Source organism: Rattus rattus, chromosome X (assembly GCF_011064425.1).
Source record: "Rattus rattus isolate New Zealand chromosome X, Rrattus_CSIRO_v1, whole genome shotgun sequence".
Lineage (NCBI taxonomy): Eukaryota > Metazoa > Chordata > Mammalia > Rodentia > Muridae > Rattus > Rattus rattus.
Window position 1 is genome coordinate 90,666,931 of NC_046172.1, and position 144,179 is coordinate 90,811,109.

The 144,179-nt window shown below is 37.5% G+C and overlaps 1 protein-coding gene across 1 annotated transcript; it reads right to left on the reverse strand.

Annotated features, from left to right (window-relative positions):
* Window positions 1–2,502: 2,502 nt before the first annotated feature.
* On the reverse strand, window positions 2,503–120,742 carry Il1rapl2 (interleukin 1 receptor accessory protein like 2). The gene is made up of 6 exons (XM_032889454.1): window positions 120,619–120,742; window positions 67,751–67,880; window positions 31,571–31,716; window positions 21,213–21,356; window positions 14,859–15,029; window positions 2,503–3,540 (listed from the first exon to the last, which is right to left on the reverse strand). Exons 1-6 carry the CDS (start codon window positions 120,740–120,742, stop codon window positions 2,843–2,845), a joined length of 1,413 nt encoding a protein of 470 aa, XP_032745345.1. The 3' UTR covers window positions 2,503–2,842.
* Between the last annotated feature and the right edge of the window lie 23,437 nt (window positions 120,743–144,179).

Genomic DNA, 144,179 nt, shown 5'->3' on the forward strand with positions numbered 1-144,179 from the left:
ATTGCTATCTCTCTGGTTAGATCAGGGACCATGTTTATCAACTCAACCAGAAGTCATAGTTTGCTAAATGAAATGGATGAACATGGTGTCCCTATCATATCCTTGAGCCATGTTTATTCACAATAGAATGTTTTGATCTCTACATATCTATCATTTGTTTGCTATGTTTCCTTTTGGTTTTCAGAACGTTTCACCTTTAAAAATCAATAGGTAAACATGTGTTCACATGCAATAACTTAGTAAGAATAAATTTGTTCTGAGTGTGTAAGGACGAATTGCAGCCATGCGTTCCTGGATTTCCAAAATACAGTGAAAAGTTTAAAGGGAAAAGTCACAGTGTAAAAACAACTGGAAGCATACATTGTATTCTAGATGAAATGTGTATTATACCTTTATGGGCCATATCTCTTTAAAATACTCAGATGAAAATTAAATTTTGAATTGCCATCTAGAAATAAATTTTTATAGATAGTGTACACATTAGTTCCTGAAAATGGTAGAAAAGGTTTCTTGTCAAGTTCCCCAGCACAAGTGTGAATGCTGGGTTTCTGAGTACCTACAAGCAGTGAAGGGACACATTGTGGCCAGCCAACTCAAATTGCTACCCACGTTTAATCATTGTAAATAAAGGAAGTAGAGAGGCCCATGTTATATTTTCAGAACTGGCATGCTCAATACAGAACTATTAGTTTAAAAATATGACTGAACATTCTATTTGAATTCATCTAGATTTCTGTAAAAAATAAAATAGGAAAAAGTACAATTGTCCACTTAAAACATGTACCACTCAGGTCATGCAGATAATTAATTTAGTCATTGCACATAGCATTAAAGAACACCCAGAGTAAATACAACTTTATAACACTTGGAAAACACTTTAGAATTGATAGATTTTCATTTTGAAATACCTATAGTTTTTACCGAAGTTTCCATTCTTAGAGGGAAAAAAATACATCTATGAAATATCCACATATGGTGAACAGAACTTTTCAAAGGAGCAAGTGATGTCTCCCTGTGAAATAAACATGTATCACTGTGAAACTTCCACACTGATTTTCTCCAAAAATGGATTTTCTGAACAGATAAGATGTAGAAAAGCAACAGAGAAACAGGTAATTTCACAGCACTGATGGATCACAGGGAAGCGACTGTGGAAAGCAATTAGAGACAAATTGTCAAAGCATATTTTCTCATATTTGATAGCTACTTTTGGGTCTCACAATCACAAGAGGTAAACAAAGTCTTAACTTTTTACACTTTGTGTACATTGTCCTTCTTCATAATTGTACGAGGATTTTCTGTAAGAACCATTTGTACAATTTCTGAATCAACTTTGATAAGCAGTTAAGCAGTTGACCCCTCCCCCTCCCGGAGTATATGGGTGGGAGAGGGCACCAAATTAATTGTAAGTGACAAAAAGTCATGATCCACAATGAATCCTAGAGGAGGGATACATTCCTTACAGCCATCAGGAGATAGGTTATTCACGAAGATGTGCTGATACAGTGCAGTCCCAGTCTCTGTACGAAGATGGACAAGCATAGTCTATTAAACTTATTCTTCGAAGCACCAGGAATAGAGATACTTCTGCAGGAGCCTTGAACATATAGCAGAGCATATGCACTGTATGTACAGAATAGTCTATTTCACAACTACGTTGCGAATGAGAAAGTCTGCAGTCATTGCTCTACCACTAGTAAACTCAGACCACTTAGCTCTACATGTCTGAATAGAGTCGTTACTTCTCTTCAACTGCAGACAGTTGCAGTCAATATATATTTAAGTTCAACTTGCAATGAGGCCGAAAAACAAGTAGGAAAATGCCCACATTTTCACATAAATATTAGAGAAGATGGTAAGAGTGTTTGGGGGAAAATCACATCTAAATGTGAATGTCTAAGGAAACAATAAATTGTGCACTTTAAAATACATTGTTAAAGTTGCAAAATGTTTTTTTAATGATATAGAAAGTCATGAGGTTTAATAAAAATCATTTTTAAAGAGCTAGAGCTGTCTATTCATCTGATTAAGAAATGCATGTAGTTTCCCTACCTACCAGTTTGGCTAGAGTTGATGTGCTTGTCTATTAGAACTAAAAGCTGTTGTTACAAGCTGTTGCTTTAGTCTACAGGAGTTGTCCATTATGTTGAAGAAGATGCAAATGTTTCATTCATTTTCTCAACTGATCTTCCTGGACAGTCTTCCAGTTGGCTGCCTCAGTCTGCTTTGTTCTTGTACAATTCCCAGATGCTTTCAATTACTTTATAGAAGTTCTCTTTTCCCTTAAACCTTCATTCAGAATTTTCAAATTCAGTGAAATTTTCAAATTCTCTTTCTTTCTTTCTTTCTTTCTTTCTTTCTTTCTTTCTTTCTTTCTTTCTTTCTTTCTTTCTTTCTTTCTTTCCTTCCTTCCTTCCTTCCTTCCTTCCTTCCTTCCTTCTTTCTTTCTTTCTTTCTTTCTTTCTTTCTTTCTTTCTTTCTTTCTTTCTTTCTTCCTTTCTCTTTTATGAAAAATATTGTTTAAATTCCAAACTCCTAAATATGGGCAGATCATATGGTGCCATAAAACCTGCTTGAAAAAGACACAATTCAATTTTTTTCCAGGAAAAATCAAATCTGTACATTGTGACAAGGTGCCACACTACAAAAGCAAGACCTTTTATTCCCTTACTATTCTATAAAGGTAAATAAAATATTTAAGTACAAACATGGTTGTTGTGCCTTTTTCTTCACAGTTTCAGCACCTTAATGTTTTTAGGAGTAATTTATTCTCAGTGTAGCAGAGATTTCATATTCTCATATAGTTGTTCCGAGGAATTGAGGGTTTTGTTTTTTTTTTCTGCTACCAAATATCACTTGTGAAGCTAAGCTCTTTGGATGATAATGGTAGTAAGGGATTGTTCCTTGAAAGTTCCTCAGTCTCTTTTAAGGAATTATTCAGGGGTAGCTGTCCATTGAGTAGTGTTAGTGGCAAGTTACAGTAAGTGTGGTGGTTGCCTAAGGAGGGTACTGACAGGGTGTTGGCTGGCATCTCATGTTTGTATCCTCTGCAACAGTGCCTCATTTGCATTGAATCCGAATGGTGGAACTCAGGGAGATCAGCTTGTGATGGCACCATTGTGGCTGAGGTACTTGTCATGGCAATGGATGGTATAGGCTGAAGCTCTCCAAAAAGCCCCTGTTCTGCAGAGTCTAGAACATGGCAGTGGGATAGCATTTCTTTTTTCTTGATGGGCATTTCATACACTAAGTGCTTCCAAAACTTAGAATTTAACTTGCTGCTTTTGGGTCCCTTCCACTTGATCAGTGACAGAAGTTTGATGTTGTGCTTTAGTGATTCCACTTCCTGGCAATTCACCTTCCCTTTTAATTCTGTACACTCAATCAAAATCACTTTGATTTCTCCACTGACTAGCATGTTATGGAGTCTGCTTTCCAGCTCGAAAATACTCCATCCCCGTCTGAGAATATAGTCCGGAGTTAGCACGATAATAAGTCTTCTGCTTTGCTCAACACATCTTGTGAGATCTTCAATATATGCTATAAATCACAGAAAGAGAGAAGAGTAAAACAACGACAGTGTCTTTGAAGCATTAGGCTTGCATTCTAGACCCAGGCTTTAACTACAGTCCATTTTATTTTCTCTTTTTTATCGCATATTCTAAAAGCCCATTTCTGCAACAGTTAAGAAATTTTAAACAACTGGTTCAATCCTTTTCATAGCCTTATCATTACATACAGTGTACTGATGACACACACTTTTGCTTCTTTATAGTTTAGGTCTAGTTTAGCACTTTATGTTCATTTAATCACTTAACTCAAGGTAAACTTCTAGGCTTGTTAGTGAGTCCTCTTAAGTGAACAAGTCATCAACCACTTGATGAAAGGTGAATAGAAACCTTTCAATAGGTTTCTTTTTCTTTTGAGTTTGGTGTGTTTCTTCATTTCTGTGTTTTCTCTTTATAATTTTTAGCTAACAAATAATAATGGTGTACACAACCCATATTTCGACTGCTAAAATAAATGTTATGTGTGTATGCTACCAACATGAGCAATTGTGAGAGAGATGGTGGGTGGGCAATCTCTTTTAGAATTACAGTTATCTGATTTATCAGAATACCTTTTGTCTTTTGCAGCATTAGGTCTGTAATATTGTCCTTCAAACTAATAAACAGGTAAGTGACTTGTGTTTATGAAATGGGTAGGAACATTCTACTGCTTATGAATGAAAAATGAAGGTTGGAATTAGCATTGGGTCTAGAAGTGGTATACAATGTCTGGAAAAGAGAGAAAGAAGGTGAGATACTTAGAAATAAATTACTTTGTATTATAATTCTGAAAGTGAGGTGACTGTATTATGGCTTTCTTCATGATAGGGCGTGACTCAATTATCGGTAGGTTTCTTTGTCCCAAACATTAATTCTTTAGAAATCATACTTCCCTCAGTCTCATCTGCCATACAGTGAAGCCCATACACGTGTGTTAACAAATGGAGACTTGGACACAGGCGCTGCACCAGAAAGCTGTCTTTACTAGTCAGAGCTCGGGGCCTTGTCTAATGCACTAATGTTCTAGCAGAAGCAGTGCTTACAGAAGCATAGCAACAGTTGTCACCTTGAATCTGGCCCAGGTTACTGATTGCCTTTGAGCAGTCACATTTAGCACATAGCATGTGGACATCAAACAGCCTGGTACGAGCCATTTGAAAGAGAAACTTAGAACACAGATGCACAGTTTTCAGATGACCTTCTTTTTCCAGGATCATATTTTCACCAGTTAGCCGCAGGAAAGCTTTCAAAAGCAACCATGCGCAACATTTCTATGCAATCCACTAATAAACAACAGCAACAACAAAATAAACCTTCAAAAGAGATACACGGTATTGCTCATTTAACAATTTTTGATAATTATTCTTAAATGATTAATAATTATTTAATTATATTAATAAATCTATTTCGGTAGATCCTCATGCAGTAGGTACATTTGACAGTATGTTAGAGGATGAGGCTACTCATTAAGTTGGGGTGAACTCAATAATTTTCAGTGTTTTCTTTTATAGATTATCTATTCAGAGGGAAAAGTTGGCAGTGTAATCTCCAAAAGCACTGCCTAGGGTAGTGGGGAGGTTTGTCACTGAGAGATTTGGTGAAACAAAATGGAAGGAAAGGTGTAAAGTTTCACTAGACTGGGAAGATACTATCCCAATGTATGAACAGCTCTGACTCTTCATTTTCTTCCTTCCTTTCTGCTCCAAAAAGGAAAGAAGTTATGTAGGAAGCTTCATCATTAGAAGTTGGATCTGTAAGATACAGTAAAATAAACTATCATACATCTTTCCAAAGATTCCTTTCACCTTTCCTCCAAAACAAAAATAAAACAGAACAAATCCCATGCTCAGAATCATGGTAGTGGTGCAAAAAATACACGAGGATATACTTTTATATATTCATTGTGGATTTATATATTCAAGTGGATATATTCATTGTAATTTCATAGAAATGTTGGTTAAATTGTTTTCTAAGACTCAACTTTCACTCATAATCTTGTCTCAAGTGCAGCTCAGACTTTGAAATTTTGAAAAGTAGTGTACACACCTTTGCAGTAGTCACTGTATATACACTCCCAAGACCAATACTATTGTATTTTGATCAGGTCATATTCTAAGGATACCTATAGAAACATAGACTGGGAGGAGCTGGGGGTGAAGAGGGGAGGATAGTGATCAAATCTTACTGTGTGAATTTCTTAAGGAACCAGTTAAAAAGTCATTGTTTAGAGCAGGAAAAAAGATGCTTACAGACAATTGTTATGGTTGGGCCAGGTGATCTAAGAAGGGGGATAATGAACTCTGCAAAACTTCCTGTCATCTCAAGAGGAAACAGCAGTTACCAGAAAGAAGAGACAGCAGAAGCCATAAAGATAATTTCTGTGACTCCACTTGTGTGTCTCATAAAAGAGTCTTAAGTGCCCAGTTATTTTTTTAAGAAGTAAACTCTGTACCTACATATTTTTGTATAAAGATAAATTTCAAGTGGATCAGTGATTGATTTAATTGATGTATCATAGACTTCATCTTTGATGGTCTCTTTCTGGGATGGGGAAAGGAAGAGGGTAAAATATTTTTCCCATTAGTATACTTTGCCCAGTTCACATAACTATTACGTTTTCCCATTCTACAGCTAAGCAGAATGCATTTAGGGATTTAGGGGCATCTTAGAAATTTTTGCCCCCAGAAGAAATTTATTAGGACAGTTCTCACTCTGCTCAGCTGCACAGGGTGTGGGTGTTGAAGGGAACCTTGGAGAGAGGGAATGCTCCCAGTCTCCAGCATACTACATTGGCTCTGCTTATCCTGGCAAAGCCTACTGGAGAGTTGAGGCAAGCATCCAGATAATTCGGGCTGAAAACCTGCTGTGGAAGAAAAAAAAATGGAATTATCCTGGTTTGCCCTATATATACATTAATCATATGCACTGGAGTTAGACAGTACATCCAAATTTTCCCTGAGTAGAAAGAGCCCAAGTGTCCCAAAGAAAACACAAGCCATTTGCTTGGACCTTGAATTCTGTGTTCCATTTCACTTGGTGAAAAAGCAAGTGGAAGTTTTCAGATGTGAAGCCCACATTTCACTTCTTGGGATGGTGATCAGTGGCTGGGCAGCAACCTCAGTGTTTGAAAGCAGCTGGGGAGGTGCCGCTAAGAGCTGCCTGGCTCTGTGGGAAAGAAGGGGAGCCTGTGCTCTTGCTCTCTTAGTCTGGCTCACTCTGTGTTTTTCTCCCCCCTCCTCTCTCTTTCTCTCTCACCTCTTCCGATCACTTGCTCTGTCCAGTTCTTTCTTCTTCTTTTCTGCTTTGCCTAGCTTTTCCTTTCACCTCTGAGTTTTCCTTCTTTCTTTTATTTTTTTCACTACATTTTCATTCATTTCTTTCTTGCCCCTCCTCCTTCTTCCTCCTGGTTCCCTTCTTCCTTTTAGCCTTTCTATTTCTCCTTGGGAAAAACAAGAATCTAATGCTCTTGCAAAAGAATGTATATAATGGAGAAGAAACAAATGAGGCATGGTCCTAGTAATTTACATGTTAGTCTTTAACCAGGGAATCCTTGTTGGGGGCTCTAAGTATGAATCACCCCTCACCTCAGGGTGGTATATCTATATCTAATGACTGTGATTTAAAACTGGATCTTCGAAAACCTATGGCCTGTTTTTGGGTGGCCCCTGAACAAGAGTGACACTTTTACATTTTTGAAAGTGCCCTTTCACCAGTGGAAGCCCTTGGTCCCTGCTAAAAACTGAACCCCAGTAGAAGCGTGATTGTTCGGGGAGGGCGGTAATGGGGGAGGATAGGAGGGAACACCCATATAGAAGGGAGGGGAGGGTTGGTGGATGTTGCCTGAAACCTGGAAGGAATAACAATTGGTGTAAAAAAAATACCCAATTTAATAAAAGATGGGAAAAAAAAATTGCCCTTTTGGGATGATGAATAAGATGAACATGATGCAACGGGGAGCATATGTGATACACAAATCTTAAAATATTTACTAACTTGACCTTTATAGAGAAGATTTGCCACACCTGGATTATAGACCAGGCAGCGTGGTTAGGCTTGGAACAGTTCCAAAGAAACTAAGCAGAAACAGGTATCAAGCTATAATGTTACTGGTCCAACAGGTCCTCCAATAGGCAGTCAGGTTTGCATGCCCGGTAGGCAACAAGTTTGTGGGAGACATTTAAGCCCCTTCAGAAAATGTATTTCAAAAGTTTGTTACCAAAATGTGATAAATAAAAAAGACATTTTTCAAAAAAAAAATTCCGAAATCCTCAGGATATATATATATATATATATATATATATATATATATATATATATAACCTATTCATGACATTTATAATCAGGCAAAAAAAGCTTCGGTGGAGTTTTGATGAAGGAGCTTAAGTTAGGATAGGAAGAAAAATCTACATTAGATGTGCCAATGTCAAGAAACATATTCTTTTTTCTTACCCAGGGATTGGCTGTTTGCAACACATTATCAAAGACAATGCCATGTCACCAGACCCTCCTTTGGCTGTGTACATGCAGGTATACATCATTATTGGTGAATATCAATGAAAGTGACTTCCTAAAACCTTATGAAAAGTATGGGAAATTGGATTTAAAAATCCCTTTCAGGAGTTTTATGAAAGAAAACTAAAGTGTACTTATTTATAGAAGTAGTTTTTCTTTAGATTAAAGAGAAGTGATGGGAAAATCAATTATGTTTGTTTTAATAAAGCAAAGGGCATAAGGAAAGTGGAAACACAAATAAAATAGAAACAGAAAGAATAGCAGTCCTAATTAACTGCATCTAGAGGGCTATGTTTGGTTTTGAAGACTTCAGTATCCTTTGTACATCAAGGCTTTGTGTTGGCTACAGATTTAGAGAGACAATAAAACTCTATATTTACAGAGTCTTTGGTGGTCAGCTTTCTGGATACTGACCATATGATTTTGCAAACTGATTACTTAGGTATTTGTAAATTTGTTTGCATTTGTACTTGCAGTTGTATTGAGGTTATTATCTGAGTATATGGATTATTTTTTTAAGTTAAAATATCAAATATGTAGGGTGTGGGCATAGGATAATTTGGTACTCTGCCAGATTCAAAGGATAAGACTTGGATATATTTAAAGTCACAATTATGTACAACTATTACACAAAAAATGTATCATTAGACTGAGATGGGATGCATCAAATCATATAATACTCTATCAGTTTTTCATGAACTGATAAACATTAACAAGAGGATTTATTAAAATAGAGGTTAACACATTAAGTTAAAAATCTGTTTCCCATATAATGAAAACATACTTTTCACACCTATATACTTTTGATGGAAAATTTTTCAGACCCTTGGCATACCAAGAGGCTTCTAGTGAGGTAATTTTCATTACCATGTAATTGAAAATATTCTTTGGATTTTAGATAATTGTAAGAAGCACTACTGGAATTTTCATACAGGTTGACTGTACATTGACTGATGTGAAAGCTTTGTCACTTTGATTTCCCTTTGACAGAGGTAGGATTCTGTCCTTTATTGCTACAGAGACAGACTCTACCATTTTCCTTGAGACAGGCGCATGCATATGACACTCCATACACATGTGCTTCCGATGTGTGATACTATGTACCCTACAAAAACTTCCCCTTTCTCCACATTTCTCAAGTCCTTAGGTAGATAGCTGGGTTACAATTCTGCCGAAGAACGTTCATTCTTGATTGGCAAGTATAAGAATCGCATGAAGAATGATTTGTGGGTAAATAGGCATTTGACTTAGATTTACTGCAAGCTTCTGTGTTGGGGACACGTTGTTTTCTTACGTGTCTGAGTTTGCAGGCCTTATTTGTGGTAGTGAGTTCTTCACACATACTTTTGCATTCAACCATGGAAATGGGGTCTCCATCCTGTTGTCCTTCACCTTTTCACATTCAAAGACAGCAAAGAAAGACACAGTGGAACTTAACAGGGCTACAGAATGTCCACATTCTGTCTTCCTTCTCCATTATTCCCCAGCCCTAGAAATGTACATACGTAACATTGCCTTACTAACTATGGAACAAAGCTACTATTGATTATGGAGATTTTTACTATATTTCCCCAACTGTCAAGACTTTATCTGCTCATTTGATATAAAAGAAAAGCCTGTGCTTCTTTAAACTCCACATTTGCTGATAAATAGATTCTAACCTCTACTTCAAATGTTGATGAGAAAACTGGTCCATTTAACCTTAGCAAAATTTGAGATGGTTAGAATACAATTTCTGCTCTTGATTGTTTCTAGCATGAAGGAAATTGTCAAGACACCTAATTTTATTCCAGGGAGTAAATTTCAAACAATGTTTTAAGTTTCATTGGTTGTACATGTCACCTCTGCCTCACACTTTTTAGGTCACAGACATTAGATTGCCTGGAAAGGGATTTTATTACTCCCCAAAGACAACTTACTTGAATTGTGTCCAATCTGTTCAGCGATTCTAGGGACCATTGGCAATGACTACTTACAGGGCCGTGTACAAAAATATTTTTGCATGCCTCACTTCAGAAGTCACTAGGGATCACCTGACAGCTGATGGATTCTCTAGTCATTTGTTATTTCATTGTCAGAACTATCACACAACTAGTCCTAATCATTAGGAGACTGAAGATTAGAAAAGGTTACCACATATATGAATAAGAGAAACATTTCCTGTGAAATTCGTGAAAGAGTGCTAGGATTCTTGAGTAAGAGATCATCATAGGAACTTGGACATGAAAACAAGTAAAAAATATTGACAATTGAGGTCGAATTTAGAGATATAATTTCAAGGGGCATGGTTGGTTAGTCATATGCATAATAATATTTTCTGCCACTAGTGTCTTTCTCTGCCATAATCATACACAAATAATTCATGTAGAGATCTTCCAAAATTGTTCTATAAATAAAAGGGGAGAAACTGTGATAATGCCTGTGAAGAATTTTCTTTCTTCTTTAAGTTGCCACTCACACAATTACACTTTTGTTCAAAGCTACTGCTAGAATCAGCTTGAGCCATAATTCTTAATAAATATTGCACATACACTTTTAAGGAACTCACTTTCCTTCTTTTAAAGGTAACTAGGGACTATAGGATAGATTCTTCTGTTTCATTTCTTTGTCTTAGAATGCTCTTCTCCCTTTCCAACCAAATGACCTCGGACTGATTCCATAACTTTTTATACTTTTATGCTTTATAATATGTGCAGAAACTCTGAGATAAGATGGGTCCGAGAGGCTAAAATGGTACTCATCCAAAAATGTCCTCAATTTCAAGATCTCAATTGCACAGCTGGGTTCTGTTGGTCACATGTCAGCTTCAGCGCACATCTGTTCATTCCTCAAGGATCCACTAGGCCCCATGAACACAATGTGCTCTGTGTAGGGTACTTTACAGCACAAAGCTCAGCAGCTGCAAGGGTGAGAAAATCTCGACTTCTCTAGTTTGTGTCTCTAGGCAGTTTGAGTAGGGTGTTTTCTATCTGGCTTTCTTTTGGTTGCTTGTCACTTCTGACATACAGATGCTTGTTGGCAACAAAGTTGCTTTCACTGCTCTCGGGACAGATGTTTCTAGTCTGGGAAGAAATAGACCAAACTTACTGGAAAGTACAAATTCTTGCCACATTTAGGCACCTAACCTGAGAAAACATAAAGAAGATCTTGGCCACTGGTTTAAGAATGGAAACATAGTTATTGCCAGGAAAGTAATGTCCCAAATCTGTAGACCTGGTCTCGCATTTAGGGAAAAATGTTTGTTTCAAATATTCTCATCCCTACGGTTCATAGCAGGCACACAACAACCATTTTCCAATAGGTATGTGGTAAAAGAAGATAGACAACACCAACTCACTATCTTTGTTTCTGAGATGTCTGAGAACTCTTAGTGGGGGAAAGGGGAGAGAAGGGGAGGGAGAGAGAGCAAGAGAGACTAAGACTGAGATTCATGCACTTCTAAAATTCTGGACACGGGAAATATCTTGAGTTGATGGGCTTGAGTGGGGTACTATTTGTAAAGGCAGAACAATGGCTGAAAATTCATGGAAGGGAGCAACATTTAAACTCGTTTGATTCCTAGGGAGTTATCATAGATTAAGAAGGACCTTATGAAGTTTGCATTTATAGTCCTCAAAGGTCTTGTTGCTACTTTTGGAGGAAGGAATAGTCTTAGGTCAATATGCATTAAATGAGATGTGAGGGACAAAAACAGCTTACAATATTGTAGCTAGGTTCCCCCCCCCCAGGAATGTGTCTCTATTTATATAGCATAACCTGTTAAATCTGTACCAATGGCTGCAAATTCAGACCACAGAAGCTTCTTTAATAACATGCATACACCAAGTCCAAAATGGTCTACTCTGTCATTCATGTGTAAATCAAGTATATTATTCATATACTTCATCGACTTCCTGAATGCGTGCTAAAAATGCCAAGGAAAAACTCGTTAATCGTGACATGGTGACTGCTCAGCTAGCACCAAAATGTTGATGGAAAAGAAAAAATTGTCAAAGAGCCTTTTAAAGAACTTCTGCAGGTTATACTCACAAATCGGAATTCAGAGAACATGAATTCCCTAGTTCAGGAAGGAAGGATTAAAAGCAAACACCCTCCAGCGGTTGCATCTAAAAATTGTATAGTTTTTCAAATGGCTGGCTATGGAAAAAAGTCCTCTGTACCATCTACCCTGTAGCACCACCCTGGGTCAAGTCTCTAGTCATTCTGATGATTGTGAAATCTCAAAAAATATGAAAATTATATTCTATGGATTATCCAATCTCTACTGCATTTGATGTGTAATCCTCTTGATAGAACAGAAGTTGTGAGGGCTGTAATCATGGCTGACCCATCCATCGTAGTCCTGAGGCATTACAGACTTTTATAAGTGCTAATAGCACTCATGTCCTAGATGGAACACCTGAATACATTCAGGTTTGTAACAGATTAAGAACAAGAGCAACATATGTTTTAGACAAATTGTTTAGTAGACTAATAGTCAAGAGGTCGAAAGCATGTCTTGTCCTGAGGACCAATCTGGGAGTAGTTGGGTAAGGGGGGAAGAATATGATCAAAATACATTTTCCAAAAATTTCAAATAATTAATAAACTTTTTGAAAAACAGAAAAATCAATAAGCAAAGTCCTCATTCATTTTCTTTTCCTTTTCTTCTCTTCACCTAACACTGCTGAAACAAAATCAACAGTTATGAGGCACCACCAGATCACTTTAAATCTTATTATCTCAAAAATTACAATATAATTACAAAGATAAATGTAACACTATACTATCCATGGGACTTATAATGATATTGGTAAGATAAAAATAAACGGAAAGCTCCCTAAAGTTAAAAGACAAAATTATATCATTGTATAGGCCTAATAGGTAAAAAGTACATATCCACCATAAACTGAGGGCTGGAGAGATTAATACAGTAAGTGATATGAAAAATATCCAAGAGTCTACAAAGGCATGTAAGGGAAACGTCAACAACAGCAGTTCAGGAACACACATCATGCATATCATAGGCATAACTTGGCTATAGTGGAGGTTTGAGTAGAGGTAATGGTAGGCAGCAAATAAAATGGTTTGGGGAAGAAAAACATGGGCAAGCAGCAATTACAAACAGGTTTAGGGAAGGCTTGTGCATTTTACATTTTATCCTAAAGGAGGTAGTGAAAAATCAAAGCTTGTCGAACAGTGTTTTGGTACTTTTGGGGATGTTCACATGCTAATGGATTATGTGGAACAGTCAAAGTATAAATGAAATACGAGATACAGTTACTATGGTTGGATACTACACTTGGTGTCTAAGCTATGATAGTTGAAGTGAGAATGAAAAAGACACAAGGGACATGATTTGGGAGAAAGACATTAAGGCATAAAAATGAGTCTGAGGCATCAGGATATTCCTTACTTTATCATTTGATTGCTGTAGAATTGCATTTCAAGTCATGAAATCACAAAACAAATGACTAGAGATACCATGGGAAGAATGAGTTTGGACACATTTTAACTGAGGAAAGGAAATGGGCTTGTGTGTATTTTTTCTTTTGATTATTCAATGTACATTAAATGTACATACTAATAAATGTACTCAAAGACACATACATATGATCTGCAAGGAAAAAAAAAGAAAGAATCAAAACACAGTTGGTTCCCGCGCTTGTCTCTCCTAGCTTAATGACCACAGTGAACTGATGGTGACTTGAATAAATATTACTGAGGAACAGCATGACAGCATGGTCTAGTGGAGTGAGATTTATCCTCTATTTCTAGCTCTGTTTCTGACAGCCGTGTGATGTCAGGCTTCTCTGAGTCTTTGTTTCCTCATCTGGAAGATAAGTACATAAACATTCGCTCTGTCTGTCTGTCTATCTCTCTCTCTCTCTCTCTCACACACACAGAAGCACACACACAAATATAAATTTGAAATGTGATAACGTGAAATTATCTTAAATGCCATCAAGTCTAAAGATAAACATTTTTATTTTGTAAATATCATATTTTATAAATTAGCATTTTAAGAATTTTAACAGACACATATCCAAATATGTTATAGTCCCTTGATTTTTCCTCAATAATATTTTTAAAAGCTCTTTGAGGGCAAGGATAATCTCTTAGGCATCAGTCTCCTTATATTTTACCATGTAAGTGTTCTGAACAAAGTGCATGTTTTTTAACAAGAACAAAGCATTCATTTTTTACTCGAAACTGGATTTACTCTGCAAGCTCAAGGGTAGCTTTCAAGATGTAGCATTACTGAAAAGTAGCATTCAAACCTACAGTGTCTGGCACATCTTATAATTTATTTAAATACTAAATACATACAGAAAACACTGCTCCCAATGGCATTATAGACCTTTAAACGTGGATTTTTCCATAAGTCTGTGAATGAGTGACAAGGCAGAGTGAATAAGAAGGATGAAAGGCAAAGATTCAAAGTTATTAGTGACATTTATTGTAGTTATAAGTAGAGACACAATGACGAGAGTCCAGTTTTGGAACTGCAGTACACCAGAGTTGCTTTTGCCAACTTTTACAATTTGTTTTTAAGTGAAGTGTCATTATTATCTCAGAAACCAAAGCAATGAAATAAATACCACACTTATGGTATAAGTTCTATAAACAGTCTTGAATTGTAAAACTTGAGATGCTCTAAATTCACAACATACACAAGGAACAATTTGAATTTGAAATAAAAATTCCATCTACTGTGAAAAACAATTTTCTAAAATGTTGGCATTGTGGCATGCTTGCTTCCATAGAAGTTGCTGAAAGAAATGGAATGTTTTAAAGACAAAATGCAAAGTTACTTACTTCCACTTGGAATCAGATCCCTTTCTGGGATGAAGAGTTTATATCCATAGTGTTTTTCTAGCACATCTGGCAGTATTTCAAGAGCAAACTGCTCTTCCTCAGTATTGTCACAGTCCAAAGTATCTTGATCCACTTTTGTGTAAGAGAGATATGCATCATATTCCTTGTTGTCTTAAAGAGACAGAAAAGTATTAGAGGCCTCCCTTTAAATGAGACATCTGTGATAACTAACGAGCAGAAATAAGTGTTGTAATTGGTGAATAACTTTAATAGTTGGAAAAATAATCTGTGCGTCATAGGTAATGTTGTCAATTTAAACACAAATATTTCATATGGCATGAACTAAAACTGTTAGGAAGTGGGCTCCATACAGTCAGGACAGAATAAAACACAGATTTATTATTCGTGCCTTTTGGTGAGGCTCTGCCTTTGTGATATTCAGTGATGTCTGTAACTGATTATCTCAGTGTGTTTGAATGCAGGACTGAATAAGCCAAAGTCATGGATGTGAAGCCTCCATGTGCCTCATGTGCCAGTTGGTTTGGCTGTGCCACTTAGTCACAGACCCTACCTCGTTTGCACAAATATGCGCACGAGTTCCAAAAGGGGCCGGGCCCTAAACTGTGGAAGATTGAAGTAATCCAGCTTCACTCCTAGAGACTGGACTTAGCATATGCCATACTTCCAGTTGGTTAGTGTCGTCATCTTCATATACAAAAAGCAGTTCATTACCAAATAGCAGAAACGGCAGCTGAGCTTTATACAAACGCATAGCCCATTATTCCTGTTCAGCCAAGTAATTTGACACAAGTTCCCAAAGGATCCTTTGTTTCAAAAGATCCCTCCTTCCAATATGGCCACATCAGCCTGTCTCTTCACATGTTTAGTCATGGAGTTAACTGTACTTTTTAAGCTTATTTTTCTCCTCTTTTGCTATATTGGCTCAGAGCCAGACTACAGTACAAATGCGTATGTGTGCATGCGTTTTCATACAAAATGTTAATGACCACTGCTATCTATTTTGTTAGTCCTCATATATTTTAGTGGGAACCTGTCAGAAAAGTTGCTGTATGCTCAAAATTCCTTTATTTGAAGAAAATTTTAAAAAGTTAATTTCGTAAGCATAGGTCTAAGAATAACTAATAATGCTTATTCATAGTGGTTTCTTTGAAACATTGATTTTGAAAGACTGCTAAGCATTTATTTATGAAACACATCAATATTTTCCACTAAAACAGATCTGTTTAAAATGTAGCCAAATTTTATCATAAGATAGTTTATAAAATAATATAAGCATTTGATAACCTATTCCATTATTAATATTTTAATCCTAGTGGCTGAATGGAGGTATAAACCATACGTATAAAGCAAGAAATATATGCCCTATTGTTGGAGTAGGTGGGACTCCCTGAAACTTCTAATGCAGGATCTGTGTTCAAGTCTTTGTACAATTCCACTCTTTACTACCTCCAAATGAAACAAGCTCTGGTTATTGATGTTAAGATGGTGCCTGAGATCAGGAGAAAAGCTTAATACATTTTAGCATGTCTGATAACTATAAAAGGCTTATAAAACTTGCTGAGGTTTCTTGATTGTCTAGAAGCACATGAACCCAAAAAAACACTGTCCTGGATGGTTGAGAAGATCTTTTGGCTTGCAAATTGGACACATTCCATTGTTATACATAAAACTCTACTTGGAATTGAAAATGTTCTTCAGCAATGCTAATGTAAGAAACTCCTGGAAATGCTCGCACCTCTGCCCTTGCTCCAATCAAGCACAGGATGCACCTGCAGGCCCCTGACTTTCTCCAGCTATAATTACTCACCTGGGACTCAAAGCTGCCGATGATGCACAGCTGGAAGAATAAACCAGTCCAAAGGACAAAAAGCTCTATTCCTATGAGCAGAATATATTTTACTGTTCTTGGTAGATAGTATTGTTGCCTCAAACTCCCATGTCAGACCAGACCATCGTTTCCCATCTCAGAAATCTACCTACAGTGAACCACATCTAACGCTATTTATCAGTGATTTGTTGAGCTTCTACTGGGTGCTTAGCCATCGTGTCTACCTGACTCTGTCTATCACCTACCTTATGGGAACTTTAAAACCGGAGCCCCCCTTGCTTATTCAGACTATGGTGATTGTCTCTTTGAACATGCTGAAACTCACATATACCTGGTAATATCTCCACTCGCTTTACTCTCCTAGTAAACGACTTCTCTATTTTGATACACTAAAGCAAAGATATAAAGAGTATCTGTTTATGGTTTTTTTTGGCATGCTGATATTTGAATGTTGAGTTTGAATGTTGAGTAACTGGATAATCGGTGTTACCTAGCATTCTGGATGCTCTTCGCTTTCTGGAAGATGGTGCTTTGGTTTCAGTTATGTTTCTATAAGGTGGATAAAAGGTGACAAGCTTAGTGGAGCTGGCTGGAGCAGGAAAAGCACTCTCGGAGCTACTGTGTCATATGTCTCCGAAACTTTGGGATGCCAGCTAGTGAGCCAGCAATGACTCAGATGCCACAGCTTTAAAAGGCACTTCAGCCTTCTGCACAGAGCCAAGAAATTTTCATGAATAGCCACAGCTGTTGCTCACAAAGAAGGACAAGATGAATAGAGTAAAAGCATCAACATGATGCAAATAAAGTTAACAGCCAGGCTTGACAATTGTTTGAAAACCAAAAGGCAGTTCAGTGACACTACTTTTCTAGACAACACTAATGAGTCTTCAATGCTAAATTATGCTGACTAAACTTATTTGCGGAAGCAGAAAATCGGTAACAGTACAGACAAGGCATTAGAAGGAGGGTGGCTGGCACACTGGTCACCAAAGCTATGCCGCTCTTAATGAAGACAGAAGTTGCGAAGACAACCGGACTATTTGTGGAAGGATTTTCTTGTTGTCACACCTGTCCTTCCATATTTTAAAATCTAATTATAATTGTGCTCATCATCAGGGAGCCATTCTTGTTTGTGCAGCCCTGTTCTCCTGCAGCTACATGGAACCCAGTCCTGAGCTCTTAGCTTCTCAAGCGAGCAAAACTCTGGAAACTTGTTGATGATTTTACAGCCAGTAACTAATTTAGAAGCTATATGCGCGTGTGTATACAGTATCAATCTCAATGAAGACTATAACAGAATGGTAATCAAATATTTATTGAAAACATGATAGGCAAAATAAATGAAGCAATCAATGGTGGGTTGAAACAAAATAAATTAAAAATTGTCCAGGGGGGGGTCAAAGCTGGTCGGACAAATTCTATTTCATAAAACAAATCCTTTTCATAAAACCTTATATGAAATTCACACACACACACACACACATGCACGCGCATGTGCACACACACACACACACACGTGTATATGTATGTATGTTTATGTGTATATTGCCTGTCCTGAAAGCATGAAGTCCCCTAAACCCATGTACAAATTATGTTTGTACTCCCAGTGATAGTAACATGGCATGGGAGACACCTCAAAGAAAATGAAGAAAGGGCCCGTGGCTTAATAAAAGAGGCTGTCCTATGGTCTCCACGTGTATGTTAATCTAGCATGCACTCATACCCACACATGTGCTCCCCCCTTTATACATAAATGCAAATGCACATACAAAATTAAAAAATCTTAAAAAAACCCATAAATGTGTGTATATTGTCACTGTCCTGGATAGGTGTTTGTCAACCTGAGAGCAATCTAGAGTCATTTTAGAAGAGAAAACTTCAACTGAGAATATACCTCCAGTAGATTGGCCTATGGGTATTTTTTTTACTAATAATTCAAGTGGGAGGCTCTGGTCCACTATGGACAGTACCATTACTGGGAAGGTGGTACTATAAGAAATCAGGCTCAGCAAATGACAAAGCCAATACGGAGTACTCCTCCATGGTCTTTGCTTTAGTCCCTCACTCCAGTTTCCTGTCTTGAGCTCCTGCACTGACTTTCCTCGTAGTAGATTGTGATCTGATACTTAAAAGATGAAACAAACTCTTTTCTCCTCAAGTTGCTTGTTGTCATGGTGCTTTATCATAGCAATAGAAACCCTAACTAAAACAGTCACAATATATATGTATGTACACTGTGTGTATGTACATGTATGTATAAATAGACATAGTCACATACACATGTATGTACATACACATGTATGTACATGTGCGTATAAATAGACATAGTCAAAGAAAAAAGCACAACAAAAAATGTATTCAGAAAACATAATTTGTGTTGATGAAATATTTAAATATGTAAAATAATAAAGAATTTTGTAGCATATAGGCTGACATTGGTATCATATAATGTGTGTTTCTAGAAGGATGTTAAAATGTATTTACTTATCTCTTAGTTTCAGTGGTTGATAACGATCAATGTACAAATACACGAATGTGAAATGGAATCTGTGCTTTTATTTAGTATTGTTTGGGGTAGCAGAGACAGGATGATCCCAGGAACTCAGAAGCCAGTCAAGCTAGCTGAAATGGAATGCTTCCAATTCAGTGAGAGACAGAAGTCAGAGTGAAAGAAGGTGTCCTCCTCTAGCCTCATCCTGTGTGCACATGGGCACGCTCAGTCACACAATCATATGCATGCATAAATATATACATAGCAAATATTAAAAATAAAATAAAGAAAAATAAAAATTCATTTATTCATCTTTACCACACCCTTGTTGACTATTTAAGATGTATTTACGCTAATTTAGATATTGTGTGTTCAAGTACCAAATTTCTGTGTAGAATTTGTAATATTTAAATATTCTTTTGGAATGGAAACCTTTAATATACCCTTTAATATACCCTATTTCATACAATTGTCTAACTAAAATGCTGTTTATTATTAGGGACTTTTAATCAAATGTACCATCTTAGAATTAAAGATGCAAAACAAATCCCTGTAAATGAAATATTACTGTGAGCTTAGTCTTATGTATATATCCAACAATCAGTTACTATTGGTTATTGAGTAAAGATGATAACAGCAAATAAATATTTTAGAATATCCTAATAAGTTGCATTGTCTTTTACTGAGTTTAATAAATTGTTCATAATTGTTATTCAAAGCAAATTAAACACAAGAGACTACTTTTTATGTTCTTTTACAAGAATATATATACACATACATACACAAACATACTTTCTTAGCTTATACCTGCCATTTCATATTTGTAAGTAAGAAATATAATTTTTAATATTAGTTCTTATACATATTACCATACTATAATTGATTATATTTTTTATGTATACCACCATGATCATAGCAAGCCTTATTTCCTTTTTGAAGATATTCGTGTGTGTGTGTGTGTGTATGTGTGTCTGCATTTCCTCAAACATTTTGCTATAATTCTTGAGTAAATGCACAACTTCAAAGTGAATTTATCAGGAATAATTGCCCAATTTACTGTGAAACAATAGTCAATTAAGATCCATTCATATCGGTATTTATGTAACAGTAACAAAAATGTCAAAATCAAAAATGTCAAAATCAGATTTCTCAAAAGTTCTATCATCATGTTAATTAAATCTTCTTCAAGGTAAAGACTTTACTAAAAATGTAAGCAAAAGCTTATTCTTCAATATCTCAGTAAACTAAACACCTTTAAACACACCTTTAAAGACAACTGAATAGTATATTTTGTTTAAAAAAATGACTTATCTATGGCATTTCACATACATGTTTCCAAAGTCTACAGCTGTTGGGGAGTGAGGGCATTATACATAGTGATATAACATGATTTCTTATGGGTGCTTATTGAAAAATTATAGCAGTTTTACTTGGGAAGGGAAGAATATGGTCAAATATATTTAACTTTAAAAAATTGTTTGAAATAATAAAAATAAAATATAAAACCAGAAAAATTAAAGCATTTCTAAATGTTCCAAGAGTAAGGCTTAGTAAAATAATCTATTGATACTTTTATGATTTCTAAAAGTCATGCAAAGGCAATATACCAAATTTATTAGGTACGGTTTTAGATACCTTTCTCATTGCTGTGACATAATACCTGAGAAAAGTCACATATGAAAATTTATGATGCCTTAGTTTAAGTCATCTTCAGAATGACACTAAAAAGTATTCAAAATATATAGGTTCATGTATTTTGTTGAGCTGTTAAAGGAACATGTCCATACTTTAAAAGCATTTTGAGTACTTGTTTGTTTTCTTTATTATAGACTTGGTGAAAACCACCTCTAAGTTTTAATTTTCTAGACAAATCCAACAAGTACATGTCATAATCCTTTATCCTTAAATATTTTAATTTCTTTTTCTTAATAATAGAAATTGACACTTATATGGTCATCCATCAATGACCAATAGTTAGTCCATTAACTGAGCTTGGATAAAGGACATGGCTTACCATCAGTAGTTTCATCACCTCCAAAACGCTGTCGGTAGAAAAGCATCAGTTCTATGTTGTAGCACTTGTAGACCACCAGCAGCAGTATAAGCAGCAGAAAGATTGCTCCCAGACCCCCTGCAAGCTCAATTTTGTAGATTAAATCTGAAGTAAACAGAACAAACAAGAAAAGGTAATTAAACCAGCAACACTTTGAATTTCTCCTCAAGTCTCTATGTAGGAGATATACTAACCACTCTGATTTTCCTTTCAGAATGTCTTGTGCATTTTCCTCCTAATATGTTAGCATGAGTCATATTTTAATAAAATTAACTATATTTGGAAGCTTTGAGCAATTTAATATTAAAAGTAGTAAGCATATCATAAAAGAAGTGCTTAGATCCCAATTAATTTAGAAAATATTGCATTTTCCACACATTATTTAATATTATTTATTATACATAATATAATGAACATATGACATTTATTAGAAATTCTTTGTTATTACAAATATTAAATATTATATATTGTTAATATATCATGTTATTATGATTATATCAGGGAACTATTAAAATTCCTTTATTTTGGATTCATGGATAATGTTTTGTTGCTTCTGTTCAAATATCTTGTTGGTTTAATGAGATTATCTTCTGTACTTCTCAGGTCACAGTCTCTATTCTTCTACTATAGAATAACACCATAAAATTACTTTCAGAATCAAATAAAATCTAATGAGCTTGCAAGATTTAACTGTTAACCTCAGTAGAAAATAATCTAATATACACTAAGAGGGGGGAATTAACTTCTCTGTTCCCCATACTTATTTGAATAAATTACTATAATATATTTGTGATATAATATACCCAGTGGAACAAAACTTGCATGAGAAATCTAGGTTAGTCACTTTGCCTCTTTGGCCAACACCAAAGCACGCTTAAACTTAAGTTTTTCCACTGAGGCATTCCCACAACTCTGAGAGTTGGGATAATTAAATCAGCACATAATGGAATGAGGCAATAATGTCTCCCAGGCTCAGAGAACGGTGGATTATCTGTAGCTTAATTAGTGATATTAACAAATCTAGAATGATCATAGAAATAAAGGGATAGTATCGTGAAAATTATAAAAATTAGAACTCAAAGGCTTTTAGATTTTGAGTTCAGCATTTTTTAAATAAGAAATGCTGAATCTGAGAGAGCCGAGGAAAGAGAAATATTTTCTGTTGAGGGACAAGAACATCCACTGGTCTCATCATAATTAAATGAAATTGCCTACAAGATTAGGTGGTCTCCGTTTAATCTAATTCTGTAATTATCAAGCAAATACTCTATTACTACTAATTCAGCTTACCATGTAACTAGACACTGGCAAGGGAAATGACATTTTATTTTGCACATTAGTTGCTTCTGACTGTGGTTGGCATCAATCAGTTTCCCTGGGTAGGCCTATTCAAATTTCTGAGTTGGCTATGACTCTTGAGAAACAGAGACAACTGTTCTTTGGTAATGTTCCTTTTCTTTATGTAAGACCATTGCTTAAAAATCATAAGTCATGGTCAATGTAGCAAAACCCATTTAGCATATTTTAATTTATAAAATGCAATATATATATATATATATATATATGTAACCCAACCAGTTATTTACTTTGTAAATATTCTTGTAGCACGAGAATTTTTAACCAAATCGATACATGTAGGTTTTGAGAATCTATATTTTAAAATGAGTTATCTAATGACATCTATCTAAAAGTGTCTCAAAGAGTTTGAAAATTATGGTCTCTTAAATTTAAATTCAAGACTGTTTTTGTTTCACCTCTGCATTATCTGCTCTATCCGGAAGTGATAATGGGACGGCATGTACATGTTCTTCCATGGAAATGTTGGTGGCATTTTCTCGGACCCTGCGACTTGTGGAAGATTATTTGGATCCAAGGAATGAACACAGACTGCAATTCCTAGTGACAATGGGATAGACTGGGGAGATGTCACAGGATGCTTTGAAGAAGATACTGCAAAGTGCTGTAGTCATGGAAGGAGGGGGCTGGTAGGAAACTCTTAAGTTTCTGGAAAATGAAAGAATTAAGTTTTCCCCAGGAAGTAAACTGAGAACTGGATGCAATGCAGCTGAACACAAGAAACTCAAGAAGGATGACCAAAATGTGGATGCTTCACTCCTTCTTTAAAAGGGGAACAAGAATACCCTTGGCAGGGAATAGGGAGGCAAAGTTTAGAACAGAGGCAGAAGGAACGCCCATTCAGAGCCTGCCCCACATGTGGCCCATACATATACAGCCACCAAACTAGATAAGATGGATGAAGCAAAGAAGTGCAGGCCGACAGGAAACTGCTGTAGATCTCTCCTGAGAGACAGCCAGAATACAGCAAATACAGAGGCAAATGCCAGCAGCAAACCACTGAATTGAGAACGGGACCCCCGTTGAAAGAATCAGAGAAAGGACTGGAAGAGCTTGAAGGGGTTCAAGACCTCATATGAACAACAATGCCAAGCAACCAGAGCTTCCAGGAACTAAGCCACTACCCTGGGCTTCAACCTCATAGGTAGCAATGAATATCCTAGTAAGAGCACCAGTGGAAGGGGAAGCCCTTGGTCCTGCCAAGACTGAACCCCCAGTGAACGTGATTGTTGGGGGTAGGGGTAATGGGGAGGATGGGAGGGAAGCCCATAGAAGGGAGGGAGAGGGTTAGGGGGATGTTGGCCTGGAAACCGGGAAAGGGAATAACAATCAAAATGTAAATAAGAAATACCCAAGTTAATAAAGATGAAAAAATATTCAAGTCAAAAAAAAAAAAAAAAAGAAACTCACAGAGTAGAAGTGGAAATAAAAGTAACTTTTCTTGTGTTAAAGCAAAACTAGGCATGGTGGAACGTGGGAGAGAAGGGAGCTGCTGTGAAGGAGACTGTCCATAATGGACAGTTCGAGGGACTGAGCGAGTAGGTATGGGAAGTGAGTATCCCTGCTCTACCAGCTACAGGAGGAACTCGGTTTGAAAGGAAGCTCCTACATTTTAGGCAAAAACAAAAATCCTACCACATGTTTAAAAGTTTGCCTCTTGTCTTACAAAATTGTTTCCTAGGAAACTACTCCCTACCTCTATCTGGGGATAAAGCAAGCTTCCATAACAAATTTATACTGGGAAACAAAAGACAATCTCCTCTTGTTTCCTCCCCAGGTTCCATCAACAATACATTGTAAATGACCACTGCTGTGCTGGAAACAATAAATGTCTCTTTGTTACTCTAAAAATCTACTTCTTCAACTTACCTCATTGATTGACTGACACCCCCCCACCGCTTTGTTCCTGTTTCTACCTTAAGAAATGTTCAACTTAATCTGTAAATGTTTCCATGCCCCCCTCCTCTCTCTCTCTCTTGTTCCTCATCATCTTCCCTCTTGTCCTTCCTCTCTACTCCTTGTTCTCCCTCCCCCTCTTTCTCCTTCTCTTCCATTTCCTCTCTGGCCAGAACAGTTCTCAACTGTTTTCATAGTCACTGAGTGGAAAATTTCCCAACAACTTTTATGTTATTTACAGAGTACAGTTGCTATTAGGTAGCTGGAAAACGTCAGCAGCAGGAACAATTTGTGCTCCTGAGTAGCAGGCACCGATGTAAGCAGTAAATATATGGAAGAGATTCATGGTGTGAAAAGTACCTTTGTGGTTTGGGGGGGTCCATTTTATAAAAATGCCTCTGAAAAATATTACATCATGGTGGCTGTTTAAGTTGAAAACTGTGAACCTAGACTCAGAGACCCAACAAGTATTCTCTGACACAGCGAAGGCAGTCTTATCAAAAGAGAAACATCCATCCTATAATCAGAGGGTAAAACTGCCACCAGCCAAATGACATCTGGTTTTTTTTTGTCTTCTGTTTGCATTTGCCATTTTCTGTCACAGCAGGATCTGTTCTTCAAGACATTTCCTGACTGAGAAGCTGAGAGTCATTTATTTTGGTCTGTGTCTTGTAAATACTTCCTCAGGATAGCTGCAGCCAGGGAGGAGATTTTGAGTAGTTATAACTTTTTGTAGATACTCATAGTGTATCTACATTTTTTCCATATCTTCTTAGCTTGAGCCCATCTATTTCTTCAGTGTGAACACAAAGGTCAGATATTATTGTATGGGAAAAATAGCAAGCAAAGACAAGAGACAAGAGAACAGGGTATGGCACACTGTGTGTGTGTGTGTGTGTGTGTGTGTGTATGTTTGAGCTTGCTTATTTAACAAACATTAGTGAATAGGTTAGGGGATTTATTCTGGAACCTGAATGTTAGCATCCTCTCAAAAGTCATGTTTGTTGATCTTGGGATATTACACAGTGACTGTGCATTTTTAGAGTCCTGAGTTTGATTCCCAGAATTAGATAAAACACTGTGTGTTAAAACAGTATTAAGTTTGGGCAATTGTATTAGGATTTGGGGGCAAGTACCCCCTTACAGGCTGGAGAGAATCTTTTTACTTGTTTTCCTATGTGAGAACATAGAATTTAACAACTATGAGGAAAGGTCCTTACTAGACAGGGAATATGCTATCACAGCTATCTCTAGAACTGTATGCATCAAATCTGTGCTTTCTAATGTGCTGCTTGGTTAAAGCTATTTTGTTATAGCAGTCAAATAGATAAGACATACATTACTGCTGACTAGGGTGCTGCTATAACACATATCTACAAATGGAGAATTAGCTTTGATAAGGGGTGATGAATGGGTAGAGGCTCAAGGAGATTTTATGTTCGTTGTCAATGCAAAGAGCCTTGTGGGAGAGTCTGGTGATGGTTCAGAAGATGAGGACTCCAGGGAAAGGCTCATTAAAAAAAATTAACCTAAATAGCTCTGAGCAGAACATTGGTAAAACATGACATAAAGGTCTATGAAGACTTAGATCTTGGGTATTCTAGCCTCCAGAAGTATGAGAAAACATATTCATGTTCTTTATAAATTACACAATCTAATATAGCCTCTTAAACTAAAACAGCTTCCTATATTGTTGTAAAAATCCAGGTGGAGTAGAAGAAAGTGCTGGGTAGAAGGCAAATGGGAAGGGCTTGCAGAGGGAAGGTGGAATAGGAGGGGAAGAGAGGGGAGGGAGCAGGAGGCAGAGGCAGAGGCAGAGGCAGAGGCAGAGGCAGAGGCAGAGGCAGAGGCAGAGGCAGAGAGGCAGAGGCAGAGGCAGAGGCAGAGCAGAGGCAGAGGTAGAGGCAGAGGCAGAGGCAGAGGCAGAGGCAGAGGCAGAGGCAGAGGCAGAGACAGAGGCAGAGGCAAAGGCAGAGAGGCAGAGGCAGAGGCAGAGAGGGAGGCAGAGGCAGGGAGAGTGAGATTTAGATTCAGGTGTCATACTTTATTTTTGTGGAAAAGGAGTGTGTACAGAGTTAGACCTAATTACCAGAATGTTTTAAGGTTAAGTTCATGATCTGGGTTCACCAAGAGGGAAAAATTAGTTGGATCTGTTACTACTGTCAGTTATACTTTCTTTCTAATAGCTCTTCAGAGAAAACAAAATATAGCTGCATTAGGGAACCATATGAAGTTAAAGATTATAATATTTTTGCCAATTTCTGTCCTGATAACTGGATATGTTAGGGGGTGAATTTTTACTGTACAAAGCCCTTTAGAGTTCATGAAATGATTAGTCACAAATTTTCTCCATAATGATCATTTAGGGGATTTCAAATATTTGACTTACAGCTCATTAAGAAGTCATTGTTCCATAAAACAAGCTTATGTTTGCATTCTAGGTGGAATTATCACCACCAGTGAGGTCAGGCTCTATTTTGATAAAGTCTAATAGCTCTAAATTCAAGGTTAATATTTTAAATATAAACACATATATGCTAACATATATTATATATTATATATATATTAACATGTGTGTATATGTGTGTCTTAACACAAGAGAAGCTTGATGGAGTTTTTAAAAATTACAACAGTTTCACACACATACTTTGCCCCTCATAGTTTTGAGGGCTTGAAGACCAAATGAAGAAAAATTAACCTTGTTCTTTAGCAAAGCACTGTAAAAAACTTTAACTTCTGCCTATAAGAATGCAAACTGATACAGCGTATGTCAAATATAATTTTATTAAAATAAAAGTGCACCAAGAAAAATGAATATTTATAAATTTAAATGAAATCATCTAAACTCTCAACTTCACTTGAAAACTTTTAAGTATTCATACCCAGGGTCAAAATCTAGAACAGAGTGGTAGGTTGTTCTTTAAGTAAAGTATATTTTGTCTAGATCTTGTTTCACTTTTTTTCTAATAGTCAACCCACTTATTTTCTATATATGCTTGGCCTTTGAGACCTTTAGCTTTTTCACCTCTGAGCCTGAGAGTTAAAATATTCAAAAAGAAAAAATGATATTAAGTAACTGAAGGCATACAGTCAAGACAAGATTATAGATACAATCTTGTTTTATAAATTCTTTTATATTTTCTCCCACTGCATTGGGCTACTTATATATGATTAGAGTTTCCATGCAACGAACATTTTTGAGTATTTATTATGTTTTGTGTACTATGAATACAGCTGTCACTAATGCAAGAAAAATCTCTACACTTATGAAAGGAACATTCTTTGGCAGGAAGAACGCAAGAAACAAATGTCCAATGTAATAACCAACACTAATTAGTCCATACACTGGAAAGAAACTGAAACTTAGAGGACACACACACATACAAAAAAAAAAGATAGTGAATTTTACTTTATATGAGATGTCCAGGGGATGCCCATGGAGTAAGTCACATAAGAAGAGGTCTGTGTGATTGGAGGCGACCATGGGAACAGAGGGAGAAAAATGTTACAGGCAGAAGAAATAAACAAAGGAGACAGATCTAAGGCAGGACAATCCTTGTTGAGCAGGCGAAACTGAAAGGAGGCTAGTAAGCATGGCATTCAATCTAGAGTGTAATAAAAAGTGAGATCACCAATAATAACAGATTGGGCAATTGCAAAATTTTGGGGTTTCATTCGGTTCATCTGAGCTGAGAGCTCCAAATAATCTGGCAGTGGTGAAGCGGTGAAGCCGAGGAAGTGGTTAAAGCTCTGCTAGGCTTTGAAAGTTAAACCGTGGGGCTTGGTTGTGACACAAGAAGAGAAAGCTAGAACTGAAAGATGGCTTTGAATATTTTGGTCCAAAAAACTAGAATGATGATGATGAAGATGAAGAACAGAGGATCAAGATTATAGGCAGGTGAAATGAAGTATCCTGTTTAGGGCCAGAAAAGCTTGATGTACCTATGGGATATATAAGATTTTATATATTATAAAATAGATAGATAGATGAGTCTGGACTTTGTGTGAGGTGACAATAAATAAATGAAAAGCTATGAAATGGCGACCAACTGAGAATTCAGACATCGAAATGAGGAGCTGGAAAAAAAGTGAACACTTATTTAAGTATAAGGCAAGTGAGAATTAATGTTGCCAGTTAGTAAGAATTTTAGTCAAAGTCCTTTGTGGGTGATATGGAAGGCATTAGACTTTTACGGTGTATCCTCATGTTCAGTTTCAGATTTCTAAAATTTCAAGAACTGCCAGTTGTTGCTTTTACTTTTAAATAGAATAGATTTATTTTAAAACTCAGATTATATCTATTCCCACTGGTTGAATTATTGCAAACCTTCTTCATGGTTTTTCCCCAAAGAAATTTCCAAATTGAAAAAAGAAAAAGAAAAAGCAAAAAGGAAAATTGTGTGTCTTTTGTGTAACTTTTATTAAATGTTTATATTTCTTTGCATTGTTACTACCTCAGAGGTTTGGGGTGTCTACTTTATTTGTCCATTTTTCAATACCTAGCATATGTTTGTCACACATGTATCCTCAATAATAAAAGAGTTTTAATCATTTATTCAAACAGGATGCAACCCACGTGCCTATTAGTAGTGAAACACTGTCTAAGTTTTTTAAAGACAGAAGTGCAGCAGCAAACTCCGGCTCAGAAAAATCCCCAAACCAAAAGTATGACCCAAAAGGACAGGGACAAAGCAACTTTTGCCACAAGGCATGTGAGCTAGGGCAAAGCCTGTGCTAATGTAGGAAGGTATATAAATGAAAAAATTACTCAATATTCAATATAATAACATCTACTTTTTAGGTGAGATAAAGTTTATATCTAGTACTTGTTTATTTAAACTGTTAGTAAATATTAGGTAGATATTATTACTTTTTGTATATACGAGGAGACTAGGGGTCAGAAACACTAATCAGGCATGTCAGTTTTATTTCACCAGGTGGCTGAACCAGATTACCTGAACCTGGCTACACTGACTTCTCTTTCCATATTAGACCCCTTTATGCATAAATATGCCTTTAAGATAGCATCGAGTCCAGTCATGTGAGAAATGTTGCAGCTGAGATAGAAGCAGTATTCTCAGAAAAAAATCACGCTTCCTTGCTTCTTCTGGAGATTCTGGTCAGGCTCAAGTTTTGGGGCTGGCAAGAAAATGGAAATTCCATCTTGGCCAGTAGGTGCAACTAGTGATTTTGCTGATTTAATCTGTTCTATTGTTCTATAGCCTAGGCAGCAAGTGGCCTGATTGAGAACATGTGTTCTGCTACATTTACAAAACCTTTCCCAGGTGAACACACAAACAATTTAGCCTCTTTGGAGTAATGGAGACTTCTGTTAAAGCCTTTTCAGATGCTTTTCTGGCACTGTCTAGTTTTAGCCCCTTTATGCATAAATTTTGTTTCTTTTTTCCCCTCCATCACATACAGTTCTACACATTCTAGAACAAACTATTAAGAGGAACTTTTTCAGAAATGCCCAAGTACTTAGACTATATGCACCCATTGAAAGTCTTTTAATACCAAGTCATGTCACAAAATGTAACTTGGAGTATTTATGATAACTCTTCTTATATGGCATTATTGACAATTTATGTTACATTTTATTTTGGAATTTATAGAGTAACTATGTTTTTAATCTGTTAACATAATGTCTAACATTTCAGCTAAGTAATCTAACACATAATAAAGTGAAATACAGAGAAAATATTGAATGTTAGTATATCCAAATTTTATGTATCACTTTGAATTACAAATATGGCACATTTTATGTCAAGTGACATAATGTACAACCAGACTTTATTTCATTTCCTCATTTCCTTAGGCTGTTAAAGGTCATAGGCTTTTCATTTTTGCTAGTACGCTCAGCAAGCAAAATATTGCTCCTTAAAAAAGACAACAGTTTTCTTTATTGTTTCTATTTCCATTTTTAGTTCTTGGACTGCTGTGCTCAATTCCTTCACCTGCTCGATTGTATTTTCCTGTACTTCTCTAGGTGGTCTATTTGTTTCTTCTCTAAGGGTTTGTACCAGTTTGCCAGTGTTTTCTTATATTTTCTCAAGGGATTTCTTTATATCGCTCCTTAAAGGCCTTGATCATGAGATAGGGATTTTAGGTCGTTATCTTGCTTTTCATACATGTTAGGGTGGTCAGGGCTTGCTGTGGTGGTAGAACTTTGAAGTGATCTTAGCTAAAATGCCCAACATTGGGAAAAGGGAACTTGAAGAGTCCACCTCCAGTAATTAGGCTCAAGTGGAGGAACAGGATTATTAACCCATAGTCAAAATTCCTGACCCAGAATCATTCTGGTTTAAAAGAAATTCAGGGACTAAAAAAGGAGAAGATTCTGAAGGAAAGGAGGTCCAATGACTGGCCCAACTTGGGATCTACTTCTAGGGGAGACTTCAAGGCCTGACAATATTTCCGATGCTATGGTGTGCTTACAGAGAGAAGCCTAGCATGCCTGGCTTCTGTAAGGCCCAACAAGCAGATGATTGAGACAGATCGGATACTACAACCAATCATTGGACTGAAGTCAGGGATCCCCATGGCTGAATTAGGGAAAGACTGGAAGAAGCTGAGGAGGAGGGCAATCTTATAGGAAAAGCCACAGTATCAACTAACCTGAATCCCTGAGATCTCTCAGACACTGAACCACCAACCAGGAAGCATATAAGAGCTGGTCCAAAGCTCTCGACACAGGCATAGCAGAGGTCAGGCCTCAGTGGGAGAAGATGCACCTAACCCTCAAGAGACCTGAGGTCCCAGGGAGTGGGGAGACCTGGCACTGGAGTGGGGCAACATCCTCTTGGAGACAAGGGGAGAAAGAATGGGATGAGGAACTGTGGAAGGGGGAACCATGAGGTGGGTAATTGCTGAACTGTATACTACTACTACTACTACTACTACTACTACTACTACTACTACTACTACTACTACTACTGGCTTCATTCAAATAATAAAAATACAATAGATAACGAAAGTTTTTATTAAATGACAAAATGTGTCCAGAAAACATATTTAATAGCCATTGGTAGTTAGTAAAACATAGTTGTATTTATGAAAAAGAATACCCTTTTTCCGCAGTAAAACACTGGCATGTTTCCGTCCGTTTCTGTTTTCCACGTGGCAAGTGTAATTAGCCAAGTCAGCTTCTACCACTGAGTCAAAGATAAGGGTCAATTCAACTTCTTTTTCTCCAAGATGTTCTTTGAGGAGCCTGAAAGAAAAATAGTAGACTTGGGTGTGTTGGTTTGAAAGAGGCAGAAGGCAGTCATACAAATTCTCCAAGAAGTTAAAGCAACACGTCTGCCTGCCTCTGGACACTATTGGGTAGAGTACTCTGCTAAGGGTGCTTATTTCTACCACCCCCAGTAAAACGAACACAAAAAAGTAAAGAAAACAAGAGAAAGAAAAGTCAGACATGGGGAATTTACTCATCAAAAGGAGGAAGCAACAACATGTCACTTAGCTTTGATAAATAAAGGATATCTGATTTGTGTCAAAACAAGGCAATGTTGGTTTTAATGGTCTGAATTGAGTTTGTGAAAACTAGTATGATCTTTACCCGATGAAACAATGAAAAAAATGTTTATGAGCATAAATTTTATGTTAGAAGTTAGGCTGTATAAAGGGGTAAAGAAGGGAACATTAAAAATGGTGAGCATAGGGAATAGAGATGGCTTAGCAGTTTAGAGCATTGGATATTCTTCTAAAAGACCCAACTTCAATTCCCAGTACTCACATGACAGCTCACAACCATCTGTGACTCCAGTTCCAGGGGATCTGACACTTAACACAGACATACATGTAGACCAAATGTCAAATATACATAAAATAAATAAATAAAATTAACTAATTAAATTGAGCATAAACCTGGGCATAGTGGCACATGCCTTTCACACCAGCACTTGGGAGGCATAGGCAAGTGGATATTTGTGAGTTCGAGGACAGCCTGGTCTACTAAGTGAGTACTAGGACAGCCAGGTCTACACACAGAACACCTGTCTTGAAAACTACCAAACCAAAGCAATGGTAAAAACAATAGCAACCAACCAGATAAACAAGCAAGCAAGCAAGCAAGCAAGCAAGCAAACAGTGAACATTTGTAGAATGAACAGAAGGTACTTAGTGACTTTTGATCTCCAAATATCAGAAAAGTTCCTGTTTTTCCCCCTTGCTTATTATCTAAGACTCTGCTTGGTCCTGTCCCAAGTCTGTCTACTTGTCTACCCCATGGCCCTGATATCTTCAAACCTTGCTCCCATCTTGTTGTTCTGCTTCTCCTACTCATGGAAGATACTCATGATGTTTTCTCCTAGTCTTGCTGTTTTCTTTTCTTTCTTTTTCTTTTGTTTTCTCCCCCCCATCTTTATTAAATTGGGTATTTATATTTACATTTCAAATATTATTCCCTTTCCTGGTTTCCAGGCCAACATCCCCTAACCCTCCCCCCCCTTCTCTATGGTGTTCCCCCATCCACCCCCCCATTCCCTCCCCCCCAACAATCACGTTCACTGGGGGGTTCAGTCTTGCAGGACCAAGGGCTTCCCTTCCACTGGGTGCCCTTACTGGGCTATTCACTGCTACCCATGCAGTTGGAGCCCAGGGTCAGTCTATGTATAGTCTTTGGGTAGTGGCTTAGTCCCTGGAAGCTCTGGTTGGTTGGCATTATTGATTATATGGGGTCTCAAGCCCCTTCAGCTCTTCCAGTCCTCTCTCTGATTCCTTCAACAGGGGTCCCTTTCTCAGTTCAGTGGTTTGCTGCTGGCATTCGCCTATGTATTTGACATATTCTGGCTGTGTCTCTCAGGAGAGATCTACATCCGTTTCCTGTCAGCCTTCACTTCTTTGCTTCATCCATCTTATCTAGTTTGGTGGCTGTATATGTATGGGCCACATGTGGGGCAGGCTCTGAATGGGTGTTCTTTCAGTTTCTGTTCTAAATTTTGCCTCCCTATCCTGCTGTTTTCTTTATGAAGCAAATTGCAAGGGGCCTTGGGTGGCCAGAAACAGAAGAGCTGCATTACTAGAATTGGTTCTTGTTTCTTCAAAGAGAGAGAGGCTTAACAGTATGTAGCTACTTGCTCATTAAAGACATGTTGGCTTCCTCATGCTTTTGACCAAAAAGAGCAAATGAAAATGGTAGAAAATGGTGTCAAGTTCTGGGGTATCTAGTTAAATATAGACATAATTAGTAACCATAAAATAATTTATATGGAAAATTAGGGGTGACAAAAGCAATTTGTTTCTTCTTTATGGATATACAATCATGAATCCAGAAGAGGCTTCTCTGACTGACTAGTCCAAAGTCAAGCTGGGAACTTTCAAAATCATTTCTCAGCTGGTGCTGCACAATAACTCATTTTTAAACTCATTCTGAAAAGAATACTGACAATGAAATTGGGATAGTAAAATGACTTAAAATAAGTGATTTGAAAAATAAAAGCAATCACTACCACATTTAAAGAATCATTATTAAATATAAATATTTCTTTGTCAGCAGATAGATTTTTCAGGTTTTGCCTCCTCCCAAAACATTTTAATATTATTTTTATTAGCATTTAATATTGGTTTGGTTTATACTTTTTCCTAGTTCTTCTTTGAGAGATGGAAAAGCTTTAAGTTGAGTTGGCAGAAGAAAGCTGCTAGAATCTGGGAATCGCTTGTACTGATATGAAGCCTAAAGTAAGCTCTACACAATTTAAAAAATTAACCCTGTTTCTGTTCCCCTTTATTGTCCAAGACTTGATAATGTGTGCATATAATTCAAGAGAGTCTTCTATGACATGTATATATCTTTAAGATCACATGTTACTATTTGTCTTCATAATAATTGTTTTACTGACAGCCTGAAGCTAGAGTTTCTCCTCTAACCTTCCCCCTCTCCCAGCATACAGTTGGGAATGTGTTTAGGATTTACATTGACTTCTGTTCTCCTTAGTTTTCTTTCTTCCCTTGGTAAATCCCACTGTATTCAACTGTGTTAGCATCATGTAAAACCACTGTGGAAGAAGCACTAGTAGTTGCAGAAGCCTCGGAGGCGCCACAAATTTCATTTGATTTAAAGTATCACATGGAAGGCAGTCACAGACTCTGCCAGGCACGGGGCAGAAAGCTGATCCTGTTCCATGCCACAGAGCGTTTCCCTCCTCATCTCTAATGCAGTTTCCAAAAACAGATCTCCACGGGCTGCAGAAAGAATTTGGAGAGAGGATTGAAAAATGATCCTTCTTCGTTCTATTAATATATATGAGGTGTCTTAATTATCAGCTCTTAAAAATCTAGAGGTGATTTGCTCTTTTGGAATTAAGCAGGAGGTTGGTGTTTATGTCTGTAGTTCAGTCTGCAGAGTGGTCAAACTTTCCTACCAAAAACAGATACATGAAAATCCATCAATGATGCTTTTTCAACTCTCAATAAGTGCCTAGCTCTGGGAAGAAGACTTAGTATAAGAGAAATATAAACATTCTAAGGCTCGAACCTGATGCATTAAATTCTAAAATTTAAAGGAGAAGGCAAAATTTCCACAATTGAAAGATTACAGGATGGATGAGGTCAGGAAACATTTCTGCCCCAATTGTGATGACTTATAGAATTTCAAAGCACACAACATAAATTAGCTTTAAAAATAGATCTGACACAGTGGCTAGGCCAAAGGCAAAAGATATTGTTTTCTAGGTAGAGATAGTGGTGACTATTTGTAGAATGTGCAAAAGCTAGACACTAAAGAGCCTGGTTTTATGATTGATGAACCTTAGAAGTGAGGGCATCCTAGGATGTACTTCAAATTACCTGAGAAGTACTTCATTGTAATGATAAAATACATGAATACTAAATCATGTGAAGTTGAGTTTAACTTTAAGTTTATTTTGGGTATAAATTGTCACCAAAATATTCAAAATTGATGTTTGGACAAACCTATTCATCTATTGGAATTTTGGTCAGTGGAATGCGTTCTAGTGGTTGTGGTTGTTGTTGTTGTTGTTGTTGTTGTTGTTGTTGTAGTTGTTGTTGCTATGAAACAAGTAGCTTTTGGAGATAGTAATGGTTTATTTGTCTTAACTTTCAAATCACAGTAGATCATTGAGGGAAATCAGGGAAGAAACTCAAGGCAGGAAATCTAGAGGCAGGACTTCCTCTCTGCCTTCTCCATAGCTCATATTCTACTATTCTTACATATTTCAGGCTATCTGCCTAGGCCTAGCCACTCGCAGTGAGCTGAGACGCCCATATCAGTCAAGACAATCTTTCACAGACCATATGTCCACAGGCCAATTGTATCTGCACAATTGAATATGATTTCTTTTTCCTATGGGGCTTTAGGATGCACCAAGTAGGCGATACAATCTAACCTATATGCTATTCAAGGACGAATATTCCAAGGCAAGCTATATGAAAAGGTAAACATTAGAAAAATGTTTAAAGCTCGATCCAGGTGACAAGAACCACTACCTTCAAAAATTATAGCTAGAATATATTATTAGAAGTTTTAGTAGAGTGGCTACGGAGATGGCTTGGCCAGTTAAGTACTTGCTAACCGGGCATAAAGACCTAAGTTCATGTCCCTAGCAAGTGGCAAACCAGGTAAACACAAAGGACAGCAGCATGTATCTATAATTCTAGGGCTGGGAAATGTATCCAGAGAAGGGTTGGCCCCTGGGGCTTGCTGAACAGGTATTGGGCTGTATTAGTTAACTCCAGGCTTAGTGAAAAACATTGAAAAAATAACATGTGTGGGCACTTTGCTTACAAGACATAGAAAAATAATTTTGAACTGACTAGGTATCTGTTCCTGTATTGACTAATTTTCATATTCTGTACATTGCCATGGATGCTTCTGTGGGAAAAAAGGCATCAGTGGTCTTCCCTGGCATTGGACCCTGCATACTATAATACTGACATTCAAGGCGATATAAACCTACTGTGCAATAAGGTTATAGATGCTTACAGGAGTAACCAAATAATTTCTTGATTATATTTGAGGCTTGCTCCCCATATGACCATAATGCATGATTAACAAAGCCACAAACCCTAAGGAAGAACATACTGTTTTATGTTGTTGTGTTATGTTGTTTTACTCATGTTGCCGACTCCATTATGAATATTTATGTTGAACCATTAGATTTCTATATCTTTCCACTGGTAAAGGAAGCTTTGTATTGCAAAGGGTACTAGTTAATGAAGACAGTAAACCATTGTTTGGGCTCAGCTATAAATAGAACATCTATGATATCTCCAAAAGTCTCAGGGAACACCATAGAAGAGGTTTGTGGTAGAAAAATGTAAGGGCTGGAGGATAGGGAGGAGAGATGTAAAATTCTCTTTCTTTGGACAGGACATGGTTGTTGCACACATGGAATTAGAGAAGCTGTGATTATCAGTGCAAGAACTGCACAAAACCAAAAGCAGTTAAAAATTTCACCATGGGGTGGGGAGTGTATCCCAACTCCCCATTCCTAGCCGAGGAGCAAATGGCAAATGATGGCTGCTGAGAGAATGTGAGCTGCTTTTCTTTGGTGGTAGTGGTTCCTGGTAGGTTTCCCATGACACAGTGGATCACTCCAAGTACCTGAACATATAGGAAGCAATAATTGGATTCAGTGGGTTATATAAAAAGAAAGACATGAAGTTGGTGCAGAGATGGTAGATATGCTGACAGGAATGGGGGACATAGAGGAAGAGTATGGGGTGAATATGACCAAGAAACATTATATTCATATATGAAATTTGAAAACTAAGGCCTAGAAGCAATTCAAAAGGATACTTGACATCACTCTCTGGCCCCCACATAGGCACACTAACATGTATATGTAACTATACACAGACATGTATATACAACATACGTAAACTTCATCCAAAAAGACAAAAATGGTGTTACTAGTAAGAATTTGGTAATTGTGCCATACATAACTAGACACAGACACACAGACACACAGATACACACACACATACATACACACACACATACACACACACACACACACACACACACACACACACAATGAGAGAGAACAAGAGTAAGAGGGAATGAGAGAGAAATATAGGAATAGTGAAAACGAATGAAAAATTACCAGCTCTTCTTAGATCTATTAGATAATTAGACTTTTCTCCCTAACGTTAGTGATTTTAGCATACCCCTGATCAGAAACCTAGGAGCTAGAGGCAATACTAGTAAGAACACTTAATCTAGCAAATAATACCCTATACATATGCATGGAAACATCCCATCAATGTAACGTTTAGAGTTTGTATATCAGCTAAAACTAATTGAAAATTTAAATTGTATTTATGTATTTCAGCTCACTACTCTGAGACTAAGAGTTAAAAAATTTATACATACAGTCAGTCATAGGCAGATTTCATATTTTTAAGTTTTGCTTTAAGGGCAGTATTAGTTTTCAAGGTAAATTTCAGATACCTATCCTAAAAGCTTTGGCAAGTGGAAAGGGAAATGACTATTAAAATTAGCTCAGAACAATTGTTCTGTTCTTCTTTTTAAAGTCCTTCCTCAAAGAAAACTAGTTTTCATAATCAAAAAAAAAAAAAAAAAAAAAAAAAGGATAAACCAAAAGCATAATAACTACCTGGCATAAAAGAGCCACTCAACACTGGTTTTCTTGTATCATCCAAGTGGAGATGACAATGAGAAACACTTAGGAAGGCAGACATCTGTGGGCACAGGGTCATTTAAAGCCTGAGACACATCATGTAATTTTGGAATGGTTACCATCATATTAGGCCAGAAAGTAGGAATGTGAAATATTGTAAGATACTAGAATTCCCTGGAAATAACTATGAATTTATTTGTGTGTATTACTAATGGTTATAAATGTACAAGATATAATGACATACTAAAAGAAAAGATAACCTGGATAATGAGAAATACTCCATCAAAACCAAAGAAATCATAAAGATTGGAAAACAAAAACAAAGAACAAAAGAAACAAATAGAAAATGATATAAATATGATATATATTTAAAGACTTATAGCAATAATCACTGTAAATATATGTGATCTTTCTGTATTATTTGAAGACACATTGACAAAATAGTTTAAAAGGTTAAAGCCTAATTCTAAATATAAAGAAAAAGACAGACCAAAACGATATGAAAGAGCCTCCGATGTTAAAATTCAAAATGTTATAATAAGCATATTCATTTTATATAAAGATGACTTAAAAGCAAAAAGTGTGAATAAAGAAAGAGGTGCATGTCATGGGGGAAGGGTGTCTTTCTAAAACTATCTATAAAACTTTTAACATATATACATTTGACAAACTCACAACATATATAAGGCAAAAACTCGTGGTACCACAAAGATTAACATCTGAACTCTGTATTAGAGTATAAGACTTCAACATCTGTTTACCACCAGTTAAAAGATTCAGTGGTTGGTATATCAGTAAGGATATAATTGAAATGACCAGCTTCAACAGGGACTAAAGGAAAGGTCATCCAAAGACTGCTCTATCTGCTCCCATATGCAGCCACCAAACCCAGTCACTATTGATAATGCCAAGAAGTGCTTGCTAATAGGAGACAGATATAGCTGTCTCCTGAGATGCTCTGCCAGAGCATGACAAATACAGAGGCAGATATTCGCAGTCAATCATCAGACTGAGAACAGGGACCCCAAAGGAGGAGTTAGAGAAAAGACCGAAGGAGCTGAAGGGATTTACAACACCACAGGAACAATAACAATATCAACCAACCAGACCTCCCAGAGCTCCCAGGGACTAAACCAGTAACCAATGACTATACATGGAGCGCACTCCATGGTTTCAGGCACATATGTACCAGAGGATGGCATTGTCCAGCATCAATAGGAGGAAAAGCGCTTGGTTCTGTGAAGGCTCATTTCCCCAATGTAGGGAATGCCAGGAAGTTGAGGTTGGAGTGGGTAGGTGGGAATGGGAGCATCTGCATAGAAGTAGGGGGGAGGGGGAGGGCAGAAGGGAGAAGGGGGAAAGGGAATAACAATTGAAATGTAAATACATAAAATAAGAAAATAATATTTTAAAAAGAAGTGATATGAGCTGGAGCCCCAACTTCGCTGATCCCAGCCCACAGCTCACTGCTCCCAAACTCCTTGGGAGAGAGAACTCACCTCACAGAGAGGTGGGCACTCCAGAGACTGCAGAGCAGGAGAGACCACCAACACTTCCCGCCCCTGCCCACATCCCTGGCCCAAGAGGAAACTGTATATGGCCTCTGGGAACCTGAAGATAGGGGCACTTGAGTGGCAAGTCCCCCACAGTCCAGACACACTGCCTGACCTGAATGGACACAGTCAAATTCCAAATTGGAGGGAGAGCTAAACCTCAGACAGGCAGACACGCCTGAAGCCAGTGGAGACTACACTTCACCCACATTTCTAACTCCAGAGGAAAACACCTAATGCCACCTGGGACCCTGGTGCACAGGGGCTCCCAGAAAAGGCAGGCAGCGCAGGCCTTCCTGGTTAACGCCCTCACGGAGAACTCAAACCAGACACCACGATCAAACCTGAGCCACGGAACCACAGGTAAGACCAACTTTTCTGCTCAAAGCGAATTGCTTGGTGGACTCAGGACACAGGCCCACAGGAACAGCTGAAGACCAGTAGAAAGGAAAGACTACATGCCCGAAAGCAGAACACTCTGTTCCCATAACTGACTGAAAGAAAACAGGTCTACAGCACTCCTGACTCACAGGCCTATAGGACGGTCTAGCCACTGTCACAAATAGCAGAACAAAGTAACACCAGAGACAACCTGATGACCAGAAGCAAGTGCAGGAAACCAAGACTACATGGCATCATCGGAGCACAATTCTCCCACCAAAGCAAACACTGAATATCCAAACACACCAGAAAAGCAAGATCTAGATTTAAAATCATATTTGATCATGATGATGGAGGACTTCAAGAAAGACATGAAGAACTCCCTTAGCAGAACAAGTAGAAACGAGAGGGAAAAAACATAAATAAATAAGTAGAAGCCCATAGAGAGGAGTCACAAAAATCCCTGAAAGAATTCCAGGAAAACACAATCAAACAGTTGAAGGAATTAAGAATGGAAATAGAAGCAATCAAGAAAGAACACAAGGAAACAACCCTGGATATAGAAAAGACAAAGGAAGAGACAAGGAGCTGTAGATATAAGCATCACCAACAGAATACAAGAGATAGAAGAGAGAATCTCAGGAGAAGAAGGTTCCATAGAAATCATCAACACAACTGTCAAAAATAATGTAAAGCGGAAAAAGGTACTGGTCCAAAACATACAGGAAATCCAGGACTCAATGAGAAGATCAAACCTAAGGATAATACATATAGAAGACAGTGAAGACTCCCAGCTCAAAGGACCAGTAAATATCTTCAACAAAATCACAGAAGAAAACTTCCCTAACCTAAAGAAAGAGATGCCCATAAACATACAAGAAGCCTACAGAACTCCAAATAGATTGGACCAGAAAAGAAACCCATAGTCAAAACAACAAATGCACAAAATAAAGAATATTAAAAGCAGTAAGGGAAAAAGGTCAAGTAACATATAAAGGCAGACCTATCAGAATCACACCAGACTTCTCACCAGAGACTACGAAAGCCAGAAGATCCTGGACAGATGTCATACAGACCCTAAGAGAACACAAATGCCAGCCCAGGTTACTGTATCCTGCAAAACTCTCAATTAAAATAGATGGAGAAACCAAGATATTCCATGACAAAACCAAATTTACACAATATCTTTCTACAAATCCAGCACTACAAAGGATAATGAATGGTAAAGCCCAACATAAGGAGGCAAGCTACACCCTAGAAAAAGCAAGAAACTAATCATCTTGGCAACAAAACAAAGAGAAGAAAAGCACACAAACATAATCTCACATCCAAATATGAGTATAACAGGAAGCAATAATCACTATTCCTTAATATCTCTCAACATCAATGGTCTCAACTCTCCAATAAAAAGACATAGATTAACAATCTGGATATGCAATGAGGACCCTGCATTCTGGTGCCTACAGGAAACACACCTCAGAAACAAAGACAGACACTACCTCAGAGTGAAAGGCTGGAAAACAACTTTCCAAGCAAATGGTCGGAAGAAGCAAGCTGGAGTAGCCATTCTAATATCAAATAAAATTGATTTTCAACTAAAAGTCATCAGAAAAGGTAAGGAAGAACACTTCATATTCATCAAAGAAAAAATCCACCAAGATGAACTCTCAATCCTAAATATCTATGCTCCAAATAAAAGGGCTCCTACATAAATAAAAGAAAGCTTACTTAAGCTCAAAGCACACATTGCATCTCACACAATAATAGTAGGAGATTTCAACACTCCACTCTCATCAATGGACAGATCATGGAAACAGAAATTAAACAGAGACGTAGACACACTAAGAGAAGTCATGAACCAAATGGACTTAACAGATATTTATAGAACATTCTATCCTAAAGCAAAAGGATATATATTCTTCTCAGTGCCTCATGGTACTTTCTCCAAAATTGACCATATAATTGGTCAAAAAACAGGCCTCAACAGGTACAGAAAGATAGAAATAATCCCTTGTTTCCTATCAGACCACCATGGGCTAAAGCTGGTCTTCAAAAACAATAAGGGAAGAACGCCCACATATATGTGGAAGTTGAACAATGCTCTACTCAATGATAACCTGGTCAAGGAAGAAATAAAGAAAGAAATTAAAGACTTCTTAGAATTTAATGAAAATGAAGGTACAATATACCCAAACCAATGGGACACAACTAAAGCTGTGCTAAGAGGAAAGCTCATAGCTCTGAGTGTCTGCAAAGAGAAACAGGAGAGAGCATATGTCACCAGCTTGACAGCACACATAAAACCTCTAGAACAAAAAGAAACAAATACACCAAAGAGGAGTAGAGGCAGGAAATAATCAAACTCAGAGCTGAAAGCAACCAAGTAGAAACAAAAAGGACCATAGAAAGAATCAACAGAACCAAAAGTTGGTTCTTTGAGAAAATCAACAAGATAGATAAACCCTTAGCCAGACTAATGAGAGGACACAGAGAGTGTGTAGAAATTTAAAAAAATCAGAAGTGAAAAGGGAGACATAACTACAGAATCAGAGGAAATTAAAGAAATCATCAGAACCTACTACAAAAGCCTATATTCAACAAAACTTGAAAATCTGCAGATAGTGGACAATTTCCTAGACAGATACCAGGTACCGAAGTTAAAGCAGGAACAGATAAACCAGTTAAACAACCCCATAACTCCTAAGGAAATAGAAGCAGTCATTAAAGGTCTCCCAACCAAAAAGAGCCCAGGTCCAGATGGGTTTAGTGCAGAATTCTAGCAGACCTTCATAGATGACTTCCTAACAATACTATCCAAACTATTCCACAAAATTGAAACAGATGGAGCACTACCGAATTCCTTCTATGAAGCCACAATTACTCTTATACCTAAACCACACAAAGACCCAACAAAGAAAGAGAACTTCAGACCAATTTCCCTTATGAATATCGACGCTAAAATACTCAATACAATTCTGGCACACCGAATCCAAGAGCACGTGAAAATGATCTATCACCATGATCAAGGGGTCTTCATCCCAGGCATGCAGGGAGGGTTTAATATATGGAAAAGCATCAATGTAATCCATTATATAAACAAACTGAAAGAACAAAGCCACATGATCATTTCATTAGATTCTGAGAAAGCATTTGACAAAATTCAACACCCCTTCATGATAAAAGTCCTGGAAAGAATAGGAGTTCAAGGCCCATACCTAAACATAGTAAAAGCCATATACAGAAAACCAGTTGCTAACATTAAACTAAATGGAGAGAAACTTGAAGCAATCCTACTAAAATCAGGGACTATTCAAGGCTGCCCACTCTCTCCCTACTTATTCAATATAGTTCTTGAAGCTCTAGCCAGAGCAATCAGACAACAAAAGGAGATCAAGGGGATACAGATTGGAAAAGAAGTCAAAATATCACTATTTGCAGATGATATTGATAGTATATTTAAGTGATCTCAATAGTTCCACCAGAGAACTAATAAACCTGATAACCATTTTCAGCAGAGTGGCTGTGTATAAAATTAACTCTAATAAATCAGTAGCCTTCCTACACAAAAGAGAAACAAGTCAGAGAAAGAAATTAGGAAACCACACGCTCATAATCGACCCAAATACACATAAAATACCTCGTGTGACTTTAACCAAGCAAGTGAAAGATCTGTATGATAAGAACTTCAAGCTCTGAAGAAAGAAATTGAAGAAGACCTCAGAAGATGGAAAGATCTCCCATGCTCATGGATTGGCAGGATTAATATAGTAAAATGGCCATTTTACCAAAAAGCTGATCTACAGATTCAATGAAATCCCCATCAAAATACCAATCCAATTGTTCAAAGAGTTAGACAGAATAATTTGCAAATTCATCTGGAATAACAAAAAACCCAGGATAGCTAAAACTATCCTCAACAATAAAAGGACTTCTGGGGAATCACTATCCCTGAACTCAAGCAGTATTACAGAGCAATAGTGATAAAAACTGCATGGTATTGGTACAGAGACAGACAGATAGACCAATGGAACAGAATTGAAGACCCAGAAATGAACCCACACACCTATGGTCACTTGATTTTTGACAAAGGAGCCAAAACCATCCAATGGAAAAAAGACAGCATTTTCAGCAAATGGTGCTGGTTCAACTGGAGGTCAACATGTAGAAGAATGCAGATTGATCCATGCTTATCACCATGTACAAGGCTTAAGTCCAAGCAGATTAAGGACCTCCACATCAAGCCAGATATACTCAAATTAACAGAAGAAAATATGGGGAAGAATCTCGAACACATTGGCACTAGAGAAAATTTCCTGAACAAAACATCAATGGCTTATGCGCTAAGATCAAGAATCGACAAATGGGATCTCCTAAAACTGCAAAGCTTCTGTAAGGCAAAGGACAGTGTTGTTAAGACAAAAGGGCAACCGACAGATTGGGAAAAGATCTTTACCAATCCTACAACAGATAGAGGGCTCATATCCAAAACATACAAAGAACTCAAAACCTAGACCTCAGGGAGAAAATAACCCTATTAAAAAATGTGGTTCAGAGCTAAACAAAGAATTCACAGCTGAGGAATGCTGTGTGGCTGAGAAACACCTAAAGAATGTTCAACATCTTTAGTCTAAAGGGAAATGCAAATCAAAACAACCCTGAGATTTCACCTCACACCACTGAGAATGGCTAAGAGCAAAAAGTCAGTTGACAGCAAATGCTGGCGAAGTTATGGAGAAAGAGGAACACTCCTCCATTGTTGGTAGATTACAGACTGGTACAACCATTCTGGAAATCAGTCTGGAGGTTCCTCAGAAAATTGGACTTTGAACTACCTGAGGACCCAGCTATACCACTCTTGGGCATATACCCAAAAGATGCCCCAACATATAACAAAGACACATGCTCCACTATGTTCATAGCAGCCTTATTTATAATAGCCAGAACCTGGAAAGTTCCCAGATGCCTTTCAACAGAGGAATGGATAGAGAAAATGTGGTACATCTACACAATGGAATATTACTCAGCTATCAAAAACAATGACTTTATGAAATTCATAGGCAAATGGATGGAACTGGAAAATATCATCCTGCGTGTGGTAACCCAATCACAGAAGAACACACATAGTATGCACTCATTTATAAGCGGATATTAGCCCAAATGCTTGAATTACCCTAGATGCACAGAACACATGAAACTCAAGAAGGATGACCAAAATGCGAATGTTTCACTCCTTCTTTAAAAGGGGAACAAGAATATCCTTGGCAGGGAATAGGGAAGCAAAGTTTAGAACAGAGGCAGAAGGAACACCTATTCAGAGCCTGCCCCACATGTGGCCCATACATATACAGCCACCAAACTAGATAAGATGGATGAAGCAAAGAAGTGCAGGCTGACAGGAACCGGATGTAGATCTGTCCTGAGAGACACAGCCAGAATACAGCAAATACATAGGCGATTGCCACCAGCAAACCACTGAACTGAGAACGGGACCCCCGTTGAAAGAATCAGAGAAAGGCCTGGAAGAGCTTGAAGGGACTCCATATGAACAACAATGCCAACCAACTAGAGCTTCCAGGGAGTAAGCCACTACCCAAAGACTATACATGGTCTGACCCTGGACTCTGACCTCATAGGTAGCAATGAATATCCTAGTAAGATCACCAGTGGAAGGGGAAGCCCTTGGTCCTGCCAAGACTGAACCCCCAGTGAGCTAGATTGTTGGTGGGAGGTCGGTAATGGGGGGAATATGGGGAATGGAACACCAATATAGAAGGGGAGGGTACGGGTTAGGGTATTTTGGCCCGGAAACCGGGAAGGGGAATAACAATTGAAATGTAAATAAGAAATACTCAAGTTAATAAAGATAAAAAAAATTAAAAAAAAAGAAATCATGCTAACATTATGAGGCTTTTCAGTAAATACAAACAGGAGTGTATATTAATCCATTCTTCGAAATCATCAAGACCCTAATTTTAAAGACTTTACAAGAAATGAAAATTACACATTAGTGTCTTTCTTTTTGTGAGTACATACAAAGACTTCATCAAATTTTTGAACATGTTGACATTTAAAGTAATCGTATGTGTTCATAAAAGTTACACATAACTTTCAGGTCATTGGAGTCCACTGAGACTGGCAGCAATACAACTGAAACTAGACTTGAAACTCTAAGAAAATATTGGTTGTCCTAGTCAGGCATGAGATACCTTTAATTCTTGCACATGGAGGCTAAGGCAGGAGAATCAGGAGTTCAAGGCCAGTTTCAGCTACATTACATATTCAAAGACAGACCAATCTACCTGAAACCCTGTCTCAAAGACACTGGGCTGACTCTACAGAGCCAGCTTTGGGGAGGCTTTGTGGCTTCACCTCTTTTTTTTTTAAACAAGAGAGGATTTTTTTTTATTGGATATTTTTAAATTTATATTTCAAATGTTATCCTCATTCCTGGTTTCCCGTTTATAAGCCCCCTACCCCTTCCCATCCCCCTTCTTCTATAAGGGTGTTCCCCTTCCCCAACAACCCCTTCATGGCTCCCCGCCCTGACACTCCCCTACACTCGGGGAGTCCAACTTTGGCAGGACCAAGGGCTTCTCCTCCCATTGGTGCCCAACAAGGCCATGCTCTGCTACTTTTGCAGCTAGAGCCATGGATCTGTCCATGTGTACTCTTTGGGTGGTGGTTTAGTCCCTGGGATTGCTGGTTGGTTGGTATTGTTGTTCTTATGGGGTTGCAAGCCCATCAATCTCCTTCAGTCCTTTCCCTAACTCCTCCAATGAGGACCCCGTTCTCAGTTCAATAGTTGGCTGTGAGCATTCGCCTCTGTATTTGTCATGCTCTGGCTGAGCCTCTCAGGAGACAGCTATATCAGTCTCCTGTCAGCATGCACTTATTTGCATCAACAATATTGTTTGGGTTTGGTGGCTCTAAGTATATGGGCTGGATCCCCAGGTGGGACAGTCTCTGAATGGCCTTTCCTTCAGTCTCTGCTCCAAACTTTGTCTCCGTATGTCCTCCTATGAATATTTTTATTCCCTCTTTTTAAGAGGAACTAAACATCTGCACTTTCATTGTCTTTCTTCTTGAGCTTCATGTGGTCTGTGGATTGTATCTTGGGTAATTCGAGCTTTTGGGCTAATATCCACTTGTGTTTCTGATTTCTCTTACTTCTGAGCTATACTAAAATGTTATAAATTATACATTTTTTATATCTTTGACTAACCAGAATTTGGTTGACATTGTAATGATTGATATAGAAAAGTACCCAACCTTGAAGATACTTGATGTATCAGGGTGGGTAGATACCTGGAGGCCGGGGGGCCGGGGAGGGAGGGGGGGGTGGTAGGCAGGCCCTGCCGCCTCAGAGGAGAATGGGAGGGAGCGAGGGAAGGATTTTGGGAGGGGTGACTGGGAGTCAGCAGTGAGCACGACGTAAAGAACAAGTAAAAAAAATAAATTAAATTTGAAAATCAAAAAATATTATATCTGTCTAGAGCTCATAGAACTATAGATAACAAAGGGTGAATCCCACGGTTGAATATGAGCTTTAGTTCATAATATTGCTTAATAGTGTTTTATCAATCCTAACAAATACCCCATTCTAATGCAAGACAGTGATGATAGAGCAAACGAAGGATGGGAGACACCAGAGAGGGATATATAGGAGTTGTTTGGACTTTCTACTGACCAATTTTACTGGAACTTTTCACAAAAAATTAACTAACATATCTGCTCACCTCATAATCCATAATATATAGCTATTAAATATGCCTAATAGCTCAATTAATTTTGTCTTTCCAAAATGTTTCATAGTAACAAGAGTGATGGGATATAAGAGCATCTCCAGCAGTTGGGAGACAGGCAGGAAGATGGGAAGCTACAGGCTGGCCTGAGGTACATAAGTGATTCCGAAGTACCAAGCCAAACAAATCCTCAAAACATCCAAGTCTTATAGTACAGCCAGGATAGTGGAACCTAAATTCAACCATAGAAAATAATTTTAAAAGTTTTTAAAAATGTAAGGAATTATATGAATAATTTCATAATAAATTCAGAGCCTTATTCTTACATGAGATGTACAAGTTCTCTAAAAACAGTAAAATGATTAAATAAATGACTGAAATCATACTGAAAGAGTTGAGGCATGCCTATATATATATATATATATATATATATATATTGCATTATTTGGCCTTACATTTTTATCATTACTACTTAGCATAGTGCCAATGACACCATGAGGACCTGTTCAAATTATAGTGACCAAGTGGGATGTTCCGTCTTTTGGTTTTTAAGGTACAATACCATTGAATGACACAGAACATCCCAAAATGCACCTAACTAATTAAAAGAAGCCAATCTGAAAATTCAATCTGCTGTATGATGTAAAAACAAGCTAAACAAAAGATCGCAAAGAAAAAGTATCTAATGTTGGATTCCAACTGTACAATGTTTTAGAAAAGGCAATTATTTGCAGTGCAGAGATCTTCGTACTCCTGGTTTGGAAGGAGAGAGATAAATATGTGGGGTAGAGAAGCTTCGTAGGCTATGGAAAGTAATCTGCACAGTGCTATACTGGCAGATAATGTGCCCCTTTACACTTTTTGAAATATGTGTAGTAAAAAGTACCAGGAATACATGCTGTTGTACACTGAAGACTTTATATGATAACGATATGTCAAAGTTAACAAATGTATGAATACAGGGCTGATTACAGGACATGGGTAGAGGAGAACTACTTTTCATTTTGATCTTCATTAAATTAAGGCCTGAAAATTAAAGTCTGAACGTATGTGTATGATGCTACCAAGATGCTATATGAGTTTTATTTGCGATAGCCACATTAAACATTAAACTCCATATCCCTAGAGTTGTCATGAGCAGCACTGTTTCAAACTATTTTTCACTATCTCTTATTGAATTCCCAGGAGTATTTCATTATAGAAATGAATGGAAAGGAAAAAATTAAATAAAGAAAAACTGAGCTGTCCTTATCTGTGGGTTCTACATTCACAGATTAAGCCAAAGATTTAAAATATTGGGAAATAATAATCCTAGTATTAAACATGTAGGGTTTTTCTTGTGCCTACTCTATGAATCATGCAGTATAGCAACATTTTATATAGCATTTACATTGTACTGGGTATCATAAATAAATTAGGGTGAATTGAGGAACAAGGAGATGATTTCTGTGTGATCTCTCTTATATGTAGAAATTTTATGTGCATGAATATTTTGCCTGCCTCTATGCATCTCTTCCGTGGGCAAGCAATGTCTGTGGAGTACAGAAGTGGGAGTCAGAGTGACAGGAACTGGAGTTACGCATGGTTGTAAGCCTCCATGTAAGTGCGGCGAGCTGAGGGTCAGTCATCTTGAAGAATAACAAATGCTGCTCTTAACTAGCGAACCATCTCTTCAGGTCCAGTTTAGTATATTTTGTAGTTGATTTCATAGAGATTGAGAGAAAAACCAATGATTATCAGGTTTAGGGGAAGTTCAGGACATATTGACCAAGCAGTACTAAGTTACATACATAATTGTGACAGGTATAGGTAGTTCCAGTATGTTACTGAAAAATAAGGTGATTATGGACAACAATAAGGATACACTTCAAGGCACAGAAGAATGGATCTTGAACTTTTTCATTAAGAAATGATAAGTATTTAAGGGGGTAGCATTATTAAATTGATTTATGTTACACAATTTATTCCTGTATTGAATAATTATATCTATACCATCAACATGTATAAAATTTACTATTTATCTTAAAATAAATTCAAAATATATGAGAAATATGTAGGATATATACATATAACTGTAGACACTCTAATAGCTATAAATTTTTGGTGTCTTTCACAGGTCTTGGTGACAATAGCACATGTGAACTGTATGAAGGCTATGTTTTATTGGGGGAAATTCCAAACTGTTTCCAAACATAAATTTCCAAATTTATGTTTCTTCCAATAGCAGTAGTGCTTTTAGTCATGTACTGAAATGCTGTACTGCTGCCAGTGAGTCTGTAGTCTGTTTGCTTTATTACATGCCCATATCACAAACTCCATTACTCCACTAGTGCTATCATGCCCAGAGAGTAAAGACTCAGGACCAGTAGAATAGCTTAGTAGGTAAAAGCACTTGTCACAAAAACCAATGACTTGAGCTCAATCCCTTTAACCCATATAAAAATCCTGATATAGTGGTACATATCTCTAATCTCTGCGCTGTCCAGTGAGATGGGAGGCAGAGACGGGGAAATCATTTAGAAGCTTGCAGGATCACTAGTCTGGAATATACAGCATGATAAAAACAAGCAAGACCCTACATCAACAAGATGGAAGGAGAGATTTTCCTTCTAAAAATTGTCCTTGGACCTATACACCCAGGCCATGTCACACTCCTGTGCACAAACAATTAGCTATGTCCTTATGATTGCGTGGTTGAATAGGTACTGTAACTCAATGGTATTGCCCAGCACATCAATTTACCAAACCATTTATCACCTTCTGGCAAAAGATCAATTTTCAGAGTTTGAAGTACATTCAACTAAAGTTGTCTCTGGATTTTATTTTTGTTGTTGTTGTTATTTTGAAATCATAGTCTGAAGCATTATAACCTTGTGCCTGTGTATTTATGAAGCGAGAATGGCAACTGGTCTATTTTTGTAGATGTTTGTTCTCTGCTCACCTAAAGATCAAAACCTAAGAAAAGCACTCTGGAAGGGGATAGCAACATGGCATTTAGATAAAGAACATAGATGCAATGAAGTATTAGCGAAATATTGGTTAATTGAATTGGACAGGGCTGGGGATTAAGGCTAACTGAATTTTCTGTACACCTGGGATTTAAATAGAAAACTGTGTTGGTTTCTTAATTGAGGTAAATAGTACTATAATGTCTAAATCCAATTTTCATTCACTGTAAATACTCCCTTCAACCAAATTGAGTCCTCCTTTGATGTCTTAGTATCATGCAGAGTGTCTGGGTTATTATTCTAAATTATTAGCAATCATTGTCCAGAGATGATGACTGAGAATATGAAAGATAGGAGGTATGCTTAAAAAAGCTTTTAATTGAATAAATCTCTCGTTTGATGTGATGTTCCCTTTTTTCCCCCCATTAGAACCTTGTTAGTCCAAGACCAGCATCAAGTCTGTAGTCTGACAAGACCAGATTTATTGACTCAATACATTAAGGAGAGGCAGTCTAGCAGCTGTCAACTGATCTTTGATTTTAAAAAAGTACAAACATTAAGATTTTAAAATTCGGAAGGAAGAATTGGTAATTTGGGGGATGGTTTCTGGAGTGGAATTAGAGAAGGGGGAATTAACTTGAGCTTGCATTTTGTCAGGAGGTGAGGCTGGCTTAACCATTGAGTATCCTTAGCAGTAAATGCTGATAACAAAGCAGATCTGGGCATCATTGGCAGGGAAGCAGCAATCATTCAAGGGAGGACGGGCCCTTATGGCATTTTACAACTGCTCCATGACCCTGGGAGAACCAGTGTTTTCTGTTAACTTTGCAGCTGGCTTTATCTGTCTGTCCTCCCACCCTGATTAATGGCAAGACTGCTTATTCTCACTCCATACTGACTTTCACTCTTTCGGTCGCAGGAAAGTTTTGTCTTCTCTGCAGCCCATGTGTGGAGTGCTCCAAAAATATTCTGGACAACAGAAGAGAGGGTTCTTGAGAGATATGTTTTTATGAATTCGATCTAGCTGAACTGTACTTGCAAATGGCTGAAGAGAAGCTCTTACTATTTGCCTCTAAACCTTTGTTTCTTTAGTTGCCAAATAAGGATAATGCCGTTTAGCTCAGTGGACTACCGTGGGACTCCAAATGTGATTTATGATGTCAAAATGGTTTGGCAATATTCTGAATTTTATAAAATGAGAAAGAGCAGTATTGTCGTTATTAATATCATACATTCTTGTCTAGCAAAACTTACAATACAGTACTAAATAGAGTTGAGGGGGTTGGGGATTTAGCTCAGTGGTAGAGCACTTGCCTAGCAAGATCAAGGCCCTAGGTTGGGTCCCAACTCCCGAAAAAAAAAAATAAGTTGAGGCTGGGGCTTTTAAAGTACAGTCAGCAAATGGAGAAAAAACTTAATATGTCTTAGATGGACTTTAAATATTTTACATATATATATATATATATATATATATATATATATATATATATATCAAGGCTAAAGTCAATGTTGAAATGTGAATAGTGAATACCATTCCTCTCCCAAAAAATTGTATTTCAGAGAAATGGTACTTTTCAGATTAATGGCAGTTAAGGACGACCTGGGATAAACCCATGCTGCTTATAAAAGCTTTATTTTCCTATTGAAGCTTTTGTATGATTTATAAAATGTACTTTCACATATAGCAGTGTTATGATTTTAGATTTACTTAAATCAAAGAAAATTGATTGATTCATGTTCCTTCGGCTGGTACCTGGGCTGAGAGTGAGTGAAATAAAGAGACTACTTTTGAAGCCTAACTCTGAGAAGATCAAGCGTAGGTGGAGTGCTTAAAGGCACTGAAAAAAATGTGTGTGAAGTTGCCAGAACAGAGTCTGTCGTTTTGCCCTGGGACTCTAATTAGTTCCTCTACATAGGCATCAGTGACATTAAGACGTTTAAGTAAATGATGGATACATATATGACACTGTCCCCCTAAGGTGACAACCACTTGCAACATAATCTGTACATGTATAAACACTTGATATCCTCACAGTATGTGATTGCCTTACAGTATACTTCTCTGAATATATTCCTTTCAGTTAGTGACACATAATTGTTTGTGGGGAAAAATACACATGTCACTATTGTTTTGTTAGAAAGGTTTATTTTTAAAACTTGCATAGGCTTTTTTTTTGGTATGTGGGGAATTGCATGCCCCAGAGCATTTTGCAGGTCAGAGGACAACTTGTGGAAGTCAGTATTCTCTTTCCAGCACATGCACCCACATCATCAGGTTTGGCAGTAAGTACCATCTCTCCAGTTCAGAAGCGTATATTCATGATAGGTTGTTTGGTAGCCTCTCAGTAATCATTTTAAGAATAAAATATTTTAATTTATAACTATTTTCTCCTTTGTTAGCGTATCACATTCATTCATCCATAGAGAACATGTTAACTTCCAGGCATGACATGAAAGCCAGAAGGAACTAAAAGCAAGAGGGAAGAAATCAATATTCAAAGCAAATGAAGTCTATATTCCGTGTGTAGCCTTTCAGGAACTGAGTGGAAATGAAATTATTTGCATTTTAAGAAGCATTTCTGATAACCCTGAAGATAGATTGAATATGTGTTTGGAGGACACCAATTATAAAATGTTTGGTAAATTGTTTTATTGTATTGCCCAAGGGGGAAAAAAACAGTTGTAATTGATAGAGCAATTTGTTGAGTGAGATTTATAGTAGAAAATCATTCTCTATTGGAGCAAAGCAATTGTGAAATTCATCCAAGCTCTTTAACCAATTAGATACAACTTGTATCCCTGTGGGAACTCTTAAAGTCTCTTCCTTTTTTGTTTAATAAGATTAGGTCAATGTTATCTGGTATTTTTACTACAAATGTGGAATATATACCTCAGAAACAAATTCGAATATATATTTTTAATTTTCTTGAGTCTTGAATATTAACTTAAAGAAATTTATGTATACATGCACAACTGAAGGAGACTTTTTAAGATGCCCACACTCAAAGGTTAGTCCTTCCTGTGACCTCTTTATTTCTACTTTGTATAACAGTTCTCGTTCAGCTATAATAGGCTCATAGAAATTATAAAGCCCCTCCCAGTAAGAGCCCCAATTGATTATTCTTCTAATAATTATTTGGATTATCTGAAAGGACACGGTGAATTTTGTAGGAGATTTTTTGGGATCATTTCATATCATAGAAAATCTAATAAAACTTACAGGGCATACATGAAAATCTCACCACTTCTACAAATTATATCTTATATAGCCAGTAGAAGAGTTTTGGTGTAATTGTCTGAAACAGGCTGGCAAGTGTGATTAGATACTTCATTATGAATTCAGATTTTCTTGCAGATCAGGTTTTTTTTTTTTTTTTCAAATCCGAGGAGACATGGAAGGGCTACACCTATCCATAAATTGAAATTATGGGACTATGGCCATAAGTGCAAATCATGAGGTGTTAAGGAACCTCAGAAATGAAAGTGACCCAGAAAACAAACAAAAAGAATCCTGAAACCTAGGCCCAATTTGCTCTCAAATACTGGACAAGTCACTGGAAAATTGCTTGTATTCGGGAGGTTGTATTTCCTGAAGATCAAGGAACATTATATCATTGATCACCCTTTGCCAGTAAATATAAGAGCATTTTCCTCTAGGTACTATATTTTATTTTATTTTATTTACTTTTATTATATTCTAAATTTAAACAGAACTATATTACTTCCCTCCTCCATTTTTTCCCTATAGTCCCATCCCCCACGTATCTTTGCCACCCCAAATCTTAAGCCTTCCACTCCTTTGGGAAAGATGTTACAAGTTGCAATACATACTCATAGGCCAAAGCTGCCCCCAGGCCCAGGAAATGAGAGTCTAGGCAAAAGGGCTGGTTCTTCATTTGTCGACTGCACAATGACTACGTACTTACATTTTCTATTTTATTTACTTTACAGTAAACTTTAAAAAGTTTAATAAGTACTAATTGAAATATTACTGATATATATATATATATGTGCATAAATAGCACATGCTGACTAAATAGAATAACCTTTCCCTCTCCCCTTCCCAATCTCCATTAGTCATCATTATACTTCCAGGCAATGCACTGTTGACATGCATGTATAGCCCAAGAACTATAACTTGATTAAAACATGAGCCTATTAGAATGCCCTTTCTGTAATCTATATGTTTGTGTCTCTCTTTCAAAGATCATATATTAAGAATACCAAATATATTAGTGTTAATAGTTAGGCACTTGGAATTTGCTTTAGTCATGAAGACCTTGTTCTCATGAATAGAATTAGTGCTTTTATCAAAGAGAAGCAAGAAATCTACTTTGCCTTTGTGTTATGTGAAGACACTGGAGCTGCCATTTGTGGAGAAGAGTCACCAAATCCTCTGGTTCCTTGGTCATGCCTTTCCTAGCCTTCATGATGCTGAGAAAAATTTCTGTTACTTAAAAATTATATACTCTAAAATAGTTTATTATGATAGTCTGAAGAGAAAAAGACAACCTTAAAAGAAAACATGTATCCAGAAGTCAGTTTTATTCATAGAAATGCCTTTAAGAGAAATTCTTTAATTAAAAATTTTAGCATTTTTTATTTAGAGCTATGCCGATTGGAGAAATCTACAACTAACAGGAGAATTCAGATAATCTCTTGGTTCTAGTAATTGTATCATTATTATATCTTTTATTAAACTGCATTATTTGTCCCAAAATGCTATGTTATATAAAAAAAATCGTGTATGTTACTTTCAAGGATATTGGCTTTGGGGGCTAGAAGGCAGAGTCTAGAAATTAATTCCTATGTTAGCATAAATGTCCATAGCCTGAAGGAATGCTGGAACATACACAAGCTCCCAAATAAATCACAGGTCACACAATTAATATTACAAAATGGCTGACTATGTGTTTATCTTGGCCAGGAATCCCTGCCTCTTCGTTTTTATTTCTCTAAAGGTGTCTCTATTTAGCTAGTGGGTTTTGTAAAATTTTCAAAACAAACACTCTGCAACTTTCCACCAGTGCAAGTAAGTTATGTATTCCTCCCTTAAAAAAACTGTTAGTGGGGGGTTGTGAGAAAGTAAAGGAAGAAAATACAACAAAATCAAATAAACAATAGCGTTTTGCAAGACCCTAATGGCTGACTCATTTAGCACCTAATATAGTGGCTCTGGCTCTGGCTCTGGCTCTGGCTCTGGCTTCCCTTCATGTTTGCACGTTTTGTCTTTTACCAGCTCTAGAGAACAGCAGCCTTTCATTTTAAAATGTTGTAACTACATGTTAATGTAACTAGGCATCTGCCTTCTGGAGAAGGAAGGGTCAGCAAAAGCTAACAGAAGCTGAATTGAAAATTGGATCTTAGTTAACAAATATGCTTTGATTTTAACTCATGTTCTAATAAATATAGAAACAGAAGACATTAATAAAAATGGGAGAAATTTGGTTAAGATAAATAGGAATTATCTGTAATATATTTACAAATTTTCTGTCCAAAAGTTTTGAGAAATATTAAGCTTGTTTGCCAAACAAATAAATCTTATTTTCTAGAAGAGTCCAGAGTTTTCCAGCTCTTAGATGTGATAGACATTTGAGGAAATAAGAATGCTAATACTGTATTTTTCTAATAAATATTTCAATATTGAAAAGGATCCTAAGGCCAACAGCAATGGACAGGCCAAATTGGATGGGGAAAAGCCCATGAAGCCTCAGGCCTCCACAAAACACTTTAGGCAAACTGAGTAACACTGGGAGCAGGAGAGGTGGTCCTCCCCAGGGAAACACAAATGGTTGTCCAGTGCCAAATAGACAGCCTTGACAACATACATATAAGTAACATTATAAGCATCATGAGCAGGCGATAGTTTGGAAAATACGTGCACATACATATGTACATTCAATAGCAATTAATGAGAAAAGAGGGCATGGATTTGAAGGACAGTGGGGATGGGCACATGAGAAGGCTTAGAGGGAAGAGGGAAGAAGTGTTGGAATTATATCCCCATCCCTAAAAAGAGATGGCAATAGAAGTGTGGAGGTTCCCACCATTAATTCAGGCTTTCAGGAGGCAGAAACAGGAGGACCTCTGTGAGTTCAACACACTCCAGTCACAGAAATCCAGGACAGCCAGAACTGCCTAGAGAGACCTTGTTAAAAGTAAAAAGGGGTTCCCCTGTCATTAGCAAAATAATTTTGGATAATAGATTTATATCTCAGAAGGCAGAAAAATTACTTATATTTGCCATATTTCTATAGTAACTGGGCACAGATGGGGTTAGTGGGCCTGTCCAAATATAACCAGGTTTTGTTGTTGTTGTTGTTTGTTGCTTTTTTTGAGACAGGGTTTCTCTGTGAAGCCCTGGCTGTCCTGGACCTCTCTTTTAGACCAGGCTAGTCTGGACCTCACAGAGATCTGCCTGCCTCTACCTACCAAGTGCTGGGATTAAGGGTGTGTGTCACCCAGCTGTGTCCCAGTTTTCACAAGAACAACAGCAAGTTAATTTTCACAGTAGCATGGAACATTCTCACACATGGATTGTAAGGGACACTGAGATCACAGTAAGAACACAGACAGAAGCTGGCAGAAACCATGACAGATTTTGGTTCAAATATTGGAATATGATTGTCATTGGTTGAACCATCCCCAGCTCTCTGTATTATTAGCAACTGTGAGTTCATTTATTCTTTTCCAAAAATTTCATTTCTCTGTTGTGTATCCCTTTTCATTGTGAGTCAAAACTAGAAAGCCTAAAATAAAGGTGGTAGTAAATTCAAAGTAATATCTAGTTTCAAATATATAAAGTATATGGGTCTCTTAATAATATAATAAATACTAATATTTATATACCATATACATTTTTGTACATTTTCTGGTTTATTTATTTCATGTTTAAATCTGTTTGGAAACACAATTTATATGCTTTTATTATTTCTGTATGTCTCTGTGTGTCCTTAAAAATTATTCCCAGCTTGTTAACGTAGAACCAGGGTGGTCTGTAAGAATAAGCCTAGATCCTAACATTTGCATCAAGGGTAATTACTCTGCAAATTAGGAGGACATTCTTAGGCTTCATGCCTTTGCTCTTTGATTCAATGAATGTATTCAATTTACATTATCTCTAAAGATACCCTATTGAAAAAATACTAAATGAGTGTTACATATGAAGATGAACAATTAAAATAAATTTGAATAAGTTGCACTGAAATACAATTTAAAATATTTGAAAATTAAATGAAAATGTAAATGTACACTTTATATATGATTTGCCTATTCCATATCTAGATATTTAGCTAAGCAAAAAGGGAATAGAGCTGCATAAGGACATACATATGTTAATATTGATATCATCTTTACTGATTCCACACTAGATACAACTCAAATGCAAGCAACAGATAAGTAGACAGCCAAACTTTTATATGATATCTCCACATAGCAGTACTCATTGATATTAAAAGAATGAGCTATTTATGCACATAACCCATGCCTAATTATCTTGTCAAATGAAATAATCCAAACGTATAGCGTATGTACTACATTATTCTGTTTATATAAAACTACAAAATGTGGACTGATTTATAGTGACAAGAAGATTAGTGCTGTGGAAAGGATTTCAAAGGGGCACCAGGAAACAAGAGGTGATAACTTCTTTATGGCAAGTGTTTTGTAAGCATATGCATACATCAATCAGCTTGTGTGGATTGTAAACCTTAAATTGTATGTTGTTTATTGCCTGTCAATTATAGCCCAATAAAACTGTTTACTTTTAAAAATCCACTCAGTCATATCCTAGAAAGGGGAGGTAATTACTTTGGGTTCATATAATTACTATTCTTGCTGAAGAAACCAAGCTCAGAGCCTTTGGGCAGTATAAATGCAATTAGGATCTAAGTAGGTACAAATATATCTAACACGTGTCTTTTTGAGGGAGAGTTTCTTTCTCAGAAAAAAGTGAAGAGTGGTACATTTTAAAGTAGATATAGCGATAATAATTTTAAGCTTGACTAGTTACAAAATGAGTTAAAACAGGTTCAATTATATATGCTGAAAATACATCATTAAACTTTACTCATATAATTGTATTAACAGAAAACTTCAAGTTCAAGGGCTTTAAATGTATGAATCACTGTTTTCTGTAGATCTATGCTATGTCAAGTTACCAATACAATGAAAATGAAAAAACTTTTAGAGGACGGAGAGTTTGGTGAGTACGAAAGGGGGTTCTGAGAGGAGCTGGGGGAAGAAAGAATGAGTAGGATGAAACGACACTGATAAAAATAAAACCTAGAAATTACATAGTGAAAACAACTTTTTCAAAAAGCCTACTGTAGTAGTTCATCATTGAAACTATGAGCAACAGGGAGGATGAGGAGTTCAATATTAGCCTTACCTGTGGAATAACATACCTCAAAATACTATTTGAATGGCTTTATTGAGATAAAATTCACATACAAGATGATTATAGATAGTGCTGCAACACCTAGTAGCACTGTGAATTTAACAGGACCTGTACCAGTCACACAGCTACCTGTACCCAAATCACATGGGGGAGAGAGCTGTACCCTCAGAAGTGCAGATACTCCAGAGAACTCGGAGGAGACAACTACTTTCTGCCCACATTCCTGACACAGGAGGAAATCACCTAGTACCATCTGTGCCCCTTGGGCACAGGGACCTAGGAGCAGTCAAGGGTAGGACCCTTCAGGCTTCTGCCTGTGCCAAGAGCTGAAAGCCAGTTACCAGGAACGCCTAGACACCTGAGAGGAGAGCTCTCAGTTCCCAGATCCAGCTGAAGGAAAACAGGTCTACAGGAGTGCTGACACACAGGCCTATAGGAAGGTCAAGCTACTGTCAGAGACAGCAAGACAAGCTAACACCAGAGACAACCTGATGGCAAGAGGCAAGCTCAGGAACCTAAGCAACAGAAACCATGACTACTTGGTATCATCAGAGCCCAGTTCTCCCACCAAAGCAAATACTGGATATTCAAACCTATTGGAAAGGAAAGATTTATATTTAAAACCACACTTTATGATGATAGTGGATGACTTTAAGAAGGACATAAATAGCTCCCTTAAAGAAATATAGGAGAACACAAGTAAAAATAGAAGCCCTTAAAGAGAAAACACAAAAATCCCTGAAAGAATTAAAGGAAAACACAAAAAGCAGGTGAAGGAATTGAACAAAACCATTCAGGATTTAAAAATGGAAACAGAAACAATGAAGAAAGCACAAAGGGAGACAACCCTTGAGATAGAAAACCTAGAGAAGAAATCAGGAGTCATAGATGCAAGCATCATCAACAGAATACAATAGATAGAAGAGAGAATCTCAGGGGCAGAAGATACCATAGAAAACATTCACACAACCATCAAAGATAATGGAAAATGCAAAAAGGTCCTAGTCCAAAACATCAAGGAAATCCAGGACACAATGAGAAGATCAAACCTAAGGATGATAAGTATAGAAGAGAGTGAAGACTCTCAGCTCAAAGGACCAGTAAATATCTTCAACAAAATCATAGAAGAAAACTTCCCTAATCTAAAGAAAGAGATGCCCATAAACATACAAGACGCCTACGGACTTCAAAATACATTGGACCAGAAAAGAAATTCCACCTGTCAAATAATAGTCAAAATGCCAAAACGCCAAATGAGCAAAGCAAGGAAAGAATATTAAAAGCATATCAAAATTACACCACCCTTCTCACCAGAGACTATACCAGAAGATCCTGGGGAGATGTCATACAGACCCTAAGAGAATACCAATGCTAGCCCAGGCTACTATATCCAGCAAAACTCTCAATTAACATAGATGGAGAAACCAAGATATTCCATGACAAAACCAAATTTATACAATATCATTCTATAAATCCATCCGTACAAAGGGTAATAGATAGAAAACTCCAACACAAGGAAGGAAACTACATCCTAGAAAAAGCAAGAAAGTAATCACCTTGCAACGAAACAAAAAGAAGAGAGACACACAAACATAATTCCACCTCTAACAACAAAAATAACAGGAAGCAACAAACCCTATTCCTTAATATCTCTCAACATCAGTGCACTCAATTCTCCAATAAAAAGACATAGAATAACAGACTGGGTAGGTAAGGGCCCCAGCATTTTGCTGCATACAGGAAACACACCTCAGAGACAAAGACAGATACTACCTCAGAGTAAAAGGCTGGAAAACAACTTTCCAAGCAAATGACCTGAAGAAACCAGCTGGAGTAGTCATTCTAATATTGAATAAAATCGACTTTCAACCACAAGTCATCAAAAAAGATAAGGAAGGAAACTTCATATTCATCAAAAAAAATCCACCAAGATGAACTCTTAATCCTAAATATATATGCTCTAAATGCAATTCATAAAAGAAACTTTACTAAAGCTCAAATCACACATTGCACCTCACACAATAATAGTAGGGGATTTCAATACCTCACTCTCATCAATGGACAGATCATGGAAACAGAAATTAAGCAGAGATATAGAGAAACTAGCAGAAATTATGAACCAAATGGACTTATCTGATATTTAGAGAACATTTCATCATAAAACAAAAGGATATACTTCTCAGCAACTCATGGTACCTTCTCCAAAATTGACCATATAATCAGCCACAAAACAGGCCTCAACATATACAGGTAGATAGAAATAATCCCATGCATCCTATCAGATCACCACTGACTAAGCCTGGTCTTCAATAACAACAATAATGACAGACTCCCCATATATACACAGAAGTTGAACAACACTCTACTCAATGATAATTCAGTCAAGGAAAAAATAAAGAAACTAAAGGCTTCTTAGAATTTAATGAAAATGAAGGCACAACATACCCAAACATATGGGACACAATTAAAACAGTGCTAACAGGAAAACTCATAGCTCTGAGTGGCTCCAAAAAGAAACAGGAGAGAGCATACCTTAGCAGTTTGACAGCGTACTTAATAGCTCTAGAACAAAATGAAGCAAATACACCCAAGAGGAGTAGAAGGCAGGAAATAATCAAACTCAGGGCTGAAATCAACCAAGTAGAAACAAAAGGGACCATAAAAAGAATCAACAGAACCAAGAGATTTGAGAAAATCAACAAGATAGATAAACCCTTAGCCGGACTAACCAGAGGGCACAGAGTGTGTGTCCAAATTAACAAAATCGGAAATGAAAAGGGAGACATAACAACAGAATCTGAGGAAATTCAAAAAATCATCAGATCTCACTACAAAATCCTATATTGAACAAAACTGGAAAATCTGGAGGAAATGGATAATTTTCTAGACAGATACCTTATACTAACGTTAAATCAGGAACAAGTAAACCATGTAAACAACCTCATAAGTCCTAAGTAAACTATCGCAACCAAAAAGAACCCCGGACCAGATGGTTTAGTGCAGAATTCTATCAGACCTTCATAGAAGACCTCATACAAATATTGTCCATACTATTCCACAAAATAGAAACAGATGGAGCACTACCAAATTCCTTCTATGAAGCCACAATTACTCTTATACCTAAATTACACAAAGACCCAACAAAGAAAAAGAACATCAGACCAATTTCCCTTATGAATATTGGCGCAAAAATACTCAATAACATTCTCTCAAACTGGATCCAAGGACACATGAAAATGATCTTCCATCCTGATCAAGTAGCCTTCATCCCAGGAATGTTTCAATGTATGGAAATCCATCAAAGTAATTCACTATATAAACAATCTCAAAACAACAACAACAACAACAACAACAACAACAAAAACCCACATGATCCTTTCATTAGATGCTGAGAAAGCATTTGAAAAAATTCAACACCCCTTCATGATAAAAGTCCTGGAAAGAATAGGAATTCAAGGCCCATACCTAAACATAGTAAAAGCCATATACAGCAAACCAGTAGCTAACATTAAACTAAATGGAGAGAAACTTAAAGCAATCCCACTAAAATCAGGGACTAGACAAGGCTACCCACTCTCTTTACTTATTCAATAACGTACTGAAAATCCTAGCCAGAAAAGTCAGACAACAAAAGGGGGTCAAAGGGATTCAAAGTGGAAAGGAAGAAGTCAAAATATCACTATTTACAGAAGATATGATAGTATACTTAAGTGATCCCAAAAGTACCCCCAGAGAACTTCTAAGCCTGATAAACAACTTCAGCAAAGTGGCTGTGTATAAAATTAACTCAAACACATCAGTAGCCTTCCTCTACTCAATGAATAAACAGGCTGAAAAAGAAATTAGGGAAATGATACCCTTCATAATAGTCCCAAATAATATGATATACCTCAGTGTGACTTTAAACAAGCAAGGGAAATATTTGTATGATAAAAACTTTAAGCATCTGAAGAAAGAAATTGAAGAAGTTCTCAGAATATACAAAGCCCTCCCATGCTCATGGATTGGCAGGATTAATATAGTAAAATTGGCCATTTTGCCAAAAACACTACGGATGCAATGCAATCCCTTCAAAATTCCAACTCAATTCTTCATAGAGTTATAAAAAGCAATTTGCAAATTCGTTTGGAATTAAAAAAAACCCAGGACAGTGAAAACTATACTCAACAATAAAAGAACTTCTGGGGAAATCACCATTCCTGATCTCAAGCAGTATTATAGAGCAATAGTGATAAAATGTATATGGTATTGGTACAGAAACAGGTAGGTAGAGGAGTGGAATAGAATTGAAGCCCCAGAAATGAACCCACACACCTATGGTCACTTGATTTTTGACAAAGGAGCCAAAACCATCCAATGGAAAAAAGATAGCATTTTCAGCAAATGGTGCTGGTTCAACTGGAGGTCAACATGTAGAAGAATGCAGATCGATCCATGCTTATCACCCTGTACAAAGCTTAAGTCCAAGTGGATCAACGACCTCCACATCAAACCAGAGACACTCAAACTAATAGAAGAAAAAGTGGGAAAGATCTCGAACACATGGGTACTGGGGAAAATTTCCTGAACAAAACACCAATGGCTTATGCTCTAAAATCAAGAATCGACAAATGGCACCTCATAAAACTGCAAAGGTTCTGTAAGGCAAAGGACACTGTCATTAGGACGAAACGGCAACCAACAGATTGGGAAAAGATCTTTACCAATTCTACATCTGATAGAGGACTAATATCCAAAATATAAAAAGAACTCAAGAAGTTAGACTACAGAGAGGCAAATAACCCTATTAAAAATGGGGTACAGAGCAAAACACAAGAATTCTCAGCTGAGGAATACCAAATGGCTGAAAAATACCTAAAGAAATGTTCAACATCCTTAGTCATCAGGGAAATGTAAATCAAAACAACCCTGAGATTCCACCTCATACCAGTCAGAATGACTAAGATAAAAAGCTCAGGTGACAGCAGATACTGGCGAGGATGTGGAGAAAGAGGAACACTCCTCCATTGTTGGTGGGGTTGCAGACTGGTACAACCATTCTGGAAATCAGTCTGGAGGTTCCTCAGAAAATTGGACATTGAACTACCTGAGGATCCAGCTATACCTCTCCTGGACATATACCCAAAAGATGATCCAACATACAACAAAGACACATGCTTTACTATGTTCATAGCAGCCTTATTAATAATAGCCAGATGCTGGAAAGAACCCAGATGCCCTTCAACAGAGGAATGGATACAGAAAATGTGGTACATCTACACAATGGAGTACTACTCAGCTATCAAAAACAATGACTTCATGAAATTTATAGGCAAATGGATGGAACTAGAAAATATCATTCTGGGTGAGGTAACCCAATCACAGAAAACCACACATGGCATGCACTCACTTTTAAGTGGATATTAGTCCAAAAGCTTGAATTACCCAAGATACATTCACAGACCACATGAATTTCAAGAAGGATCACCAAAGTGCAGATGCTTCAGTCCTTCTTAAAAGGGGGAACAAAAATATCCATAGGAGGGGATATGGAGGCAAGTTTCGAGCAGAGACTGGAGGCACAGTCATTCAGATCCTGCCCCACATGTGGCATACACACACACACACACACACACACACACACACACACACACACACACATACAACCACCAAAATTAGATAAGATTAATGAAGCTAAGAAGTGCATGCTGACAAGAACTGGATATGGATGTCTCCTGAGAGCCAAAGCCAGAACATGTCAAATACAGAGGTGAATGCTAGCAGCAAACCACTGAACTGAGAATGGGACCCCTGTTGGAGGAAGTTGAAGAAAGGATTGAAAGAGCTGAAGGGGCTTGCAACCCCATAAGAACAACAATGCCAATGAACCAGAGGTTGCAGGGACTAAACCACTACCTAAAGATTATACATGGATTGAGCTATGGCTTCAGCTGCATATGTAGCCAAGCATGGCCTTGTTGGGCACCAATGGAGGTAGAAGCCCTTGGTCCTGCCAAGGTTGGACACCCAGTATAGGGGAATGTTGGGGTGGCAGGAAGAAAAATGGATGTGAAGAGGAATACCCTTATAGAAGAAGGGGCAGGGTAAAGATAGGGGGCTTATGTCTGGGAAACTGGGAAAGGGAATAGCATTTGAAATGTAAATTAAAAACATCCAGTAAAAGAAAAAATAATTTACCAGTGGTTATTCAAAGTTATTGTACTACTTTACATTTGTAGCACCAGTACGTGAGGTTCTCAATTTTTCTACATCTTCACCAACATAATTCATAGCTCATATTTTTTACTTAAACTATCCTAAAGAGTATGAAATTGGGTCATGTGGTTTTTATCTCTATGATACCTGACAATGAATGCCAAATATATTTTCCTAAACTATTTTCTTGAAATATACTATTTTCAAATATGGTTTTCAAGATTATGGGTCTTCAAAGTAATGAATCTATAGGTTAGAATTGTTTGAGTATACATATGAACACTGATTATCACAGGGATAATTATAGATCATATCAATTGTTGTAAGTATTAAATAGTATGATTTTTATGCACAGTGCTATAATATAACTATAATATAATATAACTCAAGAAATCTTGAGCCAAGCATGGTGCACGTATGTCTATGGTTTTATCTATTCAGCGGGACTAAAGTGGGAGGATCCCATAAGTCCAGGAATGTTAAACCAGTCTGGAAAACATAACCAAACTCTCTCAGAAAAAAGTCCATGAAAGTACATATTAACACAAGTTCTCTGAAAAAATTATACTGATTCCTAATACGTAATTCTTAGTGAGAATGAATGAAGGAAAAGTGTGCCTATACCTATCAATAGCCATTATATACAAGTCTGAAAATCCCTGACTTTTTACTGGACAAATGAGAAGATAACTCCAGCTGTAGTGGTTTGCATATTCTTGGCCAATGATAAGTGGCACTATTAGGAGGTGTGGCCTTATTGGAGTGAGTGTGGTCTTGTTGGCAGAAGTGTGTCATTGTGTAGGCAGGCCTTGGAGGGCTCCTATGTTCAAGCTCCACCCTGCGTAGAAGAGAGAGAGACCCTTCTGTTTGCCTGAAGAAGGCAGTCTTTCTTCCTGGTTGCCTTGAGATCAGCACCTCAAGCACCATGTCTGCCTGCCCATTGCCTTGCTTCGTGCCATGATGATAATGCTCTGGACTACTGTACTTGTAATCCAGCCCCAATTCAATGTTGTCCTTTATAAGAGTTGCCTTAATTATGATGTCTCTGCACAGCAATGAAACCCTAAGACACCAGCCCAACTCCTAACTGTATTATGAGCATTTATTTGTCTTTATATCCAAAGTTAAGCACAGTATTCACCCTTCATCAAAGAAACTTCTCTTTGCAACAGACAAATATCATTACAGAATACCCCAAACCAATCATAATGTAGAGTTTTAGAGCCCAGTCCCAAAAGATAAATCTACATAATAATGTACACAACTAAGGTTTGTGGAAGAGTGTAGATGACAAGATGGAAGGATTATTAAGAGATGGGAACAGAGTTTGCTGTGAGGTTGTTTCTTCTAGGGATGTCAGAAGCTACATCCATAAAGTTACACCAACAGGAGATTTTGACCAAGGACAACAACAATAGACATGATAAAGTGATGGGGAAATCCCAGGAGGACCCAATCCTACACAAAGAACGACAGTCAACAAAGAGTGCTGAGAATGGGAGAAATATATTTCCTCAGGGAAAATACAGCAGTTAGTTATCCAATACAAAATGGTCAACCCTGAAAACATACAAGTAACATTATACCAAACGAGAAGGTTATATTTATGTATTTAGGAATATATATGTACATATACATATAACTATACCTACCTACCTACCTACATACATACATATATACATACGTACATATATACACACATACATATATACATACGTACATATATACAAACATGTAACAACAATTATTGAAAAATTGAAGCTATGGAGAGCTTTTTGGGAGAGTTTGGTTATAGAAAATGGAAGACGAAGTAGTGTAACTATAATCCCCCAAAATAAAATATATGAGTATAAAAACACAAAGAAAATGAGTTGAACTGACAGCTACACACCCAGATGGTAGGACAATAAGAGGAAAATGGGAAACATTGAAGAAGGTACTGCACAGAAGGTTCTGTCTCTTTCAGAAAATAAACAAACATTAACAGGAACCAACAGTCATTTGGGCAAATTATCAGATTTCTAACACTACTACAGCTTTACAGTTATGACATACAAAGGTTGTTTGATCCCAAGTAGTGAACAGAGATTTGCCCAGCAAACTGAGATGTCACCTGCAAAACTTAAAGCACTGCTAATTACTGGTGCACAAACAGTGACCTAATCTTGGAAATACGATGAAATCTGCTTCAACATCTTTGAGGGATCATTATATTTTGATGGCATCGTCCAAGATGCTCAGAAAAGACTATTAGATACTTGCAAATAACCGGTTTTTGAAAATGTTTATTTTAAAAGAAGATACCACTCTGGGTCTCTCCAATATATCAGATCTTGGAGAATGGAATGGCTTGCAGTCACAATGAGCATGACTTAATGATAAATTGCAAAGACAGCAAAAAGAAATCAACAAGTGGACTCCTGTACCTTATTTCACCTTCTCTAATGTGACCTGCCAATTCTTCAATAAATTTCTCGCCTTTCATCCAGTAGATCATTGGTCCAGACTCCCCACTGAATCCAAAGAAAGCTTTGCAAGGGATGTTCAGAGGTTTACCTGGGAAAGAGAGAAAAATTATTAATGAGAAAAATCTCTTCCCTTTGTTATTTAGAGACAAGGATGGAGAGTTAATATACAAAGGAAAATCAGACGTGGCCTGTTTTCCAACAATTCTTGCATGTGAGAAAAAAGTTATGAGGACTTTTGGGAAATTATATAAAATTCAAGCTAATATAAAAGCTGAAAAAATAAATAAATTACCACTCTATAGCATTTTAATGGTACTGTACATCTCCCAAGAACTGAAGTGAAAGAATGAAAATGATACCTAATTAATTTTCTTTTTTGAGAGTATTCCTTACATGAGCTTGCCTTTAAAATTAAAATTATTTAAGAGCATACATTAATTCTTGATAAGTGTGAAAACGTATCACCAATATACTATTAGCTAAGATTGTATAGACTTTAATTTATTTCTTCCTATTTTAATCTATTTTAAGAAAAAATGATACAGAATGTTCGTTAAATTTTGGTTTTGATTTGCAAGGACTAAGGAAATAGCTCAATAGTTGGTCATCATTATTTTTGTGCTCACATATGAAGGTCAGAGGCCAGTGTCAGGTGGCTTCTTCTCTCCATTTCTAAATTTTTGAGACAGAGTCACCATTGAAGTATGTCCTTTCAGATGGCAAGTGAGTAACTGTCAACAGCAGGAATAACATTGGGACATGCTGCCAGGCCAAGGTTTTATATCAATGGAGGAGATGTGAACTCAGGTCCTTTTGCTTGAGCTGTAAGCAATTTACTCACCGAGCTATCTCCCTAGCCCTGTGATGGATAATCTTGGTTATCAACCTGATCAGACTAAGAAATATCTCGGGGATTAGTTAAGCAGACATCTGCTATGTTCTCAGTGGCAAAAGAAAACTAGATTATAAGGGCTTGGAAACAATCACTTGAACCCTGTGTGGATTAGTATTATGATTGCAACTTTGGAGTTTGGTGAAAGGTGGTGGTGAATAAATAGGTTCCTGGTGATAGGCTTTTGAACTCTACGACACCCACTCCCCTTTGTATATTCCCTTCTATTTATTTCCCATCTGACAAGAAACAAAAACAGGACTTTTTCATGGTAGACTTTCTGTCACCATGGTTTCTGCCCAAGTGTATGATGTCAAGCTATCAGAAACTAAACCTTATGAAAGCATAAACCTAAATAAATTTTTCCTCCATTAAATTGTTTTGTCCATTACTTGACATAATACAACACTCATTAATGGAAAAGAGTCACTACTGGAAAGCTCACCCTCTCTCCTAGACTCTAGACACTCTTCTCCTGGTTTAGATATTAGAACTTCTACTTGTTTAGATATTATAAGTTCACTTGCTCTTGGAATAGCCATAAACTTACTCAAAGGTTCTTACATCTTCAGCTTCTACACCAAGGACTAAATTGCAAGCTTCCCTAGTTTGAATTTTTTTTTCTTTTTTTCCCCATCTACTTATTAAATTGGGTATTTCTTATTTACATTTCAAATGTTATTCCCTTTCCCAGTTTCCAGGCAAACATCCCCCTAGCCCCTCCCCCATTCTATATGGGTGTTCACTTTCCCATCCTCCCCCAATTACCGCCTTCCCCCCAAGAATCTCGTTCTCTGGGGGTTCAGCCTTGGCAGGATCAAGGGCTTCCCCTTCCACTGGTGCTCTTACTAAGCTATTCATTGCTACCTATGCAGTTGGAGCCCAGGGTCAGTCCATGTATAGTCTTTGGGTAGTGGCTTAGTCTCTGGAAGCTCTGGTTGGTTGGCATTGTTGTTCATATGGGGTCTCAAGCCCCTTCAGCTCTTTCAGTCCTTTCTCTGATTCCTTCAACGGGGGTCCCGTTCTCAGTTCAGTGGTTTGCTGCTGGCATTCGCCTATGTATTTGCCATATTCTGGCTGTGTCTCTCAGGAGAGATCTACATCTGGTTCCTGTCAGCCTGCACTTCTTTGCTTCATCCATCTTATCTAGTTTGCTGGCTGTATATGTATGGGCCACATGTGGGGCAGGCTCTGAATGGGCGTTCCTTCAGTCTCTGTTCTAAACTTTGCTTCCCTATCCCCTCCCAAGAGTATTTTTGTTCCCTTTTAAAGAAGGAATGAAGCATCCGCATTTTGGTCATTCTTAAGAGTTTCATGTGTTCTGTGCATCTAGGGTAATTCAAGCATTTGGGCTAATATCCACTTATCAATGAGTGCATACCATGTGTGTTTTTCTGTGATTGGGTTATCTCACTCAGGATGATATTTTCCAGTTCCATCCATTTGCCTATGAATTTCATGAAGTCATTGTTTTAGATAGCTGAGTAGTATTCCATTGTGTAGATGTACCACATTTTCTGTATCCATTCCTCTTTTGAAGGGCAGCTGGGTTCTTTCCAGCTTCTGGCTATTATAAATAAGGCTGCTATGAACATAGTGGAGCACGTGTCTTTGTTATATGTTGGAGCATCTTTTGGGTATATGCCCAAGAGAGGTATAGCTGGGTCCTCAGGTAGTGCAATGTCCAATTTTCTGAGGAACCTCCAGACTGATTTCCAGAATGGTTGTACCAGTCTGCAATCCCAGCAACAATGGAGGAGTGTTCCTCTTTCTCCACATCCTCGCCAGCATGTGCTGTTACTGAAATTTTTGATCTTAGCCATTCTGATTTGGTGTGAGGTGGAATCTCATGGTTGTTTTTATTTGCATTTCCCTTATGGCTAAAGATGTGGAACATTTCTTTAGATGCTTAAGACTTGCTACTGCCTTGTTTTTTTTTTTTTTTTTTTGTAAATCTTGCAAAAGCTTGCTGTGATCTCTCTCAATTTCTATAATCATTTGCATTAATCCTCTTAATAAATTATCTTAATCACATTGATTCTACCTCTCTGGAGGAGCTTAATTTATAAATTAAAATTCAAAATTTGAATTACAAAAATAAGGGAGATGCCCAAGAATCATTGAGGTGACCTTAGCTGTGATACACTACACTAGGGATACAGAACTTGAAGAGGCCACTTCCTGTAGCCAGACAGATACCCCAGTGGAGTGATAGAAACACCAATCCACCTATAAACTTTTGACCCAAAAATTTATCCTGTCTATAAGAAATGCAGGCACAGGGGATAGAGGAGTGACTGAGGGAATGGCCAACTAATATCTCGCCCAACTTGAGAACCATCTCATGGGCAAGCATAAATCCCTAACCTTATTAATGATATTGTTAGGCTTACAGATAGGATCATGTTGTCCTCTAACAGGTTCCATGCTGCAGCTGACTCAGACAGATACAGCCACCCACAGCCAAACAGTGGATGGAGTTTAAGGACTCTTATAAAAGAATAGGAGGAAAGATTGCAGGCCCCAAAATGGATAGAAACTCGGCAGGAAGACCAATAGAGTCAACTAACCTAGAACCTTGGGACTCTCAGAGTTGGAACTACCAACCAAAGAACATATAGAGGCTGGACTTATGCCTCCCTGTTCATATGTAGCAGATGTGCAGCTTGATATAGGCAATTCAATACTGACATTTGACACACATGAATCCCTCAGTTCATAATTACATTACAAAATAAATTTTTTTTATAAAACACATTTTGCCATTGTTTAGATCATTAGACAAAACCACTTCTGAATATTTTCCTTGTGGATCTTCCATCCTCAATTTATTCTGTTAATGTTCTCCTAAAAATTTAGCCATAGCTTTCATGTTCTATCAACTACTACTTTCTGAATCCAACTATCTTTCCTCACCATAGCTAGAAAATGACTTCCTTTGAGGATCACTTTCAGAAATGAGCAACTAAGTAGGAGGTAGAGTTCATATGAAGACATAATGAAATACAAGGCAGACACTTGGAGATAGATAGGTTGGGCTTAGACACAAAATAGATATATTGACAAGTATTTATTTTATTAAAATATTAACATATCCCATCTCAAATTTCAGGCCCTGGACCTCTGGATTCTTCTGCGGCTGTCCAATTTGTTAAGGCAAATAATCTGCATAATATGGTTGACACATACTCATCTGAAGTTTTGTAAAAGTGTGCATTATAGAAAGTACACTCGATTAAAATTTAAGACATTTAACTCTTATGCTTAGATCAGTCATGACCATGACTGTGAGCTGATACTCTAACTTTATGTTAAATAATTTTTATGTATACAATGAGATTGGAAGATAGTAATAATTTGGAGGACCTCAAAGAAGACAAATGCATATGAAAGTACTTCATGAACACAGATACATCATCAGAATTGAGCTCAGTGTTTTTTGCTTTCTGAGACTTGATCATCCATGAAGAAATTAAATTTCAGGAAGATTCTGAACTGGTCTTGAGTCAGAGATATTTTCACTCTGATCATGTCAATCTTGCGTTCTTTTATTCAGAGCATCTGTAGGACAATATATTTTGAATATTTTCTTGTACATTTTTCTTATATATAGAAAAGATTCTAAGTTTTCTAAATATGAATAGGCTTTCATTTTCCTATATCTTTCTTTCTTTCTCACATCATTGAAGGTATTTAAGGAAAAATAAACCAGATCACAGAATAATTAACAGATCGAGATACCTTTTATTCTAAGAGATTCCAGTCACCGAAACGTCTAGCAAAAAATTATAGATATAAATATTGGTTACTTTTCTTCTGGATTATGTTGAAAACACATATGTTAAAGTATCTTTACATTACTGGAAAGAATTTAATGAAGAAAATTAGTACAGTGTGTAAAAAGGGGCCTTCTTGAAGTGGTCCAGCAAAAATTACAGTGTCTGCCCTTTCCCTTGACACTGCATCCAAATTACTGGCAATTTATCTGGTAATTTCTCTCTTCCCATCAGAAAGATCCTTGTTAAATAAACACAAGAGATAGATATTTCAGAAGTTTATTTTGCACAGTGCTTGGTAAATATCCTTAATCCTATGTGGATGGCCTAAAACAGTAAAACTGTTCAGCCATCATCTGCCACATTCAAAGAAGAGTTCCCTAGGGATCTTTTATCAAATAGTTATGTTTAGCATGTGCTAAAGAGTAGATACTCCTCTTCTAAGAGGCATGAGAAGGCTCTCTGGGTTGATGGGAAATTAATTTTAAATGGAATTTCTCTAGGTATCTGTGACATCTGCCCTATGTGCCAAATCATAGCTAGGAGTAGCATCTGTTAGCTACTGTCTTGTTTTGTCTCCAGAGCATTTGAAAGTCATTCTGTAACCGTGTCTAATTGGTAGAAATAGCTAATTCAGATTCACATCTGATAGTTAAGAAGTCCATCATATAAAAAGAACTTTGTCAGTGCTAAGTAATATGTTAAGAGGGTTTATTTTTGTTTATTTTTAAAAGTATATACATGGACTGGCTTGATTCTCCTTTGCCTAAGCATTGTTTCAATTTTCTTTCTCAACAAGCTCTCTGAAAATCAACATTTGAAAGGTTGCCTTGAGAGCGGACTTTGGTCTGTACTCCCCTAAAGAAAGCTACAATTGTCTTACAAGTCAGTTTTAAAATACAGCTTCACTTTCTTTTAACCATCAAAAAAAAATCTAGAAATCATAACCAGCTTTATTATGTTTGCAACTATTAACATCTTATGATTACAAACGGTTCAGAATAACCAAGATACACATCAGCAATTTGATGATAAATATTTAACAACGGGTATGTTAGAAATAAATAAGCATATAGCACATACATTTAATATATACTTTACTGATAATAAAAGATGGAACACACAATTTATACATAATGATAAGAATAAATGCACTGTCTGTAGTTTATGGATTTTCAGACAGTGCAGGATATCTGCACATCTAGATCCATACTTTTTAAATATATCATGTGCTCCTAGATCTCTCAGACACTGAGCTAACAAAGAGGCAACTGATTGGTCCAGGACTAGCTGGTCCAAGACTCCCGACACATATAGAGCAAGGGAGCAAAGGACTGCCTGGTCTGGCTCAGTGAGAGAAGATAAACCTAACCCTCAAGAGACTTGAGGCCCAAGGGAGTGGGAGGCCTGGTGGAGTGGGGTGTGGGGCATCCTATGGAGACAGGGGAGGAGGAATGGATGAGGAATAGTTGGAGGGCAGAACAGGACGGGGATAATGACTGGACCGTAAAAAAAAGATTAAAAATGATTAAATATATATATCATGTGCAGGACTCTGAGACTCTTCAGGCCCACATCTGTTTGTGATGTTTCCTGGAGCTATTCCCTTTCTCTGGTTTTGAGTTACTTTTTCTTTCCCAAAACCTCACACTTGCCTTATTTGCTTTGTAACTTGAAATACATATCAACTCTTTTAAAGTAGAATTTTTCGGTAGCTACAATAGGAATTTTGCCTTTCGTCTACCAATTAAACCTACTACATTGAGTTTGTGTCTAAATAGATACCATAGGAATGTGTAAATTCTGTAACATCAGCCAGAATGATGTTAATTTTATTTATTTCATTCTCAGGAAGTTGTTAAACAAATTCCTCTTCTTACTGCTACCATAAACAGAGATCATCCTTTTTTCTCTGGGATCACACTTAGATTTGGCTTTTACGAGATAAGATGAAAAGGGGAGAGGGTAGTCATGATGTCAACATAAAAGCTTGTCAATTTCCCGCTGGGCTTTATGCATACAAGTTTGTTCATTTCAAGAGGTTTATTCATTTCCCACGAAGGAAATTCTCAATCAGAGCACATATCTCTTATGTGTACCAGGGAGAGTGTCCTGAACTACACACTGCAGTCTAATTAGTTAGTGACAGGACACACAGAGCACAGAGGGATAATACCTTAGGCTGTAAGGTATGTTTAAGAATTTCGTTAGTAAAGATGTCATTTTCTCTATGTAATCAAGTCTGTTTTTTTCTTCATGGGGAAATGAAGGGCAGACTGATAATTTGTAAACGGGGAATGCCTAAATTAAAGTACCTTACAGCTCATGCCATCTTTCCAAACACTGGTTGGAGATATAACTCAGTTTGAAAAATCCCTGCTTATCATGTGCAAGGACCTGGGATTCTGCTTCCAGCACAGCGAAGAAGTTAAACCAATAGTAAATTAAGTTTAAGAGAAAACAGATCCAAGGATATGGCATGTATAGGAGGTTTTCTACTGTAATGACAATGTCCTATTTTGATAATGAGAATTTTGTTCCTTCCCCCACCTCTGAGCATGTTTGCACATGAATACACAGGTAAGTGAATACCCCTGTGCCTCTGCGGTCCTCCTTGGAGTACATGTGCACATGCACACACACACACACACACACACACACACACACACACACACACACACACACACACACACACACCCCACCACCACCACCACCACCACCACCATCACCACCACCACCACCCACCACCATCACCACCACCACCAAGCACCACTACCACCACCACCACCACCACATTTTATTCCTTTCCTTGTGTTGATTTTTCATTCTTTACTTTAGCCTTTCTTACCAGTCATCCCACAGGTAAATACCTCCTTGGAACCAAAAATACAATTTTGAAAATGCTTGTGTCTCTGCTTACTCTGAGCTTCTAGTCTCAAATCAACCGAAAGGGTTATTAAGGTTTAGAAACAAGGCTAGTAAGAAACTGACTGACTTTACTGAGGTCAAAGTTAAAACCCGAAGAGAGAATCCATCGTTTATAATTCATTTATTTTTATACGTAGCAGTGCTTAATGGACTAGAGATGAAGTTGCCTTCTAATTAATATGCATCTAGACAAGAAAGAAGCTCCTAACTAACACAGCGATCTTGTGCAGCCTTTTTCTAAACACTTTCCTTCTTGAGGAGGGTCTCTTTACTCAAAATTCTCTAAATTTAAATTAGAAGCTGAAACCACTGAGCTACAGTTTAGATTACATTTGATAGTAAACAATGCGTTTCTTCAACTAAGATTCAAAGGAGATGAAAACTTAATGAGACAATGAGGCATATAAGCTTGTTGCCCAAGATGGTGAAAACGTCAGAAACATGATGTTCACTGCCCATGGAATAGCAACATTTTAGAATGAAGGAAAGTAAATACATTAATTGACATGGGGAAGAAGAAGACTTGGAAAAAATAAGATACTTTAAATAAGAAGAATTAATGATTATTAATGTGTAGAGAGAGAGAGAGAATGGGAGGTAGACAAAGAGATGGGAGGGATGGGATACAAAATACAGAGCACATGGTGAGTACCTTAAACTCTCTCTTTTTTGAGGATAACAAAGAACAGGAAAACATTACTTGCCTATACTATAGGGAAGTAGCACAGCATAGTTTCAACTCAAGATGAGAAAGAACATTTTTCACCGTTATGCATGATGGATTGGCTTTGGACTACAACTGGTTCAGTGCAACAAGTGATGTGATGTTTATAAGAGGATGAGGTGTTTAGAGTTAACAGCAATTGTTTTGATGAATTGCCACATAGCCTCAATCTCAATAAAAGTTTCTCTTACTATATTTTTTCTAGGAAATATGATCAGAATCTCCATTTAACTATCCATCATGCCTGTAACTTTGCTTAGATTTTTTTAACCTTTCATCCAATCAGGGTAAAGACCTATGGGCTCAGTAAATATCCTAGTACTCTCAGCCATATCTGCCATTTGAAGGCTCTAGGCAGAGGCTAGACAGAAGGGCATCATGGGAAAGGCCATGGTGTCAGAACAGTAAATTTGTAGCTTCAGCCTTCCTACCATATTGCTATTTTTGTTTTGTTTCAGAAATTCTCTTTCCCAAAAGGCTTCAATTGTTTTCTTCTAAAAAGTGATAGAGTCAATTAAGACATTCTAAGAATTTCTCTCAACATTCTTCTAAATCAACATTTTTAATCAAGTATTCTAGAACGATACATTTAGACTTCACAGGTGGGGCGAGCTATTTTCACTTCTAGTCTACCCCTCTTTTATAGAAAACACCTTCTGATTATTTGAACAGAAGGATAGAGATGCAAGGCTCTGTGCTTATGATGTTTCTTAGCTTTAGCTCCACAATCCCATGGTCCATGGTGTTTTGTTTTGCAGGTCGGCTGTCTCTGGACTCTTAGTTCCTCTATGTTCTCTAATCTCTGCCTGTTTATTTCAGAGTGGGCTTCCTGCCTATGAGACCTACTTTGCCTTGAACCCTTGTTCCTTTCTAGCCTCTGGCTCTTTGCTGCTTATATTGGCTCTGATGATCTTGGCTTATGGCCTGCTTTCCTTGACCCTGTGCTCTCCATATCTCAGCTTGACAAAAGGATTTGGAAAAGCTCTCTAGGGGCAAAGACAAAGTCCTTGGATATTAACTTACTATGTCAGTAAGTCCAACTCATTCTCAGCAAAATGAGATGTCATGAGAGTTGAATTAAGCAAATCCTCTCTCTGTGTGTGTGTGTGTGTGTGTGTGTGTGTGTGTGTGTGTGTGGGTATTCAAGGGGATGTATGGTTTCAAAAGAATTCATTTGGAGTAAATTAATAGTTCAAAATTAAATGCACATTACTTCCTTTATTGTGCTAAGTAGAAGGAAAGAGCAGACCACTTTACTTGTTTTGAGATAAAATAATTTCACTTCCTAAAGTTTCTTGTATTGTCCTAGACAGCCTATATAGAATAGCAGTAAACACAGAACATAGAACAGAACACTAGATAACCATTACTTATTCTGAAGTTCCTTTTGACATTTGAAAACATTTGATTGGAAACAGAATTTTTTTTTTTTTTTTTTGCTGCTTACCCTCTGGTCGTCAAAAGGAGTTTTGAATCTCATAGTGATAAGATCAGAATTTCTGGTCTTATAGACAACTTGCTAGTCAAATCCTGCTATACAAGTTAGCAGGAAAAATGCATCAATAAAACTGCTGCATGTCTCAGTGTGTATCTGAAGACTGATCCAGGGATTACATGTGGCTGAAGAAAACACTGATGTGTTTTTTCTGGACATGATGGTATGATCTAAACTGTGGCTATGGAAACCTTCAAAAAATCTTCAAAAAATAAAAACAAAAATGAAATGTGCCAAGGTTTTAACATAGGTACCATTCACTTTGATGAATCTCACTTGCTCTCTGCAGACTATCTTTGAGAAACGAATGCTTAAAACAATCCCACAAAGATCTTTTGATCTTTTAGAAAATAGAAATATTGAAGTTCAATGTACAGTTGAGAAAATGAAATATAAAGCTATCCCCAGATTACTGATCATATTTCGGTGACTATTGATTTTGCAAAGTTCTGTAATGGTTCTTTTGGACTTTGAATTTCCCCTCACCGCGAATACCTGTAGCCTCACTATTCAGTATGCTTTCATTTGTAGCCTACTTGATTGGCATTGCTGCACCTCTTACCAATGCCAACTTCAATCTGCAGACACAAAGGTCTAGTTCAGGTTTCATACATAACATGAAACGAACTTCTATCTCTCCTAGAACACACGCGCCTCTTTCTTTTCTCTACATCATGTTTTCATACGGCCTCAGAGAGTTGACAGTTTAGGTGTACTCTGCCTCATATGGCTTTTTACAACAAATATAAACAAACAAGGCCCTTAGTGGGTTTTGTTCATTTTAATACTCACAGAAAAGCATTGTTACTGTCAGTTTACATACAGATGTAGAAAAGGGTTAAATAATGTGTTCAAGATCATAAATATCATGCATAGCTGATATTTACAAAAAGATATTAGAGCCAAACTCCTAACCACTCTTTCATGCTACCTTTTACAAATACCTATTATGATCTATATTTTATATTAATTTCTCTCCATTTCTCCCCCCTCTCTGTGGTATGCCTATGCACATGCTCACATGATTGCACATATGTATGTGTGTGTGTATGTGTGTGTGTGTGTGTATGTTTGTATGTTGTGTACATGTGCAATAGCATAAGTATGGATGTCAGAAGACAGAACACACTTCAGAAGTCAGTTCTCATACTTATAGCAATATATAAGCACATTCGAATAGGGCTTGCTTGATTTTCAATAGCTCAATTTCTTCATTCTTTATATTTTAATTGATTTTATGTTGCCTGAATTAAATTTGTTTTGTGAGTTACAACAAATCCATTAGGCAAGGGAAGAATAGTAAGTTAGTGCCGTGCAATTCTTGCTATTTCCTTCTTTTATTCATACTTTTCAAAAAAAGATATTTTCTTATTCATTCTTAAATCATAATTATATTCTTTGACACACAGATGTAATATTGTCTGGTCACAAATGCTCTCTATACCTTCTTCTCAATCCACTCCTGCCCACCTCTATTTCCCACCAATCTTCCTGTTCTTTCATGTCCTTTTGCTTTTACCTTTTGACCAACTTGGTTTAGCCGAGATTGTCCCTTATGAATTTGAGGTTGAAGTTAGCTACAGAAGCATGCTGGAATCATCAGTGGTGACAACACTGAAGATAACACTCCCCTTTCCCCAAAATGTATCATTAGTTCATTGTTACAAGGGCAACCTCAAGTTCAGAAGAGAGTATTTCATGACCCTTTCCCAATTCACCATTTTGATGAGGAAAAAGGAAGAGAGGAAAGGGGAAAAAAGAAACGTAGACATTATCTGGGTTGTCTTTGAATAAGTTTCCCCATAGTAGGGTCAAACCTGAGGTAGTAATCAGGGGGAGGATGACACTATTTATATGCCTAGGCAAATCAACCATACTCTTATATTTAGGCAATGGCAACTGGAAGTGGTCTTCATTTTCTTTTTTGCACGTGTTTTAGAGTTTGCCTTGAATTGTTCCATGTGCATGGAGTCTTTCCTTTCCTGTGGTCACAAATCCATGAAGACAGAGAGTCAGAAAGGGAGATTGAAAAGATATATGCTATTCATGAAATAAGTTCAAATAATGGTTTCTTTCCTTTGGTGACAGAAGACTACGTAAACTACAGTAAAGGGAGTTTCGAAGTTAGTTATTACTTTTCTCACCAGATACAAGGATTTCCTTTCTCTTTATGCCTCTGCTAGAGAGTATTACAATGGAAAGACATACTCATCCTTCTTTACAAGACAAGAAGCTCAGTTTTTATCTCACTAATTCTTTATATCTTCTGTGGTGAAAACCATTGTCTAATTGCATAAAATAATGTCCAGTTATTTGAAAACGTGAGAGGAAGGGTCAAAGGTGTAATTTTACACTCTTCCATAAGATTGATATTTTTCCCTTGAAAAATTAATGTACATTTTAAAGCACATTAAAAGTATCTCAAAGAAGAGCATAACTGTTAAGCAGTGAAGGTTGTTTACCACGACAGAGCTGGCTAAAATCCTTCATTACAAATCTACCCACTCAGGCCTCAAAGTGGCTGTTCAATAATCTTGCTCTTCTTGCATCCGAAGTTCTTTCCCAAATCCATGGGGAGTATGTCTGTCTCTGACTTCTGGATCCAGTCCTAGAATCTGTATTTCTTCTCTACTTTTCTTTTGCAATGTCAATATAAACGATGAAGTTTTACTATAAAGCAGTGCTTATAATTTTTCCTTTGTTGCAACTTATTAATTATAGCACTTCTTGCTTTTATAAGCACTTTGTGAGAAGGTTTCTAGTTTGAATTTTTATAGGACTATTGTGTATTTTTTCACAAACATGCCACTTCATTTGAATAAACACTGTGTTCGGGGCTCTTTCCTAGTTGTTTATCAGCTCTGATTAAAAAAAAAAATCAGTCATCTATGCCTCTAAGAATTTTGGTGTCACTAAGAACTCTTTGTGAAAGATAGTTTTATTGCATTTAGTTTTATTTTCATATATGTGGGTAAAACCTTCAGAATATTCACAAGCGTCCTTGGGACAGAACCATACCTTGTACTGCTCCCTATGCCCCACAGAGAGAATGTTCTACAAGTAGACTATCCGGCTGACCTAGTTTGGGAAAAATTGTTCTCAGAGCTGATTGTCTCTGTCACACCCTCCTCCCCATTTGACAGGAGCCAAGAGCAAACTCAACATTCTTTCACCCTGGCCCATTCTCCTCGCCGTCTTTCGTTAACTGTCAGTAGTCAGAATCCTGATTAAAAGCAAGTTTTCCCCCAAACAGTTCTGAAGTTAAACAGACACTCAAAATGAGTTTCCTTAAATACTCCACTCAGAAAATGAAGTCCTTTTTTCCCCCTCATATATTTGGGCTGGAACTTGGTCAAGGTGTGCATGGGTTGGCTCTCTGCCTTATGTTTGTGGCCACCTAATAGAAAGGTATTCAAAATGCCATTACAAAGTGGTCTCAGAAAGCAGCTGTACATGAAGACATGGGCAAATCTTTAAGGAGAAATATTTCAGTTAAAAATGCCAATTAACCTCTGTAATTAGGAGTCCAGAGAGTGACGTAAAAGTCCTGGTGGGACCATACTGATGAGAGAGGAGATATTCTAAAGACACTTGTGTTCCTCCCTTTGGCTATAACAGTGTTGATCAAAACAGATCCCAAAGCATTAATATTTTCCACAGGAATCATTGTGAAGTAAGGGAAAGGCTGAAGTCTTGGTTCCAAAGGGAAAAGAACTTGTCTCCCAGGAAGAGGATTCACAAGTTCTGACATGTATTTCTGGGCTTTTGTTTAAATTCTAACACTGATACAGGAAAGACAGAAGGAAAAAACTGGGAGTCTTTTTCTCTCTGGTTTGTACATAAGTTAATGTACCTTTGGTAATTTATTTCCTAATTCTGTTAAAATATAGCAGGTTTAGAAATCCCAGTGCCTTAGTGATACCAGTTTTTGGCTGGTCACTTTTGTTTTGTTTTTTTTTTTTTTTTTTTTTTTTTTTTTTTTTTTTTTTTTTTTTTTTTTTTTTTTTTTTTTTGTTTTGTTTTGTTTTGTTTTGGATGTCAGAACTGCACATCATGGCCTTGGTTTCTCTTTCAAGAAGATCAGACATGGAATTCCCTGAGACTAAAGATCTTGGTTTTTCTCTGAAATCTTCTGGGATAGTGAACATGGTGCCTGGTACATGAAAGGTTTCCTTAAGTGGTCTAAAATCACAGTAGTATGAATAGATGAAGGCATGCTTGTTCTAAATAAATCTGATTTACTTAGTCTTTCTCTCGCAGCATACAAACATAATGGGTTTATAAAGATACTTTCAGGGTTGGAGAGTTGGCTCAGTGGCTAAGAGCACTGACTGCTCTTCTGGAGGTCCTGAGTTCAAATCCCAGCAACCATATGGTGACTCATAGCCATCTGTAATGAGATCTGATGTTCTGTTCTGGTGGGTCTGAAGACAGCTACAGTGTACTTATAATAAATAAATAAGTAAATACATGTTTTTTTAAAAAGAAAATACTTTCTTATATATTTCCAAATTAATTAATTAATTAATTAATTAATTAATTAGAGATGGGGTTTCCCTATCTAGGCTTGTCTTGGAACTTACTCTGTACATCAGGCTAGCCTCAAACTCACATAGACCATTGTGTCTGTCTTGTAGTACTAGGAATAAATGTGTGTGCCAGCAGACCCAGGTTTGCAGATAAAACACATTTTCATATTTATGCTTTTAATGAATATGGTGCTTAGGCATCTAGGTTGATTTTTCCTATAATCACTTTGCTAGGATCTGAAGGAAAAGAGTACTGCTAGTCATCTTTTGTCCACTGAAGTGCACTCCTCTAACCGCTGTAGTCTTAATATTTATGCCAACATTTTCCTTTCTTACCTACAAAGGACTAGTCTTAGGCCTCCTTAACTCTGTGAAGAATTTCCTTCCTGTATTTTTAGAAAGACAGGAGTTAGGTTCCAAGCAAAATAGTCCACTGTACTTAACAGCTTCTTTTTCTCAACAAGTATTTTCTTAGAACATCTTGTTTCATCTTCTTTTAGTTTATATTTCACATTTCTTCCCTTGATCCACATTGTTTCTCTATACTAGAATACGTGTACCATTCCAGATGGTGTCTTCTATCACAACTATCTGATAAAGTTCCACAAAGCTGTCTGTACTGAGAGGGAAAGTGTTCAGTGCTGAAACCCATGAATTATACATCTGGGATATGCTTGGACCTTGAATTCAGAGTTGCTCTTTTGTTCTGAAAGAGTTCTAAATAAACCAAACTGATGTGGCCATTAATTCCATATTTATCTGCTCACTAATTAAGGAAAGGAAAACAGTACAGTAACTTAGCAGATAAAGGAAAGTAAAATACAAGAAAGTAAATTTCTAAATAATTACCAATTATGTTGCTTCTCTCTGCCTTATATGTATACAGAAACACACATCATTGTATGTCCACTGTTTATCTTTAATTTTTATTGCCTGAGAATTTCATACATGCATATAATATATTTTGATCAAATTTACTCCTCATTCCCTCTCCCCAATATATCCCTATCCCCTTAACATGTTTCCCTCCTGATGTCTCTCTATATTTATCTTCTGTCTATCAAGGTAACTCCATAGCTACCTGTCTACCTAACATCATTTTTATCATCTGTTTATTTCACTTTTTGGACGGCATGGTGCTTTCTCCATGAATTAATTATAGCTGTCTCTGGTCTGTTCTCTGTACACTGCGTACGTGTGCAATGGAGTGTGCACATCCCTCAGTAACTGTCTCAAGTATGACCTATTGATCAAAGTGATGACCTGCTGATGGTCTGAAGATAGGGTAAGAGAGAACGTCATGAGAAACAGGTCAGCAGGAAACAATTTCCCACAGAACATGCATTTATTTGTATGGCATATAATATAACCCTTAAACTAAAAATAAGAATTAAGATTACCAAGGTAAAAAAATGTAGTATAGAAATAATTTTAAAGTGGATTTAATATTTAAATTCTCTAAAAATATTGATTTTAATTTCATTAGAGCAAAAATTTACATGTAATTAATCACCAATGATTCCCATTTACTTGTTAAAAATCTACTGGGAAAACAAGTCAGCCTATATAGAGAATAATTAAAAATACTAAATATTTAAAATTTTATTGGTGTATATTCATTGTACATAGTGATATGCTTTGAAAAGACACTTTGACTCAAGGACATAGAATAGGTTTACTACTTTTGACTTTTTACTTCTATCTCCTGTTCTTAGTTAGTCCTTTGACCGTCCTTTCCCCTATCATTTGTCCCCTTTGTACCTTCAAACAGGTTCTCTTCTACATTCAGGTTGTGTAAGTATGTATAAATGCTCCTATGAATCTATAGAAAAACCTATGATCCACAAAAGAGAATAAACATACAATATTGGCTTTTCTGAGTCTGGGAAATTTCAGTTAACATGATGATACCCATTAGCATCCATTCCCCTACAGTGGCATGCTTTCATTCATGGTTGAATAAAGCTCCTTTGTCTACATATGTATATGCATGACATTTTATCTTTTTAATTTCTCTTTGTGATGGATGACAATTGATTACACAACTATGCTACTGTGAACTGTATAGTGATGCACATAGGCATGGACTTGTCTCTGTAATATGCTAACGAGAGACCTTTGAGTGTATACACAAGAGCAAGGTGACCAGGTCAAACAGTAGTTCTATTTTTAATCTTTTGAGAAAACTCCTTATTAACCTTCACGTTTTACAAATTAACTGTATCCTCACTAGCATGAATAAATGTGATTGCTAAGTCTTATTACGTGAGTTTTATCACTCGGATCCACAGAGTGGAAAGAGAGAAGTGGTTCCTCCCAATTGTCCTTTAACTTTGACACACTTGAGCAATTGCATGTGTGAGGTTACACAAATAAACAACTTTTATTTATTTGTCATCTGAGAATAAGATACATTACATAATTTGTATCTTAGCTATTTATGATTTGCCTCTGTATTGAACTTAACCTGAGGTGGTGAAGCCAGACACTTTATAGTTAAAGTAATACACATTTGATTCTCATTAGTAGTACTTTCAGAATGGAGCATACTGGATGTGGTTGAAGTTAGTGACATTATTTTCATATATTTCTGGAATGGAGCTAGAATGGGACTTTGAGATCATCATGTTTCACCGACTAACCCTAGATCAGAAGTGGGAAGGGAAGTATAGCATTTTAAGAGACTCTTCTAATAAACTGTCGGAAAAGCTTACAAAACACTCTGAGCACCTTATCTCTAACATTAATGTTCTTTCCCATATAGCAGTCACTTCTGGACCGTACCCAAAATCCACTGCCATATCCTTCTGATAGGATTTATATTTTTCATTCTTTTTAGTAATTCCCTTCCTTCAATCTATTCTCCATGTTTTGACTAGCTTTGTCTTCTGTAAGCCTGGAGAGATTCATGGTACGTCGCTACTTGAAATTGTGGATAGTTTCCAAAATTTAATTATTGGGGTTGGGGATTTGGCTCAGTGGTAGAGCGCTTGCCTAGGAAGCGCAAGGTCCTGGGTTCGGTCCCCAGCCCCGAAAAAAAAAAATTTAATTATTTAAAGGTTTTTGGTCAATAGTGGTGGGGGCTGGGTAGGAATTTTATCATAGTGGAAACATTTGGTAATACATGGACACATTTTTTGTTCAGTTTTCACAATTGAAGGAGAGTACATTATTGGTATCTCATGAGAGTGCTACTAAATACCTTACAGTGCAAAGAACAATTTTAACCAACATCAAATGGCAGTAGTGTTGTTTGGGAACTTGTATTTTTTTGCTCTCAACTTTCTTTCAGTACGTTATTTCCTAAGATTTTCCCACACTTAGGAAAATTGGACTGCTTCCACATTTTCCCATTCCCCTGATTTGTCTGAACTCAGGATGGTTTTCCTCATCTATCCACATTCTTCCTCTGTGTAAAAAACTGAACTGTATGTGCTATCCATAAAAATATTCTTTGATCCTTAACAACCAGATCATCATTTTTCCCCCTAGAAATTTGCAAGTTAGCAGTTTTTGAGATGTTTATATATTGTTTTGGCAAAGTTTGACTGTTGGATTCAGAAACAGTTGTGTGAAAATATACACTATGACTGGAATCCAACATGTTATAACTTAACCATTTTTAAATGTGTTTTACTTCTCTTTACATCTCACTGAGTCTCATATGTTTCATTATTCAGATGGGACAAAAAATGCTACTCCCTACAAAGAGTTAGTGAAAAAAAAGTAGAGTGATCTTAATGAAAGGGTTTTGAAAGTGTTAAAAGGCTATGCTAATGTGAAGGGTCTTTATTTTTACTGCAAGAGGAGCTAGTTTTTGAAAGGCAGGTAAAAATCCCAGTTAACCTCATGTGGGGCATAAATGATGCCATTGACCATACTATAAGCTTTCTCTCTGAACTTGCATGAGGGTAGAGTACATACTTTTGTCTAATTTCATCCATGAAGAATACAGTGTGCTTTTTACATGTTTGCATCTACCTGCATAGTGGGAAGGATGATATCCCTTTTGTGTGGAAAAGAAAGAGAACAGGTGAGTGCACCAGACAATTATTCACAAGATGCGAGCACTGCAAGCAATTTTTTTCAGTAGTCAAGTTTATCCACCTCATGAAGAATATTGTCTTCTACTTCCCGTTTTCTACAAGGGCATTTGATATTCCTTCCCGTCTCAAAATCCCGAGCATGAAGTTGCTCTTTGGAAGTTTATAGATCAACTATATGAGAGCTATTGTGGATAAGCCCAACTTTGGTTTTAAATAATGATGAGTCAAATTTGTAGAAGTCTTGCTAATTGGATTTGCCATAGTCTGTAGTCTGAAGAAATTAAGGCTGGGCAAGAGACTTTGATGCTTTTATAATTATACAGATGTTTTACACTAGAGGTCACTCTTTCAATCTAAGAATAAAATTCAGAAATTTAAAAAAAAAACACAGCCAAACAAACAAAAAAGTAAACAACCATCATCATCAAAAACAACACCTGATCATGTATACAAAAAAGCTGTCAAAAATATAGGTACAGGATGAGTTAACAAGCTTTGGAAATACTCTTAAAAACACTTAGAAAGATGAAATAAATTAGTATTGTGGAGAAGAAGAGAAGAGAGAGAGAGAGAGAGAGAGAGAGAGAGAGAGAGAGAGAGAGAGAGAGAGAGAGAGAGAGAACACTAACAAACACTTGTTCTACCTGGCAGGAACATAGACAGGAAGGCAGTCTGTCAGGTCAGCAGCCAGTCTCTTCTGACTTAGGACAACAAGCTAACACTACATTGAAGTGATCATCTTGATAGATATGGGTGACAAATATATCTTGAAAGAGTTACTAGAGAAGAGGAATTGAAGGCAGCCAATGTAGCAAAATAGTGAAAGCAAATCCATTGTGACAGGTGGTTTTAGGAACGGTGTTTTATTATTACTATGAAAATCTAAAGGAGTAAATGTAGGATCACTGTTAGGAATTTTCTCAAAGACTGACACATTTTCATACACAATATACCACCAAGCTGTATATTTTATAGTGAAAGATTTAAAATGTACTCCTGCTGTCTCATACCCTTCATCCATCTTGTTGGATGGATGGCTAGCATAATACCTGAAATTCTATTATAATATCTACCTCAACTTAATATGTACTGCGTTGTATCTTACTAAACAGAAAACCTCCTAGGATACATAGAGCAGTAACACGAAGTTAAATCTAACACACAAACTTGAATTCATTTTTGGTATGATCTACCCTCATTGATGGGAAGTCCCAAAGAGTGACAGGACATGTGGCCTAGTTAGAAATATTGCCTAGGCTCAAGGTAGTGGAATTCAAGAATTGGTAGCAAACCTGGACCCAACTGTAGGGTACTTGAGGAGGGAGGGCATTATTGTGAAAGACAACTAGATAATGTTTCTAAACTTTGTCAAGCTTATATATGAGAGGGGTTAAAACTCTCAGCCTTCCATCTCCAAATCAAATCAACATGATCATGAAGTAGGCATTTTTATAGTTCCCATATAATAAGGAATAAGAAGTTAAACAATATTATTGATAAGAGGCTGAGAAGGAAATCCTAGTTCACTAGTACATCAAAGGGCTATTGAAGTATTAAATTTGATCATACACATCCTTTTCTTAGTGACATGATAGAAACAAAACTAAAGCCAGAGACATGAGCTTCATTTTCACAGGCTAGAACGTTGTATTTACAAGGCTTCTTAGGGAAATCTCATCATAAAGCCGCTGAGATTTCAGCAATGTTTAAGAACGTCAAGTACCATTGTCTGGGAGACAAAAGGCAGCTGTGCTGAGTGAGGGAATCAAACTCTGTGATTTGAGTCTCGAAAGTCATTTAGGAAAACTCCTTTTACCATGTACACCTTGGGAGACAATCAGATCACGTCTATGATTCTTCCTAAATACAAGGAATGGAGTGGACACGTGACTCCACTATTTTTTTTTTTTTTTTTATTTTTTTTTTATTTTTTTTTTTTATTAACTTGAGTATTTCTTATGTACATTTCGAGTGTTATTCCCTATTTCTAATGAGGTTAAGGCCCCAAATAAACTTTTCTTTAGTCATTTTCACATTTAACTCCCTATAAAATTACTATAAGAAGTTGACATTAGCACCCGTTTTCTCTGAATGTAGTGCTGGATGTTAAAGCAGTGCAGGAAAGGGACTCTTGAACCAACCCCATTCCATTTTGTATGCAACTTTGACATTTTTCTCTTCTTTTTGTGATTATAATTACGTCATCCCCCCTTTCTTCTTTCAAATCCCTCCCATATACCTCACCTTACAAATTAATGGTTTCTTTTCTTTTTTTTTTTTTTTTCCTTTTTTTTTTTTTTTTTTACTAATTTTTCCTTTAAAACCTCAGGAAAATTTGATTGTTCTTCTTAATACTATTTTCACATGGATAAAGAGTGGGAGACATTGTTGAGGGAAAAAATCTGTAGAAAACTACAAAACATAAAGTACAATGCACACATATGCACTCACGCACATACATATACACATGTGTGAATGCACACACATACATACACACACACACACAAACACTATTGATACTGCTTGAAGATAAATGCAGTGGCTTTTTTTTTAAGTCTTTTTCTCCATCTTTATTAACTTGGGTATTTCTTACTTACATTTCAATTGTTATTCCCTTTCCTGGTTTCCAGGCCAACATCCTCTAACCCTCCCGTCCCCTTCTATATATGGTGTTCCTCCCATCCTCCCCCATTACCTCCCTAATAAACAATCACGCTCTTTCTTGGGTTCAGTCTTGGCAGGACCAAGGGCTTCCCCTTCCACTGGTGCTCTTACTAGGCTATTCATTGCTACCTATGAGGTTGGCTTCAGCGTCAGTCCATGTATAGTCTTTTGGGTAGTGGCTTAGTCCCTGGAAGCTCTGGTTGGTTGGCATTGTTGTTCATATGGGGTCTCAAGCCCCTTCTAAGCTCTTCTAGTCCTTTCTCTGATTCCTTCAACAGTGGTCCCGTTCTCAGTTCAGTGGTTTGCTGCTGGCATTCGCCTATGTATTTGCTGTATTCTGGCTGTGTCTCTCAGGAGAGATCTACATCCGATTCCTGTCAGTCTGTACTTCTTTGCTTCATCCATCTTATCTAGTTTGGTGGCTGTATAAGTATGGGCCACATGTGGGGCAGGCTCTGATGGGCGTTCCTTCAGCCTCTGTTCTAAATTCAGCAGCTTTTAAAACACATTTGAAAAGAGCAACCTATTAAAAAAATGGTGGCTAAGGATCTGTTCTCTGCAACACTTTATAATTTGAAAACTTGAAAAAAATATAAGTACTGACCTAGAGAAAAATGTTAGAAGGGACCAGCAAGTGTATGCTCTGAGTGTGTTCACCGAAAATAGATAAAATAAGGCCATGTTAAAAATAAGTAAGAACTGCATCTCACTCATGTTAGGACCCTTGCAGGTCACAAAAAGCAGAGATTTACCAAGACTCAGCAGACAAGAGATCCTACATCCTTCATCTCATGGTTTGAGGGGGGGGGGCATGGAATACAGCAAGATAAATGATAAATTAAACTGACCAAAGAAAGTAATTAGAAGGAAAAATTCCTGGAATGCACTCCAAGATTGTTTACTTATTTTTAATTATATTATACAAGATAAAGACAATGTATCAGTATAACAGTTTATATTATTAGAACACAGTTTCTATAAAATGAAGAATTGCTTTGTCTGCTGTGTTTCCTGCTGTGCTCTCAGAACCTACTTGTAAAATTGACACATACTGAGCCCTAATATTACTTTACTAGAAAACTGAATAAATGAGTTTATCTCTCTAATATTTCAAGTGTAACAGGAGGTTTAAGCTGCAGAATACATGTATATGGACCAGTTTGAATTTTGTGTAACCTGAATTCATACAATTTGAAGGAACATATAATTAACAAAAACAATTGAAATTTTGAATTATGAAATTATGTATTAAATTATTTTAGCATATATGCATATACCCATATATTCATATATGTGTGTGTGTATAATTTCAAAAGCTGATAAATGTTTCAAGTATTATAGAATTCAGAATGAGTAATATACAATGTTTTCATTAATGAACTGCCTGAAATATAGATATATTTACTGTAGAGATTTTGATTTTCTCTAATATGATAATCATTTCTTCAGACAGAATGGAAAGAAAATTCAATCCTTATTATAATTGATTGAAACTTGGTTTTCTTCTTGGTGCATTTATATATTGAAGATATCCTTTGGTTGTACAGTTTATTATTATTATCAATGTTATATAAAGTTTCATAATTGCCCTCAAACTGGGTCAAAATACATCTACCAATTTTAAAATCAATAGTTTATTAATTATCCTTTAGATATAGAATCATTTTCCAAAGGCTTACTGTAGTTCTAAATTTCAAAGAAGTTGTCTGTCTATGTTGTCTAACATTTAGTGTAGCAAATTTGGATATGATTTCTGTTTCTTTAACCCCAGAGTTTGGATTATTCAGCACAGGGGGTTGCAGTATAATTTCTTGGAAGTCACTCAAAATTGAGGGGTGTGACTAGCATAATTTATGTATATGATTCCTCTGTATATGCCTTCTTAAGCCAAGTTAAACATTTTACCAGATAAACTTTTCTCTACCCAGATCCCTAAAATGCCCATGTTCATTCCATTGCCACCAGATAAAGAAAATGTCTCAACTGAATTCTGTCAAAACGTTTTCAGTACATTTGCTAAAACCATGTTACAAGGGCAACATTGAAGGTTTGCAGAAGTCCTCGAACATTCCTGTTTCCTTAGTTTCCTATTTGCAGGTAAATGTACTTTCTGAAGTAGAAAGGGTTAAGCAAGTACTAGTCACAGTAATGTGACAATGATGACCATGATGATGTTGTCTTAAGTAACATATAACCTGTGACATTTTTAAAAGATGACAAGTTACAGAAGGTGTCACACTCAGATTTGCAAGCTCTGTGTAATTTTCCCCTTTCAGTAATCCTAGTAAAAAACCAGAAATTGCATTTCTGACCCAGGTGTTAGGAGATAGGAAATAAAATTATATATATATTATAATGAAACCAGTTAACAATCTTTCCCAAAGGAAAAAAGCCTCTTTAAGCTGACTCCATCAATGTCAAGAATTTCTGCTTTACAGTTACAGATTGAGTACTGTCTGCTTCTTCTGCTTTAATGTTTATTCCCCAGGCAGTTGTGGGGGTTATTCTGGAAACGAGGAGATAAGAGTAAACAGGAGGAGCTAGACCATTGGTGGTAGGTGATTTGGCATATCTTGTTCATGGTTCCTTCTTGTCTCTCTCATTGTTCCTTTCGTGAAGAAGAAAGCCTTTCACCATAACCTGTCTCCAAAATGTTTGTTTGTTTAAGTACCTGTCCAATCATGGACAAAGCCCTCTGAAACTGTGAGCCAATCAATGTCATGTTTTTCATCATAGTGATATAAAAGTAGTAATACAATCACCACTTTTTGCCAGACAGTTGTAATGCACATTTTAAATCCTAGCAATTGGGAGGCAGATGCAGGAAGATCTCAAATCTCTGTGAATTAGAGACAATCCTGATCTACAGATTGATTTCCAGGACAGCCAAGCCTACACAAAGAACTCCTGTCTTGAGCGCCCCCCACACACACACATCAGCAAAGAGAATGCCAATGAAAGAAAGAAAAGAGAAGAAAAAAGAAAAAAGAAAGAAAAGAAAGGGAAAACAAACAAAAATAAAACACTACTGTGTATGTGTCCATGTGTGAGAGAGTGTGTCTGTGTGTGTACATTTATAGGTGTACATGGTCTTTGTAAGCATGCGTGGAGGCCAGAGGAAGATCTTATATGTCCCCTTATATCAGTTACAACCATTTTCCCTGAAGACAGAGTCTCTCACTGAACCTAGACCTCATTATTATTAATGTAGCTGGTTTATCAGAAAGGCCAGGGATCCTCTTGTCTTTATCACCACTTCCATTAATGCCAAAGTTACAAGTCCAACTATGCCTGGCTTTTAGGATGAGTGTTGGATATCTGAACTTGGGTTCTCATGCTTATGGAGCAAGTACTCTTACATACTGAGGCACCTCCATATCCCACCTTTCTTATTTTCAGTATGTGGTTTCTAAAGAAAAATAATGACTAAAATAGCTTCAAATTCACGAATGATTAGATGAAATACAAACTTTATTCATCAGAATACTATTTATTTGCACATGACTAAAAATATCACTGGTAGGTAGATATGAGCAAGACATCATCAACTAGTATCTAGGTATATTTCTGTTCCTATAGTTTTACAAGTCATTTCAGTTTTGAAACTAGTTCTGACGCCAGGAGAGCACATTAAGATAGTATATGCCATACATGAGGGCAGCTGGAATTTATCTTCCCACGTCAGCACTTCTACTGTAACTTCCAGCTACTGAGCCGCAATCACACTAATGCTGGGCTTCTACACTACCCCACTTGCACAAGTTCAGCTTGTTCCTACATATTTTAAGCATTTATCCTCTCACTAATGGTCCCACTGCAAGCTTCAGACTTAGACATTTGAATGCAATACTTTTGTCTAGAACCTTGTCTTCCTCTCTTTACTTAAATCATGGTTCACTTTGTGCTAACTATGTTCCCTTAGGCCACACAAAATAAATATTTGATTATGGATAAATTTGAATTCCAGAAACTTGGATCTTGGGGTCTCTCAGTTATGTTCCCTTGGCTCAATCAATGGAAACTAGAGAGTGGAACTGTGTATAGGATTCACGAGGCAAGGCTCAAGTGTCCTGATGTGTCTCAAGTTCAATTATATTTTCTGCTATGTTGATCATATTTTTGCAACTTTTATGATGAGATACAGCTTAACTCTAGTTCCTTTGGCTAAGACCATGGTACCTTTCCTAAAGTTTTGGCAGGTTCTCAACTCTTAATCCTTAGAGATTGGATGTACTGTTTCATATTCACTCAGCATCAACGACCCGCTTATAAACACTTTATCTGCTTTGATGTTAAACACCAGATGGAGACCCTTTGGCTATTTGCCATAATCTAAATGAAGCACATCTCTTCAGACAGTATATCTTTTTTAGATATGATGTACGTGGACGATCGCAGGTCACCTGGAATCATGCCCATACCCTTCGTCCTGGTTCCTGGCCCGCCTATCTTTCCTTGCTCACTGATTTATGTAGCTGGGGCCTCATGTGGCTCAAGATAAACAACAAACTTAGCCAGATGCTTTTATTCAGTCAACTATGAATCCCTAGTTGATTTATGTGCTCTCCTTATCTCTCTGATGAGATTATGAACTCCTTTAGGAAAGGAACCATGCCTGCCTTTATATCTTTCCACAGCCCTGGTCATACAATGAATATTCAGTAATTGTAAAGGTTTAATTGGGGTATAATACTTAGTGCTTTAATTTTCTTACTGAACTGAGATAAACTACCATTGAGATAAGCTGTCTGTGTACATTGATTTATAGGCATAAAACTAATTGATTAAGTAGGGGCGTTAGAATCAGGCAGGTTTGAATTCTGTATTTGATTCCTGGCTTGGTCATTTTTCTAACTGTGTATGCTTGCTCAAATCATCTATTCTGGCCAATGTAATAGCTTCATATATAAAATCATAAAGGTAATATTGTTCACTGTATAATGCTTTTGGGATAATTCAGTGGGATGAGGCAAAATGCACAACATAATACTTGATACAGTAAAACTCCATAAGCTGTTGCCTTTATGTAATTACTAGAAATACTGAACTTTGGGAGTGGGGGAGGAAGAAAAGAAATACTTAACTTATAGGGAGCCTGAAGAAAAAAGAAGCTTTTATGCATTGACAAAATGTATCAAGAAGTCTCTTTCATTTTTCTCTCTATTATTGTTTAAAACCTTCCAAGGCAGTTAAAAAAAATCAAAGAAAATAAGGTTGCAGTTAGATGGGGAAGATATTCAAAACATAAATTACATAACATAGTGACTATAGTTAATATGCCTGTTTTGTACTCCCAAAGAGAGAACACAGTGGAAGTTAAATGTTCTTAGTTTAAATAATCATGTACTTGCGTATATATCACAATATATTATTAAAATCACCCATGACCATAAATGATGGTGAGTATCATTTGTTGAACATATCCTATAAATCTTATGCTGGCTACATTTTTTAATGTTAGAGAAGGTCTATAAGATAATTCTATTTACCCACATACACACTATATATCACGTATTAGATGACACTCTGTATTTGGTGGAGTAATAGTTTCCAGTGTGATAGTTTACTTGGGATCTGACATACAATTTCCTGAAAATAAAGTACAGATTTTGTTGCTATCCTCTTTTACTTATGTACTGATAAATAATATAATGTTATATTATTATATATAGAAATTGAGACCAACATAGATTATACCTCTTTTTTTATATGGACATTCTAAGTAGCAGCACTTAGAAGCAAATTTTTATACATTTAAGAAAAGCATCACTTATTAAATTTGTGTTTGCAGTTTTCATGATACTCTGTAGTGGCATAGGTAAACAATTGCTAAGGAAACTAGTTTCAAAATATAATAGCACTTAAGAAATAAAGAGAACCTTTCCCAACTTTGGCAGTTCGCAGCTTCCTTAGTTCACAAATTCTTCCAAGGAGAAAAACAAAGAGATAGAAACAAAATGTCATTTCAAGAAGGTTTATTTCTTTCAGGCTTTATAAGCCACAGCCTCCTAAAGAAACTTTATCCAACACTGGACTTTATGCTTACTTTCCTCTTGGTGTGATTATAAAAAGTGGGTTTGTTTGAATCTATATTTCTCCTTTGTGTTTTAAATTTCAATTAAAATATAATTACCTCATCTTCCATTCATTCCCTCCCTCCATCCCTTTCTTCCCCAACTCCCTGTCAAATGCATGACCTCCTTTACTTGGTTCAGAAACCCCCATCCCATCCTCCCTCCTCCTTCTTCTATGAGGGTGTTTCCCCATCAAACAACTCACCTCCTCCTACATCCCTGCCCTGACATTCCCCTACACTTGGGGGTCCAGCCTTGGGAGGACCAAGGGTTTCTCCTCCCATTGGTGCCCAACGAGGTCACCCTCTGCTACATGTGTATTCTTAGGATGGTGGTTTAGTCCCTGGGGGCTTTGGATGGTTGGTATAGTTGTTCTTATGGGCTTGCAAAACCCTTCAGTTCCTTCAGTCCTTTCTCTAATTGCTCCATTAGGGACCCCGTTCTCAGTCTAGTGGTTGGCTGGGAGCATCCACCTCTGTATTTGTCAGACTTTGGAAGAGCTTCTCAGGAGACAGCTATATCAGGCTCCTGTCAGATGTACCTATTGGCATCCCCAGTTGTGGCTGCACATGGGATGGATCCCCAGGTGAGGCAGTCTCTGGATGGCCTTTCCTTCAGTCTCTGCTCCAAACTTGGTCTTTGTATTTCCTCCTGTGAGTATTTTCTTCTCCCTTCTAAGAAGTACTGAAGCATCCACGCTTTGGTCTTCCTTCTTCTTGGGCTTCATATGATCTGTGAATTTCTGTCTTAGGTATTCTGAGCTTATATCCTTTTTAAAGATAAAACAAACCAAGAAGAAAACAAAACGACAACCAAGGAAGTTGATAGAGAGGCCTAGGAAACAATTACCAAAAATGATCAGATTTGTGGATGAAGCTGAATAGACTTATAGAAGTGAACCCAGGTAAATAGAGTCCAAATGACTCTTGAGGAAATACATGGCACAGTAATTTTTAAATTGTTTTTACATTATTACTATGATCATCAAAATTATCAATGTGTACTCTGTGAATCCAAGTGAATTGTCTGTTATTCCATTTCCATGGGGACATTAGACTGACACCAATGGTTTATGCTCTAAGATCAAGAATTGACAAATGGGATCTCATAAAACTGCAAAGCTTCTGTAAGGCAAAGGACACTGTGGTTAGGACAAAACGGCAACCAACAGATTAGGAAAAGAGCTTTACCAATCCTACGACTGATAGAGGGCTTATATTCAAAATATAAAAAGAACTCAAGAAGTTAGACTGCAGGGAGACAAATAACCCTGTTAAAAATGGGGTTCAGCTGGAAATATCATCCTGAGTGAGGTAACCCAATCACAGAAAAACACACATGTTATGCACTCATTGATAAGTGGCCATTAGCCCAAATACTTGAATTACCCTAGATGTACAGAACACATGAAACTCAAGAAGCATGACCAAAATGTGAATGCTTCATTCCTTCTTTAAAAGGGGAACAAGAATACTCTTGGGAGGGGATAGAGAGGCAAAGTTTAGAATGAAGGCAGAAGGAACACCCATTCAGAGCCTGCCCCACATGTGGCCCATACTTATACAGCCACCAAACTAGATAAGATGGATGAAGCAAAGAAGTGCAGGCTGACAGGAACCTGATGTAGATCTCTCCTGAGAGACACAGCCAGAATACAGCAAATACAGAGGCATATGCCAGCAGCAAACCACTGAACCGAGAATAGGGACCCCCCATTGAAGGAATCAGAGAAAGACAGGAAGAGCTTGAAGGGCAGAGACCCCATATGAACAACAATGCCAACCAACCAGAGCTTCCAGGGACTAAGCCACTACCCAAAGACTATACATGGACGGGACCCTGGGCTCCAACCTCATAGGTACAATGAATAGCCTAGTAAGAGCACCAGTGGAAGGGGAAGCCCTTGGTCCTGCCAAGACTGAACCCCAGTGAATGTGGATTGTTTGGGGAGGCGGTAATGGGGAGGATGGGGAGGAACCTACAGATAAGGGAGGAAGGGGTTAAGGGATGTTGCATGGAAACCGGGAAGGGGAATAACAATCAAAATGTAAATAAGAAATACTCAAGTTAATAAAGATTTAAAAAAAATGGGGTTCAGAGCTAAACAAAGAATTCACAGCTGAGGAATGCTGAATGGTTGAGAAGCACCTAAAGAAATGTTCAACATCATTAGTCATAAGGGAAATGCAAATCAAAACAACTCTGAGAGTCCACCTCACAGCAGTCAGAATGGCTAAGATCAAAAATTTCGGCAACAGCACATGCTGGTGAGGATGTGGAGAAAGAGGAACACTCCTCCATTCTCCATCGTTGGTGGGATTGTAGACTATATAACCATTCTGGAAATCAGTCTGGAGGTTCCTCAGAAAAATTGGACATTGAACTACCCGAGGACCTAGCTATACCCCTCTTGGGCATATACCCAAAAAGATGCTCTAATATATAACAGGGACACATGGTCTACTATGATCATAGCAGCCTTATTTATAATGGCCCGAAGGTGGAAAGTACCCAGATGCCCTTCAACAGAGGAATGGATACAGAAAATGTAGTACATCTACACAGTGGAATACTAATCAGCTATCAAAAACAATGACTTTATGAAATTCATAGGCAAATGGATGGAACTGGAAAATATCATCCTGAGTGAGATCCAATCACAGAAAAACACATGGTATGCACTCATTGTTAAGTGGCTATTAGCCCAAATGCTTGAATTACCCTAGATGCACAGAACACATGAAACTCAAGAAGGATGATCAAAATGCAAATGCTTCATTCCTTCTTTAAAAGGGGAACAAGAATAACCTTGGCAGGGAATAGGGAGGCAAAGTTTAGAAGAGAGGCAGAAGGAATGCCCATTCAGAGCCTGCCCCACATGTGGCCCATACATATACAGCCAGCAAACTAGATAAGATGGATGAAGCAAAGAAGTGCAGGGTGACAGGAACCAGATGTAGATCTCTCCTGAGAGACACAGCCAGATTATGGCAAATATATAGACAAAAGCCAGCAGCAAACCACTGAACTGAGAATGTGACCCCCGTTGAAGGATTCAGAGAAAGGACTGAAAGAGCTTGAAGAGTCTTGAGACCACATATGAACAACAATGCCAACCAACCAGAGCTTCCAGGGACTAAGCCACTACCCAAAGACTATATATGGACTGACTCTGGGCTCCAACCTCATAGGTAGCAATGAATAGCCTAGTAAGAGTACCAGTGGAAGGTTAAGCCCTTGGTCCTGCCAAGACTGAACCCCCAGTGAATGTGATTGCTGGGGGAAGTCGGTAATTGGGGGAGGATGGGGAGAGAAGCATCCATATAGAAGGAGAGGGGGAGGGGTTAGGTGGATGTTGGCCTGGAAACCGGGAAAGGGAATAACAATTGAAATGTAAATAAGAAATACCCAATTTAATAAATATGGAGGAGAAAAACAAGAAAACAGTAGTCAATACAGAAAGACATAGGTGCTCATGTTACTAAGAATAAGAAATGACTGCGTGACCAACCCTAAATAACTAATAGCTATTAGAATCACAAAGTTTTAGAACTGTTTTACCTATACTGAGTCTGCAAAAGATTAGCCTTTGTTAGCCATTAATCATGGATGATGAAGGTACTCATGGGATTGACTATTCCCTGCTACACTGATGGGTACTGGGAGTTGGGAGATTTTGTTTCAGGTGTATACCTACGGTGAGCCCAATGTACTCCATTAGATAATTCTAAGCCCAGTGTCACATCCATGATCCTGGTTCAATGTAGTGGGTCAGAAAACAAAATAGAAAGGCATGACAGTGAGAAAGATGTTTGTGGGGGCAGAAATAACAAGAATCTAAGGGAGATAAGTAAGCATGGCAGAGACGGTAATTAGAATGCATTATATAAATACACTAAAGTGTAAAAGAAAAATTTAATTAGTTTAAAATGTATATTCCATTCCTGGTGTTTGACTTTTTAAGTCCTGCATGCCATAAAATACTACAATCAAGAAGATTTGCTATGCCTTTTTTTTTTTTTAGCTTGCCTTTTGTTGTAGGATCAGTGTCTATGACCCATAAAATAGGTAAGGAAATGTTTTTTACTTTTGGGCCCCCGGTGCTATAAGACACAATTAGCTTAACAGGTTCTGCTCTTTTTCATTGAAGTGTAACATTTATCACTAATAGTTTGCTCACCCTGTCTGACTCCTAAGAATCTATATTTTTATTAAATATTCTTATTTTCATAACAATGCGATTATCCGAATAGGTTCAATGAAAATATGCCCTTCTTTTACTTGGACATAATTAGAAACAGTCATGCAACCATGTCTGTTGTATTTTAAAAAATTATGTCTTTTCATTTCAATATGACAATTTGCCTTTATGACACTAACATTGAACTTACAAAGCCAAAGCTAGAGGAAAGCAATAGTACCTGGCTTCCAGTGTTCTCAATCATTCAGACAAGTGAACAAGGCCATTTCACAGTAAGTATAAATCCTTAAGCTATATCAAGTACATTGAAAAAGAAAGGAATCTTAACAAAATTATAGGCACTAGAAGAAAATCCCTTTGTTTCATAGTCATGGGGTCACAAGTTATCAGATGCCCTTTAAAAAGTCCAGCCTTGGGTTGAAATGATAATTCAGTGGTAAATGATATTTACAGCGCTTCTAGAGTACTTGAGCTTACTTCCCAGCATCCATGTTGGGCAGGTCACAACTGTCTGTAACTCTTGCTTTAGGGGATCTTTTGACACCCTGTTCTGGACACTAAGTATACCCTCCATTCATGTGGCATATATCTACACAGTCAGATACAAATAAATAGGAATTAATCTTAAAGTAAAATCTATGAAGCTGGAGCAATGGCTATGATTATTGGCTGTCTTTGCAATGATCTATGGTTGATTCTCAACAACCAACGTAGTACTTCACAACCATCCATAACTCCTGATCCAAGTGATCTGATGCCCTCTTCTGCCTTACACGTGTCTCGGGCACATATATAGTACACAGATTTACATGTAGGCGTAATATTTATACATTTAAGAATAAAAACATAACAGTCTAAAATATGTAAAACCTAGTCTAGAATTCTTTATACTTAGGAAGGCCCATATTCCCAGGGAATATCTAAGAAGAATGGGCTGGAAGATTGTAAGAGACAAAATATTAGAATGTAAAGCAACCCTGCTATGGGGCAATCTCTCCTAGAAATGGCTACATAAGCAAGACAAGAACAATGGCAATATCAATATCAATACCATGCTAGTGTCATACTACAAACTAAAGAAATATAGACAACTAACTACTGCTGAGAGTCAAGGAATTAATCTCTTTCAGGGATATATTTTATTCAATATGAAAAAAATGGAGAGTGCAAGTTGTATTTGTGTTGGATGTGTGAATAATAATAAATAGAAGGAGCTAGCAGTTTGAGAGCGGGTTTGGGACTGTGGGAGGGTACCTGGGGAATGCTATAGGTAGTAAAGGGTAGGGGGAAATGGGTGTGATTTCTTTTATTAAAAACATTTAAAAAAAAAAGGTTTATACTATAAATATAAATTAACATACTTTCCCCACCTACTGAATAATTACATCAAAACTAATGAGACAAATCTAATTTTGTGAACAACCTAACCTTTCTTCGTGATTGGATTTTAATCTAAAAGAAATGATTCTTTTTGTTCCTGTTGTTGTTCAAAAATGTTTATATTCCAATAGGATCTCACAATATGTAGTGCACTCTACAGGTTTGTCTGATTCTAAGTTGATTAATTTTCTGAGTTATTTTGCCACTACTTGCAAATTATATAGAAGTAATAGGCACATTCTACCCTCTCTGGTAGAGATTTGACGGCCTCCCCCATCCTAGAAAAACTACTTTTGCTCTGTGACTCTTAAGTTTTGGGGTTAGTTTGACAGAACTAAGGAATTGCGACAGTTAAGGGTATTCCGAGAAGAGGTTAGATCAGAATCTTAGTGAACACAGTGGGAAGATCCGTCCTCATTGTGAATGATTACCATCCAAACAATTCAGGGTAAAGAGAAAGCAAATAAAGGAATTTGTTCTTCCCTCTACCCCCTCTCTTTTGGTCTTTCTTATCTGGAAGAGGTTTTCTGCTTCCTGGAATAACAGAATTCCAGCCTCATGGCCTTTGGACTGGAGGATTTAGACCACATGAAACAGTAGTGCCCTGAGTTCTCAGGCTCTAAGACCCTACAGATTATAACTGAGAGTTATACTATTAATCACCGTAATTCAGAAGTGTCCAGACTTTTAAAATATTTCTTTTACGTTTTGAGATTATAATATAATAACACTCCCTTCCTGTTCTTCCTTCCAAACCCTCTCATAAATTCCTCGTCTTCTTTTCAAATTCCTGGCCACATTTTTAAAATAAATGGTTGTTATGAACACACACACACACACACACACACACATACACACACACACACAATTCTAATAGCTGCTCAGTCTGTAAAATGATACAAATATATGTGTTTACAGGATGGCTACTGGATAACTATTTCTCCTGCTCTCAGCATTCCTTAGTTGTCTGCAGTTCAATGTATAGAATCGAATCCTCGTAGGCCCCTATTGTTATTGTCCTTGTTCATCTCATGTTTGTGCACTCATGTTGGTGAGGTTTTATGTATCCCTAGGAGACACAATCTCACAGCAATCTCCCAGTCCCTCAGGCTCTTACAAACTTACAACATTCTCTTATAAAATGATCCTTGAGCCTTAAGTGTGGGAATGCATTGTAGATATATCCATTGGGACCAGGCTCCACAATTTTATATTGTGATTGGTTGTGGTTTTCTGTAACAGTCTGTATCTGTTGCAAAGAACATTTCCTTGATGAGGGGTGGGGACTCAACCTATATTTGGTATTTTGAAGAATTATTGTTGGGAACAGAGACCTCCAGACTAAAAGTGGTCTGAGGATGCTATTTGTATCTTGGAGTTTCCAGCTTTCAGATTATCCAGCATGGGATTACTCAGGTGCCATCATTGCAGGTGCTATATTATTTACAAAGTCTCTACTTAGAATTAATTTTAATGTACCTTTTAATTTTTTTTTGCTTCCGGCAAACATCCCCTTCCCCCCCCCCTTCCTTATGGGGTGTTCCCTCCCCACCTCCCCCATTGCCGCCCCCCCGAACAGTCTAGTTCACTGGGGGTTCAGTCTTAGCAGGACCCAGGGCTTCCCTTCCACTGGTGCTCTTACTAGGATATTCATTGCTACCTATGAGGTCAGAGTCCAGGGTCAGTCCATGTATAGTCTTTTAGGTAGTGGCTTAGTCCCTGGAAGCTCTGGTTGCTTGGCATTGTTGTACATATGGGGTCTCAAGCCCTTCAAGCTCTTCCAGTTCTTTTTCTCTGATTCCTTCAACGGGGTCCCTATTTCAGTTCAGTGGTTTGCTGCTGGCATTCCTCTGTATTTGCTGTATTCTGCTGTGTCTCTCAGGATCGATCTACATCCTGCTCCTGTCGGTCTGCACTTTTTTGCTTCATCCATCTTGTCTAATTGGGTGGCTGTATATGTATGGGCCACATGTGGGGCAGGCTCTGAATGGGTGTCCTTCAGTCTCTGTTTTAATCTTTTGCCTCTCTCTCTTCCCTGCCAAGGGTATTCTTGTTCCCTTTTTAAAGAAGGAGTGAAGCATTCACATTTTGATCATCCGCCTTGAGTTTCATTTGTTCTAGGCATCTAGGTAATTCAAGCATTTGGGCTAATAGCCACTTATCAGTGAGTGCATACCATGTATGTCTTTCTGTGATTGGGTTAGCTCACCAGGATGATATTTTCCAGTTCCAACCATTTGCCTACGAATTTAATTTCATAAAGTCGTTGTTTTTGATAGCTGAGTAATATTCCATTGTGTAGATGTACCACATTTTCTGTATCCATTCCTCTGTTGAAGGGCATCTGGGTTCTTTCCAGCTTCTGGCTATTATAAATAAGGCTGATGAACATAGTGGAGCACGTGTCTTTTTTTATATGTTGGGGCATCTTTTGGGTATATGCCCAAGAGAGGTATAGCTGGATCCTCAGGCAGTTCAATGTCCAATTTTCTGAGGAACCTCCAGACTGATTTCCAGAATGGTTGTACCAGTCTGCAACCCCACCAACAATGGAGGAGTGTTCTCTTTCTCCAAGATCCTCGCCAGCATTTGCTGTCACCTGAGTTTTTGATTTAGCCATTCTCACTGGTGTGAGGTGAAATCTCAGGTTGTTTTTGATTTGCATTTCCTGATGACTAAAGATGTTGAACATTTTTTAGGTGTTTCTCAGCCATTCGGCATTCCTCAGCTGTGAATTCTTTTGTTTAGCTCTGAACCCCATTTTTAATAGGGTTATTTGTCCCCCCGGTCTAACTTTTGAGTTCTTTGTATATTTTGGATATAAGGCTCTATCTGTTGTAGGATTGGTAAAGATCTTTTCCCAATCTGTTGGTTGCCGTTTTGTCCTAAACCACAGTGTCCTTTGCCTTACAGAAGCTTTGTAGTTTTATGAGATCCCATTTGTCGATTCTTGATCTTAGAGCATAAGCCATTGGTGTTTTGTTCAGGAAATTTTTCCAGTGCCCATGTGTTCCAGATGCTTCCCTAGTTTTTCTTCTATTAGTTTGAGTGTGTCTGGTTTGATGTGGAGGTCCTTGATCCACTTGGACTTAAGCTTTGTACAGGGTGATAAGCATGGATCGATCTGCATTCTTCTACATGTTGACTCCAGTTGAACCAGCACCATTTGCTGAAAATGCTATCTTTTTTCCATTGGATGGTTTTGGCCTTTGTCAAAAAATCAAGTGACCATAGGTGTGTGGGTTCATTTCTGGTCTTCAATTCTATTCCATTGGTCTATCTGTCTGTCTCTGTACCAATACCATGCAGTTTTTATCACTATTGCTCTGTAATACTGCTTGAGTTCAGGGATAGTGATTCCCCTGAAGTCCTTTTTTATTGTTGAGGATAGTTTTAGCTATCCTGGGTTTTTTGTTATTCCAGATGAATTTGCAAATTGTTCTGTCTAACTCTTTGAAGAATTGGATTGGTATTTTGATGGGGATTGCATTGAATCTGTAGATCGCTTTTGGTAAAATGGCCATTTTTACTATATTAATCCTGCCAATCCATGAGCATGGGAGATCTTTCCATCTTCTGAGGTCTTCTTCAATTTTTTCTTCAGAGTCTTGAAGTTCTTGTTGTACAAATCTTTTTACTTGCTTGGTTAAAGTCACACCGAGGTACTTTATATTATTTGGGTCTATTATGAAGGGTGTCGCTTCCCTAATTTCTTTTCGGCTTGTTTTCTTTTGTGTAGAGGAAGGCTACTGATTTATTTGAGTTAATTTTATACCCAGCCACTTTGCTGAAGTTGTTTATCAGCTTTAGTAGTTCTCTGGTGGAACTTTTGGGATCACTTAAATATACTATCATATCATCTGCAAATAGTGATATTTTGACTTCTTCTTTTCCGATCTGTATCCCTTGACCTCCTTTTTGTTGTCTGATTGCTCTGGCTAGAACTTCAAGAACTATATTGAATAAGTAGGGAGAGAGGGCAGCCTTGTCTAGTCCCTGATTTTAGTGGGATTGCTTCAAGTTTCTTCCATTTAGTTTAATGTTAGCCACTGGTTTGCTGTATATGGCTTTTTACTATGTTTAGGTATGGGCCTTGATTCCTATTCTTTCCAGGACTTTTATCATGAAGGGGTGTTGAATTTTGTCAAATGCTTTTCAGCATCTAATGAAATGATCATGTGGTTTTGTTCTTTCAGTTTGTTTATATAATGGATCACGTTGATGGTTTTCTCAGATATTAAACCATCCCTGCATGCCTGGGATGAAGCCTACTTGATCATGGTGGATGATTGTTTTGATGTGCTCTTGGATTCGGTTTGCCAGAATTTTGTTGAGTATTTTTTGCGTCGATGTTCATAAGGGAAATTGGTCTGAAGTTTTCTTTTTTGTTGGGTCTTTTGTGTGGTTTAGGTATAAGAGTAATTGTGGCTTCATAGAAGGAGTTCGTAGTGCTCCATCTGTTTCAATTTTGTGGAATAGTTTGATAATATTGGTATGAGGTCTTCTATGAAGGTCTGATAGAATTCTGCACTAAACCCGTCTGGACCTGGGCTCTTTTTTGGTTGGGAGACCTTTTTAATGACTGCTTCTATTTCCTTAGGAGTTATGGGGTTGTTTAACTGGTTTATCTGTTCCTGATTTAACTTCGGTACTGGTATCTGTCTAGGAAATTGTCCATTTCTGCAGATTTTCAAGTTTTGTTGAATATAGGCTTTTTTATAGTAAGATCTGATGATTTTTTGAATTTCCTCTGAATCTGTTTTTCTGTCTCCCTTTTCATTTCTGATTTTGTTAATTTGGACACACTCTCTGTGTCCTCTCGTTAGTCTGGCTAAGGGTTTATCTATCTTGTTGATTTTCTCAAAGAACCAACTTTTGGTTCTGTTGATTCTTTCTATGGTCCTTTTTGTTTCTACTTGGTTGATTTCAGCTCTGAGTTTGATTATTTCCTGCCTTCTACTCCTCCTGGGTGTATTTGCTTCTTTTTGTTCTAGAGCTTTTAGGTGTGCTGTCAAGCTGCTGACATATGCTCTTTCCTGTTTCTTTCTGCAGGCACTCAGCGCTATGAGTTTTCCTCTTAGCACAGCTTTCATTGTGTCCCATAAGTTTGGGTATGTTGTACCTTCATTTTCATTAAATTCTAAAAAGTTTTTAATTTCTTTTCTTTATTTCTTCCTTGACCAGGTTATCATTGAGTAGAGCATTGTTCAATTTCCACGATATGTGGGCATTCTTCCTTTATGGTTATTGAAGACCAGTTTTAGGCCGTGGTGGTCCTAAGATATCACGCGTGGGATTATTTCTATCTTTCTGTACCTGTTGAGGCCTGTTTTTTGACCAATTATATGGTCAATTTTGGAGAAAGTACCATGAGGAGCTGAGAAAAAGGTATATTCTATTGCATTAGGGTAGAATGTTCTATAAATATCCGTTAAGTCCATTTGGCTCATGACTTCTCTTAGTCTGTCTACGTCTCTGTTTAATTTCTGTTTCCATGATCTGTCCATTGATGAGAGTGGGGTGTTGAAGTCTCCTACTATTATTGTGTGAGGTGCAATGTGTGTTTTGAGCTTTAGTAAGGTTTCTTTTACGTATGTAGGTGCCCTTGTATTTGGGGCATAGATATTTAGGATTGAGAGTTCATCTTGGTGGATTTTTCCTTTGATAAATATAAAGTGTCCTTCCTTATCTTTTTTGATGACTTTTAGTTGAAAATTGATTTTATTTGATATTAGAATGGCTACTCCAGCTTGCTTCTTCCGACCATTTGCTTGGAAAGTTGTTTCCCAGCCTTTCACTCTGAGGTAGTGTCTGTCTTTGTCTCTGAGGTGTGTTTCCTGTAGGCAGCAGAATGCAGGGTCCTCGCTATGTATCCAGTTTGTTAATCTATGTCTTTTTATTGGGGAGTTGAGGCCATTGATGTTGAGAGATATTAAGGAATAGTGATTATTGCTTCCTGTTATATTCATATTTGGATGTGAGGTTATGTTTGTGTGCTTTTTCTTCTCTTTTGTTTTGTTGCCAAGATTTATTAGTTTCTTTTGCCTCTTCTTGGGTATAGCTTGCCTCCTTATGTTGGGCTTTACCATTTATTATCCTTTGTAGTGCTGGATTTGTAGAAAGATATTGTGTAAATTTGGTTTTGTCATGGAATATCTTGGTTTCTCCATCTATGTTAATTGAGAGTTTTGCAGGATACAGTAGCCTGGGCTGGCATTTGTGTTCTCTTAGGGTCTGTATGACATCAGTCCAGGATCTTCTGGCTTTCATAGTTTCTGCTTAAAAGTCTGGTGTGATTCTGATAGGTCTGCCTTTTATATGTTACTTGACCTTTTTCCCTTACTGCTTTTAATATTCTTTTCTTTATTTTGTGTGTTTGGTGTTTTGACTATTATGTGACGGGAGGTGTTTCTTTTCTGGTCCAATCTATTTGGAGTTCTGTAGGCTTCTTGTATGCCTATGGGTATCTCTTTTTTTAGGTTAGGGAAGTTTTCTTCTATGATTTTGTTGAAGATATTTACTGGTCCTTTGAGCTGGGAGTCTTCACTCTCTTCTATACCTATTATCCTTAGGTTTGATCTTCTCATTGAGTCCTGGATTTCCTGTATGTTTTGGACCAGTAGCTTTTTCTGCTTTACATTATCTTTGACAGTTGAGTCAATGATTTCTATGGAATCTTCTGCTCCTGAGATTCTCTCTTCCATCTCTTGTATTCTGTTGGTGAAGCTTGTATCTACAGCTCCTTGTCTCTTCTTTTGGTTTTCTATATCCAGGGTTGTTTCCATGTGTTCTTTCTTGATTGCTTCTATTTCCATTTTTAATTCCTTCCACTGTTTGATTGTGTTTTCCTGAATTCTTTCAGGGATTTTTGTGTCTCCTCTCTATGGGCTTCTACTTGTTTATTTATGTTTTCCTGAATTCTTTTCAGGCATTTTTTGGGATTCCTCTCTGTAGGCTTTACTTGTTCTCTAAGGAGTTCATCATGTCTTTCTTGAAGTTCTCCAGCATCATGGTCAAATATGATTTTGAATCTAGATCTTGCTTTTCTGGTGTGTTTGGATATTCCATGTTTGTTTTGATGGGAGAATTGGGTCTGATGGTGCCATGTAGTCTTGGTTTCTGTTGCTTGGGTTCCTGCGCTTGCCTCTCGCCATCAAATTATCTCTAGTGTTACTTTGTTCTGCTATTTCTGACAGTGGCTAAACTGTCCTATAGGCCTGTGTGTCAGGAGTGCTGTAGACCTGTTTTCCTCTTTCAGTCAGTTATGGGGACAGAGTGTTCTGCTTTCGGGCGTGTAGTTTTTCCTCTCTACAGGTCTTCAGCTGTTCCTGTGGACCTGTGCCTTGAGTTCACCAGGCAGGTCACTTGCAGCAGAAAAGTTGGTCTTACCTGTGGTCCCGAGGCTCAAGTTTGCTCGTGGGGTGCTGCCCACGGGCTCTCCGCGGTGGCAGCAACCAGGAAGATCTGCGCCGCCCCTTCCGGGAGCCTCCGTGCACCAGGGTTCCAGATGGATTCTGGTGCTTTCCTCTGGAATCAGTAATGTGTGCAGAGAGCAGTCTCTTCTGGTTTCGCAGGCGTGTCTGCCTCTCTGAAGGTTTAGCTCTTCCTCCCACGGGATTTGGGTGCAGAGAACTGTTTATCCGGTCTGTTTCCTTCAGGTTCCAGCGGTGTCTCAGGCAGGGCTCCTGCCGCTCCTGGGCCCTCCCCCACAGGAACCCAGAGGCCTTGTACAGTTTCCTCTTGGGCCAGGGATGGGCAGGGGTGGGCAGTGTTGGTGGTCTCTTCCGCTCTGCAGCCTCAGGAGTGCCCACCTGACCAGGGCGGTAAGGTATCTCTCCCACGGGGTCTGGGCAGAGAACTGCTGCGGCCGGGATCCAGGGTGTGGGACTTCCGTAAACACAGGACGGCCTGGTCCTAGAGGAATTCTGCCTCTGTTTGTCCCAGGCAAGTCACTTGCAGCAGATAAGTTAGTCTTACCTGTGGTCCCAAGGCTCAAGTTCGCTCGTCTGGGTGCTGCCCACGGGCTCTCCGTGGCGGCAGCAACCAGGAAGATCTGCGCCCGCCCTTCCGGGAGCCTCCGGGTGCACCAGGGTTCCAGATGGATTCTGGTGCTTTCCTCTGGAATCAGTAATGTGTGCAGAGAGCAGTCTCTTCTGGTTTCGCAGCCGTGTCTGCCTCTCTGAAGGTTTAGCTCTCCCTCCCACGGGATTTGGGTGCAGAGAACTGTTTATCCGGTCTGTTTCCTTCAGGTTCCGGTGGTGTCTCTGTACCTTTAATTCTTAAAAACATTTCTTTTTGGGAAATAGAGGAAGAGTTGATCTTGGGGAGAAGGAAAGTAGAAAACTGGGACTGGGGGGAGTGCGGTTGGGGGAACTGAGGTCTGGAACATCTTTCTTGCTTACTTATATGATACATAATGTCTGAAGAAAATCATAAATTTATCTTCTTTCTGATGTTTCATGAATGATATACAATAACCCGATGCTTTAATATGCTATTTTTGAACCCAGAGCACTTGAGGAAAACAGAATACAGTGAGAGAATTTTCTGAGCTTCTCTCAGTTGCCTAAAGAGGGATCTTCCAAACGGAACAGCATTGTCATGAATTCCCTCCCTGGGAATATTCTAGATCAATGAAAATTAACTTGAATCACAGGAAAGGAGACTGAAGCTTGATACTGTAGCTATATCAGCTTTTCTTCTGAGAACTGTTTCTAGGCAACTTCTATCACCTGGGAGTCTCTTAATCTGCATAACAAAAACAACTTTATTTCCTATATATTTCCTTCCTTCATAATAGGTTACCACATTCCTCCAGAATCCCAAAGGCCCTATTCCCTTTGTAGCCTAGGACACAATGTAAGTTAGTCATCAAACTATTCCTTGAGACATTCCCATTTGAATAAATGGAATTAATTTGTTCTCTTATTAATTAATCTACATTGTTAAGTTAATTTATGGCCTAGCCAAATGTCCTAGAATGGTAGAGGAAACCCATTTTAAATCCCTTTATTTGGAAAATGAACTTTTGATAGTATATGTAGTTTTCACTTACCTTCCTGGGCTCAGAACAGCACTGTGTTCTTACTAAAGATCTTCATAATTCAAATATTTAAAAACACGGCAAAAAATAAGTGTTTTCTCAGACATGATGTATAATGTATATCATAACTTAGAGACACAGGTGTCATTTAGAGTTAGATTTTGTTGTGATTCATATTTCAGTACAGTTTTATATATTAAGCACATATAGGAGATCAGAGGCTATATAGACTAATTAAAATTAATATATCACATGCTAAGGATATTGAGAAACTTTCCTAGAATCTTCTGTTTGACACATTTGGAAGATTATTTTGACCCCCTTTTTCATTTTGATCACCCTTTTTCATGTTGCTATATTTTTTATTTGCTTTTTTGTACAAGAATACATTAATGAGAGTGTTTGTTTAATACATTATTCAGTTTACACACACACACACACACACTTTTTCTATCTCTTAGGTGGTATAAAGGACACGTTCAAGGCTCATTATTTATTTTAACTGTGCAACTCCAATAGATGAAGAATTTTATGCAGAAAATTAATGCTGAAAGGATAGAATCAGTTTCACCAGATATGAACTCTCAGAGGTTATCCGATTACAAACGGTCAGCCTTAAACACATAAATATATGAACAAAATTAAATGTGCAATATTTTGATCCTATTCTTTCTCCTCCCAGATCATTTCGCTACCCACAGAAGTGTTCTCTCTCTCTCTCTCTCTCTCTCTCTCTCTCTCTCTCTCTCTCCTCTCTCCATCTCCTCCCTCCATCCCTCTGTCTCCAAACACAAACAAACAAACAACAAAATCCTAAATGTAAACAAAACACATTAAGGCATTAAACATAAAAACTGAGCAAAAAGCATCTAATCATATAAGCACAAAACACATGCAGGCAGGCACACACAAAGACAAGGAGTACTTTTTTCTTTATTATTTATTTACTTTAAATCCTGTATATAAACTCCCTTCCCTCTTCTTCTCCCAGTCCCATCCTTACACCCTTACCCCCATCCTTTCTCCCCTTCTCCTCAGAGAAGAGGTGCCCCCCCCTTCTCCAAGTGTACCAACTTTCCCTGGAACATCATGTCCTAAGCACATCAAGACTAAGTATATCCTCTCCCATTGAGGCCAGACAAGGCACCCTAGCTAGGGGAAAGGGATCGAAAGGTAGGCAACAGTCAGAGCCAGTCCATTTTGCTTTAGCTAACTACTCCCAGGTATACTCTTTATCAGACTTGGGTGTCTCCTTTGTATTCTTCACAGTAATTGAGAGGAAGAACATACTCACATATCAGAGTCTTTCTCTTAACTCTTTCCACCATGGTTCTTACCCTATAGTATAAACTATGTCTCCAGTATAAACTATTAAGCATATTGGTAGACAAAAAAGCTAAGGAAAGCAATGGCAAGATTCTATAGTCTAAAGAGAAATACCCAACTATTTGAGAGTTTTCAATAAATTTTGGATTTTTGTCACTTGTTTACACTAAATTTATTAATTCAATTATCAATATGTTATGTTTTGGTGTTGAATGTTACTGAGAAAATGTTAATGTAGTATTTGTGTTTATTCGTTTATGCTTCACTGTTTACTCATTTTGTGATTATAGACATCTTCTGGCTTGGGTCACTGATCATAGAAAAATTTATTCACAGTTTTGATTAAATGATCTGTTTTGATATTAGATGAGGATCTGAGGTTCAGAATATAATAGAAAGTATTTATTTGTACCTCGTTTTATTTTTTTTAATTCTTGAGGAATTTCATAGACAACTACACTGAATTTACCTTTTTTGTACCCATTCCATTTCTCCAATATCCTCCAGCACCCACTCACTTTTATTATAATTATTGTTACATATATAAAACAAACATATGAGAAAATTTCATGAGACTTCACACATAGATGAAGAATTATAGGCTGGCAATGTTTCTTGAAAGAGAGAGAATCAATTCTTACCAAAGATGAACTCTTGAATAGGCTGTCTAATCCCAGTGGGTTAGCCATAAATACAAGTGTATATGGGCAATTCGGGGTAGTCTCAATAGATAGTATTTATACTTCTTTTCAAAAGATCAGGTATTACAGTATGCATTATAAAAAGGTTTCATCTGGAAAAGTTTCAATTGGCAAATTGGCTATGACATGTAGGAATGTTTCAATATATTGCAAGGTTGATATGGATGGTATTTTGAACATATATTTAATTTTTTCATGGAGTATGCATGGAAACATAGTTCTAGGGTAAATTTTGCTTCCCAGGGGACATTTGCTGAAGCCTTGAAGCATTGGTGCTGTAGTAGTTGATGGGAAGTGTTTGAGGTATTTAGCTGGTGGAGATAGGGGTGACATCATTCAACAACACAAGTCACTACCTTTGCCCAATAATCTTCCAGACACTAACAGTAGATGGTGGTGTTTTAATCTAATATACTAATCATAATGAAATATGAACTATTACAGTCAAAATAAGGCTATAAAAATACTACTTGACTTTGGTAGAACCAGATTATTAATGACACATGTCTTTGCTTATTCTCTAGAGTTTAATGGTGAAGAGGGCGGACATTATGAATTTTTCAAATAATATAAAATGGGTATCGTTCGAGCTTTGGATGTGTAGCACACCTTGCAATGCTTGGCAAATAAAAATATTCTACGGCATTGTTATAGATTGGATTGAATGTTTCCCAAAGGTCAAATGTTAAGTGTTTGCTTCCACATTTATGCTATTGAAAGGTGAGAGGACTTTAAGAAGTAGGGATTAGTTTGAGACATATGTGGAATCTCCAAATCTCTCTCTTTTCTCAATTATTTTACTTACTCATTTTAGATTCTGCTCGCTGCCCCTATCTCTGTCACTCCCTCCCATAATCCTTCCCTTGTTCCCTTCCCCTTCTCTTCTGAGCAGGCAGGGCCCCTTGCCTATTCCTCTATCCAGGCATTTCAAATCTCTGCAAGGTTATCTGTTTACTCTCCCAATGAGGCTAGACATGGCAACTCAGCTAGAAGAACATGTCTTAAATTTGTTCTACTATGACATGATGGCCTCTGCCTATACACCAGTATTCACAGGGAAAACAATAGCTTCGTGCAATAATGTTCAAGAATGTAAATAACTATAAATCAAATGAAAATTTATCTATTTATTGATTATCATAGGCATTAGTTTAATGGAAAGAAGACCATCGTTCTCACCCAGCTATTAATCTTGTGGGCTATAATAGTAGCATGCCTATAAGATTTAATAGTGGCCCAAAAGTTAAGGAATAACAAACCACCTTTTTTATTTTATTAACTTGAATATTTCTTATTTACATTTCTGAGAGTTATTCCTTTCCCGGTTCCTTGAGCCAACATCCCCTAACCCTCCCCCTCCCATTCTTATGGGTGTTCCCTCCCCTATCCTCACTCCCCATTGCCGCTTCCTCCCCCAACAATCACGTTCACTGGGGGTTCAGTCTTAGCAGGACCCAGGGCTTCCCCTTCCACTGGTGCTCTTACTAGGATATTCATTGCTACCTATGAGGTCAGAGTCCAGGGTCAGTCCATGTATAGTCTTTAGGTAGGGGCTTAGTCCCTGGAAGCTCTGGTTGCTTGGCATTGTTGTACATATGGGGTCTCGAGCCCCTTCAAGCTCTTCCAGTTATTTCTCTGATTCCTTCAACGGGGGGCCTATTCTCAGTTCAGTGGTTTGCTTCTGACATTCGCCTCTGTATTTGCTGTATTCTTGCTGTGTCTCTCAGGCTCAATCTACACTTCTGCACTTCTTGCTTCATTCATCTTGTCTAATGGGGTGGCTGTATATATATGGGCCACATGTGGGGCAGGCGCTGAATGGGTGTCCCTTTAGTCTCTGTTTTAATCTTTGCCTCTCTCTTCCCTGCCAAGGGTATTCTTGTTCCCCTTTTAAAGAAGGAGTGAAGCATTCACATTTTGATCATCCGTCTTGAGTTTCATGTGTTCTAGGCATCTAGGGTAATTCAAGCATTTGGGCTAATAGCCACTTATCAATGAGTGCATACCATGTGTGACAAACCACCTTTTTGATTGGATTTAAGGCATGTTCTGTGACATAAAAATCATACATGATACTGCTAATGTGGCTATGACTAGATCAGTCATGGGATTATAGGAAAATTTTTCTAAAGGAGCAATAATTCGGAGTAAAAGATATAGCAATAAATCATCTCCTAATGACATATTACTGTACCCACAGATCTCTGCCTATCTTAGACCTAATCAGAGAAACTTCTTTTTATTTTTTTTAAAATAGCTTGGAATTAAGACAGAGACCCACAACTGGACAATGTGCACAGTAAGGGAGACTCGATTGTAAATGGGATGTCTTCATCAAATGCCTCTAGCTAGGGCTCTGAGATCTATGCAAAAGAGGAAGCAGAAAGTGTATAAGAACCAGAGGTATGGCTAACTTCACAGAAAAAAAAAAGTGTCTTCAAGACGCAACCAGAGAGATGGTTTATATATCAATTTACAGGGACTATGGAAGCACATACAAAACCTGCATTGGTTTATTGGTTTATGCCGAATGGAATCACATGAATGAAAGGGTAATATTCCCATCCTAACTAAGGAGCTATTAGAAACTGGTACCTACAAGCAAAGGAAAAATCAGTTTTGTTCAATAGAGGCTTGAAGGCTGTAACTACCACACTAGGGTAAGCTTCATAGACAAGTGTGGTTGATCAACTCCAAGTTAATTTCATTGTGTGTGGGGCAAGTGGCTTTTGCTTATTTCTGTTTTGTTTTGCATTTTTTCTTATTGGCTTGACTTTTGTTTTGTATTTTATTCATTTTAAAGAGAAAGAGAGAAAGAACATAAAGTTGTTGTGTAAGAAGCTAGGGAGGAGCTGGTGAGAGTTAGGGGAGGAAGAATATGATTAAAATATGTCAGGTGATAAAAACCTTTTCATAAAAACAAATCGGGCAAATTTTAATTATCCAGTGGGATGTAACATTTACTTTTAGTGGAAAGGAGGAAAACCTAAGAAAAATTCTTAGAACTAGTGACATTTTTCTCAATACAAAAATTTTGGTGAAAGTTTTCCCTTGTATTATAAATGACACCTCTAAAAATTTCAAAGCACATATCTGGAAACAAAAGGGAAATGATATTTCTTTTATATATTTACTTTATATAAGAAAATAACTCCTTAATATGATATAAATGTTAATAACAAGCTACAATAACAAAATCAACAATAATCACAACCTTAAATGGATTTGAGTTTCAATGGGAGTTTGCTTCACATAATATATAGCAAAAATAATGAAATTACTGTGTGACTTATTAAATATTATTTAAGAAAAATATATCCTACCTGGTTATTAGTAAGTAAATATGTGGTCACTAAAGCATTAGGTCTTAGTACCTTGCAGTTTTTCTGATATACTGTTACTAGTGGAAGAAAATGAAAAATATGAAATCATAATTCAGTTTTTACAAGCACTGTGTAGTTACACATTATTTGTTGCTATATAATTATTGAAAAGACTATTAATCTTACATTTCCTGTAATTTGCGTAGAGTAGCCCTACAATGTCATGTCAAGCAGAGTCTAATATTGAAGCAATTTCCCAGGATTTATAGCAATAATCTTAATCAGGTCCCTTCAGAGAAACAGATGTTCAAGTGATAGAGATTCCCTTTGGCTAAAGAGATCATTAGGTAAAAGAGAATATGTTTTCCCATATTTCATAGGGTGACCCCATTGTGTTTGCCTCAGAGAAGTCTGTAAGTGGAATCTCACGAGTCTACTGCCATTAAGAAAATGACAAATATTTTGTAGGCTCCTCTTAATGAACACTGATCACCCAGGGAAACTGTGGAAAGCTCTCGTGTTTTGCAACTGCAGTGGATTTTATGAGAAATACCCCCATAGTCTTGAGTACTTGACTACTTAGTCCTTGCTTGTTGGTGCTTTTTGAGGACGTTTAGGAGGTACAGGCTTAATGGGAAATGCACTACAGCATTGGCAGCAGGTTTTGAGATAATACATTGTTTCCCTACTTCCAGTTTCTTCATTCTGTGTCTTTCTTGTGGTAAAATATGTGATTTCTCAATTTCCTGCCCCTGCTATCTTACCTGCTGCTTGTTGCTGTGACCCCCCCCCCTCCACTGAGAATGACCCCAAATCTTCCAGGAACTATAAGACAAATTAAAATCTTCCTTAACTCACATTGTGATGGTGTTTTCTCATGGCAACAGAAAAGTAACTAATATATCACCCATCAATAAGAGACAAATTGTTTCTGAGAGACTATTTGCCACCACCACCATCCTGTATCAATCAAACATATACATATATACATATATATATATATATATCCTGATATATTTAATTATGAAGTCAGAGAGGTTACTATTTGAAATTAAGAAAGAATCAGTAGGAGGAAGCAGGAAGGGCTAGGTTAAGTCATGAAGGAAATTTGAGCAAAGTACAATGATGTACATGTATGAGAATGTCATAAAGTCACCCATTATCTATAAATCTAAGATAAAATAAAATCATAGGTTTTGAAGCCTTCTTCTAGAAATGTAGAACAGATATTATTTTCATTATATCACCCACTAACTACAACTAAGATATCTGCTTATTTTGTATAAAATACATGAGCAAACTGTGAGAAGTAAAGAAAGGATGAAAGACTGTTAGATATAAAATATCATGCTATGGGTTGGGGATTTAGCTCAGTGGTAGAGCGCTTGCCTAGGAAGCGCAAGGCCCTGGGTTTGGTCCCCAGCTCGAAAAAAAAAGAACCAAAAAAAAATATCATGCTATGTCATGGTACTGGTTCATTTCATGCCTCATATATTCTAAGAGTTGCTAATCATGTCAGAAACTGAGACATGCTGCTAGACAGAAAAACACACAATATACCTGCTTTCTGTAGGTAAATTGCAAAGAAAGCCACAATATAATGAGGTAGAAAACTCATTCTTTTTCCTATATTATTCAAACATTACAGAAAAAATAGTGGCTTAATTCCTGTCCATATTAGCAAAAAAAAATGACTGAGGAGCCTAGATAGTCACTCTTAAGGTATTATAATAAGGAATCACAAACAAATATTAAAATGGTATTAGAGGCAGTCAAGTAGAAGGAAGCCAATATTGTCATTCTTCCAGTTACTAATGAAAACTACACTCTCTTGCCCTAAAATATTTGAAGTGTCTTTCTAGACTATAGCAAGATTCTGAACTTCTAGTCATAGAATGAGACATCTTTTTATATTTACACTGGGTTTTTATTATATGGGCCCTTTTACCACAGCCAAGTGATAATGAAGCCATCCCTATCACAGTGCCAATAGAAACTGTGGAGGAACCAGGAACCCAAACCTACCCAGAAATATGTAGTTGATCCTCACTTTGAGTGTTAGAGGAAACTGAGTATGAAATCTTGACTTCTATCTGTCTCCATCTGAAAGCAGTGAATGATTTTCTCCCTCCTGTTGATGGGGTAGTTTTAGATAAAGACAGTCAAGACAGAAAGTTTAAGTAAAAATGTCCAGATTTAAAGGAAAATTTTCTAGTCAAACCAAAATGGGAATAGCTCAAATTGAGTACAAGAAACCAATAGAGTCTAATGCCAAAATATTAGTTGTTACAGCAAAAAACTTGTTGGCCTTTTTAGTTTACTAATAGGAAGCCTTAGAAAGTCTGAGGAAAGAGAAGATATAAATGTGGGTTTTTTAAGTTCAAAGCTGCTTAACAAAGATTGTCTCACTTCTCAGTCCATCTCTCTCCCATCACTGACCCAAGAAGACTCTTGGGCTGAGATTCTGTAGCCAGCATGGTGATGCAAACCTGATTTCCCCTCCACTGCCCCCTTCATTAAGCTTACCCAAGTCCTGGGGCTGCTTGACAAGGATATTTACCTACTCTTGGCCCATTTCCTTCTCTCTGGGACTTGCCAGAACCGAACCAGAGACTCTACAGCCATAAAGAGTGACACAGAGTCTGAGAGCTTTGTCAGCTGCCTGACTGGGACCATTTAGTTACACTTTCTGGCTTTGAGACCCAGGACCAGTACACATTATCAGGGAAAATTTGGTGCAGGGTCCTTTATGGAACTGTTGAAGGCATTAGACTGTAGTAGAGAAACAGAAGACCCAAGAAAGAGGCTATATCACAAAATATCAGATAAATCAGGGACACTGAGATCATACCCTTACTATTAATTAGCCCATCAATGAACATTGTAAACATTTCTGCTGAAAGAAAAAGGATGACTTGAACACACACATATACATGCACACACGTGCTCACATAAAAGCCCCAAAAATGTGCCACCTGCAAACCCCACAAAATCTATAGTAAGACCCCTAATGAGAATGACATAAAAGGACTTAAAGAGTTCAGAAGAATTATTATAACTCAAATTAAAAACCCCAAAGAATAAAAACGATAAATGAAATGAGAAAGTCAATGCAAAACATGAAAATAGCGTTTGAATTTTTCAGAAATTCCAAAGGGAAATACACTGGAAATTAAAAACTCAGTAACTTGGTGGAAAACAGGACCAACTACCTGGATGCAGTTCAAAACAGAGATTCAGGGATGAAAGACAAGAAAAGTCAATGAGAAATATAAATGAATAAAACATGAATGAGGTTTGGGACACCATAAAAAAGACCTAACCTCTGAATTATGAGCAAAGGAGAAGAAAATTACAGTGTAGGCATCTTTAGAAAAATCATAAAAAGAATTTCTCCAAAACCTAGAGAAATAGATGCCTATTGAGGTACAATAGCTCTACTGAACACTAAATATTCAAGAGAACTTCTCCATTACATATTACAACTAAATCATTAAAAACACAGAGTAAATACAGGTTATTGAAATTTTCAAGTGAGAAAAGCAACTTGAAGTCACCTATAAAAGCAGGCTTAATAGAATAACTACTGATTATTCAAGAACATTTAAAGCCAGAATGTCCTTGAAAGAGGTATTCTAAGTCCTGAAAGGCCACAACTGTCAACATAGACACAACATTATACACAACAAATTTAACTATTAAAATTGAAGGAGGAAAGCCTGGTAGGAGTTGCACATGTCTTTAACCACAGCAGTCGGAAGGCAGAGGCAGACAGATCTCTGTGAGTTCAAGGTCAGAGTGGTCCACAGAGTGAGTTTCAGGATAGCCAAGTCTACCCAGAGAAACTCTTTCAACAAACAAACACACAAACAAACAAATATAATTAATGGAGGAATTAAAAGTTCCCATAATAAAAATAGATTAGAGGAACTTATGATTAAAAACTATCTATAAAGAAGATACTGGAAGGAATACTTAAAATCTGAAGAGATATGATAAGGATATTCAAGATATCATCGGAACAAATAAATATTTCCAGGATAGGTAATCAAAAATGTTGAAAAAGCACTGCAAAAATTAACAAAATGATAAGAATAAATACACGTCTTTCAATAATTCCTGAATACTAATGGTTTGAGTTCACCAATAAAAAGATACAGATTGGCAGACTAGACTATTTGACAGCATTACTTTTTTCTGCAGCTTGTAAGAAACACTCCTCACTTTCAAAAATCGATGCCACCTCGGAGTTAAAGTACGGAAATGAGGATTCTAAGCAAATGGAATTGAGGAAAACACTCCTCACTATCAAAAATAGCACCTTAGAGTTAAAGTATGGAAATGAGGAATCTAAGCAAATGGAACTGAGAAAAAAGCAGGTGTAGCTATTCCAATACATGACCAAGTAAGTCAATACTAGTCAAAAAATACATAGGTGTATTTTATACCCATTAAATGAAAAACATTCCCATAGGATCCTATAGTATAAACATATATGTACCAAACACAGTGGTACACATAAAAGAAAGATTATATCTAAAACTACCTATTCTCATAAACACAGTTATCAGTGATTTTAATACCCTCACTCTCAGCAAATAAACTGGAGAACTCATTTAGTTAAATGACACAGATAAAAGGGACCTAACAGTTGTCTATCAGAAAATTGCACAGAATTACAAAAGAATGCATTTTCTTCTCAGCAACTATAGAAACTTCTCTAAAGTAGTCCACATATTAGGGCATAAAGAAAGTCTCAAAAATATAGGAAAATTGATTTATCCACTATGATAGTCTGTTTGGAGGTTTGTTCTGTATTTTATCTGATCACAATGAAATAAAGCAGGATATAAACAATAATAAAAAAAATAAAAAACTAGAGAAAGTCTTGAACACCAACCAACAAACTACTGAATGATACTGAGTCACTGAAAAGAAATTTAGAAGAAAAAGTTCTTAGAATTGTAGGAAAATGAAAACAACATACCAAAGACTATGGGACAGAATGAGGGTGGCTCTAAGAGAAAGGTTTATAGCGCTAAATACCTACATAAAAATAGTTCAAGTGAACAGGCAACCAACAAAATGGGGAAAATATATTTATCTACTATACACCTGACAGAGGGTTAGTATCAGAATGTTCAAAGAACACACACATAAATAAATCAAACATTTAAATAACAAACAATTAAAAATGGGGCATGGAGCTAAACAGAGTTCTCAAAAGACAAAATACAATTGTCTAAGAAACATTTTTAACTATTTATTTAATAACATTGATGGTTATTTGAGAAATGAAAATTAAAGCTACTTTAACTTCAACCAAAATTGCTGAGATTAAAATAAATATCAGTGACGATGATGATAATGATGAAGACAGCACAGGTGTGAGTAAAGAAGAACATAAAACCAAATTGATGTAACTACTATGAAAATCGTTTGGAGGTTTGTATAAAAGCTAGAAATAGATCTACTACATGCTCCTGCTATCTTATTTTTAAAGTCATAATCTCAATTGCTGTAATGAAACACCATGACCAAAAGCAACTTGTGGAGGAAAGGGTTTATTTCATCTTACAACTCTCAATTCACACTCCATCACTAGGGGAAGTCAAAGCAGAAACAAAAGGCAGGAAACTGGAAGTAGGAACTGAAGCAGAAGCCTAGAGGGATACTGCTGGCTGGCTTGCTTCTCCTGGCTTCTTCAGTTTTTTTCTTTTTTACCTTGGGATAACAGGCCCTGCCATGTCAACTGTTCATCAAGAATATGTCCTACAGGTTTGCCTTCAGGATTATTCATTTTTCTACAATATAGTGCAGATTCCCAGATAACTCTAGCTTGTGTCATGTTAACGAAAATCATTCAACAGGATATCACTCTTGTATGTGTGTGTCTGTGTGCCCGTGTGAGTGTGAATACACACATACAAAACATACAACAGACTTTCTATCCTAAGTTTGTGTGTGTGTGTGTGTGTGTGTGTGTGTACTCATTCACGCTTATGCTTTTCTATTTACAATATGCAGGGAATGGAAATAAATGTACTAAATGTCTATCCACAGATGAATGGATAATTAAAACGAGGTACATGTACACAATTCAATATTATTTAGCTGTTAAGAAAAAAATCATTCTATGCTCAATTCTTTGTCTCTGTGTTTCCTCCTGTGAGTGTTTTGCTCCCTTTCTAAGAAGAACTGAAGCATCCACACTTTGGTCTTCCTTCTTCTTGAGCTTCGTGTGGTCTGTGGATTGTATCATGGGTATTCAGAGCTTTTGGGCTAATATCCACTTGTCAGTGAGTGCATACTTTGTATCTTATTTTGTGATTGGGTTACCTCACTCAGGATATCCTGATATTTTCTAGTTCCATCCATTTGCCTATGAACTTCATGAAGTCATTGTTTTTGATAGCTGAGTATTAGTACACTGTATAAATGTACCCGATTTTCTGTATCCAGGCCTATATTGAAGGACACCTGTGTTCTTTCCAGCTTCTGGCTATTATGAATAAGGCTGCTATGAACATATTGGAGTTTGTGTCTTCGTTGTATGTTGGGGCATCATTTGGGTGTATGCCCAGGAGTGGTATAAATGGGTCCTCAGATAGTACTATGCCAATTTTCTGAGGAACCTCCAGACTGATTTCCAGAGTGGTTGTACCAGCTCGGGATCCATCCCACAAACAGTAACCAAACCCAGACACTATTGTGTATGCCAAGAAGTACATGCTGACAGGAGCCTGATATAGCTGTCACATGAGAGGCTCTGATAGTGCCTGACAAATACAGAGGCAGATGCTCACAGCCAACCACTGGACTGAGAACAGGGTCTCCAATGGATTAGTTAGAGAAAGCACTGAAGGAGCTGGAGGGGTTTGCAACCCTACAGGAAGAACAACAATATTAACTAACCAGACGCCCCAAGCACTCCCAGGGACTAAATGACCAACAAAAGAGTACACATGGAGCAACCGATGGCTCCAGCCACATATGTAGCAGAGGATGGCCTTGTTGAGCATCAATGGGAAGAGAAGCCCTTGGTCCTGTGAAGGCTCAATGCCCCAGTGTAGGGAATGCCAGAGTGGGAAGGAAGAAGAGGGTGGGTGGGTGGGTGAGCACCCTGATAAAAGCAGAGGGAGGGGAGATGGGATAGGAGGTTGTTGGAGCAGAAACAGGGAAAGGGATTAATATTTGAAATGTAAATAAAGAAAATATAGAATAAAAGATAGATTAAAAATAAACAAATAGAAAAAAAGAAAAAAGTAAAATATCATGCATGTAAATGAATGCAGCTAGAAATAGTCATTCTATTGCAGCCCAGATCCAGAAAGATAAATGTCACATGTTCTCTCACATTTTAGATATTAGCTTTGAAATGTGTGTTCCATTTTGAATACCTATTGATGTCAGAAAGTAAGGAACAGGCCAGAGTGCAAGCTAACATAGCACTCCTATGTGATTTCAGATTCAAGTACTTGCTCTGAATTCTCTCAACAATGAACTGTGACCTTGAACTGAAAAGCCAAATGAATCTGGTCTCCCTCTAAGTTACTTTGGTTCAAGGTATTTGCCACAGCAACACAATCAAAGAATAAGTCCTTTGGAGTCATTGGTTAGAAAAGTCCCAGAGATTTCCAAATGATATAGGCTATTGCCATTGCTCTTGTTATCTACCAAGACTAAGTAAGTGGTCAGATGCTATTTCTAAAGACACCACACACTGGCTACAGGACATAAAAAATAAAATCAACCTCAATCGACCAGGAAGTTTTCTTCCTGCTAGTTAGCTTTTGTAGGGCCAGATGGTACTATGGAGCCTACTGTGGAAGAAAGAACATCAATAGTCTTACCCAGCTATCAACATTGCATGCCACGTAAGATGTACCTACTGGTGTAATGGTGGCTTAACTATTATTGGAGTAACCAATTGAGTTTTTAATTAGATTTTAGGCCTAATACTCAGGAGGGAATTTCATGCTTGGTACTATAGTGCTTCTTAAAACCCATGTCTGAGGAAGTCATAGGACATAATCTACTATTATTTTACTAAATATCCACGCTCTAAAACTACCTACTAAATATTTATAGATGAGGGCTGTTCTCAACTTTGGTCATAGAAGTTTCTGTTTTCTTTTTTCATTTCGCAGCAATCAATGTAGAAATGCATAGCTGATAAAAAATATTGCACATAAAAGACTTACTGCTTGCCTTCAAATGGGGCATCTATATCAATCCTACCACCACTATTAAGGGTCAGAGACCATAGTGGAAGGGAGTGCAGAAAGAATGTAAGAGCCAAAGGATGGAGAGGAGTCCTATGAAATTTTATCATGTGGATATAACATGGCTATTTCTTCTTGCAAATTGATGCAGCTATAGTTATATACATAAGTCTTATACAAATTCATGCCAGAAATTCTTGGCACAGATGAGAGGGATGATCTCCCTGCCCTACCACACACTGAAGAGCTGTTTTAAGTTGACAGATGCTGGGGAAGGGTAACTCATTCTTTGAAGGTGTGGTCATTAATCAGGTTCTTACACTTCAGTAGAGGGCCTCCATGCCCAAGAATATAAGGGCAGCTTTAATGTGTTATCAAAACAATAAAGGAGCGAGGAGAAGGTTTGAGTGAGTGAGCCATGCGGAGTTAAAGAATGATGGGGGTGATAGATAGGATCATATTTTCTGTATGCATATATAAAATTCTCAAAGAACGTAAACTATATAACTCATGAGTGATATACCCATGTATTTTTAAATGAGTTTTCTCATGATACACTGTATTCTTATACATAAACATTTGACAATGTATGCTTATATTTGCTTTATTTATAGTGATCCAAATCTGGAAATTTCGTAGATAGCTCTGAATTGATAATGCTTAAGTAAGCATTGGTACATACATACATACATATATACATACATACATACATACATACATACCACATACTAATATAAACCACTAACAACAGAAGAACGAGCTAGTGATTAATGGCTACTGTAATGTGGATGACTCACCAGGGAAGTAGGATGAATGTAAGCTAGTCCCAAAGATTAAACATTGTTAACATTGTCAATATGATATAATTACGGAAATAGATTGCAATTTAGTGATTTCTAGGAAATGAGGAGGAGATAGAATCGAAATATCTTTGCTGTCTGTTGCTATAAAAAGGAACATGAATGTGCTTTCTCAGTGGATACCTGATTGTGTCATAATATTGTATCAATATTAGTAGTAATGTTCGGTGACATTATGGAGGACATTTGTGGAAAAGTTTCACCTCTACAGGAATCTGAATAAAAAAGTAAATAATATTTTTCAGTATTAATATTGTCTTTATTTAAATAATTCTAATCTATCTTTTATATTTTACTTATTATTAATATATATGTGCTTGTGTTTGATGTATATGATGTGTATATATACACGTCTAGGCATATATGCCATAGTGTGCAAGTCATGGCACACATACGACTGTCAGGGCCCATCTTTCTGAACCTGTTCTGTTTTTCCACTCAGGGCTCCAGCAATTGTACTCAGATTGTCAGATTTGCGCAACAAGAATTTTTACAATGAAATATCTTGCCCACCCTTCATGCATTATTTCTTACGCTTAAATAAATGTGACTATATAATTGTATCAGTAACAGAGATTTATTAGAAAAGTTTATTTGCAAAAATAATGAAAATAAAGCAGCAATATAAGAACACTGTGATGCTTGGTTTTATCTTTTAAGAAATGGCCTTTGGCACTTGGTCATGAGGAACGGCAGTGGATTTCTGGATGAGACAAGTCAGGCTTTTGTACACGTACAATTGGTATATAATGTGTTCTCTTTTCTGTGCTTTGGAATTGATTACTATGTACTCAGTAAAGTGATAAAACATGAACCGATGAAATCCTAAAAGAGGACAGAAGAAAAAAAACGTTGGTACAAGAAATCATTTTATCCTATTTGTTTATACAAGGTTAAGAATCTTTGCCTTTATGTTTTTTAGCTTAAATGTTTTTGGAATCTTCATTTAAAAGATATTCATGTTTAAAGCATTATAGAAATTATAACAATTTCTATAATTATAATAAATTAAAATAATCCTAGCTATGTTGAATCTGTTTGAAACTACTTATAAAATGAAATATTAATTATTTGTGTGGTTTCTGTTTTTGTTACAGGGTCTTTCTATGTAAAATGGTGTGTGTGTCTGTGCGCATGCATGTGAGCTTGTGCATGTGTCTGTGTGTGTGTGTGTGTGTTTATCTTCAAAGTTGCAAAAATTAGTACTATTTTTATATTTTTTGTAGTCCATGCTTGCTCTGAGAAACAAAATCTCATTAGAGAAAGATTTGATAAAACTAAGTCCATTTCAATAAACATAAGCCCAGATGGTGAATCAATATTTTAATTTCAGTCACTCAATAAATAATTTATAATGAAATTTAATCTTGTATAATCTTTCAAAATAAAATAAAACATCTTGTGATTTGTCCTTTTCATAAAAGAAGTGATGTTAAATAGTATTATGGTAGATATAGTTGTTTTAAAGGTTAATGTTTTAAAAATCCATCCTTAAAATATGTAACAAATTTCTTCATTCTCCCAAATTGTAGGGGGAAATAAAACAATACAGCACGCGGTTTGTTAAGCTCAATTAAAGAACACACACACACACACACACACACACACACACACACACGTAATGGGATCACAGGGTGATAATTTCCCTGTCTACACTTATTTTTGAGATTGTGATTATAGTATTTCTCTCTTTCTCATCAATGCTTTGAACACTTCTATATAGCCCTCCTTGATCCTTTTCAAATTCATGGCTTTTTTATATTATAGTCTTAAATATATCAAGTTCACTTTGTATAATGTTACTTGTACAGATGTATGTTTTCAGGGCTGACCATTTGTTTCTGGACAACTAATTCATGTGCTTTTCCCTGGGGAAGACTATTTCCCCTATGGAAACCCAAAGTTATTACTCATATGCCCCAGGCAATTTTTTTTATTAACTTGAGTATTTCTTATTTACATTTCGAATGTTATTCCCTTTCCCGGTTTCCGGGCCAATATCCCCCTAACCCCTCCCTCTCCCCTTCTTTATGGGTGTTCCCCTCCCCATCCTCCCCCCATTACCGCCCTGCCCCCAACAATTGCGTTCACTGGGCGTTCAGTCTTAGCAGGATCAAGGGCTTCCCCTTCCACTGCTGCTCTTACTAGGCTATTCCTTGCTCCTATGAGGTTGGAGCCCAGGGTCAGTCCAAGTATAGTCTTTGGGTAGTGGCTTAGTCCCTGGAAGCTCTGGTTGCTTGGCATTGTTGTTCTTATGGGGGTCTCAAGCCCCTTCAAGCTCTTCCAGTTCTTTCTCTGATTCCTTCAACGGGGGGTCCCTATTCTCAGTTCAGTGGTTTGCTGCTGGCATTCGCCTCTGTATTTGCTGTATTCTGGCTGAGTCTCTCATGAGCGATCTACATCCAGCTCCTGTCTGCCTGCACTTCTTTGCTTCATCCATCTTGTCTAATTGGATGGCTGTATATGTATGGGCCACATGTGGGGCAGGCTCTGAATGGGTGTTCCTTCTGTGTCTGTTTTAAGCTTTGCCTCTCTATTCCCTGCCAAGGGTATTCTTGTTCCCTTTTAAAGAAGGAGTGAAGCTTTCACATTTTGATCATCCCTCTTGAGTTTCATGTGTTCTGTGCATCTAGGGTAATTCAAGCATTTGGGCTAATAGCCACTTATCAATGAGTGCATACCATGTATGTTTTCCTGTGATTGGGTTACCTCACTCAGGATGATATTTTCCAGTTCCAACCATTTGCCTATGAATTTCATAAGGCCATTGTTTTTGACAGCTGAGTAATATTCCATTGTGTAGATGTACCACATTTTCTGTATCCATTACTCTGTTGAGGGGCATCTGGGTTCTTTCCAGCTTCTGGCTATTATAAATAAGGCTGCTATGAACATACTGGAGCACGTGTCTTTTTTATATGTTAGGGAATCTTTTGGGTATATGCCGAAGAGAGGTATAGCTGGATCCTCAGGTAGTTCAATGTCCAATTTTCTGAGGAACCTCCAGACTGATTTCCAGAATGATTGTACCAGTCTAAAATCCCACCCACAATGGAGGAGTGTTCCTCTTTCTCCACATCCTCACCAGCACTTGCTGTCACCTGAATTTTTGATCTTAGCCATTCTCACTGGTGTGAGGTGAAATCTCAGGGTTGTTTTGATTTGCATTTCCCTTATGACTAAAGATGTTGAACATTTCTTTAGGGGTTTCTCAGCCATTCTACATTCCTCCGCTGTGAATTCTTTGTTTAGCTCTGGACCCCATATTTTAATAGGGTTATTTGTCTCCCTGCGGTCTAACTTCTTGAGATCTTTGTATATTTTGGTTATAAGGCCTCTATCTGTTGTAGGATTGGTAAAGATCTTTTCCCAATCTGTTGGTTGCCGTTTTGTCCTAACCACAGTGTCCTTTGCCTTACAGAAGCTTTGCAGTTTTATGAGATCCCACTTGTAGATTCTTGATCTTAGAGCATAAGCCATTGGTGTTTTGTTCAGGAAATTTTTTCCAGTGCCCATGTGTTCAAGATGCTTCCCTAGTTTTTCTTCTCTTAGTTTGAGTGTATCTGGTTTGATGTGGAGGTCCTTGATCCACTTGGACTTAAGCTTTGTACAGGGTGATAAGCATGGATCGATCTGCATTCTTCTACATGTTGACCTCCAGTTGAACCAGCACCATTTGCTGAAAATGCTATCTTTTTTCCATTGGATGGTTTTGGCTCCTTTGTCAAAAATCAAGTGACCATAGGTGTGTGGGTTCATTTCTGGGTCTTCAATTCTATTCCATTGGTCTATCTGTCTGTCTCTGTACCAATACCATGCAGTTTTTATCACTATTGCTCTGTAATACTGCTTGAGTTCAGGGATAGTGATTCCCCCTGAAGTCCTTTTATTGTTGAGGATAGTTTTAGCTATCCTGGGTTTTTTGTTATTCCAGATGAATTTGCAAATTGTTCTGTCTAACTCTTTGAACAATTGGATTGGTATTTTGATGGGATTGCATTGAATCTGTAGATCGCTTTTTGGTCAAATGGCCATTTTATTTATATTAATCCTGCCAATCCATGAGCATGGGAGATCTTTCCATCTTCTGAGGTCTTCTTCAATTTCTTTCTTCAGTGTATTGAAGTTCTTATTGTACAGATGTTTTTACTTGCTTGTTAAAGTCACAATCGAGGTTTTTTTATATTATTTGGGTCTATTATGAAGGGTGTCGCTTTTTAATTTCTTTCTCGGCTTGTTTCTCTTTTTGTGTAGAGGAAGGCTACTGATTTATTTGAGTTAATTTTATACCCAGCCACTTTGCTGAAGTTGTTTTATCAGCTTTAGTAGTTCTCTGGTGGAACTTTTGGGATCACTTAAATACACTATCATATCATCTGCAAATAGTGATATTTTGACTTCTTCTTTTCAATCTGTATCCCCTTGATTTCCTTTTCTTGCCTGATTGCTCTGGCTAGAACTTCAAGAACCATATTGAATAAGTAGGGAGAGTGGGCAGCCTTGACTAGCCCCTGATTTTAGTGGGATTGCTTCAAGTTTCTCTCCATTTAGTTTAATGTTAGCAACTTGTTTGCTGTATATGGCTTTTACTATGTTTAGGTATGGGCCTTGAATTCCTATTCTTTCCAGGACTTTTGTCATGAAGGGGTGTTGAATTCTGTCAAATGCTTTCTCAGCATCTAATGAAATGATCATGTGGTTTTGTTCTTTTAGTTTGTTTATATAATGGATCACGCTGATGGTTTTCCGTATATTAAACCATCCCTGCATGCCTGGGATGAAGCTTACTTGATCATAGTGGATGATTGTTTTGATGTGCTCTTGGATTTGGTTTGCCAGAATTTTATTGAGTATGTTTGTGTCGATATTCATAAGGGAAATTGGTCTGAAGTTCTCTTTCTTTGTTGGGTCTCTGTGTGGTTTAGGTATAAGAGTAATTGTAGCTTCATAGAAGGAATTCGGTAGTGCTCCATCTGTTTCATTTTTGTGGAATAGTTTGGATAGTATTGGTATGAGGTCTTCTATGAAGGTCTGATAGAATTCTGCACTAAACCTGTCTGGACCTGGGCTCTTTTTGGTTGGGAGACCTTTAATGACTTCTTCTATTTCCTTAGGAGTTATGGGGTTGTTTAACTGGTTTATGTGTTCCTGATTTAACTTCGGTACCTGGTATCTGTCTAGGAAATTGTCCATTTCCTGCAGCTTTTCAAGTTTTGTTGAATATAGGCTTTTGTAGTAAGATCTGATGATTTTTTGAATTTCCTCTGATTCTGTAGTTATGTCTCTCTTTTCATTTCTGATTTTGTTAATTTGGACACACTTTCTGTGTCCTCTTCTTAGTCTGGCTATGGTTTATCTATCTTGTTGATTTTCTCAAAGAAAAAACTTTTGGTTCTGTTGATTCTTTCTATGGTCCTTTTTGTTTCTACTTGGTTGCTTTCAGCTCTGAGTTTGATTATTTCCTGCCTTCTACTCCTCCTGGGTATAATTGCTTCTTTTTGTTCTAGAGCTTTTAGGTGTGCTGTCAAGCTGGTGACATATGCTCTCTCCTATTTCTTTCTGCTGTCACTCAGAACTATGAGTTTTCCTCTTAGCACAGCTTTCATTATATCCCATAAGTTTGGGTATGTTGCACCTTCATTTTCATTAAATTCTAAGAAGTCTTTAATTTCTTTCTTTATTTCTTCCTTGACCAGGTTATCATTGAGTAGAGCATTGTTCAACTTTCAATATTAGTGGACGTTCTTCCCTTATTGTTACTGAAGACCAGCTTTAGGCCGTGGTCGTCTGATAGCATGAATGGGATTATTTCTATCTTTCTGTACCTGTTGAGCCCTGCTTTTTTGACCAATTATATGGTCAATTTTGGAGAAAGTGCCATAAGGAGCTGAGAAGAATGTATATCCTTTTGCTTTAGGATGGAATGTTCTATAAACATCTGTTAAGTCCATTTGGTTCATGACTTCTCTTAGTCTGTCTATGTCTCTGTTTAATTTCTGTTTCCATGATCTGTCCATTGATGAGAGTGGGGTGTTGAAATCTCCTACTATTATTGTGTGAGGTGCAATGTGTATTTTGAGCTTTAGTAAGGTTTCTTGTAGGTATGTAGGTGCCCTTATATTTGGGGCATAGGTATTAAGATTGAGAGTTCATCTTGGTGGATTTTTCCTTTGATGAATATGAAGTGTCCTTCCTTATCTCTTTTGATGACTTTTAGTTGAAAATTGATTTTATTTGATATTAGAACAGCTACTCCAGCTTGCTTATTCCTACCATTTGCTTGGAAAGTTGTTTTCCAGCCTTTCACTCTGAGGTAGTGTCTGTCTTTGTCTCTGAGGTGTGTTTCCTGTAGGCACCAGAATGCAGGGTCCTCATTGCATGTCCAGTTTGTTAATCTATGTCTTTTTATTGGGGAGTTGAGACCATTGATGTTGAGAGATATTGAGGAATAGTGATTGTTGCTTCCTGTTATATTCATATTTGGATGTGAGGTTATGTTTGTGTGCTTTTCTTCTCTTTGTTTTGTTGCCAAGACGATTAGTTTCTTGCTTTTTTCTAGGGTGTAGCTTGCCTCCTTATGTTGTGCTTTACCATTTATTATCCTTTGTAGTGCTGGATTTGTAGAAAGATATTGTGTAAATTTGGTTTTGTCATGGAATATCTTGGTTTCTCCATCTATGTTAATTGAGAGTTTTGCAGGATACAGTAACCTGGGCTGGCATTTGTGTTCTCTTAGGGTCTGTATGACATCTGTCCAGGAACTTCTGGCTTTCATAGTCTTTGGCGAAAAGTCTGGTGTGATTCTGATAGGTCTGCCTTTATATGTTACTTGACCTTTTTCCCTTACTGCTTTTAATATTCTTTCTTTATTTTGTGCATTTGCTGTTTTGACTATTACGTGACAGGAGGAGTTTCTTTTCTGGTCCAATCTATTTGGAGTTCTGTAGGCTTCTTGTATGCTTATGGGCATCTCTTTCTTTAGGTTAGGGAAGTTTTCTTCTATGATTTTGTTGAAGATATTTACTGGTCCTTTGAGCTGGGAGTCTTCACTCTCTTCTATACCTATTATCCTTAGGTTTGATCTTCTCATTGAGTCTTGGATTTCCTGTATGTTTTGGACCAGTAGCTTTTTCCGTTTTACATTATCTTTGACAGTTGTGTCAATGATTTCTATGGAATCTTCTGCTCCTGAGATTCTCTCTTCTATCTCTTGTATTCTGTTGGTGATGCTTGCATCTACGGCTCCCTCTCTCTTCCTTTGGTTTTCTATATCCAGGGTTGTTTCCCTGTGTTCTTTCTTGATTGCTTCTATTTCCATTTTTAATTCCTTCAGCTTTTTGATTGTGTTTTCCTGGAATTCTTTCAGGGATTTTTGTGATTCCTCTCTATAGGCTTCTACTTGTTTATTTATGTTTTCCTGCGTTTCTCTAAGGGAGTTCTTCATGTCTTTCTTGAAGTCCTCCAGAAGCGTGATCAAATATGATTTTGAATCTAGATCTTGTCTTTCTGGTGTGTTTGGATATTCAGTGTTTGCTTTGGTGGGAGAATTGTGCTCGGATGATGCCATGTAGTCTTGGTTTCTGTTGCTTGGGTTCCTGCGCTTGCCTCTCGCCATCAGATTATCTCTGGTGTTACTTTGTTCTGCTGTTTCTGACAGTGGCTAGACTTTCCTATAAGCCTGTGTGTCAAGAGTACTGTAGACCGGTTTTCCTGTTTTCTTTCAGCCAGTTATGGGAACAGAGTGTTCTGCTTCGGGGCGTGTAGTTTATCCTGTCCACAGGGCTTCAGCTGTTCCTGTGGGCCTGTGTCCTGAGTTCACCGGGCAGTTCACTTGGAGCACAAAAGTTGGACTTACCTGTGGTCCTGAGGCTCAAGTTTGCTCATGGGGTGTTCCTTATGAGCTCTCCGGGAGGGCAGCAACCAGGAGGACCTGCGCTGCCCTTTCTGGGAGCCCCCGTTAACCAGGGTCCCAGATGGCGTTTGGTGTTTTCCTCTGGAGTCAGAAATGTGGGCACAGTGTAGTCTCTTCAGGTTTCCCAGGCGTGTCTGCCTTTCTGAAGGTTTAGCTCTCCCTCCCTGCCCCAAAATTAACCACCTTTTCAATTTTTGACCAAAATATCAGGATGTATTTTAAAAGGGCCCACATGTATGGTCATTAGTAGGAGGTCCTTATTTTCCTCTATATGTTCTACTTTCATATTCATTGTCCTGAATCCCCTTACAAAAAGCAAAAGTGGAAGAATTGGATCAAATGGTTTGCAACTATGTGTTGCAGTCCATTACCATTACCGTAGGAAGTCAAGGCAGAGATTTAAAGCATTAGATCCACAGTGAAGTTCAGGATAGGAATTGTGGCAGTGGGAAGGCTCCCAGGTAGCATCCCTTGGGGGCTTAAGGTAACCTGTGTGTCATAATGTTGTCCTGGCTGCCTGTTAGTGAGCCACATAAAATGGCTGTAAGATCAGGCCTGTCATTAAAGGGACATTGCAAAAATTAGGAGGTTATCTGGGTTTCATGCCTTATTAGACAAACTTCAGTCTGTTACAATTGAGCCTTCTAGACTAAAGCTTTGATAGTAAAGTGCTTTCAAACAAGATGGGTTTTAGTCTAGAAGATGAGACACTGTATGAAACTGCAGTTCTTACCTCTATATTTTCAAACTGTAGAGTGAAAAAAAAAGAGAGAGATTCCAGAGTTTCCACATGTTCACAGGAGCAGAAATCCACTGACGTCAGAGTTATGATGCTGCAGTTTCAGACCCAGCTAATGTCAACACTGAAACCTCTGAGGGAACCAGCTGACTTTGAAGATGTGATTGCTATCACGCCAGAACCATATGATCTCATTGGCGAGGACTTCAGTTTTGTGCAAGCGAATCCCTTATCTCAGCAGAAGCCTACAGTGACACGTACATACAGTTCTCCTCAAGACTACAGTGACACGTACATACCATTCTTCTCAAGCCTACAGTGACACGTACATATAGTTCTCAAGCCTACAGTGACACGTACATATAGTTCTGAAGCCTAGAGTGACACGTACATACAGTTCTTCTCAGCCTTCTATTGAGATTTATCAAACATATTCACATATAAATGCAGATATTGATACTCATTTAAAAAGGTTGCAACTTCAGCAGTTGCAAAAACAGGATTCAGAGCCAAGCATGTACAAAGCAGCCAGTATACAAACAGAAGATTTGTGTGAAGCAAAAGTGCTTAGCAGTATAGAGGAAACTTACAGTCTCTTCTTCAGAAATAACTTAGATAAATTAATTTCAGGATAAAAAGTTTCAGGAAAGAAATTTGCCTCTTTTGAGTTTAGTTCTTAAAGTAAAAAACAAAAGAAAGAAGGAAAGAAAGAAGGAAGGAAGGAAGGAAGGAAAAGGGAAGAAAATGAGAGAGGAGAAGAGAAGGAAGAGGATGAGAAAAGAAAAATCAGTAATGATTGATAAGAGGAGCAAGATGATTATTGGGGATCCCAGACAGGAAGGGCGTACCAGCAAAATCTGAGAGGAGTTCCACAGACATTGCCACATGCTCCCAGATTTTGAATTTTTCAAGAGGAATTACAAGCAGAAATGTCCCAGGAAGCAAAGAAAGTACACAGAATACATGAAACTCAAGAGGGATGACCAAAATGCGAATGCTTCACTCCTTCTTTAAAAGTGGAACAAGAATACCCTTGGCAGGGAATAGGGAGGCAAAGTTTAGAACAGAGGCAGAAGGAACACCCATTCAGAGCCTGCCCCACATGTGGCACATACATATACAGCCACCCAATTAGACAAGATGGATGAAGCAATGAAGTGCAGGCCAACAGGAACCGGATGTAGATCTCTCCTGAGAGACACAGCCAGAATACAGCAAACACAGAGGCGAATGCCAGCAGCGAACCACTGAACTGAGAACGGGACCCCCGTTGAAGGAATCAGAGAAAGAACTGGAAGAGCTTGAAGGGGCTTGAGAGCCCATATGAACAACAATGCCAACCAACCAGAGCTTCCAGGGACTAAGCCACTACCCAAAGACTATACATGGACTGACCCTGGGCTCCAACCTCATAGGTAGCAATGAATAGCCTAGTAAGGGCACCAGTGGAAGGGGAAGACCTTGGTCCTGCCAAGACTGAACCCCCAGTGAACATGATTGATGGTGGGAGGGCGGTAATGGGGGGAGGATGGGGAGGGGAACACCAATAAAAAAGGGGAGGGAGAGGGATTAGAGGGATGTTGGCCTGGAAACTGGGAAAGGGAATAACAATCGAAATGTAAATAAGAAATACTCATGTTAATAAAGATTAAAAAAAACCAATCTTCATTTTAGATCCTAGATTTTCTAGAACTAGGAAACCAAATTGAATAAAAAGGATAATAAACATCAAAAAAAAAAGTACAGTACGACTCAACACAGGTAATTGTTATCTTAACTGGTAGACACAGAGATGAGTCAAGATTACTATGACATGGGATCCAGGGCCTGTGTAGACAGAAGATCAATTATTATGAAGAAGCCGTATCTGTCATAGGAAATAGTAGCAAAACCAAACCAGGAGTCTGGGATGATGGACTGTAGATAACATTTAGGTGCTTTCAGGACCCATCATCCAGACCTGAAATCTTGTACAAGCAGATAAATAAAGCTGCTAGTCCCAAATACATAGTGTCACTGAATGGTATCCCCAACCCACTAGCATACATGTCAAATCAGGAAGACATGTGCTTTGAATAAAACCAGGAAACCACACCACCAACTCAAATGAAGAACTCAGAAGTCTCTTCCATTCACGAGGTTGCAGGTGATGGGCAGGGAGCTTGAGGACCTAGATAGTAGCTTTGTCAAGGCTGAGATGACTGACTTCAGTGTGGCAGAGGAAGCAGAAGAGGTTTGGGGGCACTTGTAGGTGATGGCTTGCTTGGGAAACTAAGAAGAGTATGTGAAACACTATCCTCTTTTACCTTGCAAAGCCTTCTCCAATTGTAAATTTGTTGAAAATGTTTGTCTGTGTATCCTGTGTATCCAAATTCTAAATATTATGGAAACTGTTAATCCAGATTACCTTGTCACTAATACAAGTAAAATCCCAATACTGGCTCCCAAACTATTTTCATCAGCAGTACCATCTTTTAATAGTCATCTATTCTGTTACATCTCAGCTTGTACGAAAATGGAATTCCCTTCGAGCATCCAAAACATTGTTGATTTACTACTCAATGTGTAGGAGTAGGCTGCTTTATCATACACTATTCACTATTATACCATTGCATGTGACTTGAAAGGGATTTGACCTCAAAACAGTGAATGAAAGTCTGATCCTACTTGTCAGAAGATCCTGCCATTTGAAAGCTTTCATTTTCTGATGGCAATATCCTGTAGAGCTTGCCATGTCTTTGAATTTTAGCATATACTGATTTCATAATATGGATTTTGTTACCTAACTGAAGGGTCTACTTTTTTAACAGTTCGTAATTTTATCAAGTAGTTTCAAAATTACTTGTTTGTTTGTTTTGACTATGCAAAGGACAATTTAAAGAAAAGCTAGAGGCTATTAAATCATGCGTGGCATGTTTGGACAAAATTAGGCATATCGTCATATGGACACTTGCTATTAAGACATGGGGATCCCTTTTATTTGTTTTGAAGGATACCAGCAGCAGGGTATAGGTATTTATATATGACCCTTATTTCCCTCCAACTGTTCTCATCACAATGATATGCTTTTTAAAATTAGTTATAAAAAATTAACAGTCACACACCATTCTTGCAGCATTTCAATGTGAACAGAAACTATGTCTCTGGAACCATAAAGAAAACTTTCTCTCATGTGTAGCAAGCTGACAGCAGAGATCTAATTTAATCAATCATGTATCACTCTTCAAAGTATTCATGCTTTCCCAAAACCTAGCTTAATGGATGAAATGTTAAATGGATTCTTTCCATTAAAAATGTGTTACATTGTGTTCTCTGACACTGAAAGAACACAGATCGCTGCAAATACATTCACTTTGCTCATAATTTTTTACTTGCAGCCAAACAAATTCATTGGAACAGCAACATATTGTTTGGGCCGTGTATCATAAAGCCCAGCAAGCCAAAAGGCACCACACAATTGGTAATATAAAAAATCAATTTCAGACTCAGGAGATAAATGCTTACTTTATAATCTAAGAAAGATTATCCCATATACAGAATGGTACAAGTTGGGATTATGTGGGGCAGGATGTAGTGTAGGGGGAGTTATGAGGTTCTTCGTGATTTTCACTGTCATAAATGAAGATTAGTGCTTGGTTCCTGAGTTTTGACTCAAGAGACATGTTTGCATTCAGCAGGGCAAAGGGATACTTTAGACATTTTTAGGAACAGAACTCTTGGTCTTTCATGGTATGGATACAGCAAAGTTATGTTCCTTATCTTGGGTTGACACCAGAAAGAAGCATTCAAATATAATTCTAAAGTATCTGAAGGAAAGAAATAAGTCTGTCCAGTCTTACTGATGAATATTTTTGACTCAGAGTACTATGATGATTTACCCACTGTTGTAATCAATTCCTGAAATTTCCACATTTCCTTGGAGTCTACTGTGTCTCACTCCTGGGATTCTGTCAACAATCTAGGTGGCTAGAATAGGATGAATTAAATTGAACGATGACCTATAAATAAATCTCAAAGATTACCAAACTTCATTTACCTCAAATTCAGATGATAAATAGTGTGTTTCTTGAAGGACAGTAGTGTGTTTTGAGAAACAAAGAAGAGAAAGCATTCTAAAAGTGAAAAGCAATAAATGCTAGAAACATAAACTTGAATGTTTTGTAAGTTTTCAGTCTGCTTGGGAACAGGTTTTTGCACACAAAATGAAGGAATACACAGGAAGATTTTAATTATTAATAAAAACATTCAAACTTAAAATAGTAAATGGTATCATGGGTGATAAACTTTCCAGGACCCTTTGTTATCAAATTATTGAGTGAAATATACATAAACTACCCAAAATACAAAATGATGGCACTTTCCATGAACTACAAATGCATCCTTTCCTTAGTCTACAGCTAAATACTAGCAATCACTTCAGTATTCATTTGAGTTTTTGTCAAAACACTTCATTCTGAGGCTTAAGGGAAGGTTTGAGAGGTCCATTCAGCCTGCTGGCCCTGGTAGGGCAGATCTTAGAGGTCTCTCCATCACTAAGAGCAAAAAATACAAACTTAACTCGTCCTAATCCCACCCTCCTAGCTCTGTAGCCAACCTTAGAGTTCTATCATGATTGTTAGCCTACTGTGCATTTATATTTGTACTGGTATCCACAATAGTAGAAGCCACAGTTCTTCCAAACTTCAAAAGTTGTAGCTTAATTATGGAGATATTAAATGAGAGAATATGAAAGTTTAATGTTTTCTTATGGTGAAGGGGAAGAGGAAAAGGAGGAGGAAGAAGACAAGGAAGAGGGAGAGAAAAGCAGGAGAAGGATAAAGAGGCAGAGGAGGAAAAAGAGAAGATGCTGATGTTTCCATAGAAGGTAAAAATAATAGGTCTTATGAATTCAAAGAAGGTGGTAACAGTAGAGGTCACCTGGTTAAAAGGGGTGTCTTGGAAGAGAAGCTATTACAAATGAACTTTAAAAACTTTACTTCTAATAGTATCCTTGCAAGTATTCAGAAGGCTAATGACTTTGAAACCCCCAAACAGTGCTTTGAAAAATGTAAGTAATCAACCAAGGGAATCTACTATGAAAATTGAGAGCAAATAAGGAAGAGGTGGGTTGATTAGGTAGGAAGCCTGATAATATTCAAACCTTAGAAAGCATATAAACAAAATGCAGAATTTAACATAAGCATATTGTTAGGGAATACTGAAGTTTTAAGTAGAAAGCCAGAAATAACAGAGAGCCAGCTCTATGTCAGATTGAGGTGGTCTTGAGTATCAACCCTATAAATTAAGAGTTGTTTATATGTACACAGTGAAGACACACTGCTATCTGATAGACATTTGCTAAATTCTAGTGGAACTTTAGATATCTTCATGAACACGGGCATATCATGTTCTTAAAGTTGATGGACACTGTCCTGAACAAACAAAGATTGAGCCAACTAAAAGATCATTTTAATCTAAAGTTACTTATTGAGTGGCCGAATATTTTCCCTTTCTAGATTCAAGTTCTTAGTCCCTACCTTAAAATAGCCTAAGCAAATGGCTGCTTTGATAGACAGAGCAAATGTGGTTCTTAAGACGTATACCCAGTCAAGGTCAAAGGAAAACAGGAAGTTGGGTTGTCATTGCGTGGAATTACATTTTCTCATATTTTATGTTGTGCGTAAATTCTAGAAGACTAATTTAAATTGGTCTGAAATGTGCATTGTGCTAAATGTTATGTAAAGGCTGCATACTATCTCAAGTCTTTGCAAGAGATAAAGGAAAATTGATAAGTAATAAGGTTAATAGAAAAGGAGGATGGAAGTTTATGAACTGGGGAAGGGCTAGGAGTCAAAGCCAAGATTTCTAATAATCTAAGAAGGTAACAAACAAACAAACAAAAAACAAAAAAAGTCACGTAGTAAACTTTCATAACTAGAAATAACTGAGAAGTTGAAAATGAAATTTCATTAAGGGGAAGTAGAATACCAAATGAGTTTTGTAAAATAGTTACCCTAGGGGACATAAAGATACAGAATTAATAGAATCATAGAGCAAATGAAAAGTCTTGAAATATCATGTGTCCTTTCCCCCTGTCTTCATGCAAAATGTTACCTCAGCCATCTAAGACACGAATTTCTCCTGTTTGGAACCCAAATGTAAAATATCCCAGAGATAATTTCACAACATCTGAAGTAATGTAGTCTGAAGCTTGACAGCCTTCACTGCCAGTAAATTCTTCTTAAACTTTCTTTTGCTATATTGTCATTTCCTGTGTCTCCACCCTCTCTGCAGATGGGGAGCATCTGGTCCTAATGATTGTCCTTCAAGTCCTCTAAGATCATTACTAAGTCACCTCTTAGCCAGCTCTTCTATGGACAGAACAGTCTCAATTCCCCTTGGTTCCCTTCTTCAACTTATTTTTTCCTGTTGTTTATCATCTCTGTTCTGGGATCACTTCCTAATAAGAAAAAGTGCTGTCTTTTATGCCAAATAGACATACAATTAAAGCCTTAAGGCCCCAATTAACAAAAGAGATGGGGCAGATAGAGGAGAGAAAGAGAGAGAGAGAGAGAGAGAGAGAGAGAGAGAGAGAGAGAGAGAGAGAGAGAGAGAGAGACATATATCTGCCTAAGTTCCTTAGGCCAAGAATATTTAAAAAAAGGCTAGCCTCTTTTTTTCTCTTGATGATAAATACCAGTGGAAATTCTTACTTAAATGCAGCATTTCTCTAAGAAACTGAGTGGTGTAGACAGATATCAGTCTTTCCTCACTTGGTTTTCATGGTTAAATTCTGTAGTTATATAAAGAGAAAAGTTACTCAAAGTACCATGGGCATAGAAAATTCTGCTGACTTACACAGCCCGCAAAGGTTATTTTCTTGAACTCTGAACTCACCTTCCTGAGTTCTTTTCTTTAGTCTAGATAAAGCAAAAGATAGAGGGAAATACCCGAGACCTTCAAGTTATTAAGTAACACATTCCAATACCTCAAGGAGAAAGACTGTCCTGGGGTTAAGAAAGTCATAATCAGTCTTAGAACTATTTGATCTGGTAAATATTATAAGTTGTGATTTACAATCACAAGCCCACAATTAGGTGGAAGATTTATTTATTTTTTCTATGACCGTTCATTTCTGTAATTGTATATTGTGCCTTTTACCAATAATTGATAGAACACCTTTTCACTTATAACCTGGGTGGTTATTAGAATTTATACCTGAGTATCATACTACTTTCAATCCAAGAGAGCATTTTGAACTTCATTCTACTATGTGGGTACTGGTAATTTCATGGCTTCTTAACGTGGACCAGGAAGAATGAAAATGTGCTGCCTGTAAAAGAGGTTGGCCCAACTAGATACTTTAAAATAATAAGTTGCTTTGAACATGGTGATTAATCCCAGCAATTGAAAAGCAAATAATAAAGGGGGCATGGGGCATATTGGCAGAAGGAACATGGGACGGGATGGAGATAGGAAAGGGAAGTAGGGAAGTAGGATAATTGTCCTAGTCTAGCCAAGAAAGTGCTCCCAGAATGACACCCCTGTGTACGGGAGTAGGCTTCTTTCTTTCCCAAGGTCTGCCTTGTTGGGGCCACTGCTTTTCTGGAAACATGATGTAAATGTGTCTTGGTAGTGCCTTCCCCCTACCCCTAATTTTATTTTAATTTTACTTAAACGAGTGCATGGATATTTATATTTCTGTATACAGAGTTGCACGTATATGAGATGTGTATAGAAGCCCGAGGTCAACCTTAGGTGTTGTCTTTGAGTTTTGAGAGAATCTCATTGGCCTGAGACCTGTTAATTTGGCTAAGCTTGGCTGGCCAGTGAGCCCCAGTTATCAGCCTATCTATTTTTCTTTTGAGAATACAAGCTTGCAAATATGTGCCCAAGTCCTAATATATTTTGTATAGATTCTATGAGTCAAACACAGATTTCTATTCCACTGCAGTAAACACTTTACCTAAGGAACCATCCTTCTGGCCCTGCTTCGCTCCCTTCCCTTCCCTTCCCTTCCCTTCCCTTCCCTTCCCTTCCCTTCCTTCCCTTCCTTCCCTTCCCTTCCCTTCCCTTCCCTTCCCTTCCCTTCCCTTCCCTTCCTTCTTCCCTTCCTTCCCTTCCCTTCCCTTCCTTCCCTTCCTTTTTCCTTTTCCTTTTCCTTTTCCCCTTTCCTTTCCTTTCCTTTCCTTTCCTTTCCTTTCCTTTCCTTTCCTTTCCTTTCCTTTCCTTTCCTTTCCTTTCTTTTCCTTTCTTTTTGTCTTTTAAAGATGGAATCCTGAAGACACGTCAGCTACCTCTTCCTCTCTTCTCTGGGAGGACGGTTCCACCCTGTACCCTAAGGGCTTCATTCCTCTTGCTGGTGCGTGTTTTCAGTCACAATTCTTAGGAGGAAGTCCAGAGAACACGTAGAGAAAGAAATGCACTGAGGTGGCCTGAGAGATCTTCTGGAGTCACAGATAAGTGGCCTGCCCCTTGAACTCTTTCCTGTTTACCCTCAGGTTGAATCCCTGTACTTTGAAACGTTTCAGACAAACAATTCCAGGTGTGAGACTCACATCCTGAGTGAATAGTTTCAGCTTCCTTAAGCAAGAGGTTAAAGGTAACCTTGTGGAAACCCCCTTTGCTGACAGTTTTACTTATTTTTTAAAAAATCTAAAACAAGGAATACAGAAATCAAAGATCTGAAAGCACCCCTTAATGCATATTCAATATAAACCTCATGTGTGAACCACCCGGGAAATGATACTTTAACCATCTAAAAGGTTCTGTATCAAGCTTGAAACTGTTTGGTGATTTTCCTAATCCAGTGCTGCCAATAGGTAGACTGGGGGCCCTGAGTTGGTACTAGCAGTTTGAGTTAATGGAAGTGGGAACTTTCTTCTGTTACCTTGCCTGACTGACACCTTCAGTACCTTAGTGAAAATTCTCAGGCAATTACATGAGCTTTGGTGGCCAGCTCATCGTTGTCTTTTGCCAAAGGAAGAATCACAGTTTTGTTTTGTTGCCTTGGAAAATGGAAAACACTACTGTTGCTCTGGGCCAAGTGCGTTGAACACCTAACAGCTTCCCCTTAGTACAGAATTCTTCAATGTCTGTCATGGAGACATGGTCCTCAGAGAGTTCAAATTCCCCATCTCCTTTTACTCTTTTGGCAAAGACTTTGCTCTGCAGTCACTGCAAGATCCCAGAACCGATGAAGAAGAGTGCAGTTAAAAGGCCACGTCTCCCAAACTGATGAATAATTTGTACTTCAGAAATTCACCTTTCTTTTTTTTTAACATCTCCTTATCTTTACTTTTCTTTTATTTTTGTTTCAAAAATTCTGTTAAAAAATTTTTCTTACTTTTTTCATTTAAGTTCTGTTTTTCTTAATAGCCTCAGACAACCTGAACAAAGCAAGTGAGATATGTTTATAACATATTAAACTACAGTTGTTCCCAGGAGCTCAGATTTAGGCACCATTGTTCATCATTTCTGCCAGTACAGAACAACTATGAGCAGTAGAAACAGTACTGATTGTTCTTTGCAGCTTACATATTTTATTAATAAAAATGTCATTATTCATTATCAAACCTTCCTGACAAGTGCTACCATTCCAGGAAGGTTACTTGTGCATTAATGTAAATACAAGTATCAAGTACTTACCACGCCAAAGTAAGTTTGCCTATGTTAGCATGATTCTTCCTAACCACTATATGAAGTAGAATTGCAAACTCCGTTTTATCAATGTAGCACAAATCTTAGAGGATTGCTTACACTCAAACGGTTTGATTTGTTTTGTTTCTAGGGATACGGAATCTCCATACTGTTTATCATGTCTATCTTGTGATAAGGAATATCAACAAGTCAGGTGGTAGAGTCATGGAGTGTGTTGGTAATGTCCTCTAAGAAGCAGATGTTGTGGCAGGATAATACGTACAAGAAACTTCCTGAGAACTTGAGGAAAAGGGACAAAATGGAGGAGAGACAACTGCAGTTGGGAAAGACAGATGATTGTGCTGCAGTTGTGAAGGCAGGGAAAGGAGGTTATTTCATCAGTCTGAAGGCAGAGAGAAATTCTAAGAATGTTAGGGTGAAGTCAGTGGGGAGTTCTATAATAAGAGAAACATCAGAGTTGCCCTGTATTTTGTAGGGATGAGATGGTCTAGTGTCCCTGCCATGCTCAGTTTTTGTCTAAGGTCAACCTGTAAGAAATGTGGGCCTCAGTGTTAGAAAGATTCAGAGCACAGCAGATAGAATTCTCAGTTATGATCCTCCTCAGGGTAGACCAAGAAGCCAGAGTTTAATTCTTGCTATGGGGTTTCAGGGTGAGCGCCATTCAAGACTCAATGGATCCCGTTAGCCTAATTAGGAAATTGCATTTAACCACATTTTTCTAAGAGTTTTATATACTTACTTTTAATTGTTTATATTTCTTAGCACATGTTTAGGCACAAAACAGATATGCAATAATGGACATTGATTTGATCAGGTTTTAGCCAGCATCAATCTGCCTTCTCAAAAAGTAATTACAAATGATATGATGAAACTTTGCCAAGATGAGGTGATAATATTCATAAACGGTAGCCCTAAAATTTACAACTAACAAATACAGCTAGTTTTATGTCATTAAGAACAAGATCATCCAAGGGCCAGTAAGGTAAAAAAAACACTTTCCTTTGCAAGTCTAGACCTGAGTTTGACTCCCAGAACCGACAGTGGAAGGAGAGAACATACTCCCAAAATCTTTCCTCTGACATCCATATGCCATGGCATGTGTGTGACCATATTTACCCTATCATACACACATGATAAGAAATGTAATGAATTTTTTAAAACAATAACAATAACTCCAAACCCAGTCCCCCTTTTATAAAGAAAATCCTGAGTATTGGAATAAAAGGACAAAGCCTTGCAAACTTTCTGTTGTATGAACATACATAAGTCCAAATCAACACCCCTGCCCGGACATACTTGACTTCCTTTCCACTTTCTGATATTCAGTCATACCTTCACGAAAGAGTACCAAGTACAACGTACAGCTATGACCACACAGTGAAGCGTCCCTGAACTCTTAATTAACCATCATAACAAGGAGAACTCACGGAAGCTCCCAGATCTCTACTGTGGAAACTGGCCCATGGTATTGGTGGGGAGGAAAAGTAAATGGGAACAATTGAGAAGGCTGGACAAGTTGACGGGGAAAAGGGGAAAGGGAGAGAACATAGTCAAGAGAGACAAGATAAGCAAAGAATCTGCTGCCAATGACGGCACATGTCTAATCACGAGCAGGGCTGAGGGAGTAGATGAAGACCACGGATTAGCCATGCCACTGACTGTGGCCAGTAGATCTCAGGGATTTTGACAACTACCTAGACACCAAATACAATGCCAGGTACTGATGGGCGGAATACTCATTACATTTTAGACAATGTGCAGAGTAATTCATCGCAGTTACTTAAAAGCATCCTTTAATAAAGCCCTTGAAGTAGCTACTGATACAACCCATTTTTAGACAAAATAAACTAATGAAGATCACAGAACTAGTACATGCCAGAACTCAAATGGGAAACTGGTTCTATCAGGTA

Bases quoted from the DNA above. Each gene is read 5' to 3' on its own strand.
- Il1rapl2 (XM_032889454.1), bottom strand. From the start codon at position 120,742: ATGACACAAGCTAGAGTTATCTGGGAATCTGCACTATATTGTAGAAAA. The intron at 21,357-31,570 runs GTATTCTTTTTC...TGTTTACTTCAG, and splicing joins TGTTTTACTGCGGAAAAAGG to ATTTAATCTACAAAATTGAG. The intron at 3,541-14,858 runs GTAAGTAACTTT...TGTGATTTATAG, and splicing joins GGATCTGATTCCAAGTGGAA to CATATATTGAAGATCTCACA.